Source organism: Euprymna scolopes, chromosome 1 (genome assembly GCF_053919585.1).
Source record: "Euprymna scolopes isolate OS-2025 chromosome 1, ASM5391958v1, whole genome shotgun sequence".
Classification (NCBI taxonomy): Eukaryota; Metazoa; Mollusca; class Cephalopoda; order Sepiida; family Sepiolidae; genus Euprymna; species Euprymna scolopes.
In genome coordinates, this window is record NC_136482.1 from 168485242 (window position 1) to 168622418 (window position 137177).

General features: G+C 33.5%; 2 protein-coding genes across 2 annotated transcripts; both read left to right on the plus strand.

Moving 5' to 3' along the window:
• The first annotated feature begins 10459 nt into the window (after window positions 1-10459).
• Window positions 10460-69384, plus strand: LOC145277049 (sodium-coupled neutral amino acid transporter 7-like). Its single transcript, XM_080128702.1, has 9 exons — window positions 10460-10767; window positions 32842-32975; window positions 35782-35980; window positions 43084-43225; window positions 49268-49360; window positions 52532-52589; window positions 55674-55933; window positions 60874-61073; window positions 68252-69384. The coding sequence occupies exons 1-9, from the start codon at window positions 10683-10685 to the stop codon at window positions 68458-68460; spliced, it is 1380 nt and encodes a 459-aa protein (XP_079984828.1). The 5' UTR covers window positions 10460-10682; the 3' UTR covers window positions 68461-69384.
• Window positions 69385-85828: 16444 nt separating this feature from the next.
• On the plus strand, window positions 85829-114081 carry LOC145277038 (UBX domain-containing protein 6-like). Its single transcript, XM_080128673.1, has 3 exons — window positions 85829-85981; window positions 104006-104449; window positions 112566-114081. The coding sequence occupies exons 2-3, from the start codon at window positions 104242-104244 to the stop codon at window positions 113663-113665; spliced, it is 1308 nt and encodes a 435-aa protein (XP_079984799.1). The 5' UTR covers window positions 85829-85981; window positions 104006-104241; the 3' UTR covers window positions 113666-114081.
• Window positions 114082-137177: the final 23096 nt, after the last annotated feature.

Here is a 137177-nt window from a genome sequence, read left to right on the forward strand (position 1 = left end):
CACGTTACACTTGAACTTCTGCATGTCAGTACAGTTGGGGAAGCAAGAACCCGGAAGGGAATTCCAAAGTCTAGTGGTTGGGGAAGAAAATACTGGAGTAGAAGGCTTTCTTACATCTAGGGATCTCCACTGTGAAGGGGTGGGATTGTACTGCTTGTCGTGTTTGTTGGGGGTATTTATATCGAGGGGGTACAAGTGCTTGCAGTTTGTCGGAGCATTCACCATTAAAGTACTTGTAGAACAGGCAGAGGGATGCAACATTTCGTCGATGGGACAGAAGCTGAAGCTAAGATGACAGTTCAGGACCTATTAGGTTTGCGACTCTCTTTTGGGCCTTGTCTAAGAGTGAGAGACTAGTAGCAGATGCACCAGCCCAAATATGACAATAATACTCTATACATGGGCGAATGGTGGCCTTATAGAGGTACAGGATACTTTCGGGCGTCAGTAGCTTTCTAACACGGTAGAGAGAACCTACCTTCTTCGCAGCGGTCCTGGTAATTCTCTCAGTGTAATTTTTCCATCTCATATTTCCTGTGAACGTTAGGCCGAGGAGTTTAAAAGAAGTACTTTCAGATAATGAGTCTTTGGCCATTGCTATTGGTGGTAGAGAAGGTTTCTTGTAATTATTGAAGTAAACAAGTTTAGTGTTGGCAGCATTGAATGTGACCGTCCATTTTTGTCCCAATTCCACTACAGATTGGAGGTCATCCTCGAGTGTTCACAAGAGACGTTCCAAAAGTAATGGCCCCTACATTTTTATTCCGTCCGCATAGATAAGAAAGGATTGCAAATTGTATTCTTACAATGATTACATTTATGTTTTAATAGCCTGGAAAGTCCATCTCTCTGATATTGATGATTTGAGACTCTAAGAAAGCAACCCCTGTCATGGGCTTGTGTCAGAAGAAGAGATGTCTCATTGAATTCCTTCATGCAGAAAAAACTGAACAGATCAACATTCATCAGCTCCTGTTCAACGTTTACGAAGCCAATGCAGTTGATGTCAGCATAGTTAGGAGATGGGTTCGTCGATTTCAGAGTAGCGACAGAGATGTTAGTGACAAAGCATGCCCCAGATTTTTATGATCATTGCATAAAGAGAGGCAGGCAAAAGTGCATTAAGAATGCTGGTGACTATGTAGAAAAATAAACTCGAGAGCACAAAAGGTCGCTCGTTTTAATGGTATTACTCCCGTCCTCATAGTTCTTCAACACTTTAGTTTTTGAGTTAAATAATAGGAAGACTTACTTTTGGAGATAAACTAAAAAAGATGCACCGAGTTTGAAAAATGAATGGAAAATCTATTAAAAAAATATATAATCAAGATATTAGGCCACCATTCGCCCATGTATAGAGTATTATTGTCATATTTGGGCTGGTGCATCTGCTACTAGTCTCTCACTCTTAGATAAGGTCCAAAAGAGAGTCGCAAACCTAATAGGTCCTGAACTGTCATCTAAGCTTCAGCCTCTGTCCCATCGACGAAATGTTGCATCCCTCTGCCTGTTCTACAAGTACTTTAATGATGAATGCTCTGACGAACTGCAAGCACTCGTACCCCCTCGACGTAAATACCCCCGACAAACCAGACAAGCAGCTAAATTCCGCCCCTTCACAGTAGAGATCCCTAGATGTAAGAAAGCCTTCTACTCCAGTATTTTCTTCCCCAGAACCGCTAGACTTTGGAATTCCCTTCCAGGTTCCTACTTCCCCAACTGTACTGACATGCAGAAGTTCAAGTGTAACGTGAACCGACATCTTGCTGCCCAACTCCCCACATAGTACCCCTGTAGCTTATGTCCCTGATAGTAGTCCCTTACATCAAATTGGCAATGTGCCTTGTTTGGGGTGAAAATGTAATAAAAAAAATCTCCAAGAATTAAACAAATATTTTATTTTCATTGCTTTTATTTTTGTTGATTTCTTTTTCGTTTCTTTTTAATGATTGGACCATACTACCGATCCAGAATGTATTTCATTCCTACATCAATCATCTCCCTACATAAAAGCTAAGTATGGGTGGTTCTGTTGCAGTGGTGGATTATCTAAGGGAGATAACGCCCATTGACTAAAAAAAATAGTAAATTTATATATTTTGATTAATAATTACGATTAAATAAAATAAAATAAAAAATTTAAAAAAAACGAAACAAATTTCTTATTTCAAAATAAAGGTTTTTGGCTCATGTCAAAAGACATATCCGGAAATTGTTCGGGACCAAGAATTTTAAACATTATTTTCGTTTTCAGCACTCTCTATAGGAGGATGTGCAGGCAGAGGTTGCGTGTTGCATTTGTAGCAGGGTTACCACTTTGTAGGACTCACAGCAGAGTTACCAATTGTAGGTACTGACCGTGGAGTCACTAACTTGTAAGGGTGTGAGTCGGCGTCCACCAATTCATAATCGGGATCCATCAATTTTTAGGACCGAGATTGCAGGTGCAGAAACCTCTTGAAGTTGAAAGCAGTAGGGTATCCATTGGACCCTTAAAGGTAAATTTACTGAGATCACGGATTAATAGAAGGTTTTCACCAAGGAACATCCTCATATAAATAAAAATGAAAATAGAAATAACTCGGGAAAATCACGACACTTGACAAAGAACTCAAAATCACTGCATTAATATGAAATAAAGAACAATATAAAATAAAATATGCATCAAGCGCGCTTGAAACCAAATCACAACGTAATATTAGGAAAATAAACAAATATTTTACTTGTTTAAAATTTATCACAAATATATTTCGGAAATAAAGAATATTTATTTACATCAATTTATTTATTGCAGACTATTTTTCTCATCTTTATTAGTTGTTGTTTCACGACGTTTCGGCCAACTACTCCTCTGGCCTTCGTCAGGTGGTAACCTCAACGGGATAGGAACTTTGAATCTCCTGACTGCATTCTCAGCAATCACTGCTATCCGTAGTTGTTGCTGTCTCACCACGTTTCTATCAATCACGGTTACCACCTGACGAAGATCAAAACCAAAACCTAAAGACAGTGAGTCAAGTACGATAACCATTAGGCCAACTTGACACGTTCTTTAAAAAGTATTTTCAAACCTACTTATTCTTAATATAAGGAAGCTGTCACATGAACGATTCATGCATGTGCATTCGCGAAACAGTTGACAGACAGATAAAAATCCGATGACCCCCACCCCCACAAACTAATTTTTCAATTTTGACTCCTTAGCAGCCCTTTTTTCCGGATGAAAACTTATTAAAAAGTTTTCCACATGTCCGAAGATCCAATATACAAAATTTCAAGTCTGTAGATCAAAAATTCATTGAGTATATAGGTTGAGAAATGTCCTCACACACACACACACACACACACACACACTCTCATTTTTATATTTATACTAGCAGCTGGTCTGGCGTTGCCCGGTCATGAAATATACATAAATATTATTTTTTAATTAATACAGAAACTAATACATGTGCGTGCAAGTATTATGTTTTTTCTAAACAGTTCACTTCTTATATTAATTTATTTATTGTGGACTATTATTCTCATCTTTATTAATTGTTGTTTCACAACGTTTCGGCCAACTATTCCTCTGGCCTTCATCAGGTGGTAACCTCAACGGGATAGGAACTTTGAATCTCCTAACTGCATTCTCAGCAATCACTGCCATACATAGTTGTTGTCATCTCACTGCGTGTTTGGCCAAGTAAGCCTCTTGCCAGCTTTGGGTAGAATTGAAACCGCTATCTTCAGACAATGCTCATCTGGAACCATAGAGATTCAACGTCTCTATTCACTGCGCCAAGGACGATCAAGGTTGGATTTTTTTAATCTTATAAATCCACGTTTATATATTATCTGATCTTCCATGGTCGGGTCCGTACCAAATGGTATATATATTATTTTAATTGGAACTCATTATTGAGATGAGTAAAAATAATAATCATCTCAATAATGAGTTCCAATTAAAATAATTTATTAACATGTTAAGAATATTAGTTGAAATCGTTCCAACGTAAATGTTTTCTTGTAATGAATGTTCATTATGCAGGAATAGCTAAATGATGATTCCGTGAGAATAGCATGGAGTTTTAAATTACTGATTTCTATGGACAGAGTGCCACACATGGCTTGAAATTACTGTGATTATTTTCTGAGAAAAGCAGCCCATAATCATGAAAGTGAAAGCATGTGTTTGTGTTCATTACATAAGAACAGTAATCCAAAATAGAATTTGTTTAAAAAGAAGAATTAAATTTTCATTCGATGTGGTAACTTTCCATGATGAGTATTGGTTGACTGTAGCGTGCGTAAAGTCTATGATGGGTGTTTTACGTCTCAAGGACAGAGTTCCATTCAGCACGTTGAGAATTTGAAGGGAAAATTGATCTGATTTATTGCAGCAAATCTTCATATAGAGATGTTCTCGAACGTTCCAGTCAGTTTGCTCTATCTCTACACGAGGAAATGTAACAGAGTTCCTTTATTGTGTGGGTGGCCAAATCACGACATTGTGTCTTTTTGTGTTCTGAGACACATGGGTGCTGAAAACAGTGATCGCTATGAAAATGGTACAATGTTCCACTGATAGGCAATTCTAGGAAAGAAACTTTGCTCATGGAAATTCCATTTAGTTTTAGGTACACGCAAGGAAAAAAGTAAGGATAGAACAGAAAAAGACTAGCAACGTCTCTTCTGTGAGAAAGAGATAATAGGGAGGACAAGAGGACAAGAGGACATCGTTGATTAGATTTCAAAGTCAGTTTTGTACCCTGTCAAGGTAGGAAAGGGTGCTCTGGACAGTACTTCCCCAGATGTATCAACAGTACTCTATTTTAGGATGCATTTGGTTCTTATACAGGTATTACTTGTCTCCGTATGATGCTAGAGTTAAAGACAAGGTCAATTATTAATGTTGGGGAAAAAAATATAAGCTACCCCAAAAAACTGGGAATTCTGAATTAGGACAAAAATAAAGTTTTTTTCACTCTAGAGTGATTTCTTCGTTCACTGACTGAGACATCTTGCTCTTAATAATAATTCAACATTACTTGGATGCAGGTAACTTTTTCAATAACAATCATTTATTAGATGTTTTTAGATGTTTAATGCTAACATCGATTTTCTAATATTCAATCAGGATGTCTAACTGGCGCTTCTGTTTTAGAGGTGGACTATCTAAGGGAGATAAAGCCTATTGACTAAGAAAACAAAAGAAGAAATTTACATATTTTGATTAATAATTAAGATTAACTAAAATAAAACGCAAAATAAAAAAATTTCTTTGTGCAAATTTATTTTTTTTATCGAAGTAGTCGCCTTTATCAGTGCAACGGGAAGAGGGAGGTCACCATTTTTGGTTAGCCTGTGGCATTCATCTTACCTCCTTCCTTCTCATCTTGGCCCCATTGTCTAGCAGTCGTTTGACCTGAAAGGCCTTTTCAGCTGGCAAGTGTGTGTGTGTGTGTGTGTGTGTGTGTGTGTGTGTGTGTGTGTGTGTGTGTGTGCACGTGCGTCACTCCCTCTCTCTCCCTCCCTTCTTTTTGTCATTCAAGTCCTCGCGGACATCTCTCTCTCTCTCTCTCTCTCTCTCTCTCTCTCTCTCTCTCTCTCTCCCTCACTCTCTCTCTATTGCTTTTGCTCGCAGATGGTTACCATGTGTTCTTGTTAGTGATTGGCTGTTATGAAAACAATCCCAGAAATCCCCTTTTTGTGATTTTTTCAAATCAGTTCCGGATAAGATTTCTAGCGAGCAACATTCATTTTCCGGGCTCCGTCAACTGACGTAAATTCATTCACTTCACTAAGGGTAGAGAGCCTTTATTGGAGCAGTTTGAAATTGGTGTTCCAAAATACACCATTCAAAGAAAAAGAAAAAGTGTGGCAGAGTCTGTCACCATTTTTATTTATTTTTCAAGCTGTTGGCTGAGAGACTCGGCAACATTGAGTTATTTTCTTCATCCCATTTTCAACAGATGAAGAAGTAGGCAGACAAACCTTTTCAGAGAAAAGGAAGATTATTTCTGGAGAAGGAAGGAAGGAAAAGGAAGAAGAAAAAGAAGAAGAAGAAGAAGAAGAAGAAACCTGACAACCTTTTCTGAGAAAAGGAATTTTATTTCAGACACTCTATACTTTGAAGAAGAAGAAGAAGAAGAAGAAGAAGAAGAAGACGACAACCCCTTTCTGAGAAAAGGAATTTTATTTCGGACACTCCATACTACGAAGCGAGAGAGCCATACTTTTAAAAAAATCTTTGGAGAAAAAAGGAAAAAAAATTAGAAGAACTTTGCAATTCAGCCTTCCGTGTTTTCTTTCCAGGAAAAAACAAACCTTTTTGTTGAAAAACTGAATTTAAAGACTTAGAAGAACTATTTTCTGTTTTTTTCATGTTTTTTTCCTTTCAGCCTTTCTTTCAAGTAAGAATTGTTGTTTTCTTGTATTTGTTTTTTATTTTATATGTTACCTTGAGGGTTTGTTAAACCTTAGCTTTGGAAAATAAAAGCAACAATAACATTTTATTTTCTCTTAATAAAATTCGGATCATTTTAATCACATTTCGGGTCTGTATTTCATTTTCTCATTTCTTTAGTTTTTCATTTCCGGAAAATTTGCTTTAAATGTTTATTTTTTTCTTTTTTTTCTCTTTTAATTTGTTACCCAAAAAGCACAGATTTTGGTGACGACCCCAAAATTCCATCAACTCTTACAAGTTAGTGACTTCACGGTCAGTACCTACAATTGGTAACTCTGCTTTGAGTCCTACAAAGTGGTAACCCCGGCTACAAAAGCAACATGTAACCTCTGCATATCCTCCTATAGAGAGTGCTGAAAACGAAAATAATCTTTAAAATTTTAGGAAACGAGTAGTTTCCAAGAGATGAAGAAATTATAGTTTCAAAACGTGGGGGATCACTTATATATATTAATTTAACGTAAAATGAGCACTTGCTTTATGGCAATCCTTTTTTTGGGGAAGGGGGGTCTGTTATTTTTTAGGGGGTGGGGTACTGTATCTAGGTAGACCAACAAAAATCTATCTTTAAAGACTTGTTTTCCATAGGTTTTCGGGTGTGACGAAATCGAATATTGCATTTAAATTTTCCACAAATGAGTAGCTTCCCGGGTATTAAGCAATGTAATTCTTTATGTTATAAGTGGTGGCCATTGTTGTACGTGCAAACGCGCATATATCTGCCACGCATGCAGCAAAAATATATGCGTACAACAATGACCACCACTTATATGTGGAAATTATCTTCCACCATCTTTCTTTCTTTTTTCTTTCCTTCTTTCTGCTGTTTCTGTTCTTCCTTCCTTTCTTCTTAACCCCTTTCCTGCCCCCTTCCCTAGCTTCCCCCCTTTTTTTATGTCACCTGCCTCCCTTATGCCCGTTGATTGGATGAGACGTTTTCGTGCTAAATTGAAGCACGTGTGTGATATTTTTTAGTTAATTCGACAGTTGTGGACAAGGCGTCGTCGAGACAACAAGTAACGAAAGAATTCCCTTAAGGTCTCGGATAAAAGGGGACGCCTGGAAATTACTAAGGCGTTGTACAACTCTGTCTTGACGAGACATTAAAGTCGTTGAAAAAAAAGGGAACCAAGAGAAGAAAATTCGCCGCTGAAAGTTTTCTAAGACACTTGAAAACTGAATATAATTATCGAGATAAAGATAATTGAAGTTTTGAAAAGAAAATTCGCTGCTGGGAAGTTTCGAAGATAATTGAAAACTCAAAAATATTCTGCCTCCATGAAATTTCAACCTTTGCAAAAAGGACTTCGGAAACGAATTTCCAGGAAAGGGACTGACAAAAAGAACTTTTTAACAACACAAACTCAGAAAGTAAAAGCCCCAAAAAACGAACTTTCTAAATGTTCCATTCGAGAAAGGGCGCCCAGAAGCTTCCAGTAAGTGCTCCCCTCCTTTTTTTCTTTCTTTCTTCCTCCTTCTCTATCTCTCTTTCCTTCTCTTTCCCTTCACTCTCTCCCCCTTCGGTTACTACTACAAGATTGCTTGTAAGCCAGATGGACATTTTTGGCAGCCCATAGAGGTCACGAACCTTTCCTTTTGATATCATATTTAATAAATTCTATTTCTCCTATTTTTCTCTTTTTGTTTGTTTTCTTCCTTGATGTTTCAGAGTTTAGTTGTAACGACTAATTGATTAAGAAGAATTGCCTTCCACGGGAAGAAGTGGATAATAAAATTTCTTCATATAACATAAAGAATCACATTGCTTAATACCCAGGAAGCTACTTATTTGTGGAAAATTTAAATGAAATATTCGTTTTCAGTACACATGAAAACCTATTGAAACAAGTATTTTAAGGTAGGTTTTCTGTTGGCCAAACCAGGCCACAGTTACCAAATAAACATCACCTCCTAAAAAAAATAACAGATGCCCCCACCCAAAGTGGCTATAAAGTGGGTGTTCATTTTACATTAAATTAATATATAAAAGTGATCTCCCATTTTTCGAAACTATAATTTCTTCCTATCTTGGAAATTACTTGTTTTCTAGAATTTTAAGCGGGTTTTAAACGTTTCCTAGAATTTTAAACGGTTTTTTCGCTATTAGCACCCTCGAAAGACCTTTCACAGCGGTAATTTTGGTAAATATGAAGAATTACTCCACCCTCGAAAATTCCTTTAAAACTCCCACTTTTATGGGGTTTCGAGGGCACTGAAAACGAAAATAACGTTTAAAATTACGGCAGTAGTTTTTAAGATATGAATAAATTTTAATTTGAAAAAGTGGGAGATCACTTTTCAAAAATAATTTGACATAAAATGAGCAGCCACTTTGTGGCCACCATTTTTTGTGGGGCTTTCTTTCCACCCTCGGAAAATCCTTTAAAATTACCACTAACGTTTAAAATTCCAGGAAACAAGTAGTTTCCAAGATATGAAGAAATGCACCAATTATGACCACCGTTTCCTTTTTGGTATTATTATACAAACACCGTGACAGCGTTAGGGTTAGGGTTAGGGTTAGGGTTTAGGGTTTAGGGTTAGGGTTAGGGTTAGGGTTAGGGTTTAGGGTTAGGGTTAGGGTTAGGGTTAATTCGCTGTCACGGTGTTTGTATAAATTTACCTTCTTTTTTTGGGGGGGGGGGGCTGCCAGTTTATGTTTTTCGTTTTTTGTTTTTTTTTTTGAAGGGGATATTCAATTATAGAATTTATATAGTTTTTTAACAAGTGCTGCTGCTTCTGCAGTTTAATTAACCGTTTTAACATAAGTAACGCGCCGACACCAAATGTAAACAGAATTTGGGTTTATTTTACTGTACACATAGATTCGAAAAAGTTGTCACAAAACAAATATATAACAAATAAATGTTATCAAAGGCAAGATAAGTTACTTTTCTACCCAACTGAATATGTTTTTAGTGTTTATATTTAATGTAACATGTTTATTCAGCTCGAAAAACATACAGTGTTTACCGATGTATTGGAAAAATTTAAATAGCAGCCGACTCTCTCTCTGAGGCGGTAAGTTTAGGAAAATGAGTTATAAATAAAAAAACCAGAAAAATACTGTTAGAAACTAGCTCAATATATGTTACCGTGACATAGGCTGACATATATTCGGCGGGTTTTTAATAGTATTTTGACTGTTTTTTTTTATTTATAATTCCCTTTCCCAAACTTACCATCTCCGAGAGAGAGAGAGAGAGAGAGAGAGAGAGAGAGAGAGAGAGAGAGAGAGTCGGCCGCGGCCGCCATTTTGAATTTTTCAATACATTTGTAAACACTGTATGTTTTTCGAGCCGAATAAACATGTTACATTAAATATAAACACTAAAAACATATTCAGTTGGGTAGAAAAGTAACTTATCTTGCCTTTGATAACATTTATTTGTTCTATATTTGTTTTGTGACAACTTTTTCGAATCTATGTGTACAGTAAAACAACCCCTGGTTAATTAAACTGCAGAAGCGCACCTAAAAAAGAACGAAAAACATAAACCGGCAGCCCCCTCCCCTAAAAAAAGAGGTGGCCATAAAACGTGTATAAAGCACCCACACAAAAAAAAAAAAAAATGGTGGCCACAAAGTGGCTGCTCATTTTACGTTAAATTATTATAGAAAAGTGATCCCCCACAGGCACAGCCCCACACACACACATTTTCAAAACTAACATTTCTTCATATCTTGGAAACTACTCGTTTGCCGTAATTTTAAACGTTATTTTCGTTTTCAGCGCCCCCAAAAACCTATTAAGTGGTAATTTAAAAGGGATTTTCGAGGGCGGAGTTGATTCTTCATATTTACCATAATTTTAAAGGAATTTTTTTTTGAAGGTGGAAAAATACTGCACAGTGCACCGGCACCGCACCTTTACCCATAATTTAATTATATAATTTTGTTCTTAAAATTCTATTTTAAAAAAATTTCCTCCAAAATAAGTTCAGAAAAAAAAAAAAAAATTAGTAACATCAAACAATTAGTTAATTTTTGCCAAACGTTTAATGTCCAAGTGTATTTTTATTTGAACGTAACTGAATCCTAATTGTCATTCGTGATATAAACAACTCCCCACGTGTTATAAGAAATTATCTAATCACGTGGGTCGATTACTTCCGGTTATAAACAATTGCACATGTTTATTTCTGCACGATTTAGTTATCCGACGTTTTCTCGTTCGGTTTCCTTCGGCTCGTGGCTGGTCAAATAATTTCCTGATCATTAAGAAACCATCATGAACGTAACGATCCAGGCAGAATATTCAGAGGAGGAAGGTGCACCTTTACTTGGGGACAAAATAGAAATCGATGTTACAAACGGTAAGTTTATTTACCTGTCAGTTTGGCAAAGGTGACGTTCTGGCACGACCAGAATTCTCCAGTAAGTGCTTCAAACCAACCCGTCCCAAAAGAAGAGATTATTGCATTTTGAGATCGTCGTGGGTTTCCCCCTTCAGCCATTATTGAAATGGTTTTTCCACTGTTGGCTGAGGAATGTTGCCAGTCTTGTGCAGTTCTAGGAGGTTCACCCCCCCCCCCCACCAAAAAAAACTTCTAAGAAGAGTGTGAAGGTTTTTAGTTTTATACCATTGCAAGAACTTAGACACCAGGGTTGAAAAGTGAACTCGAGAATTCATCGACCCAGAGCAGCAGAGGCACTCTGACCTGCGAAAAGTGCCTAGGCAGCCCTGTCGACATTTCCCGGCAAGGGTGTCTCAGGCGGGTAACAATAAACTAACTCCTTCTCCAAAACTAACCCCCTTCTCTAAAAGAGAAACAAACGGTAACAATAAACTAACCCCTTCTCCAAAACTAAGCCCTTCTCTAAAAGAGAAGGCGAAGCCTGGGAAGGTGGACCTGACCTCCTAACTGCACAGAACTAAACTCTTATCGCAAAATCAAAAGGGACCGGATCATTAAAGGAATGGTCTAATCTCTATTGATTTTTTTTTGGGGGGGGGGGGGAGGATAAAAATCCCTAGCCGAGAAGACTTTGAGAAAAAGTGGTAAATTTTACTTTAACTGCAACTCAGTCAACACTCGCCGTTAAATTGACCACTGTTATGTTTTCGCGTATACTGAAAACGAATATCACATTCAAATTTTGGGCAGACAAGTAGTTTTCGGGATATTAAGACATTTTTTTTTTTTTTCAAATGAATTTCATTTTTAACATGGGAAGGGGTTGTTTTTGTAATATGCATGCGCATTAGTACTTGTTCATTGGGGGGGGCATGGCTGCCAGGGAAAACATAAGGGTTACATTGGATAATAAAGGTTTTAATATCCAGAAAACTACTTATATGCCCCAAATTTTTATGTGATATTCGTTTTCAGCATACCCAAAGACCTAGAAAAGTCGTCAGTTTAATGGTGAATGTTGAGTTGCAGTTAAAATAAGTTAAAAAATAAATCATTTCAATTCCCACTTTCCGACCCTTATCGCATCATCCCGTCGTATGAGGGAGATGAAGCAGGCACCTTTGCCATGTTGAAATGATTAAAATATAATGGCAAATGTGTAGTTTAGCGGCGTAAATTATTTGACAGACAAGAAGTTATAGAAACTATTTATTTTTATATAAAACATCATTAGACCCTAAGGCTGAAATAAAAACCGAAAAACTCTCATTTTTATTTTTTTCAACATTTTTTATTAGATTAAATATACCACAATCGAGGCCGCCATATTGTTTTTAAATTTTGGCTTTTCTAGGGTTTGACAGATTGGCATTTTTAAGGCCACATCTGGCCTTTTTTACGCTCTATGAACTGTTTTGGCCGCCATTTATGTAATGAAAGAGCGTAAAAAATGCCAAATTTGGCCTAAAAAACACTCTGTCAAACCCTAGAAAAGCCAAATTTCATAAACGATATGGCGACCTTGATTGTCGTACATTTAGTCTAATAAAAAATGTTTCGGTGTTTATTTCAGCTTTAGGGTCTAATGTGTTTTATATATATATATATAAAAAAAAATATTTTTTATAATTTTTCGTCTGTCAAATAATTTACGCCGCTAAACTACACATGTGCCAATATAATATATATAGTACAAGTATTTTTCAACAAGCAATTATCGACATTTTTTGTTTAAGATAGAATCGGCAGATTCTTTAATGTTTTAAGAAAAACAATATGACGCATTTAATTGTCATGTCGAAAATAGTAATATATCCAAAACTTACGAAAATTCATTGATTCAAATAATTTTGTTTTCATTAACTTGAAAAAACGTGTACTGCACGAGGTTAAAGATGCCGGAAACCATTACGGTGTAATCTAAATTTTGCGTTTTGAATTATGTTCCCTGTGTGTGAACTCTTCATCTTTTACTTTAGGGAAACTGCAATTTTACCCAAATTTCTGAAAAAATTACTTTCAACTCTAAATAACTTTCTACTCGATGAATGTTCGTAATATTTGGATATATTAATACTTTCGACATGACAACTAAGTGCGTAATATTTTTATTTTTTATTCTCTTCGTACATTTCGCAACGACTGTCAGTTTTTAAATAGTTTGTGAACGTATAAAATGCACCTCCATTATTTGTTTTACTGAAAAATTATGTTTAATTCTTTAGACTAATATAGATTAGGGCGCTTCTACAGAATTTGGACGAGATTTTGTAGTCGATAAATGGAGTTTTCGGATTAAAAAAAGTCAATGGTTTCATCTGATTTTTTTTTTTTTTTCACTTCTAAGTTACAATGGTAGCTTCCAAATTATGCAGTCGAAATTACCTGAATATTACTGAATTATTAAAATATATATATATATATATATATATATATATATATATATATATATATATATATATATAAACTTTAATCGTGTTAGCAGGTGAGAAATTGCCGCTATCTTGTTTGAATGCAAACCTGTGTCTTACGATCGTTTTCATCAAATTCTATTTTTTTCTTTAATAAATAATTTTCTATCTTATCAATTTTCGTAATTTTTTAATGTAATCATCTTAAATCTACGTGGAATACATTACATAGATACCATTGTTTTCATGTGAAATTCAGTATTACGATTTCTGAAATTTCGTCCCAATAGTGTAGAAGCGCTTAGATTTGACAAACACTTCAGATTGTAAAAAAAATAGTTTTCTATTCTTAGTTGATTGTTCAACTTTTAGAAAGGGGAGGGGGTTCAGAGTAATCTTATTTTCGACCCTCCACCTCACAACTATTCATGATTATTTTTTTATTAATGCATGCAATAATGTTTATCGTGGGGAGGTGGGGTGGCACGTGAAATTTCCCGTTTCCGGTCTGTACTTTTACGCACTTTTTTTTTTTTAATTCAATTTTGGCATGTCTTTATTTTTCGTATTGTCGTCCAAGAACGGCATTGTTTTTATTGTGTGTACAGAATTTGAATGAAACCCAAGTTAAAAAAAAAAAAAATGCAACTTAATTCGTTCAAATTCTGTAAAAGTACGATTTTTTTGGTATTTTGACTCCTAATGTTTCGTCTGCTCAAATTTTAATCACGTGATTACGGTGTAGCATCAATAAAATAAACCATTCATTCAAGTGCCGCCCGGTGGTTGTGGCTGAATACGATATTAAAAATCCCTTATTTTTGGTACTTTATGCACTTATGTAACCGGGCTGGCAAGTGTATTGTAAATATTCTGTACTTTCACCTAACAATTTAATAAACAAAAAGATATCGTAAAACTTGAAGGACCGTTTGATCACATTTATTTAAAGTGTTGTATAATTATTAAAAAAAAAAAAAAATCAGTTGCGCTTCTTGTGCTTTATTTCTTCAATTTTGAATAATTTCACAATTACGAATGAATTCGCGTGTACTTTAAAAAAAAAAACAGTAGTATTCTAATCAGATTATTTGGTTTATCTAATTAATTGAATTGATATATTGCAAAGAAGCCAGCAAATACCCAGCAAACGAACAAAAGTGTAAAAATAAATAAATAAATAAATAAATTTTACCATGACTAATAAAAGTTACTTTGGTATTTTTTTTTTAGATTAGGTCCACCTCCACAATTTCCTTTTAAATGATGACTTTTATAGGTTTTCGACTATGCTAAATACGGAAATCGCATTGAACTATTTCAGAAATAAGTAGTTATCGAGATATAAAAAGTTGTTTTATGCATTGTATTCTTTGGCGGCCATCTTTGTTACGCGTGCAGATTTGTTTATGGCGCACGCGCGTAACAAAGATGGCCGCCAAAGAATATAATGCATAAAACAACTTTTTATATCTCGATAACTACTTATTTCTGAAATATTTCAAGGCGATTTCCGTATTTAGCATAGTCGAAAACTTCTAAAAGTCGTCATTTAAAAGGAAATTGTGGAGGTGGACCTAATCTAAAAATTTGCCACACTTTAAATTTAAATCAATGTATTCAAACGGTCCTTTGGAAAAGAAATATGTAAAATAAAGTGGTGCATGTTACCGTGCTATTTTTTAATTTTGTTTTGTTTTTTTAAGCCATATTTTTTAACTCGTATTTTCAGGTTAAATTCAAGTTTTACGATATCTTTTTGTTTATTAAATTGTTAGGTGAAAGTACAGAATAGTTACAATACACCCGGTAACATAAGTACATAAGTACCAATTTCTGAATTATTAATTCTTTGCTTACCCCCTCCCCCTCCCTTCCATCGCCTTTCCGATCCCTTTTCCCGCTTCACCTTAGTGTCTGCTGGAAGTATTTTGATGTCAATCCTTAGAATAACTTGCAAGTTATGTCGGACCTGTACGAGCCTTTTTCAAGTCTCACACAAAACACACATTCATATTTCAAGCTGTCATATACATACGCGCACACAAACATACGCGCTCACGTCCACACACGTACATACACTCACATTCATGTATATATACACACACACTTACGTATACACATGTACTCACACATGGACGACGTCACTTCCGCTTTCTAAGGAAATACACATGCGCAAAATACACTCTGGAAACGAGTATAAAAACAAGGCGATAAGCTGTTTCTAACTCTCTTTGGAACCAACTCTCAACTAGAGAGGTTGGGCGAATAAGCCGCGCGCCGTTTCGGCGTGCACGCGCACCTCACGCCCACTTCCTACTATGTATGGGGCACGAGCTAAAGGCTGTATGTATACATTCTCACCCTTTCTCTTTCCACCTACTACTGGCCACTAAGAACACCTTCGCGTCGCTGACTACTAACTGGTGACAACTCTAATATCCTCTCCTTTGTCTACACACTGGACTACCATTCTCAATTTTCCTACATTTATTTCTCTTCCCACGCACGAACAAACAATAGTGACCCGAACTTGAGATGAAAACACATTTCCTATTCTTGCTACAATACTAGTCCTGCAACGGACATTGGTTACATACGCGCGGACATGTTATAACTAAAACATTCGTTTCTTTCAACAGCAAATAAACGACATTTATCTTATCCATTAATTGAGTCTTTGTTTCCTTCAATTCCCATCCGTTTCATTATTCTTTTGTAACGGGATTGGGGTATTTATATATCCTAGTCCCCTACAGACCATCACATCAAAGGGAGGCAAATCAGCAAAAACTTTTACAATGACTAATATGTTAAACCATCTTAGAAAGCTTCATTCACAAGAAGCAAAAGTTGCAAATAAAAGGAAGCGCAATGAATGTTCAGGGATGGGCATTCCAAGAACAAGTGGCAACAACTACGAGCCTCCAACAAAACACCCAACTACTATAGAATATTGGCCAAAAAGAAAGTTTGGGATGCTGTTGATCTGCAACTATATTCTGTAACCTCTGACATTGGATTTAATAGACTTATTGCAATACTTTGTTCAAATTACAGCATACCATTAAAAAAGTACTCCACTACAAAATAATTTTCAATATATTTCAAAAGTAAAAAAAAAAATCAACTTGCTGAAATTAGCAACATTTCATGAACTACAGAGATTTGGACAGCTACAACAGATAATGCTCCCTTTCTGTATTTGACAAATCTTTAGCGTTCAAATAACTTTGAACTGTGCAGAGCTGTGCTTAGAGTTGTCCCATTCCTTATTATACACACAGGTGCAAAAATAAGTGAAGAATTGCACAATGTTCTGGATGAGTATAAAATCTTCAATAAAGTTTTAATAGTCTTGCGGGATTCAGGAAAAAATATGGTTGGGGGTGCCAGGGAATGTGATTTAGAATAACTATCTTGTATTGTAACTCGGTCTTTGAAGACAACCATTACATCTAACAGAAATAGTCTCACTTGAATCACTTCTTATTAGTAAATTAACTGAAATACATGATTAGGTTAATTTTGAAAAAACAAACTCCTTCAAGATGTGACCACATGGTGGAATTCAACATATATGCTGAAAATAAATAAACAACAATGAAAAACTCTTGTAATGTGTGCTGTTAAGATTTCTTACCTTAACAACTTACCAATAGAAATTTGTTCAAAAAAAAAATATTCAGTTTCGGAGTCCATTTGAAGAAATCACCAAAGAAGCAAGTCACAGAACATCAACCATATCAATGATAATATTTACAAATTTAACTCTGAGGTTATTTCTGTCAAAAGTTGTCCAATCTAATTCTAGTATTTCTGACTTTAGTGGAATCCTTCTTACCATTGTTGAACAATTCAGGTTATCAATGGAAAAAAGCTCTTCATCATATCAAAATGATAAAAACTTGTGTATGTCTACTTTCCTAGATCCATGATTCAAATATTAATTTTAAAAGATTGGCATAGAAAACAGAATTGGATTCTACATCTACTTTCTGCTGATAATAATAAAGCAGTAATGGCAGGATACATTACCCTGCTGAGGGTGAAAAAGCATGAACAAGTGTAAAATACAATATGGCAACTTTGAAACCAACTGACAAAAAAAAAACAGTAAAAATGTCACAAAAGATGTTTTCATCACTCTTAGTATAAGAATAATAAAAAGTAAAAGTACAATTATTTCTAATTAAATTTCGGCCTTCATTTTTGAGGTGTGAAAAGTGAGTATCATTTATAATAGCAAAATTGCACTGATGGACAATTTTTAAAGTATCATCAAATAAAACTGAATTAAATGACAGTAAACTGCAACTAACTTCGTTATAAGTCGAGAAAAATGCTGATATGTTCAATTTTGATGGCGGAAATAAAGTACCAAATGTCAAACATATTTTAATTTCAAAATCACACATCACGAAAACTGCTAAAATATACAGATTTGGAATATCGAATACCTAATCAATACATATTGTAGAATGCTATATTATGTACTTCTTAAATAGTATCCTCAAGAAAATGTAGTAATTTTATGTAGTGTTTTTGTAGAAGTGTAAGCCATTTTGAATCCTCAGATGGTTCGCTGTTACACACAAGTCCTGGTAGGTGACTTGTTTGTAGTAGACAGTTCCACAGAACAAAATATTCTTACCGTGTCGAAACCCGGGAAAGAACATGTGAAATTGCACCAGAAAAGGTTTAATATTTATGTAGCAATTTTGGTTTCTGATTGGTTGGTAGCAGCACGTGAATTTATTTAATTCGTCAGTTCTTAGCAGCATCGTTTATAAATAGAATCGTCCGACTGTGTGGGATCATACCCCATTATCACTCCTGGATGATGGGATGTGTCTCCTAGCGGCTTCGGCTGCAGGGGGACAAGATAGTACACGTCAAGGATTCGTCACTTGACACTCAGCCCAACAGGTGAGGGGCCGGGAACCAGCCCAGCACCTGTTGGACTGAGGTACACCGCCTGGGTAATACCTAGAAGGTCCACCCTCCCAGGCCTTGCCACCGGGCTTTCCGGTGGGGCAAGTTTATTGCTTGCTGCCTGAGGCGCCCCGACCGGGGAATGCCGACTGGGTTACTCAGGCAATTTTTAAAATTGCCGGAGTGCCCCTCCTTTAGGGGAGCCTGCGGGTATCCCACTTTCCAGGCCTTGTGCCAAATATTGCCGATGTGGGCGGCAATTAAATATATACCCCATTATCACTCCAAAATATTGCAACAGTTTTTATTTCTTTTTATCGTGGCGATGTAATTAAGCAAACATACAGGTTCAACATCAATTTAACTTTAATAAAAGAGAGAGCTGCATGTTATCAACGATATTGTTTTTTATACAATTGGTATTTCTTTTCGATTCCATTGAATTCCTTGCTTGGCACTGATCATATTCGTCCATTTGAGGTGGTTCCCACACCTCCTTCCCCAATCAAACACATAAAGAAAGAACTTGAGTTGTCCTTCTTCAATGCTTGTGGCACAAATCACTTGTTTTGTATTGTTTATTAAATTTTTAGGTGAAAGTACAGACCAAGAAAAATAACCTCTCCTCCACATGTTAAGAAATGGGTTTCCAAAACGTTCTCTGCATAAATACTATTTTCTTTTTTAAATGTTTTAACATCATTCATTTTTATATTAGCTTTGTTCAAATAACGTTGTGATTGTTTACAAATGATTTATTTCTGGTTTGTGTGGACCATTCTGCTTTACGTTGAATGCTCAGAAAAAGTCCCTTCTGATTAATGTTTACTATTATTAAAATAAGTAAACAAACTTGGCTGTTTTTCAGAATAACAGAATATTTTTTTACTGGTAAACATTAATCAGAAAGGACTTTTTTATGGAATATATGTGAAGCAGAATGAAATTTTTTAATAAGAGATTCGTTCAGTTTTTCCATAGGAAATTTGGAACGCTATAAAATTTCTACATTAACAACTTACCAATGGGGACTTGTTTAAAAAAAAAAAAAAAAAAATTGTCCAGTTATTGAGTCCATTTGAAAAAAATCACCAAAGAAGCAAGTCACAGAACATCAACCATATCAATGATAATACCTACAATTTTAGCTTTGAAGTTATTTCTTTCAAAAGCCGTCCAATCTAATTCCCATATTTCTGACTTTAGTGGAATCCTTACCATTGTTGAACAATTCAATGAATCGATGGAAACAAGATTTTTATCTTCTCTAAAGGATAAAAACTTGTTTACTTTCCTAGATCCAAGATTCAAATTTAAATTTCAAAAGAATGACATGGAAAGCACTAAGAATTGGATTCTACATCTACTTTCTACTGATGATAATGAAAGATAAACTTCTCTGTTGAGGGTCAAACCTGTTTGATGAATTAGCTTCAAATAAACCTACAGTAACAAATGAAAACTTAGCGCAGGTAGAAGATGAGTTAAACCCGCCGACTGCAACAACAGAAATACAAGAATCACAATCTAAACTCAAATGCAGTAAATCCTTTATGGTTAAGAGCACAAAAGAACTTTATACCATTTTGTAGCTTTACAACGACTCACAAGAGGTGATGATCTATTTCAGTGGTGGAAGAAGACAGGAGACCTTACCACTGCTGAATAAACTGACTTCAAAATATTTAAGTGCGCCACCTTCATCTGTGGAGAGTGAGTGGCTCTTTAGTACAGGTGGTAATGTGTATGAACCTAAGAGGCTGAGTCCTGAGAATGGAAAAACTCTGTTTCTACATTACAACTTAAAAGCATTCAGCTTAAAATATTGAGGAGACTGAGAGACAAAGAGGCAAGCGGAAAGAATAGGGAAGTAGAGCAACAGCAGGTGAAGAACTTCAGCTTATAGTTATTCACTTAAAGAATTACAATTTGTACTTTGTAGTTGGTTTGTAATTTCCTTTTTCTAATAGAATTATTTAAGTATATACATTTAAGAATTGGAAATTGTACCTTGCATTTTGTAATTTTAGTTAATAAAGGCAAAAAGCCAAAATAGTGACCAGACACTTAATTAAATGTTAAGTTAAATTAGCAGTTACTATGTTAATGTGTCAAAGTTATCTGATGAGTTACTTGGTAATGATGAAATGATTTAAATTTAATAGGAAAGAGAAAAGTAAATAATCGGCCAACTGACTGATTAGGCAAATTACGTACCGATTAATCGGTACATCCCTAGTCACAATTTTGCAGCCTATTGCAACATACCTAAAATCTTAAAATCCATATTAAAAAAACGATTGGAGTTACAAACTCGTATTTTCAGGATTTTCTAGTTTATATGCTACCAACAAATGGAGAAATTTTGAAGAAATTATCCAAAACTGTTTTCCAAAATAGTCAATAACGAACATTTTAGGAGAGAGGCATATGTTTACCAAAAAAATGATAAATTATTTTTACTATTATCTCTGACTGCATACACCTCACACTAGATGAAGCAGATGAAGTTAAGGTGCTTGATATATATATATATATATATATATATATATATATATATATATATATGATTTAGTTTTTTTTTATTTGAAAAAGAAATCCAGCAGAGTGCTCAGTTAAAAGGAAAATCTGAAAAATAAGAGCGTATTTATATTTTATATTTTGTATACAGAAAGTTGTTAGATGAGACAAGTCATTAGTACCGTCGGTTTCAAGCCCGATAATTAGGACTGTTTAAGATATCCATATTAAGCTCTCTTCAGCCAAAACTCATAAAAGAGGTGAGTATTGGCTGAAGAGAGCTTGATATGGATATCTTAAACAGTCTTAATTATCGGGCTTGAAACCGACGGTACTAATGACTTGTCTCATCTAACAACTTTTTGTATACAAAATATATCCAAACAAGGTTTGACATGAAGATTTTCTCAAAATTAAATTGTATGGTATTTCTAGATGAATATTTAATTACTAGCTGTATATACCCGATTTTGCCAGGTGGAAAAATATTGGTGGGCGGAGGGTTTAGGCCACAAACTATTTAAGATACACCAAATATCTTAACTTATGATTTTCCTGAAAGTGGATCACATGTTGGATTTATAGAAGCATAAAGTACATCAATTTTCATCCATAAAAATTAAACTGGAAATAACTTAAAGGGGAAATAACTCTCACAGCTTACTTTCTATTTTAAAGGTAACAATAATTGAAAATAAATTAAGGGAGTTTTAAGTGAGTGCCACATCACATCTTCAAAGTCTGCTTGAAAGTCAGCACCAAAGTGTACCTGGATGTGTTGGAGCAGGACTCGGCAACGCCCTACAAATCCAAAGAGACCCAGGCTTCGCTTCAGAAGGAGTGCTACGACTTTGTACACTTCTCTCACTGCTCCCCTCCTCCCTCATATGGCGTTTGTTGTCAGAAGTATGTCCTTCTGGATTCCAAAGAAAATATTGCCCAGATATTCAAAGATGCAAATGCTAGTTGTTCTTTTTAGTGCTGTGGTAATATGCAGATAATTTCCTTAAAATATCGTCATAGTGAGAAAATGAGTTTAAATTATAACAGATTTTTATTAAACTTGTTATCAAGAAAATAATCGGTTCATCTCTTTCTGTATGTTTACTTACTCATCAGATCCATCTGAATAATTAGTTCAAACTCAACATCAACAATGAGGAACCCCTCCCTGGACTCAAGCCATCTAACTCTGCCCCGAGCTATTCGCTGCCATATGGGACCCATGTGCTGTATCAGGTCATTCTTGGTCTTCCCTTTGGCCTCTTATGTTCACAAGGTGTCCATTCCGTTGTCCTGATGGACCATCTATTATGTTGTCTGGCTATGTGCCCTGCCTATCTGTGTTTGACATCAATACTACCATCAAAACATCCAATGACTCTTGTTTGTCAGTGGATCCAGATGTTTGTTTTTCTGTCTTGTAGAGTGATGCATGCCTAACATTATCCTCTCCATCTTCCTTTGTGCTACTGTCAAGATTCACTTTGGTGAGTTGTTAGAGCCCATGTTTCACTACCGTAGATCATCATAGATTTAGTTAAAATTAAAACAACTTAAATAAAAGCAATCGATGAGTAAATTTGAACCGACTTGGTTCCATTTTGAACAAGTGAAGCATGCATGGTTCTTTGTGAGTGCACAGTGAACGAGGCATACAAAAACTAAGTTCAATCGAAGTTTTCCTCGAAAATCTGTTCTGTTACTTTTTTACTCATATCATGTTTAATGTTCGTGCAAAATTTAAAAATATTCCAAAGCGTAGTTATTGAGAAAAGTGCGGACGGACGAACGGACAAGGGTGAATTTACAGGTCCACCCTCCTTTTGCCGGGGAACCAATAACATTAAAACTTTGTGAAATGCTTAAATGTGATCAAAAGTATCCTAATCCAATAAAGATATAATGAAGAAAAAAAAAATCAAATTGTTTTAATGAAATTTTACACTGGATTTATACTATTTGTATTCTTTAATTTAGAAAAGTTATGTAAAAGGGAGGCAATCGGTGACATTACAGAAGATTTTTTTTTTAGAACTGATATTTGCTATCTCTATCATGCTAGATGTTTTCTTTTAATCTTAAGCAACAAACACTGCATTAACTAAGAACCCATATGAGCTACTATATTACTCTTTAGAAGCATGGTCCTGGATATGACATTAAACTATATCCGATGGTGAGGCCCTAGCTTGCGGGCTTTGGGGAGTGTGGAACCACCCTTTAATTGCCATTGCTCCCAGATCAATTCTGATCTGGAGTGGTAGTACCTGTTAGGGTCTCAACTATGGGTTAAATAGAAACTGACTTTAAAAAAACAAATATACTCTATTAAAAAATTGTTCTTCAAAATCACTGGATTCAGCATTAAATAACCTGAAAAGGGTTGATATGCCGTAAAACAAACTTTAGAAGCACTCAAAAAACAAAGAATTATATCTATTAAAAAAAAAAAGTGCATCAACAGTGATAGGAAAAAAAAAAATGAACCAACTTCAATTTTTTTTTTTTTTTTTTTTTTTTTTTATACATTTGTCCTATATAAATACTTAACATTAATGTGGATAAGACAAAGTTTGACTTTAAATGCAGAGGGGACGTTCAAAGCTCAAGCTGGAAGAACACTGAAAGAAGTCACCGAGTTTAAATCCTGGGCAGCAACATGGGTTTCACAGAGAAAGATATCGAAATTTGCATCTCAAAAGCATGGGCCGCATTGGATAAGCTCCGGTCAATATGGACTTCAAGGCTAACTGACAAACTGAAAAGGCAGTTCTTCAGAGCAGTAATGGAGTCTGTCCTTGTTTACAGTGTTACAACCTGGACACTCACCAAAAGATTGGAAAGAAAGCTAGATGGCATGTACACCCACATGCTATGAACAGTGTTAAATATATCTTGGCAAAATCATTCTACAAAGCAGCAACTTTATGGTAATCTACCTATCATATCTACTACCACCAGGGAGCAATGTCTACGATTTGCCAATCACTGCCAGTGGAGCAAGCAAGAGCTGGTGAGAAGCGTATTGCTATGGACTCCACGGCATGGGGGCATGAGCATAGGACAACCTACAGGGTGGTCAAAAAGTCAGGTAACATTTTAAAGAAAAACGATATTAGCAATACACGTATATTTAAGTGCCATACATTGAAATATAAAATGAAACAAACATGAAATATGTTTATTTTGTTAATTGTCGTCCATTTCTCTCTATCAATCGCTGGAAGCGATTAACCACTGATTGTGTAACACGTGTAATCATGTCAGCTGATATTCGCGCAATCTCCTCTTCAATAAATAACTTTAAAGACGCTATTGTATCAGGCTTCTTGCCATAAACGCTATCCTTTACATAGCCCCAAAGCCAGAAATCAGGAGGGGTAGTTTATATATTACACTCAAATATTTAAACAAATAATATTAAACGAATAGAGATTATAATGGATCATATTGTTTTTTCTACCTTTAACATGTTACCTGACTTTTTGACCACCCTATAGATCCACATACATCCAGCAAATTTCACATGATACCAACTGTGATCCTGAAGATCTGAGACAGCTGATGGAGGACAGGAAAATCTGAAGAGTCACATTGGTCCAGGCAAGGAACCTGACTGGATAGATAGATAAATACTTAGGGTTATATTGAGCTTTGTATTAGTGTTGGGACAATTAATCGAGAATCGGAAAAATCAACAAATATGGGGGAATCGGTATCAAAATCGAAAATTTGGTGCCTATTTTCTGATGCCAAAACGATTCTTTGTCTTTATTTGATTTTGTTTAAAGCAAAATCTTTCATTGCTGGTAATGATGATAAAATAATAGATATTTATTGATTTAAAAATACCAGTAAAGCTAAAATCTATAGATAATCCTCCATAAGTGTTAGTTTATGCTTAGGAAAATATCTGCATATTTAATATTTTTTTACAGAAACCGGGGGAAATAACAACTCTATAGTTAAATAGTTAGAGATTTATAAAGAATCGGAATCTGGAATTTAGTACGGAATCGGTAAAAATATTGGGATCGTCCCATTACTACTTTGTATGTAAGCTATGTTACATTGCTTGAATGCATTTTAAAAGGATTCATAGGGAAAAGTATCATAACATTTGATCAATTAGTCTTTCATAATGTTTTACATTCCTCAAGTTAAATGCAATTTATTTTGAGCATTTTTTATGCATTTAGGAAAATTAAATGAGTAAAACATTGTCTTGTCAAAGTTTGTCAGCCCACTAATTCCAAATTACGTAATTTTATAAAGCTCAATTTTTAACCACTTTAATGATCTTTTTGCATTGAAAATAATTCCTAGATTTCCATAAAATTTTGAAAGTTCATGTATTGCATGCTTAATTTAACTTGGTCTAAGTTCTTGGTTACCTTTTTTTTCCACTTTCCGGCAAAAAAGTGTAAATTTTAAGACCATATCTAGAGTTTTATTTTCAGATATGTTCTTTACTGACATAAATAAAAATAAAATTGCTATTTTAATTTCATGAAATCTGATGGAAAATAACACAACTAATGTTAATGATAAACTTTTAAATAACCAATATAGTAAAGAGCAAAATAAAATATAATATATATATATATATATATATATATATGCTTATTTACAATTCAACCGTGTTTAAAAAAATTGCTTTTAACTTTTTAAAACTATAAAATATGAGTTCTTAGCATTTTGTGATTTTGTTTTGTTACCAAAGTTCATGTTTGTTTTTTTTTGTTTTTTCTGTGACAAATTTTTGTTTTTTTCTGTGACAAGATCTGTTTTTTTTTTTTTTTTTTTTTTTTTGTGACAAAATTTTTTTTTCTGTAACAAAATTCGCTTTTTTTTTTCTTTTTTCTTTTAAATTATTATTATAAATTTGATACTGATACAGTTTGTGACCCAAGCTAAAACCGACTTTTGTTGGTATTTTCCAACTGTTTTGCTGAATGAAAATGACCTAGTGTCAAAATCAAAGCCAGAGGTTGCTATCAAGCGGAAAAAAAATGAAATAACATTCAAAGCAAAGAAAAAGCTGTATGTAAAAATTAATGAAAAATATTTATTTTTGATGGAGACAATATAATGAAACAACTTATAAGTTTTTTGGGTTTTTTTTTCACAATTCTTTTTTGTTAGTTTCGATTTATTATGATTATGAAAATTCGTGTATTGCATGCCTAATAATGTGCAAGAACTTCTAGTGACTGCTCCTAAGGAATTCCGATATAGTTTTTAAACTATAAGGCTCAAAACAAAAAAAAAATTTAAATTTCTTTTTCGCTTTTCAAAATATTGCAGATTTTTTATTGGCATTAGTGCAGATGAATTTTATAATTTATTCATTTTCACAATTAAAAATTTTCGCCTGTTATCTTGCAATCTGATTGGTCAAGCACTTTATGGTGAGCTACGATGTTCACTCTTTCGCTGCCGGAAGTTCAAGTGCCCCGAAACGTTTTCTGCGCATGAGGCTAGAGGCGCCTTTTTACTAAATTACTTAAAAAATTCAATGTTTTGATTTTCTGACTAATCAGAGAATTTTCCAAGCTGTCGGAAATTCGGTGTCTGTGGGAGCCGATGAGAATCTTTAAAAGAGCTCTGTATTTTCCAAAAAAAACAGTTAACAAAAATTCAGAGATAGTGTTGGAAGGCATATATCACTACTGTCTGCAACTCAACTCTAACGCGACAACACTTTGAACATAACAGTCAGCTAATCAGACAATATAGGCGAACACACACACAGAAACAGTAACTAACTTTTGCATTCCCCCTTTTATTATCGTATGCTCACTTGAAATTAAGTTTATGAAAATAATTATTTTAAAACTTCTCACATTATTCAATGAACCTTCCAGAGTGATTAATTAACTCTACTCAAAAACTTTCAGTGAAAATTATTTTATATAATTGAATGAGGAAGTTTTCTTTACGATTTACAGACCCGTGAACTAATCACGGCTCTTAAATTATCAACTCAAACTTCCTCGAAATCTCAAACTAATTTCCCCCTTGTGTTCACTCATAAATGAACTATTATTTTCAATGAAAATATTTCCTAAAATGTAATAAATCTTTTTCCTTTTATAAATTGAGAGTTAACCTTGTTTGTTATGTTGATATATTTTCTACGAAAGAACCTCATAAATTCGACTCTGTCTCGCTCTCTTTACTTCTTTTCTCCACAATAATAACATTGATTGATAATACATAAACAATAATAAAAAAAAGGAATAGGCCAAAACATGCAAACAATTCTATAAACAAAAAACAAAAAAGAAAAAAAAAAGCTACCTTCTGATGCTTCAAGTAACCAATCTTTTGATGTGAATTTCAACGAAACTAAACAAAATGAAAACAACCCAAGAAATAATTTGACTACAAATTCACCACGGACCAACAACAAACAAACAAACAAACAAACAAAAAACTGCCTTCTAATACTTCAAATAACCAACTTTTGATGTGAATTTCAACAAAAGTAAATAAAAACTCAAGAAACAATTTCACCAAGGTCGCGAAAAACTATGGAAATTCAACAACAAAAATAAAAAGGAAAAAAAATGTTTTTTTATGAAAACGATAAAACAAATCCTTCTGAATATAAAAATCTACTTTTCAAAAAAAAAATTTTTTTTATTTTCTAACAAAAATACAATCCTACAAATATATTCCTTTTCTTCTTGAAAACAAACAAAATATTTCAAACAAAAAAAAAAATTATTCTTTTGAAACAAAAACATATTTCACAAAAAAAAATTTTTTTTTTTTAACATAAAAACCTATCTTCATAACAAAATTATAAAAGACAACACACAGCAAAAATGTGAATAACAAAAGGAAAACTAAAATGGCAGAAAACGAAGTCGACATGGCAGCAGAACAAGATAAACCAGTGCAGTCAATTGCGATGAAAACTCCGGCATTTATTGATTCAAATGTACTAGCTTGGTTTTCAATAATGGAAGCCCAGTTCAGTATTATGAACATTAAACAACCAAGACAAAAATTTTACCATATTCTCGCGTCACTACCAACGGATATAGTTGGAAAATTACAAAACAACATACTGGAATCAAAAGACTTTGATAAGTTAAAAGATGCTGTGATTAACCAGTATGAAAAATCAAAGCCTGAAATGCTGGACAAACTAATGTCATCTTCAATCATGACAGGACGTCCTTCGATTTATTTGAACGAACTCATGTCATTAGCAGGTAGAATTGGTGTTGGAGAAGACATTGTCCGACATAAGTTCATCCAAGCCCTACCTCATTCGATCTAACCCGTGGTAGCAGCACAAATTGATCTCGATCTGGAAAGACTTGGAAAAATGTCCGATGATCTGCTGTTATATTTTAATAGATAGGAAGCCACACAAATACAACAGATATCATGGAACCAAAACCATCGTAACCAGAGTGATGACGGATCTCAAAGAAAAAGTAATCCGTCACAAAAATCATATAATTGTCCAAATGGAGTTCGTCCTTTTAACAAGGATCAGAGACCCAAAATCTGCCGTTCACATCTATATTTTGCCGAATGTGCAAAATATTGCAAACCATGGTGTAAATGGCCAGACAAACGGAATGTGCAAATGCAACCCAGTTCTCGTCTTGCCTCCCCTGCTTTTGGTAAAATATCGGAAAACTAACCCGCCGAAGCGTGATAGCTTCCACATCTTCACCGCTTCTTGAAGTAGCTGCACGGTTAGGAGCTATAAAATTGAATTTCGTTGTGGATACGGGAGCTGCAATATCTGTAATCCCAAGAAAATGTATAGTTATATACCCAACAAACATCTCAATTGTGTCAGCTAACAGTCAGAACATTGAATGTTCCGGTCAAGCAGTATTAAACCTGCCACTTCATAACTTGAGGCGTGATTTCACTTGGACCTTTCTCATTGCAGAAACTACCAGACCTCTCCTAGGTTATGATTTTCTGAATCATTTTGGATTGATGGTTGATTGCACAAATAACAAATTGATTGATCAAACAACCAAAAGATATTCAAACGCACAGCCATCACCAATACTTATGAATATTGCTTTATGCTCGGATAACGTTGCTGGCACAACTGTTCACACAATTTCGCAAAAATATCCCAACTTAATTTCTCCATATCGCGATTCCAACGCAACAAAACCTAAAGTGTGTCATAGAATTTAAACTGGCAGTAACCCTCCATCTTTCTCTAAAACAAGGCAGTTATCAGCCCAGAAATACAACATAGCAAAAGAGAAATTCAGGAAACTCCAGAATGCCGGAATTATATCCCCCTCTAAATCAGAGTGGAGTTTGGCCTTGCACATGGTGAATAAATCTGATGGGACTTATAGACCTGTAGGTGACTACAGGTTACTAAACACTATAACAAAACCAGATCGATACCAAGTGCCAAACATAAATTCCTTGTCATCAAAACTGCACGCTAAGAAAGTTTTTTCAAAAATTGAATCTTCTGCTTACCACCAAGTACCAGTCCATCCGGATGATGTATGCAAAACAGCCATCACAACACCCTTCGGTTTATATGAGTAAAATTACATGCCTTTCGGTTTGCGGAACGCATCTAGTACTTTCCAAAGGATGATGGACAATATTTTCCGCGACATCGATTGTATTTTTATATACATTGATGATATTCTTATTTTCTCAAATAGTGAAGAAGAGCATTCCAAACACCTCGATACTGTTTTACAGAAACTCAGTGAGTACGACCATAAAATTTCTCTTTCTAAATGTATTTGCAATGTTTTTCAACTTGAATTTTTGGGATTTCACATATCTGTTGATGGTCTTAAGCCAAGTGACAAGAAAATCTGCGAATTAAATGAATTTCCTCAACCGAACGATTCAAAATCACTGCTTCGATTCCTTGGCATGGCAAATTTTTACAGAAAATTAGTTCCAAATTTCAGTGAAATCAGTTTACCACTCACCGAGTGTATTCGGTTGAATCAAAAATCTAAGAAAATAGATTTTACAAAGGAGGAAGTTGAATCCTTTGAAAGGATAAAAACAAGTTTATCAGGTGTAACCGCTCTACCTTATCCCGATTCAAAAGCTACTAATTATCAGCTTGTTACAGACAGTTCCAGTTACGCTGTTGGAGCAGCACTTCATCAAATGATTGACAATCAACCAATTCCTATTGGATTCTTTTCAAAAAAGTTATCACAAACTCAACAAAAATATTCTACCTTTGACAGAGAATTGCTAGCTGCTTATTTAGCAGTCTTGTATTTTAAACATCAGGTGGAAGGCAGAAACTTGTTGTTATTAACAGATCATAAACCGCTCTGCAGCGCCTTTAAAAGCTAAACACTTTTAAAATCCGATAGACAACAGCATCACCTTTGTTTCTTGAGTGAATATGTGACTGATATTTCACACATAAAAAGTTCACAGAACATTGTAGCTGATTGCTTATCGCGACCAGCGTATTCAATCACAATTGATATTTGTGACTTACAGGAGATGGCCAATCACCAAACCACTGATGAAGAAACGAAAACTCTATGTGATCAACTGAAGCCGTATCAGATTAATGAACATAATACAATCCTATGTGACATGTCATTACCTTTTCCACGACCTTTTGTCACACAAAAGCTCTGGAAATCTGTTTTTGACAGTTTACACAACTTGTCACACCCTGGAATTGCTGCTTCAACTAAAATGATAACTTCCAGATATTTTTGGCCCAAAATGGCCAAGTCAATAAAGGAATGGTGCAAGGAATGTCAGCATTGCCAACAAGCAAAGATAAACAAACACACAAAAAGTGACGTGCATCCGTTTGAATTGCCATCCAGCAGATTTCAAACTGTGCACATTGACATTGTTGGCCCTTGGAGCACTAAATTTTTTGGTTTTGATTCGAGCTGATGGGAACTAAGTCATTTTTTTTTTTTTTTTTACTTTTGAAATCGGTACTACATATTAAGTCCAATATAATATTCAGTAGAGAATTGTAATAATAAATACAAAATCTGCATGAATTAAAATATATTAAAGAGTATTTTACAACTGGATCCCCCCCCCCCATGCTAGTTTTCAATAAATATAATTGTAAGCTGAATGAAAGCCGTTTTTTCAGTACTTATTGTGGTAAATATGATCTTTTACAAGAACCCTAAATGCTGACATTGAATCTTTCCTGAAATAAAAAGAAATTAGTTTCTTCAAGTGACGTACCACAGAAAAGTAGCTTTTCCCCTTCTTTTAAGAATGCACTAAGTAAACGACTATATTGTTTCATATACATTAGAATTTGCACAAAATTGGTTACTTAAAAAAAAAAAAAAGAAGCCATACTTTATTGTTGGACTCCTCAAATTACTAAAAGTGAATTTGGGACCAATTCAAACAAAAATACTGTATGCAAGTGTTTTAAAATACTGTTTCTCTTTGCACTTACAAAGGTTGGAAAAATAAAATAGTTTTTTTTTGTTTTATGAAAAAAAGTTATACTGTAATATTACTCAGGATAGTATTATCAAGGAGATGGCTCGAGGGCGTTTCTATCTCGCATTGCGCACGTCTCTATCTCATGTATCAATGTCTACCTGTAATTTCATTGGCTTAAATAATTTTCAGCTCTATTTTTACACATTAGTTTTGTTTTCTCTTGTTAATAACCTTGTTGCTCTTGTTGACTATAATTAATGTATCAAATATCAATTGATCTTCAACCAGACTATGCTGGTCTGAATGTTTTAAAGGGAGTCAAACATTTGATCTTTAAGCTGAACAAACAATTCATTTTTTTGTATGAGTACTGTATCAGAAGAGAACATCCTGAATCAGGTTTGGTTTGATTATGCATCTAATATATATACATAAGACAAAGAAAATTAAAACTGTAAGTTGAACTTTACAATCAAAATTTATTGTTCGATTGAATACTCCAAAAAACAATTTACAAAGTCCTTATTCCACAGAGTTTCAAAGAATGCTATTCTTATTATTCTTCTCATCAGAGGACATAAAGAAATCAGCAAATTATATTTGTAGCAATGCTAGAATTTGCTAGTTAAGGCATTAAGTGAAACTGCAATTTATTGTAGTTTTAAATTGGCAAATAAAAAAATGAAAAAATATTGGATATGTAAAAAAAACTAATATAAAAACAAACTGCGCATAATATTTCAGTTTGAATGAAAATCCTCTAGAGTTAATCCAAAATGCAAAATAGTTCTTTAGATAGAATGTATTCCAAAATAAGTCCAACGTGATGATGCATATAATCTGATTGGGAAGTTTTCAAAAATCCGATTGGAAAGTTTACAAAACGGCTGAAATAATGAAAAAAATTTTTTTTTGGGGGGGGGGGCAGTGCAGTAGTCCAAAGAGAAGTCTGTCCCTAATCAAATGGGAACTTCTCTTTGGACTACTGCACTGCCCGGAAAAAACAATTTTCATTATTTCAGCTGTTTTGTAAACTTTCCAATCGGATTATATGCATCGTCACGCTGGACTTATTTTAGAATACATTCTATCTAAAGAATTATTTTCAGAAAAATAATAAGAATAGCATTCTTTGAAACTCTGCAGAATAAGGACTTTGTAAATTGTTTTTTGGAGTATTCAGTCGAACAATAAATTTTGATTGTAAAGTTCAACTTAGTTTTAATTTTCTTTGTCTTATAAGCTCTACTCTCTATTGCGTATTGAGCTTTTTTAATTCCGTTGGGATTACATTTTCTATATATAAATACTGTTATTTATATTAGTTTGAAGTTTACCATTGCGTATATCAGGTAAACACTACATCCCTTTGTTTTCATTAAATATATATAATAGCGTTCGTGTGTGTGTCAGTGGACTGTTTATGACCAAACCTGACATGAGGTCTATAAAGGAATGAAAAGCCTTACTTGAGTGTGATTCATAAACCATCTTCCTTACCTAATTTTTTACTTTAAGCTAACTGATGTAGAAATTATTAATCATATACAAAATAACTTTGCAATGTGGGTTAGAAAGCAAGCAAATAAAGGAATAATTTTGTCTTTGTAATAAATAAATACAGTTTATAAACTGGGTATAAATAAAGTTTTCAAAAATATTGTGCAATTGTTTATATAAAAACTGAGACCATGCATTAATTTTTTTTTTTTTTTTTTTCTCAATAATGTTTAAGATAGTGGTGGTGGCACCAGTTGGTATGGAGCTGTCTTCCTGATGATCAATGCTGCTTTAGGCGCTGGCCTTTTAAATTTCCCATATGCATACCATGAAGCTGGTGGTGTCCTCGTGGCAATATTGATTCAAACTGTAAGTTCATTAGTTATTATTTCTACCTCCCTGGCTATTTCAGTAAAAAAAAAAAAAATAATAAATTAAAAAAAAAAAAAAAATGAATCAAAAAGGTTCCATTTCAACATTGATTAAAAAAAAAATTGCTTTATTTTTATTCATATTTTTCTATTTTTTTTTTCTTTTAACACAATGAAATTCCAATAAATTCAGACTTTTTTTAAATATCTCATTTAAAAGTTTCTAATACTGTCCATGCAATCTTTTGTTTGTACTGTTACAATCGAAATTGTATGATTCGATTGCCTTATCCTGACTACTAGAAGAGGACGGCATACACTGAACATGTAAAAGTGGTAGAAATTACATATAGTGGTATTTCGTATAATTTTTTAGTTTGGACTCATTTTCCCAAACTTAACGTATTCAACAGCAAGCTAGCCACCATTTGTCTTTTTCAAATATACCAATAAGTACTGTCTGATATTCGAACTGATTAAACATTTTACATTAAATAAAAACACTTATCCAGTTAGGTAGAAAAGTAACTTATCTGGCCTTTGATAATATTAATTTGTTATATATATATTTGTTTTTTTGGCAATTTTTCACTTGAAATTTTAGATGTAGGTTACTTAGACATGGACCAAACTTTTTAATTTGATTTAAGCCTGAAACAAATGTTAAGGAGTCAAAATCAGGGTTAAAAAAAAAAAAAATTTGACCTGCGGTCTCTACCAAATTACTCGGCCAATTTTTGGTCTAAACATTTGAAATTTTACATGAATTGTATTCAGACATAGGGCAAGCTTTTAATCGGTTTTTGACCGAAAATTTGGCTGCCAAGGGTTCAAAGTTAAAAAGATTTGACCTTTGTGGTCTCTAGCAAACTATTCAGCCACTTTTGGGTCTAAACATTTGAAATTTTACATAAAGAGTATTCAGATATGCCGCAAGCTTTTTAATCAGTTTTGGGGCGAAAATTTGGCTGCCAAGAGGTCAAAGTTGAAAGAGTTGACCTTTGATAACTCCTCTGTCAATTTTGGGTCTAAACACTTGAAATTTTAGATGTGGATTACCTGGACATGAGTCAAACATTCATTGATTTGATCCCTGGTGACTCTAACGGAATAAATATTACAGTATTGTTTAACATAATCAGGTAGTGGTCACGTTAAATCTGATAGTGTAAAGTTTGTACATGTATCTTATGTAGTTCCTGACACACAGACAGAAATACAGCTTTCCTTTATACAGACTAGCAGGGGTACCCGGCGTTGAACTTGCATGTGTAACATATTTCTATTAAAGCTTTTATCTCTTTATCTGCCTTTTTATCTTTCTGTTTACCCTTCCTGTTTTATTCCTCCCTCTCTCAAAGCCCCTCTTTCTTCTCTATCCAGCCCATTCTTTCATAGCTGAACATGCACATGAACAGCTCTCCTTTATAGAATAGTACCCCCTGAGAATGAATCAGCATTTTCCTTCCAAATTAGCTAACACTGAAAATCGACCTCCTCCTGACAAAACCTGGCCCAATTGACATCCAAATAATAAATTTTTAGATATGCATAAAAAAAATTTAGATATGTATTATTTATTGATATGAAAGAGTATAAGAAGGCTATAGCAATGCAGGGAACCAGCTGTTGTCTTGAGGTGACGTGTGAACAAAATGGACAAACAAAAGGTCTTTTTCTTTTTTTTTAATTATAGTATGTAACTATGTATATCCATTTATTTTTAAAATATAATTATCCACTGACACGTGTTTTGTCTAAGACTCATCAGAGTGGCTGAATCTAGTGAGATTCAAAATCAGGATCCTGTGATGAGAAGCTTAAGCTATCTCACAGGACTACTAATGTATTTCATTTTTACGTAGATGTTTGTTTGTTTTTGTTAGTGATACTTATTGAATGAATTCAATTATTTGTATGGAAGTGCATTTTTACCTAAATGCGAGTTGGGAATAATTTTCCCTTTGACCAGTTTGGTACCCCCAAATGGGGAGTGGCATATGTATTATTTTTATAATATAATTATCCACTAACACGTTTCGTCGTCTACGACTCATCAGAGTGGCTGAATCTAGTGAGATTCGAAATCAGGACTCTGTGATAAGAAGCCTAAGCCTCTTCCACTGAGCTATTTTGCAGGGAAAACACATATCAGTGGATAATTATATTTTAAAAATAATACATATGCCACTCCCCATTTAGGGGTACCAAACTGGTCAAAGGGGAAATTATTCCCAACTCGCATTTAGATAAAAATGCACTTCCATGTAAATAATTGAATTCATTCAATAAGTATCGCTAACAAACAAATAAACATTTATTTTTCGAGATAATCACAATACAAATCAATAAATATGAACTTATTGTTACAGTTTCGGCAAACAGTTCGTATTTACTGATTTGTATTGTGATTATCTTGAAAAATAAATGGATATACACAGTTAAGTAAAATAACAAAACAAATAAAAACCTTCTTTTGTCCATTTTTGTTCAGACGTCACACCAATACAACAGCCGGTTCCCTGCATTGCTATAGCCTTCTTATACTCTTTCATATCTATTTACCAGCAATGCTTCAAGCAAACTACCTTTCTCTATTAGTATTGTTTATTATTCATTCAGAGCAACACTGATGAAAAATACTAACTTTGTGGATGGTTGTTTTTAAGTTCTTGACTTTTAGCCAAACGTACAAACATCCAAACAGATTATTCTATAATAGATGATTTCAGTTTTTTTAATTTCCTTTAATGTTCCTCCTATCATTTTTTAAATTTTAATTAAATGAAATGTTTCTTTTTCAGTTTCTGGTGGTATTTGTTGTGGGCGCCCTTTTCATCCTGGTTTATTGCTCTGACTTGCAAAATAGTAATAATTATCAAGAAGTGGTCCATTCGATGTGCGGCTCCATAGGGTTATTTTGCTGTTCCATAGCAATCACGCTCTATTGCTTCGGAACGTGTATAATATATCTTGTCCTCCTTGCTGATCAATGGCAAGAATGTAAGTATAAATACAAATGTAAGTAAGAATGTAAGTACAGGGCGTCCAAAAAGTAACTGAAGGGTTGAAAATCTTTGTCATTTAATTATTTGCCACTTAATTATTATTTTTTTTCTCTATTTCAGATATTTTACAGATAATATTTTTGAAATTAATTAGGGATAAGTATATGAACATATATATATGAGACTTATGTATAAGTATATATATATATATATATATATAATAAATTCCACAGCCAAACAACGTCGCAGCCCACAAGAGCCATGACAGTCAAAGAACCGGAAGTCCAAGACTCGAGTTTCGCCCTCATTTGGGCTAATCAGTTAGACACATCCGAACTCAGGATTCGAAACCCGAGCCTCTTGCATGCAAGGCAAGCAATCTACCAACTGAGCAAACGCCCTGCACACAAGAATTTCTATTAACCAACACAGATCAAGCAAACCGTGCCGAAATCCGACTGTGAAATGAACATACAAAAAAGGTATACTCAATTGATTGAGTTTGTTCAACCTACAAAAAAGGTAATGAGTTTGTTAAGTAGGTTCATTTCACAGTCGGATTTCGGCGCGGCTTGCTTGATCTGTGTTGGTTAATAGAAATTCTTGTGTGCAGGGCGTTTGCTCAGTTGGTAGATTGCTTGCCTTGCATGCAAGAGGCTCGGGTTTCGAATCCTGAGTTCGGATGTGTCTAACTGATGAGCCCAAATGAGGGCGAAACTCGAGTCTTGGGCTTCCGGTTCTTTGACTGTCATGGCTCTTGTGGGCTGCGACGTTGTTTGGCTGTGGAATTTATTATATACAATTTCTCACATTCTGAAAATCATATATATATATATATATATATATATATATATATATATATCTCATCATACGAATATATGACTGGTGCTACCAGATCAGGCTATCTATTGCCTTTCTGAGACGAAATGCACCTACATCGATTTCTGTTTTTGTTTTCTATTCTCTTTTGTAAAACTTAATTATGTTCTACAAAAATAAAAACGGCCCCTTCCTCTCCCCCCTCCTTTCTTTTTCCTTCCCTACTTCCCGGTTGGCCCTATTGGTGGGGCATTAGAATACGCCGACTACTCCCCCCCCCCCTGCAAAGGGTAAAAGTCCCTCAATGGGGCTACCTGTTGGCCGTGAGTGGCAACCCGAGATGCCTAGGAAAAGGATCTTGGTGGCTGAGCAACTGATGCCTAGGGAAAATAAAGGTATCAGTTGCAACACTCCACTTTGGCCTTGTACTAGGCTAGACGGGCGGTTGGAGAGGCCCGATCCGACCAATCGGCTAGTCATGTCAAGCCCTATCACTTACACTGAAAATGTCAATTATAACATCTAAAAAAAAAATAAACAAATTTGATTTAAAGATAATACAATATCTTATTACTACAAACATAGACAAACCAGGTAAGTGTTAGAAGGCGATGGCAAGGGTCAATCAATTGATGAGACAAAACCACACAACTGCTCCCTAACCAATGTTTCTATCAAACTGGGAAAGAAGAAACTAAAGGAGGAAACAGGAAATGATGGAACAAACTCAATCAATTGAGTATACTTTTTTTGTATCCCTGGGATAAAAGGGCGAATGGGTTTCCCCCCTAACATCTCTCAGTTTCGGGCTCCGAGGAGGGTGGGGAGCAAAAGAGATGAAAATCTAAACAAACTTCCATGGATATAATAAACCCAAACAAAAAATCCAGAAACCAAAAAAATAAAACAAAATCGAAAAGAACCCACTCTGATGTAACCAGCTCAGTGAGCAAGAATATAACTATGAAATAATTAATAACGAAAAATACCCAAGATTCATAGTAATCGAAACCTTAGAAGGAAATAAGATCAGCGATCCGTCTCCATTCTTAATTGAAAAAATACTGTATCAAAACAACAACCCAAAAACAGCAAAAAAAAAAATGAAAAATGGCAATCTACTTGTCACAGTAGACAACTATAAAGACGCTAAAAACATCTTAGAGATGGAAAAATTCCATATCTATAAATGCAAGTTTTGCCCATGAAAGATTAAACACATCAAAAGGTGTCATAAAAAGCCATGAATTAACCTTGGCTACAGCAGAAGTAGAAAATGCCCTAAGAAAACGGGGAGTAATCGATCATGTTCGAATAAACATAAAAAGGAATGGTCAAACCATACCTACAAAAACCTACGTACTAACATTCAATACACGAAAAATTCCCAAAGAAATAAAAAGTGGATATACAATAGAAAAAGTAGAACAATATATACCAGCCCCTCTGAGATGTTTCAAGTGTCATAAATATGGACATAACAGAAACATACAAAGGACAGAAAATATGTGGAAAATGTGGCTTAAAAGAACCTAACCACACTGAAAGTGAATGCCCCAACCAAACAAAATGCCCAAATTGCCAAGAAAAACACCCAGCATACTCTAAAATATTCAAAATCTTTAAAAAAGAAATAGCTGAAAATAAATACAAACAAAATGTATCCTTTCCTGAAGCAAGGAAAATAGCAAGCTCTCGAAAAAATAAACACTTATGCAGACATCACAAAAATTTCAAACCAAACAAACTAAACCCACTACTAAGACCTACTTAAGCTAATCTCCAAACTCAAAAATCTAATTGAAACTTTAAAAACTAACCAAAACGAAAACGGACACCATCAACTTCAAAGGATACCACATTTACAACCAAACAAATAGATCACAAACAGATAATCGACCAATAGGTGACACCTCAATTATAATAAAAAAACAGATACCACATATAAAACTACAATTCCAAACAAACCTTCAAACAATAGCAATTAAAGCTACATTCCACTGACCAACAACTATTTGTTCAATCTACATTCCACCTAAACATAAACTAAATAAAACCGAAATCGAAGATCTGAATATACAACTCCCCACACCTTTTATATTAATGGGGGACTTCAACGCCCATAACAAAATGTGGGGATGTGAGAATATTAACCAAACTGGGAAAATCATTGAATCATTACTGGAATCACCTGAAAAAGCTATATTCAATGACAAAACACACACATACCTTCACCCAGGCACAGGAACAACATCAGCTATTGACCTAACACTATGCTCCCCCACAATATTTATGGACTTACAATGGGTGGTACATAATGACCCGTCCAGCAGCGATCACTTCCCAATTTTTCTCAAAATCCAAGAACCTACAACAGAAGAAACAAAACCAAAATGGCAAATCTATAAAGCTAACTGGACTGAACTTAGCAAACTTTGTACAAACCTAATTAACCAAGAAATAGTTAACAAACCAGATCCTATGTTAGCTTTCACCAATATACTAAACGAAATAGCAATTAAGACAATCCCAAAATCTTCCACCAAACCACACCCAAAATCAACACCATGATTCTAAATTCTTGTTTAATATGGTTATAACTGGCCGTTGTTGTTTAAATTATTTTTATAAATTTTTAACGCTCAAAAGTTATTTTCATCTAATGACTCATCGTATCAGAAAACACTTGAACTATTCCACTTCTTACATTCAGATGAAATTCTTCTTTAATCAAGAAGTATGGCGGTCTCAGTGATAATTCACATAACAAAAAAGGAAGAAAATCACCTCCCTTAACTGTTTACATAACTATTTAAGCTTTAGAGCATTTAAAAATTTATAAAAAATAATTTAAACAACAATGAACAGTTATAACCATATGAAACAAGAATTTAGAATTTTGTCCCCTTGATCAGAAAATCTATAGATATTTAAAAAAAAATATAATTACCTCCCCTTAACTGACAATGGAATTATTTAAACTGAGTGTTTGAATTTAAAATATAAACAAAACAGCCACTTTACAATTGAAAGCCTAGAGAATGGATATTAAATTCTCCACTGAGGATGAGTTATACACTTGAAAGGGCCTATGGAATAAATACCATCCACAGTTGAAAAAAAAAATGAAAGAAAGACAAACCATTCAGGTAAATAAAAAAAATAAAAAAAAAAAAAAAGGAAAAAAAAGAACTATTGAATTATTTATTATTTCTTAATTTATTTATCTGCTCATAACGATTGTACATTCCTGCATTGTAAGCTTTCAAAAACACATTTTATCCGTTAAACAATGCTTCAAGCAAACCACACCATACTTCTTACAAATAAAGTTTTTTTAAAATCTCCCTCAGAGTTCCATTCAGCTGTGCATCTCCCCATTTCAAGATGGCGATCTCTTATCTCGTGTTGTCTGTCTCTCCTCCACAGTGGCTGCAGGACTGTCTTCACAATCCTGTTTAACCATAGGACAAACTCATGGCATTTCTGTTTGTATTTTTTCACTGATTAAGTTGTTTTAGTTTGGCCGAATTGCTTGCTGTATCTATTACTTTAACATTTTGTGGTTGATCATGCTTACATGAAAATTTCAAAGCATTTAAAAAATTTTTTTTTTTTTTTTCTTTTTTTAAGCAAATTAAACGTTGACCTTAAGCAGAAAATGCCAATTTCATTTTTTCCCGCCTTTTCATGTACTCCTCATGTACAATAAGTCTTGAACCTTTTTGGTGGCTTACATTTAAATTAGTGTTAATCAGAATCAGAAAAAAACAGAACTTTTTGAGGTAATGAAATCGGAAAAATGTTTGGCTATTTTCCGATGCCAAAAACGATTCCTTTAATTATCTTTTAATTCAATTTTGTTTAAAAACAAAATCTTTCACTGCAGGTAGAAATAATAAATATGAATCTACCATTCAAACTAAAATCTATGGATCTCCCTCCTCCTCCTCAAGTGTTTTTAGGTTTGAGAAAATATCTGCACATTTAACATGTAATAGAGAAAAAAACACAATCGTTTACAGTTAAATATTTAGTGATTTATAAGGAATCAGGAAAAATATTGGAAGTGTCCCATTACTAATTTACATAATAATAGCAAGCAATCTAAGAAAGATTAATGCAAGCAACAGTAAACATAGTCACTAGTTTTGTCTTCTCTGCACCAGCCTCTCGAACCAAAGGTTCTCAAGTCCTTCGCCACCCTTACTCAAGGCACGCCTCCATTCTGGTCTATCTTCAGCTAGCTCCTCCCACACATTCACATCAATGCCAAGAGCGATCAGATCCCGTTTGGCCACGTCTTTAAAGTGCAGCACCGGGCGACCGCAGCTTCTTGATCCATTTGCTAGTTCGCTGTAGAGGATATCCTTAGGGAGACTGCCATCAGGCATTCTGCACAGATGTTCAAGCCAGCGCAATCATCGTATCTTTAATGTCTGGAACAAGGAGCGGCTGCCAGCACGTCTTAGCACCTTTTCATTGGTGATTCTATCCCACCAATTGATGCCCATGATATGTTGCAAGCATTGGAGACGGTAGACGTTCAGTCTTTTCTCGTGACTAGCATACGTGGTCCAAGTCTCTGCTCCATACTCAGAACACAGCATTCGTAGACTAATTTACATAATAATAATAATAAAATGCATTTTAAAATGTAAGATTTAAAAGTAAAATTTAAAACATTATAAATTTTAAACACGTTATTTTAAATATGAAATAAATTAAACAAATGAACACCAGCAAGCTTCACTTCTAGACCTATTCCTTACCACAATACCCAAAAATTGTGTGATTAATGTCCACAGTCCACTTGGAAATGTAAACAACCTAGTGGTATCCGTAGACATCACACTTAAATCCCAACCCTAAGGTGAGGAACTGTTGCTCTAAATGACAAGCTACTGGGAAGCCATTAGAGAACACATCAAAGATGCTCCATGGACCAATATCTTCTCTCTTCCTGATGAATAATGTGTAAATGAGACAACCAAATAGTGCAAAGCAGGCATTGAAGCATATGTTCCCACATGGCAATATTATAGCAAGCCCCACTCAGCCCCCATGGTTCACTACAGATTGTTCAGCTCCTATGGCACAAAGACAGCATGCATTCCGCTAGTTCGTGCCATAAGTCAAATACAAATAGGCAAAAATTTGTAGATGCTAGAATCATTGTAAGAGTGAAATAGTCACAGCCAAAAGAAAGCATGCTGAAATAACCAGGGAATGCATAGAATCACAGAAGATAGGAACTCGAAACTTCTGGAAAATTTATAATAGTGAAGTGAATAAAGTAATTCTTCCACTATCCAACAACCAAAAGGTCACATGCACTGCAACTGAGAAGGCATAACTGCTTGCCCAGCGACTTGCCACTAGCTCTACTTGAGAGCCAACGGACAACTCCCTCTCTCAGGTGAGCTAGCCCTTGTACTTTCCAAAATCTGCAACAAATGCCTTGATGAATCTTGCTCCCCTAACAGCTGGAAGATGGTCGCTGTAATACCAGTGTGCAAGAACTCTGGTCAAAGGACTGACCATCTCAAATATCATCTTATCAGTCTCCTCCCACTCTTCACTAAAATCTTTGAGATTTTATCAATTTTATCAATTAAGCACTAGTTCACCACCTCACAAAAGCTAATCTTCTCTCTGACAAACAGTATGAATTTAGACAATGTCGTTTTGGATATTTTAACGGTAATCGCTGGACACACATTCCACACACTGGATAAGGCAGGCAAAGCTAGAGCTGTAGCCCTTGATATATCCAAGGCCTTTGACAGTCTGGCACAAAGATGAAAATTAAATGGTACGGTATAACTGGATGAATACTACATATAATTAAATCCTTCTTAGACAATGGGACTATCCAGGTTGTCCTTGATGGGCATACATCTAAACAGCATAACATTAATGCCAGAGTGCCTTAAGGGTCGATCCTTGAGCCACTATTATTCCTGATCTTCATTATAAACCTCTGTGATAATATTGTGTCTGAGATGGGTATATTTGCTGATGATACTACGCTCGTGGGAAGAATGGATGTACACAACTTTATCTGGAAGGTCATTCATGAATATCAGGAATAATAGAGATACGAAGATCCCAATGTAAATGCAATTTAAAATGGATGGATTGAACTTCTTTTGGAAATGGGTGCTTTTAAAAAAAATTATTTAAAAATAAAATGTGATTTAATTTCACTTCAAACTATCGTCAGTTCCAGAATTCCTTTCTATTTGTTCTAAATCCAATAATCTTTTCTTCTTTCAGTTTTTATCTTCATAAATGCCAAACTCTATTGTGTGACGAATCCTTGGTACATGCATCGGATGTTCATCATTCCGGTTACTTCATTTATAATCATTCTACCTTTATGCTTCCCAAAGAAAATTGATTTCCTCAAATATGTCAGGTGAGTTAAAAAAAAAAAAATATTCAATCAGAAAATCTTTATAAATAATTCCAACAGAATTTAAAAAAAAAAAAAAAAAATGATTTTACACCTTTTGGAAAGTCTTATTTTTATATATTAACAAAAAAAAAAAATGTACAAATTACCTACATTCTCACAGATTATAAAATAGAAATATACAGTTTTCATATTTCCATTTTTTTTAAATTTTCTTATCAGTTTGTTTAAGCTGGGGATGGGACATTCTATCGGATGCCAAACATTCACTTGCTATCTTATATATTTCAACCAAGAGATCTTTTTAAGATTCTGACCATCCCCTTAAGTGCAATTGTTTGAATCTCTTGCACTTGGTTCACCGAGTATATTTGCAAAGTAGTTTTAAAATTCTTTTTCAGGAGTTCAGTTGCTCCTGTAATTTCTGAAATGATAGAGATCTTCCTAATATTCTAGTTTTAATTTTTTTTCATGTTATACATAAGACCTTAGTATTTCATCAGATAACACCCCCCTCCAAATGTCCTAAGTTCATCAAGTTCATTCTTTTAATCATTTTATTTCAGAAATTTTATTCAGCTTTACTCCATTAGTGCTTTTACTAGTTTTTAATCTGATAAAGTAATATATAATTAAAAAATATATAACCCATTTAAAAAAATGTGATATTTTTTCCTTAATAAATTTACAGTGCAAATAGATGTTAAAAAAATAGCTATTCCATATTTAGAATTTCAAACAATGAAATCACAAATATGGCTATAATCATACTGACACATCAGTTCCTATAAGATTATCAAAGTTAAATGTTAAATCTGGTCAGTCCTAGATGGGTGACCAGTTAGTAAATATTAAATGCTGTATGTAAAATTTTTTGTTTTTCTAGTGACCTTACAAGTTAAGAGCCACCTACGAATTTGCAATTACAATGAACATAACGACAATCATGCACTGGTCAACAATGATAGATTCAACCTTTTAAGATCGAAGAAAGAAATTAACACCTTGTATTATTATTTTCTTTTTTCTTTTTTTTTTTTTTTTCTTTTTCTCAACACACACCTCCAAACACCCGGGCAATGCTGGGCAACTGAATGATTGCAGACATTGGTGGTCGTGGCTAAAATGAAATAATCTGGCTTTCACTGGCGATTAGTGATGGTTTGGGTTAATAACATGCAAGTACTGTTTGAATCTAAAAAAAAGCAATTAAGGGAATTCGTAAATCAGTATGAATTAATAAAATTACGAACAATGGTCCATTAGAATAATAATAGAAAGTAAAATCGATCGAAATCAGTGGTAGCAGTCGTAGCTGTTTCCGTTTATTGTTCAAGTCTTCCTCTTTTCAACTCTTCCACCAATAGTATTAAAGTAAATTCCAGTTCTATGTCGTGTTTTTTTTAATGTGTAAAACAAAACAATTATGACTTTTTCATTTCACTTCTGTGAGAATAGTTAAAAATAACGGCTTTCGGAATAGACGCCCCCAACATCCTCATGTAGAGAACAGTTTTTGGAGTAGACAACCTCCTCTTTATTTATTTTTATTTTTTTTAGTGGGTGGGGGTGGGGGGATAATTCCCCCACATTTAACCTTTAACTGTGATAGTTGTCAGCATACTCACCCGCAAATGCTTAAAAAAAAATGGAGGGGGGGCAGTGTCAGTATGAAAGAAGTAGATTTATCGTGCGTGCGTATGCGTACAAACCTAGCAGCCAGTGAATTACAATACATAATACAGGTTTTTATGTCTAAAAGTACTTGTCTCTGCCAAATATGAATGAGATTTTCTTGATCAGCATAGTCAAAAACCTATCAAGTCGTCATTTTAAAGAAAATTGTGAAGATGGACCTAATTTACAAATTTACCCTCCACCAAAAAAAAAAAAAAAAAGTTAACGTATGTGCAATTTCAAGAATCAGTTCGAAAATGAAATAAAATATTCCACAGAATTCAAAATTGGTGAAAACGCAAGTATATAACAAATAATTGTTTCCCTATGTAATTAAATTTATGTTAAAACTGTAGTGTAATTAATGAGTGTAAAAAAAAAAATAAAATAAATAAAAAATAAAAAAAAAATAAATAAAAATCTAATCATCAACCGGAATAGTAAAAAAACAAAGGAAAACATTTTTTTTTAATTTTATTTTTTCAAGGCAGATTTTTATTGGGGAGAGGGATAGTGCTTTGTCGGTATTTTGTACATGTTTACATTCACAAACCATTGCTGTATTTACATTTTTTTTTTAGTGTTCCGGATGTACAAGCAAAGATGGAGAAGATGTTATGCATATAAAGTTTTTTACTTCTGCACGTTTGTTCCAGTAAATAAGGTTTTCAGTATTTAATTGTCTGTTTTTATACGTTTGTATTTCTTTTGTTTTATTTTAGCACTAGTGTCTTATGGGGAGAGTGACACCATTTTTGTAAACTTTTAAAATAGTTGTTTATTTAGGAATTAGTTTCATTCTGGAATATGAGAATGGCAGATCTCAGCCAATCAGAAAGAGCAGAAAATTGTTAGGGAGTTGTTATCATTTAGAATTCGGAAATTGGAAAGAATATATTATGTCTGTATGTCTTAGCCAGTTATGGATAGTTGAAAAATTAGAATTGGACCTGGTGACAAATAGTAGTGGTGACACCACTAAATATTGAGTAAAATAGGAACTTCTTCCTCTGTAGATGTGGTGAGTGTGATGGTGTTGCTCATCGGATGTAATGTAATATTTTATTATCACGAGTAAATGTGGCAGAAATGGTGGTCGTGAGTCACATAAGATAGTGCCTATTAGGGTAGATGTATTGAATTTGTATGTGGCACTTGTTGCTGCAAACCTACAATACTTTTGTCCAGAGGGGAATTTATGCAATCAAAATATCATATAAGGAGAGGGGATAATAGATATGGTCACCATAAAAAAATATATATACCAAAGTCGTCACAAATCTGTAAAAAGCTTTGTTTGTTTATCTGTCAAACTTTACTTTTAAAAAGCATTTTCATTTTGAAAAAGCCCAAATTGAATGGCTGCATATTTTAATGTGTCCAAGCATCTTTTTAAGAAGCTTTGTCTATCAAACATTCCTAAGTTTGGAATAAAATTTTCATCCACGAAAAGATTAAATGATTGTCTTATGAATATGTTACTTTTTAATGCTTTTTTTTTCTTTTTTTTTTTTTTTTTTTTTTATAAATTTCAAACTTATGAATATAAAGCAATTACTATTTTTTTTTAAAAACAAATTTTTGATATTTGTAAACAGTGCATTTTGAAAGCTTTGGAGCAAATCTAAACTAAATTTCTGTTTTAATGAAATAAAGTTAACTAAAATTTTATTTCAATATTCTACTTTTGAGGTCAAAAATTGGAAAAATTTATTACGTTTAGAAAATTTTACAATAATTATAAAATAATCATAAAATAAATTAGGAACAACCCCATTCCAAAGTATGAAGAGGGGGATGTTTAAAGTCATCCTTCTGATACTACCTTATACTTGTCTAAGCTATTCCTAGCTAGAATCTTCAATCACCAAAATACCACATTTGTAACACTAAAGAGAGGCCACATCAGACCTGTAGGGTTGATGTGACGTTTCTTTTGGTTAAAAGCAATTTTTTGTTCCTGGACGATGATCGGGTTGAAGGAATAAAAATTATTATTAATTTTTTTTTGTGAATAAATTCTGAGCTAAGTCTGTTGTTGAGATGGCGGCGGCAAGAGTGCCTTTGTAGCGAGAGATTAAATCACATTCTAGACTTCAAAAGCGAAAAAGAATGAATAAAATATTTTAGCCAAAATACACAGGCGTTTGATCTACAAGGGCCGAAATCATAGTTGTACAGGAGCCGGAGGGGTGGGGATTTCACACCCGCAATTGGCAAAACTATGAGCCAAGTTGACCTGTGAGTTTGACAATTGAAAAGTCGGGTTGTTTTTGATCCGAGAGAAACACACGCAGTGACTCGGCATTATGTTTAGAACAAAGAATAGGAAAAAAATGAATTGTCCGAAATTTCAAAACAATAATATAACGTATCGAGAATTGTCATTTGGTGAATCAGGTCGAATGAAAATTGAAGTTATGAAATATTTTTGCTCGGATGGGAAAATGTGTTGTCCGATAAGTTTAAAGCGACAAATGCATTCTTGGTCTTTTGGCGTAAACAAAATGTCTGATATAATGGAATGGCCGACAACCAGAACTTAATTCAAAGATAAACTAAAATTCCTTTGAATTATCAAAGCGAAAAATGAGATCAATAGATAATTTTAAAACAAATAAAATCGCGTGATTTACTTTAAGTCAAAGGAAAAATAATTTTCCTATATATGAAAAATTCCATTAGTAAGCCAGGGAGGAGTTAAATAATACAACGTGTAAGTTGGGCGTTAATTAAAGGAGTCAATCCAATTTTGGAAATGGACCAATGAAAAAGGGCCCTGTCGAAGTATAATCAAGCAATTTGATTGGTCGATGACGAACATGGGTGTCGTCATCATTCCATAATTGTATTATAAAAGAAATGAAAAATCAGAGATTAAGTCAGAACGGAAGAGAAGAGAAAGAAGAGAGTCCGGAATCAGTCAAAGAGAGCTAAGTCTCGGTAGAATCACCTCTCCTCTCTCTCCCCCCCCCCCTCGCTTGGTGCCTGATAACTCAACGCTTATAACGTGTCGATCACTTAACGAGAATTACACAAAGTTCGCGATACCGACCAGGTATTTCAACAACAGAAGCTCAGTTGTAGAACTAACTGCTTGCTTGAATTAATTGTCAACTATATGTATATGCTGTAAATACTTCTTTTATGAATTTCCGAAATATATATTATATTAACCAACCTCCGGAGTTTTGTTGCTGATGTGCGTTGATCCCTATATTTGTATATTTCTTTATTGGCCATTTGTGACACCGTATCCGTCAACGAACACCCAGAATAACTAGACGATCCACGGAGAACAGGCCTTGAGGACCGAGCATCCGAGAAGAATCCCCAACGCCTTAACGAAGAACTCACTGGGTGACGCGACATACTAACGGTTGGCAGACCTGGTTGCCCAGTCGACATATCATAACTGTACCGACCAGGGTGCAGATCATAACTGGGCTGCGATCAGGGGTCAAGGGCGTGTAAGGACACGTTCAAGGTCACACATTCACTCCAGAGATAATCTTACTTAAAATTCCCAAATTGAGATATACAGGGTGACTGAAAAAAAAACAGGACATTCAATTGTTTTTCTGAGCATTTTACACTCAACAGTTTTGATGTGATATGTTGAATATAATAAACTAGTTATGACCTAAGTTCCGTTTCATTCAGACAAAACACTAAGAAACAGGGACTAAGTAGAGTTGGGGCCCGTTTTTTTTTGGGGGGGGGGTCACCCTGTGTGTGTGTGTGTGTGTGTGTGTGTGTGTGTATATAAATAAATGGATCCTACCAAAACAATAGATTTTTATGTATGCATTTGTGACTAGAACTCTGCATATTATTTCAAAGTAATATTGCATTAAATAATGTTTGGTTATTATATTTCATCATACTGCTACATAAATGTAATTATTTGTGTTATTTAAAACACCCTTCCTTTGAAATAATGAGCTTTTGTTGCATATGTCCAAATTTTCCATCAGAGTGAGGATGTATATTTCATTTGCATGGACAAAAATAATTTTATATCAAAATTGAGAACACTTACATTACAATGCATTTTAATGAAAAGGTTTTGTTTAGAATATCTTTTTAATCAGGTTTTTTTTTTTTTCTAACCGCATTATCATGGGACTGCTTCCTAGCAGAGGGATATCAGATTTCTCTTTAAATGCTTACAAATAAACCATAAGTAATCAAATGATGTATATCCGTTCTTTCTAATCGCTTCATAATATTCTTCATCATCCAACTGACAGTCTATCGATCTTATTACCCTTTTTCCTTGAGTGGCTTATAACCTTAATAAGTGATAATTCATTATTTAAAAAAAACATGTAGACTTTTTTCAAAATTAGATTCTTTTATTTTCAGTATAATTGGCGCATTATCTATGATGTATATTATTTTCCTGGTGTCCATAAAATATTTCCTACCGCATCCACCACCAGGACATATAAACACAAGGTAAGTGTTTTCTGTTTTTTTTTTTTGTTTTTTGTTTTTTTTACAAAGACCGGGTTGTTTTAAATCAAATAACAGTTTGCAACAAATTTAATAAATGAAGATAAATTCAACATTCCTATGCTGTCGCAGTTAACAACCTAACGAAGGCCAGAGGAATAGTTGGCTGAAACGTCGTGAAACAATAACTATAAAGATGAGGATACTGGTCCGCAAATAAATAAATAAAATACACAAATCTCATGTTAAAAAAATATACATGCCACATAAGACCTGTTTCAGTGTAAGGAAAATATCCTGATATTAAATCTTACCTTTATTTTTTGTAGATTAGAAACTGTTTTCATGTACTATAAATCCTATTTTAGTATTGCTTATGAATAAACTAGAGGGGGTACCCAGCGTTCCCTGAATGTGGAGAGGTTTTATGGTAAGTGTATTGATCAACAGAGCCTGAAAAAAATGTTTAAAAAAATTAACCAATACCCTAAAAAAATGTAAATAGCAGCGAGTGAAGAAGAAAAAAAGGTAGTAAGCAGACAGGCAGGCTTGAATCTGTGATGCTAAGCGGAAAAGGAAGTGAAAAAAAAAGCAAACCGTTTAGTTGTCGCACCCAGTATAACATAGAGCCACCACAAATGCTCATAAAGAACTCATTGACCAAACCTACAAGATTCTATTCATGGATTTAAAAGTAAAAATACAATCATGTATCCAAAAACAAATGGCAAATTCACTAGAACAACTGTAACCCAAATAAATTATCTATAATATGAATCTCACCTGTCTGTATGTATGTATGTATGTATGTATGTATGTATGCCTAGCTAAAACTTTTGACAGAGGCAACGGATTTTCACGAGATTGGTATCGTTTTGAAGCTCGGCCCTTCGGACGACAAATATTGAAAAATTGGCCAAAAACATTCATTCCTTCACCCTTAACTGGGCACTTTTCTGCAGGGAGGGGTTGCTTTTTTTCGCTGATATTTTCGAAAGTCATCCCCTCTTTTCAACTGACTAGTCTTAATTTAAACCTTCGGCACTTCTGGTTTGGTGATGGGCACAACAGCAAAGAGGTCACGTTTTTTTTTTTTTTTTTTTTTTTTGCTCAACACACACCTCTAAACACCCGGGCAATGCCGGGCAACCAGGCTAGTTAAGAATAAAACCCACTCTAGGTGAATGAGTACAAGAATACAAAGAATCATGAAAGGAGGAAGTTATACTCTCTCTCGACTTCATATTAGATGTGCTAAAATAACCCACCAATTCTAGGAGAGGAGCCTCCATAATGCATAGTTTGTCATGCCATACACTGTAAGACACTTGATGATAGATTGCACCAAACTGATATCTACACAGAAAAAGTACTTTACTGTAAAAACATTAAAAGATCTATTTAAACACATGACCATTAGCCAATTAATAGCATACCTTAAAGAGATAAAATCGATATATCAATAAATGTGTGTGTGTGTGTGTGTGTGTGTTGAAGACAACTCTCAGCCTATATTCTCAACGAATTTTTGATCTACAGACTTGAAATTTGGAAAATACTCGCATGCAAATGTCTCAGTTTCTTTCCGTTTTTTTTTTTTTTTTACTTCATTTTTTTAAAAGGAATTTAACATTACATTTAATGCTGGGCAACGCCAGAAACATCTTCTAGTCTATTCTATCTACAAAAATGAAAGTGTGTGTGAGAACACTACTCAACCTATATATTCAACAAATTTTTAATCTACAGACTTGAAATTTGATATACAGGGTAATCAGACATGTAGAATTTCTTAAAAATTGGTTTTCATCTAGACAAAAGGGCTGTTAAGGGGGTCAAAATTGAAAAATTGGTTCTTGTGGGGGAGGGTCTTCGAATTTTTATCTGTTTGTCAACTGTTTCACGACTTTGCTTGCCCGAATCGTTTACATGACTACTACAATCTGATTGTCTTCAAGTCCAACGTAAACAAGTTCTTGATCCACCGTCCCCTAAGTAATCCAATTTACAAAATTCCCATTACTTATGTTCACTGTGCTATAATCACATTGACTAATGTATACCTATTAACCCTTATCCTCGAGTGGCATCCGGTCCTTGATAAGTGGTAATTCCTGTGTATAAAAAAAAAAAAATTAATAAGTTTGAAAACACTTTTTAAAGATCGTAGCAAGCTGACCTTATGATTGTTGTACTTAACTCCTTGCCTTTAGGTTTTGGTCTCAATCTTGGATTGAGTATTTTTTTTTATTTATTTATTTTTTTTAACTTACACGAAGTTAACCGTTTAGAAAAAAACAATACTTGCATGCATATGTTTCAGTTTCTTTCCATTTTTTTTATTTCATTCTGTTTCTTTATTAAAGTATTTTAACGTTACATTTTTCAATACCATGTAACGTTGGGTACATCTGCTAGTTATTCAATAAAAATTTTTCAAAAACTCTAAAACTACTTCAGTAAGCAATATAACACAAATATACTACAATATCTTCCAAACAAATAATAGAATAAGATAATAATACATGCAAAGACCCAAGAAATAAACTCTGCCTTAGAAATAACTAAGAACCAGGAAATGAACTTTGACTAAAATCAATATAATCAGAAATAGTGTTTGACCCTGAATTGACCCTACAGTAGTTGGGCCGTTAAGTCCAAAGCAATCATATTTGGTGAGGATATATATTTTTGCCTGTTAGCACCCTAATATTTTTAAAACCTGCTGGAATGTAATAAAAAGGGTTAGTTCTTGTCCAAAATTTCTCCTATATTAAAAAAAAAAAATCAAAATAAAATTTTTAAAAAAATCTGCACAATGTAAAAACCCGTGACAAAACAAAAATATCATATTCCAAAAATCATATAAATTAATCAAGTAGTTCTATTTTTATAAAGAGAATCATTAAGTGATTAACAGGAATTTGTAGGCATTACAACATAAATCTAGTAAGTATCAATTATTGTTGAGTTACTTCCCTTGTTTGTTTTTTTATTTAATTTTTTTTATTTTTTTAAATAGCAGGTGAGAAAGTCACACCTTGGATGCTTAGAATATTTGATTTTCCTTATTTTTGTTTTTTAATATAAGCGGAATTCTGATCAAGAACCAAAAATTAATGAATGACTTGTAAAATGTTTTTATTGTTATACTTTTTCCCCTTTTCTTTTTAGACCCAAGTATTGGACGGACGGATTTTATGTGATGCCAACACTTTGCTTTGCTTATCATGTAAGAACATAATTCGCAGTCTTCTGTGTCAACATTTTTTTTTTTTTTTTTTTAACTAATGAGTCACTACTTGTCAAGTGTTGTTCAAGATCAATCAGGCAGCTGATGTAATTTGCAGTATGTCTGGAATCTGTGATGAAATGGCTGACCAAGTGACTTTAAATTAATAATAGGGATTAATAAGATGATGATGAAAATGATGAGAGGAGTAAAATTCTCTACATACCACCCGTTAAAAAACAACTAATACAGAAAACAATTTTTCTCTCTTTTAAAAGCACCGCTCATGGAATGTGAGGATTAAATGACAAAAGTAAGTTATGAGGCTGCCAAACGTAAACCCAAAATCCACTATCTACTCTTCAGATATAAGTGACCTTGTCTTTGAGTCTATCTGAGGAATAGTCTTTTCTAAACTCCTCTCAATTTTTGATCTGCAGACTTGGAACTTGATATATAATGGAATTTAGACTTGTGGAACAAATTCGATTTGGTCTTTAGCCGGTAAAAATAGCTGCTAAGGGATCAAAATTTTTAAATGGCACTTGGCAGGTGTAAGTCTACTTAAAGTGCTCTTGTATGCATGCACAAATATACATTTTTTATGTTACAAGTTTGTTCATTTTGAACTGTTTTTTTTATCCAACTTTAAATAAGCACAACTATCTGATCTTGATGCTATTACAACTCCTGATCTTGATGCTATTACATAATTGCTTCAGTTCTATCTTTAGAATGTTGCCACAGCTGTATTATCAAATTGATAAAATCCTATCAAAGAAACCCTCTTGAATTCTGGAGTTTTCATATAGCCCGAACATTTGAAGTTTATCTCTAACTCCGGTTGTGATCAGTTTATCGAGTTTCTTGAGGACATCGGTCAGGTCACTGATAACTGCTCATGAGTGGGTGTCGTTTACCTTGACTTTGCCAAGACGTTTAATTCTGAGTGGAAAGTTTTGTTATCAGCAACTGCCTAGAAATAGACGTGAACTAGATTCACTCAAAGCTAAGTAGAATGAACTACTGATCTGTTATCAAAAGTTGATTCACTTGGAGAATCTATCAGAACCAACATGGCTGTCTTTTATTTTTCAAGCTTGACCAAAATGTCAATCCTTGCTTGGAAAATAAATTCCATTCTTTTAAGAATTACAAGAAATCTTCTCAACCACCGATTGTCATGACTAATAAGTAGGACTATGACAACAGCATATTCTTTTCATTGTTTTGATTCTTATGTATATATCCAACACAGTTAATCAACCGAGAACCACATCACTCTATATAAAAGCATATAAGATATCAATGGCTAAGCAATCGAGAGTTAAAACAATGAAAAGAATATGCTGTTGTCATAGCCCTACTAATAAGTACACTATCTGAGAGTTCTTCCTTCAAACTCCTTGGCTTAATATTTACAGGTAATATTAATTGGAACAAATACATTGAAGACATTGCAAAGATTGGTGCAAAGGTGAACTCTCTCTACCATGCTAGAAAATTACTCTGACCTGAGAGTATCCTATATCTCTACAAAACCACCATTTGGCTATGCATGGAGTATTGCTGCCATATTTGGGTTAGTACATCTACTACTAGTCTCCCCCTCAGATAAGACTCCATAAAGACTCTCCAACCTAATAGGTCCTATACTATCAACCAAGCTCCAACCCCTGTCTCCTCACCACAATATTGCGTCACTGTGCCTGTTATACAAGTATTTTAATGGAATGCGTTCTGACGAACTCCTAGCATTGGTGCCCCCTCAACAGAAATACCCTGACTAACCTGATAAGCAGCAAAATCTCACCTCTTCATTATAGAGATCCTTAGATGCCAGAAAAGCTTCTAATCGCTTCTTCTCTTGAACTGCTAGACTTAGGAATTCCCTCCCAGCATGCAGAAGTTCAAGTGTAAGGTGAACAGACATCTCGCTGCTCAACTCCCTACATAGTGTCCCTGTATATATGGTTTCAAATAGTATCCCCTGACGTTCAAGTGACACTGTGCTTTGCTTGGAGTGAATAAGAATCTTCAAAAAAAAAAAAGAAAAAAAAGATCTCAAAATTTCCATGTTCTGTCATTTTGCTTTTAATGACCCTATGGCGTTTAATGTTTATTCCAGCCAAAATAATGCAGCTGAATTTGGAAGTGGAGGTGGGTATTTGTTGTCTGTGTCTCTCATTTTCTTGATTAATTGTAAGTAAATTCTATCTTATAAAAACACTTTGTGTGGTCTTATTGTAGACATGTTAATAAGGGGGTTAAATTAACAATTGTTAACTATTCTGCACTTTCATCTAATCATGGCCAGGATTAAATTCCACACACTGGTGTCAAAGCTCACTGCTCCCTAATGCAACACACTACTATCAAAGTTTACTACTCCAAAATCCAACACAGCACTGCTACTCCCTAAATCCAAAACACTACTTTCAAAACTTGCTACTCCCCAAATCCAAAACACTACTTTCAAAACTTGCTACTCTTCAAATCTATCACACTACTGTCAAAGCTTGCTACACCCAAATCTGACACACTGCTGTCAAAGCGTGTTATTTCCAAATCCGACAGACTGCTATCAAAGCTTGCTACTACAAATTAGATACACTACTGTTAAAGTTTATTACTCAAAAATCCAAATCCACTCAAACCGCCAGCATCTGATTTGCATATGATCGCTGAGAAATTGCATTAGTCTACGCAGTCATTAAGGATAAAATTAACTGAGCGTCACCATTTTGGTTTTTCTATTATTCAGTAGCTGAATTCTACAAGACATGTACACACCTGGATGATTTTTGAGGCAAGTAATTTTCTTCATAGTCATGAATTTGATAGGGACATGGTTTAAAGTAAATTTAATTAACTGTTGTTAATTCCTATTTGATGGTAATAGACTCTCACTGGTTAATTTGTGAGTTAAATTGCTTGCATATTCTTTTGTAAATTTCTGTCATTTCTTCACACTATTTTCGAATTACTCTTACCGCAAAACACCATTTAATTTTACCATTGATTCAGGACATTTTCCGTTACATAAAGTCACTTAATAATTACAATTTCTTCATCTCATTTCAGTTCCACGTAAGCGTCATACCAATTTACTCATGTATGTCAAAACGAACAATGAAGGAGTTCTCCAAATCCATTTTTGCATCTATCTTTTTGTGTGTGATTGCATACACGGGTATGGCCACTTTTGGCTATTTGACCTTTGGTGCCTTGATCAACAATGACATTCTTCTGTCTTATGAACCGGATAAATTTGTTGTTGGTGCAGTCTTACTACTCATCGTCAAAACTTACACAACATATCCACTCTCGCAATTTTGTGGCAAGTAAGTCTCTGTTTCTCTTTCTTTCTCTATTTCTCTCCATATCTCACTCCATCGCTCTCTTTATCCACCTCTCTATATTCCCTGTTCTGTCTCAATAGATATTTCTCTCATTCTCTATTTATCTTTCTGTGTGTGTGTGTGTGTGTGTGTGTATATATATATGTTAAATCACAGACTAGATAATCAAATGAATTATTGTTTTAAATATTACAGTGAGACAATCCTAGCCAATTAAAAGCCTGGAAAAATCATGGATTACAATAGAAAAATGCGAGCATGAAAAGTAATATAGTTAAGCTTAAACATGGAAAAGTAAAGGACTAATTGTTAAAAATGGAAAAGAAAAGGACGAAATATTCAAACAAATAATAAATTTATAACTTAAACTATTGCAGCATTAAGAATTGATTATATAATGTTATAAATTGAATTTAAAAAAACATTCTTAATGCTGCAATAGTTTAAGTTATAAATTTATTATATTTTTTACTAGAATATCTTGTCCTTTTCTTTTCCAGTTTTAACAACTAGTCCTTTACTTTTCCATGTTTAAGCTTAACCATATTACTTTTCATGCTCGCATTTTTCTATTGTAATCTATGATTTTTCCAGGCTTCCAGTAAATTCACTTGTTCTTTGTTTCATTTCAGTCTTATTTTTTTTGCCCCCATAAACATAACATACACATATGTAATAACAATGTATGGCACTGGTCAGCTTTCAATAAAATCCCCCAATAATCTTCCTTTCATTCTCTCTGTTTCACTTGTTACTTCTCTTTTCGTAAGAGTGGTGAATTGTTAGCAACAGTAGTTGCTGAAGCGACGTTGTTTCTATGGAAAACAGTCATAAAAAACGTCACTCACCTCCTTACATTTTTTTATGCTTTTGAACACCAGTAAATTCATCATAACTTTTGTTTTACTGAACGAAAATTGAAAAACATTTTCCACAATATAGCTGAGATGATCTATAAATTGTAATAATTATTTGAAAATTGGTCAGAAAATGAGTGAGCGGCTAAGCTTTAAAGCAGTTTTAAATGACTAAAACTGCCACTTAACCATATATTCAAATACTACCGTGTTTGAATGAGAATAAGAGAAAGAAAATTAAAACTGTAAGTTGAACTTTACAATCAAATTATATATATATATATATATATATATATATATATACAGGGTGTCTCAGAAGTTGCACACCATATACTGATTTTCGTGGAGTGGCTACTCCGCTCATCAGATCTGTCCCTCTTGGCATTTTTGTCTTCGGGAACATCTCAAATGTGTACTAGAATTGTCCATCTGTTGAGCTAATGAACAAGAAAATAGATATATTTATTTTTATAAAAACCTAGATGATGTGCGACTTTTGGAACACCCTGTATATATATATGTATATATATATATATATATAAGCTCTGATCGTATTATTTTTTAGCGATATAGACAGTTTTGAAATGCTGCTTGATTTTATTTTTTTATTTTTTTTACTACTTAAGCAGTGAAGGTTACCTGCCCTTTCTTTTTGTTTTTATGTCGCTCCCCCCTCCCCCATTTTTTTTTTTTTTTTTTTTTTTTAACAGGATGTATTTTTTTAATTTATTTTTTTTAGTTATTTAATAAATATTCAAATATTTATTTTATTTAAATATTTTTACGTGAATAAAAGTTTATCCATGCACACGTGTTTCTAGGCAACACGAGTCATTGGCATGGCTATACCATCTAACAATGGATCGAACTCACAACTACACAATATGTTTTATATATTAGTGTTGGGGCGATTAATGAGAATCGGGAATAAAAAAATTTTTGATGCTAAAAATCTATTTTTATTGTTTTTTAGTTTTGAAAGCTTAATTCTCTATTACTAAAAAAAAAAAAAAAATGAAAAATATTTAATGTTGTAGCTGGAAGAGTCACTAAGACAGACTCTGACATGGATATCTCTAAGAAAATGGTATTTGCATTTATAAGACAGAATATATAGAGAGTTGTAGTACTTGATGTCAAGATGGCATACTCTGAGATTATATTTATACTATTTGAAAGAGTTCACATATTGTGTATGGGTGAGTCCCCACAACGTTCTCACCCCAAGCCTTTTTGCACCATATAAAGCTGTTAACATTGTTGGATGTATTGCTGTCACATAGTTAAATTAATTAATCTGGAACCGAAAATATTTCGCAAGCAAAGTGTACCTGGATGTGCTGAAGAGTGTGTTGATCCCCTGGTGCAATCAGGTGGCCGCTGGCAGACCCTGGGTGTGGCAGCAGGATTTGGCACCGGCCAACAAGTCTAAAGAGACCTGGACTTGGCTTCAGAAGGAGTATTACGACTTTGTACCCTTCTTTTGCTTGCACCCCCCTCCTCCCCCGACATGAACCCACTAGACTACTTCGTTTAGTCATACGTCGAGAACATCACCAACATGACCTCCCACAACACCAAAGCCAGCCTGATTGCCACCATCTGCTGTATATTCACCAGTGCTTGTGGAAAAGGCAGGCTCCCAGTTTTGAACCTGTATCAAAGCTGTGATTGAGGCTGAAGACGACTACATTGAATAGATGTCAGCTCTACTACATAATCAAGTTACCTGAATTGTTTTTTTTTTTCAATAAAAGTTTTATAATAAAGCTGTAGAGTTTTTTTTTTTTCTTTCTTTCTTTAGGGTTACAACTTTAAAACAAATAACATATAAGCAAATTGCGATATATCAAAACAGTCGGCGAGATGGACCAGCAGATAAAGAGGTTAGGCTCATTACCGTGGGTCCCGATTTCGAATCTCACTAGATTTAGCCACTCGTAGACGATGAAACACATGTCAGTGGATAATTATATTAAAAAAAAACCCAAAAAAAAACAATATATATACCACTCCCCATGTGGTGGTACCAAATTGGTTAAAGGGAAAATCATTCCCAACTCGCATTTAGGTAAAAATGCACTTTCGTAAATAATTGAATTCATTCAAAACGTATCGCAAAAACAAATAACATATATATATATATATATATATATATATATATATATATATATATATATATAATAAAATCAAAAGGATGTAGTGTTTACCTAATATACGCAATGGTAAACTTCAATCTAATCTAATATAAATACCAGTGTTTATATATAGAAAATTTAATCCTAGCCAAATGAAAAAGCTCAATATGCAATAGAGAGTAGAACTTATAAGAGAAAGAAAATTAAATTGAAAGTAAATTGTTTTTTGGAGTATTCAGTCGAACAATAAATTCTGATTATAAAGTTCAACTTAGTTTTCATTTTCTTTCTCTCATATATATATATATATATATATATATATATATATATATATATATATATATATATATATATAATTTGTTTATAAACTACTGCAATCTGGTTGAAATTTTATATGGATCTTTTATGATAATGTGCAATGAATTAAGGTGAGTGTGAGAAACTGTTTTGATGCTCATCTTGGTCAAATAGTTTGTCAAAAATGGAGTTGTAGACTGGTGCATTGTCTTGGTGGAAATGTCACTGACCCGATTTAAAGAATGCTGGCCTCTTCAAACAGAATCTCTTCCTGAACTCCTTTAAAACCTCAACATAATATTCCTTGTTGACTGTCTACCCAGTGGGAACCCAGTGCATGTAGATCATGCTCGTGATGTCAAAAAAAGGGATCATCATAAGTTTCTAGGTGGATTTGCTCTGTCTGGCCTTCTTAGGTCTGGGAGAGCTAGCAGCTTCCACCAGGACTCCACTGCTTGGTCTCTGGGTCATAGCGGTAGATTCAGCTTTCATAGCAGGTGATCAGAGCATCAAGAACTGCGGGATCTGAATTGATCAGCTCCATCATCTCTCTGCTATCATGACGTCTTTCTTTCTGAGCACCCTTGGGATACACTTTGCGCAAATCTTCTGCATCTACTGTTTCTCACAAATAATTGCGTGTACAGTTCTCACACTGGCATCCAACTATGCACTTATTTTCTCTATAGACACATGAAATTCTTTGTTTGGCCAACCAACTCTGGTGATCTGACTTCCTTACTTCTCCCCCACCTCTCATCATCCCCCACAAGCTCCCTACCTTCCTTGAATCTCTTATGCCACTCAAAAACTGATACTCGATTCATACAAGATGATCAAAAAGCAGTCTAAAACATTCCATATGTTTCTGTGGCATTTTGTCCAAGTTTAAAACAGAATTTTATTGCATATTTTTTCTTCTAAGGTTTCTTTACGTCCAGATTGCATTTTTGAAATTCACCAGCTGTGAGATTCAGGCTTTAATAGGGTGTATTCCAATTCCTGCTGTAGCTGTTCATTTGAATCTAAAATCATAAAAATTGGTCTGTCATCTCATAAGATGTAGGTCCTGGATATGACCTTAAACTATATCCGATGGTAAGGCCCCAGCTCATGGGCTTTGGGGAGTGTGGAGCCACCCTTTAATTGCCATTGGTTCCAGGAGTGGTAGTACCTGTTAGGGTCCCAACTATGAGTTAAATAGAAACCGACTTGAAAAAAACAAATATATTCTATTAAAAAATTTTTCTTCAAAATAACTGGATTCGGCATTAAATGATCTGGAAAGGGTTGATATGCTGTAAAACAAAAATAACTAACCAAATTATAAGATGTATGGCAATAATATACTGAATTTTCAAGATTCTATGACAATTTTAAATGCCTCTACAAATAAGTCTAGAAACTTATTGAAGGCACCTTTTGTAACGGCTATAACTTTTACCCATTTTTAATGTGCTGAAAGTTTGGTTTAATTCAAAATAACTCTGATGCATCTGTATTAGAATATACTAGTTGTCCCTATCCGGCATTGCCTGTGATTTTTTTTTTTTTTTACTTTCATATTTGTTTTGCTTTTTGTTTTTTAATTGAGATTTATTTTTGTTAATGTGATTTTTTTCTTCCAAAGGGCTGGACTTAATAGTCTGTGGTGCCATTTTTGGAACCTCTCTGTGGAAGATTCTCAAGTTAATGAAGTCCAACGTCGAGTTACCATGACAATTCTTTGGTTCCTATCAACTTTGATATTGGCCCTTTTCATTCCAAACATTGGAGTCGTTATTGGTTTCCTCGGTTGCCTGTCTGCAGGTTTCATATTTATATTTCCAGGTGAGTATAAAATGTAATGCATGTTTAAACTTAATTCTTTTTTACTTTTAAATTATCAAACATTGTGAAAGGAGCTGTTTTTTTTCTTTCTTTTTTTTTCTCCCCTGATGAAGAGATATATTCTTGAAAATTTAGGAAAAATCACTCGCCTACCATCTTGTATGACACATTATGTTGATAAATTAATACACTATAATTAAAAATTATTGAAATTCCTTCAATATTGTCATTTTTTTTTTTTTTTTTTTTTTTTTACTACATAGATTCATGTCCAGTGTTCTCCCACAAACTGCATTGTCATAGCCTTCAAACACAGCTTCTTTCACACTACATACAATGCTTCAGGCATACTACAAAATCCTCTGTACCAAATATTAAGATGACAATTCTTTATTTCTTGTCAACTTTGATATTGGCCCTTTTCCATTCCAAACATTGGAATCATTTCTTTCATCAATTGCCTCTCTGCAGGCTTCATATTTATATTCCCATTTTATATACATCTTTAAACTTAATTCTTTTATTATTTGGATTCTTCAAATTACTATTCTCATCTTAAGATAATGGATACTCAAGAGGAGAACAGTAGTCTGAAGAATCCAAATGAGACAAATAATCAACCCTCATCTCAAAAATTCAGAAACATTCTTTTACTTTTAAACTAGCTTGGGTTCCTGACATTGCCCGGGTGTTTGGAGATTTGTGTTGATTAAAAAAAAAAAAAAAAGTGGTAGGTTTCGGGAAGGAAGAAAAGACTGAATTAAAAAACCCAAAAAAACGTGACATCTTTGCTGTTGCACCCATCATCAAACTAGAAATGGCAAAGGTTTAAATTAAGGCTAATCAACCGAAAAGAGGGGATGATTTTCGAAAATATTGTCGAAAAAAGCGACCCGCCTCACTGTTCAAAAGTGCGTAGTTGAGGGTGAAGGAATTAATGTTTTTAGCCAATTTTTCGATATTTGTTGTCCGAAGGGTCGAGCTTCAAAATGATACCAATCTCGTGAAAATCTGGTACAAGTTTTAGGCAGACATACAAACATCTTTAAACAGACAGGTGAGATTTATATTATAGTAAATTACCAAATATTATTTATGCTGATATTTTCAAATATCATTGAAAAAATGTATTTAAAATACGTATTTGACATTACGTTTCTGAATTTTTGATTATTTTGGTTATTCATATTTGGATTCTTTGGAATATTGTTCCCAAAATTTGTCTGCAAAGACTCGGTAACATAGTGTTTAGAGCACTTAGAAAAAATCAACTGTAAAAGTGATATTCTCTTGAAGGTTTAATTCTCAGTGTGGGCGACTGAAAAATACAATTGAAAATTACTTAATAGAACTAGAGCATGCTACCCTCGTGAAGTAAATACAGGGTTCCATTTGAATTCCGTCTAGATTCCCAAGTTTGACAAAAACATTCCTGAGTGTGACAAGATATACTTGAAAAAGATCAGAGGTTACATCAACCGAAACATTGTGAAAATGACACTCAAGATGAGAACAGTAGCCCGAAGAATCTAAATAATACGAATCAGTATTTGATTACAAAATGCAATTAAAATATAATGGTGAACTGTCTACACCATTATATTTTAAGGTGCATTAGTTTGAGTCGATCCGTCACACATTTGCATTGTTCTGCCTTCTATAAACTTAAAAAATTTCTTTTTATATACACATTAAACAATGCTTCAAGCAAACTACTTTAATCTACTGTCACTTAATCAGTTGATTATTTGTATTATTTGGATTTTTCAAACTACTGATGAGAACATTAGTCTGAGGAATCCAAATAATAAAAGAATTAAGTTTAAAGATGTTTTCTACTCGGTGGTCAAAATCGCACTGTTTCATTAATCGGATTTTTTAGATTATTGAGTTTTTTGGGTTTTTTTCAATATTTATCAGAGGCATTCTGATACAAAACTTATCTAAGAACATTACCAAGCACATAAAGTATATTTATGTGACATTAAAAAAAAAAATCAAATCACAGCTCAAAAATTCAGTAACATTAATTTTTTTACTTTTAAATTACCAAATATTATTTATCCCAAGAATTTCCAAATATAACACGTCATCGAAAAATGATTGCAGTGTAGAATAATAAATATTTGATTACAAAATATAATTAAGAAATATTAAGCAAACCAAAGTAACATTTAAGAAAAGTTATTTTTAGTTGTTTGTATCATTTGAATTAATGAGACATCTTGAGTGTTATTTGCACAACGTTTTGGTCAGGGTTAACTCCAACGTTCTTCGGGTGTATAAGTTACCATGTTTGGTAATGGGAAAGGGTGGGGGGTACCAAGCATGGTAACTTATACACCTGAAGAAGGTTGGAGTTAACCCTGACCAAAACGTTGTGCAAATAATACTCAAGATGAGAACATTAGTCCGATTAATCCGACTAATACAATCACCCTAATCTAAAAAATTAAAAGCTGTAAAAACATATATATATATATATATATATATATATATATAAAATAAAAATTACAATTAAATTTACCAAAATGATCCAAGATGGTAAAATTAAAATATATAAATATTAAAGAATTAATATTTATAAAATTATCTCAGCCAGATGTAAAAGCTCGCTAAAACCAAATAGGAAATAGAGCTTATAATATGAACAAACGGTTAATAAAATATGTTAAAAAACACACATATATATATATATATATATATATATATATATATATATTGGTTGTTTCTTCAAATGCCAGTAGGCACAGATATGTGAACAAATTCTGCAGAATCTTTCACGTTATTTTATAATGGCTGGAGGTACTTGATGCTTCGCCAAGGGTATTTTTTATCATGCTGCCATCATTAGATGGGTTGCCTATCACAGCTAAAGAGGCCCATCTACTTCCGAGAAGGATAGAACACACCAGTTTCCCAACCTGGTATTTTTACCGCGTGGTATATACAGTTCCTCGCCTTCCCAACTGGTCACCCATCTGGTACTAGCCAGGCTCAACGTTGCTTAACTTCAGTGATCTGGCGAGAACAGGTTTGTCAACGTGATATAGTTTATAGATATGCTAATTTAATGTTAGTAGTATGTTATCACATTCTATCCTCCTTTTTAATGAATATGATCTCCGGATCACCAATGATGCAATGTAAAAAAAAAAAAAAAAAATCTAAATAATAAAACGATATCACTTCTGGGCTAAGCGTGAAACTAAAATATACAGTGTTCTTAGATATATTTAGTACAGAAATTCATCTGATAAGTATCGGAAATTTAAAAAGATCTTAAAAATAGCCTTTCTCTTTTATAGATAAAAAAGAATAATTTTCACAGGAGAATATTTTGTTACACCGGTCAAGGGAGATAAAATTTTAGCAAATTATTCCTTCTTAAAAATAAACAGGTTTATTATAATCGGCATATATAGCTTGTATTAGAGCGTTCGACTACAGATCGAATGATTCCCTGTTCAAGCCAGAGTTTACCTCACCATTTTATTTTAATTTTTTCTTATTAATGAGTTCAACTTACGATAAAAGAAGAGGTACCATCCAAAGTCGACGCAAATCATTTCTTCATTTGCATATTTTAAAACTAAACATTGTCTAGAAGTGACATTTCCAAGGCATTCATCGTCAAGCCTAAGTACCAGCTAATATGATATTGTAAACGAACACAGACGGAATTTGATGAATGACATTATGATTACTAATTTTTATTTATTTATTTTTTTTCATTTTATTTATTTTTTTTTTTTTCATTTTATATTATTTTATTTTTTTTCATTTTATATTATTTTATTTTTTTCATTTTATATTATTTTATTTTTTTTCATTTTATTTTATTTATTTATTTTTTTCATTTTATTTTATTTATTTTTTTCATTTTATTTTATTTATTTTTTTCATTTTATTTTATTTTATTTATTTTTTCATTTTATTTTATTTTTTTCATTTTATTTTATTTATTTTTTTCATTTTATTTTATTTTATTTATTTTCATTTTATTTTATTTTATTTTTTTCATTTTATTTTATTTTATTTATTTTTTTCATTTTATTTTATTTTATTTATTTTTTTCATTTTATTTTATTAATTTATTTTTTCATTTTATTTTATTTATTTATTTTTTCATTTTATTTTATTTTATTTATTTATTTATTTTTTATTTTTTTCAAATTGGTCCACCGGGCAAATTATTCCTCGTAATATATTAGTGACATTCTTAGTGACACTCAATATGGTTTCCGTTCTGCTAGATCTACAGCAGATGTGCTTACAGTTATATCTCATAGGATTAGCAAATCCCTCGACGGAGGCAACCTTTCTAGGGCAATTGCTCTTGACATATCTAAGGCCTTTGATAGGGTATGGCATAAAGGATTACTTCATAAGATCTCTAGCTATCGTATAGCTAGAAATGTCTTCTCAATTATTAAATCATTTCTTTCTGATAGGTTCATAAGAGTAGTAGTTGAGGGGCAAAAATCAGAAGCTCACAGTATTAATGCCGGTGTCCCTCAGGGGTCCATCCTGGGCCCAACTCTTTTCCTGATCTACATTAATGATCTTCCAAATCACATCCTTACATCATTTGTAGACATCTATGCTGACGACACTACCATTTATGGTAGTACATCTAAGACAGTAAATGACCAAGTTCTCTCCAATTCTCTCTCCTCTGATCTTGAGCACGTAGTACAATGGGGTAAGGAGTGGCTGGTTACTTTTAATGCATCTAAAACCAAGCTTCTCTCTTTACATCATCAACATTCTGATCCACATCTGGCATCAATTGAAATGAATGGCTCTTGTCTTCAGGAGGCCTCAAGTTTTGACAAGCTTCTTGGCTTGACCATTACTCCTGATCTTAAATGGAACACGTACATCAAATCTGTTGCCAAGGCCACTGGAAAAATGGTGGGATCTTTCTATCGATCCGGTAGATATCTCACTGCTAATGCTATTCTCTATCTATATAAGAGCCAGGTACGTCCAAGGATGGAATACTGTTGCCACATCTGGGCAGGAGCTGCTAGAAAGGACTTGGCCTGCCTTGATAGAGTTCAAAATAGACTTCGTAGCCTCGTAGGAGATGTCCTTTTCTCCTCCTTGCAACCTCTATCTCACAGAAGAGATGTTGCGAGTTTGTCTCTGATGTATCGTTATTTTCATGGAAAGTGTTCGACTGAGCTTCAATCTATGGTCCCCCCTCGCCAAACTTTCACAAGAAACACTCGTCTAGCTGTAAACACTATCAATAATTCCCCCCACTCTTTATCTGTGCCTAAACCTAAACGTAGATTCCATGAACAAAGCCTCTTTCTTAGAACTGCACGCCTGTGGAATTATCTTCCGTTTTCCTGCTTTCCGGCTGACTACAATATGGTTGTGTTCAAGTCTAACGTAAATAAGTTCTTGATGAGCCGTTCCATATAAGTTATCAAATTTACCAAATTTTCATTACTAATGATTACTATATTGTCCAATTTCTACTGTACACTCTTTAACCCTTATCCTTGAGTGGCCTCTGGGCCTTGATAATGTGATGCCTATGTAAAAAAAAAAAAAAAAATATATATATATATATAAAAGTCAATAGAGGATTGATTCTATAATTATTCATACGCAATCTTGATAAATTAAAATATAATTTTTAAGCCTATTGTACAACTAGGCAATGCCGGGCTACCAGCTAGTAATCTAATATTTAAAAGGCCATATATCTGTTTGTCTCCATATTTTCAAACTCTATCTCTTCTGAAACTAAAAATCACAGAGCAACATTAGGGGCCTTAAATGATTGGATTTTTTATGGACCATTCTTTTATGGGTCTTTAGCTGGTTAAAATAGTTTTTAAGAGGTTAAAAAGGGGGTCAAAATTGAAAAAAATCGTTATACATTTTGTACGTTCATCTTAGTTTATTTTTAATCAGTTCATATGCATGTCATGTTAGTACAGTGGTAATGTCACCAGCTTTAAATGCTAAACTTTTGCTTTTGGTTTCGATTCTAGCTGATGGCGCCTAAATGTTTTTTTTTTTGTTTTTTGTTTTTTTTTTTTACTTTTGAAATCCCGATTCTATAATATAATATATAAAAGGCAAAATGTGTGTCTACCAAAAACTTTCGATATGCGAAATGGATCCTCATGAGATTGGTATTGTTTTGAAGCTCGATCCTTCGGACCACAAATATCGAAAAATTGGCCAAAAACATTCGTTCCTTCACCCTCAACTGGGCAGTTTTTTACAAGGAGGGGTTAGTATTGGCATTGACATTTTCGCAAGTCATCATCTCTGTTGGATTAACTATGCTTAATTTCAATGCTCGTGACTTATGGTTGTGCCATGGAGGCATCGGCTAAGACGTTATGTTTTTTTAACCTTTTTTTTCTCTTTCACGTTAAGGGTTTACTACCTGTTTGCCTACTACCACTTTTTCTTTTTTTTTTTTTTTTTTTTTTTTTTTTTTTTTACACCTCTCTCCACCCGGGATTTCTTACTACACCACCTCTCCACATCCAGGCAATACCGGGTACCCCCACTAGTAGATATGAAATCTGAACAAATTAAAATATTATACTTAAGTGTATTTTATGGTCGGGCGTAGCTGGGCGCCTCCCTTTCCTAATAATAATAATGATGATGATGATAATAAGATAGTTCTTCCTGTGTTGATATGACTATTACTCTCTATATGAAATTATGCAAAAAAAAAAAAAAAATCTTGTGAATATGGGATTAGGCAAATAATAAAAGCAACTGGAATAGTTTCATTTTTCTACTTAAATTAAAAAGCAATTATTAAATGAAAATTTTTTTTTTCTGAGACTTTTGGTGGAATCCACCCTAATCATGGAAGACTTGTCATCAAGATGTAACTCACATCAACCAGAGCTGACTTTTAATACAACTATTAACAAGACCCAATGTTCAATTTTCTCTTTACAGACAATAACCCATGGAATTATCATCACTAAAAAAAAAAAAATAAATAAAAAAGATTTCAAAGTCTTTTATAATTAGAGTGGATTTTACTGAAGGTTTTAAAAAAAAAAATGATTAAAAAAAAATTTATAGCATTACTCTCTTCCAAAAAAGTTTTTGCTTTAATCTTGCACAGTAATGGTTTCAACGGATATGGCTAACTCCTAATCAAATTTCTTTTTCTTTTTTAGGTTTATGCATTCTTCAGATTGGTTTAAGACAGACAGAATCTACTTGGAAGAGTTGTGTTTCTGTTTCATTGGGAATATTTTATTTGTTAATTGGTACCTTTATCTTTGGCGTTACATTTTCTCAGTCAGTTTTGAAAGATATCAAAGGAATTCATGCAGAATTACCCAGCGGATGCAAACACTTTAACGCTTTACTGAAAAGATTTTAAATGTTGACAGATTCAACATTTTAAAATTGGCTAATCAAAGCGAATTAATTTTCAGTAAATTGTCCCTGAACGATCTTTTCCACCTCCATTCGTATAAGGCATGTTGTCTAAAAAGCGATTTTAGGAGACATTTTATTCAAAATGATTCTCTTGCATTAACTATTACTAAAAATATATTTTGAAAAATATATTTTGAAAAATATATTTTTATTATTAGAAATCTGCTAAATTTTTACAATTAAATTTGAAATATTGGGTTAATAACATTTGATTCGAAACACTTTATCTTTTCTGTCCTCGGTTGGTGAATAACAAATCCTTTTAGACTGAGACAAAATTTTTGTACCAATCCAAAATGTTCCTTTTTTTTTGGGGGGGGGGGGGGCTGGATTTTCCCTATATTAAAAACCAACCTTTTGTCTAACACTTCCCGTGTAAGAAAGTGCGTAACTAGGGACTCAAAACAAAATGGCAACCAAGGATATAAAGGGAGATAATTCTTCATCGACTTGAATCAATACTAATATTTCTATATCAACGAATTGAAGCCACATTCAGGGTTACTACCCGGACCCTGACATTCTTAACCATCACATTAGTGTTAAGCTTAATGAAGGGAATGTTTTTTGTCATTATCAAATTAATTCCAGATTTTATTAATTCCACTAATTTTTATAATTTGTACTCTGCATTTTGCATTTAACCGGGAATTGATTTGCACAAACAATCCTTGATAAAACTGGAAGAATTATCTTCCAAAACAAGATGGCTGCCTTTTGTAGCCATCTTGATTTGGATCTGCTAAATTGTTATAGAGCCCCAAAATTTTTACATGTCTTGAATGACAATGATTAAATCCCCATATATGCATGTATATATATATATATAGTGCCCCGCAAAAGGTTACAATATACATTTGAAACTGTCAGTTTTTGTATTTCTAGCTTCCAAATGGTAATGAAACTTTTTATAAACATAGAAAATGCATTGAAACTAAGATAGAAACAGTGGTAAAAATAAAAAGTAACAATTTAACACAACGCAAAGAGAAAACTCAGTAATTAGCAACGCAAAAGTTTTCAATACATATCAAATTTATTAGATTTCTCAATTTTATGACTGTTTATTATGGTAAAATGCTTAGAAGCTTCTAGAATGTTCAAGAATATACAATGTTGTGAGACTCGTTCAGATCCTATATAATTAGCTCCTAAGGCTGGTACGGTGGAGCGAGATCTCTATGGATATTGTACCTCAGGGAGCGAGATCTTACTGATACCTGCAATTACTACTATTCTCTTTATCTTTCTCTATATCCCTGTACCTCTCCTTAATACACTTGTAAACCACCTACTACATGTTTTCCTGTGTCATCTTGTGGACTCAACTGAGCCCCACAACAAATAGATATCGAAGTAAGCAATTAGTAAAAGTATTGCATCATTCTTTATCTAATAACCGTATTGTAAGCAACCACATCATGGGAAAGAATAAACAGATTGGTCAAGAGCTCAGAAAACGAAGTATAAGTCTTCAAAGTGGATTGGGATATAGAACAATATCCAAACAATTGATGGTTCCATTGAATTCTGTTAGAACAATAATTCGGCACTGGAAGTCTCACAAATCAAGCCTTCCTTTGGCCAGATCAGGTTGTTCTCGAAAAATAACCAAACCTGCTGAAAGGTTATTAATAAGGAAGGTTATGCATTCGCCTAGAATTACTCTTGGAGAGCTGCAGAAAGACTTAGAAAATGGTGAAATTAAAGTTAGCAAGGACACAATCAGTAGAACTCTTCACCTTAAAGACCTCTTCTCTAGATCAGCAAGGAAAACTCCCCTTCTCAAGCCAAAGCATGTTCGTGCTAGGCTTGATTTTGCAAATGAGTATGCAAGCAAGCTTTTAGAGTTTTGGCATAATGTGCTTTGGTCAGATGAGACCAAAATTGACTTGTTTGGCACTCCAAAAACACCGAAAGATTGGAGAAAAAAAAAAGGTACTGAATACCAGTCAAAAAGCACCATTCCGGCAGTAAAATTTGGAGGAGGATCCATTATGATCTGGAGTTGTTTTAGTGCAGGAGTTGTGGGAAAAGTAGAAATAATAAAAGGAAAAATGAATGGAGCACTTTATAGGAGTATCTGTGAGAAAAACCTTAAAGAAAGTGAAGTTGCTCAAATTGAAATCGGACTGGATCTTTCAACATGATAATCCAAAACACACTGCAAAACTTACAAAATTGGTTTAATTCAAATAAAGTGAATGTTTTAAAGTGGCCTAGTCAATCTCTCAATCTCAACCCTATAGAGAATTTATGGGGAGAATTGAAATTACGGGTCCATAGAAGAGAACTTTCAAATCTGCGAGAGTTGGAGAGAATTTGTGTGGAAGAATGGAATAAAATAACACAAGACCCATGTAAGAAGTTCGTAGGAGATTACTCCAAACGTCTGCATGCTGTAATCAACAATAATGGTTATGCTACAAAATACTAGATATTATTTTGTAAATGTGTTGTAAACTTTTGCATTGCTAATTATTGAGTTTTCTTTTCGCGTTGTGTTAAATTATTTTATTTTTCCCACTGTTCCTATTTTAGTTTCAATACATTTTCTATGTTTATAAAGAGTTTCATTACGATTTGGAAGCTAGAAATACAAAAACTGACAGTTTCAAATGTTTATTGTAAACTTTTGTGGGGCACTGTGTGTGTGTGTGTGTGTGTATGTGTATATATATATATATATATATATATATATATATATAGTGAGTTAGAAAAATATATATGGCAATTAAGCTACACAGAATATTCCACGTTTCATCCACACTAGGATTCGTCAGGCTTATGCGAATAGTTGTTGTAGTCTTGCGTTTTTATATACGCATATTCTATTGAATTTTTAGTTAGCCAATCAGCTTCCTAGTTTCCACCGCTCCCTTCCTAATCAGCCAATGGGCAGGCACTTACAGAACAAAAAAAAACTGTTCAGAGACTGTTCATTAAGAGTACTTATTCCTTTTTTTTGTTTGTTGTTGGTCGAGTAGCAGTCACACAGGGGTGTTTTCGGTTTTACGTCAAAAGCCAGTAACTTCTCTCTATGCCCTGTCCTTGGTGCCTCGTTTCCTTCTTTCTATTCGTTTTTTTTTTTTTTTTTTTTTTTTTTTTCTTTAACCCAAAAAGGAACATTGCCACTTTGTTGTAGGGAGCTACTATCAGGGACATAAGCATCAGGGGTACTGTGTAGGGAGTTGGGCAGCAAGATGTCGGTTCACATTGCACTTTAACTTCTGCATGTCAGTACAGTTGAGGAAGCAGGGATACGGAAGGGAATTCCAAAGTCTAGCTGTTCTGGGGAAGAAACTACTGGAGTAGAAGGCTCTCTTGCATCTAGGGATCCCTACTGTGAAGGGGTGGGATTTAGCTGCTTGTCAGGGTATTTACGTCAAGGGAGCACAAGTGCCATAAAGCCTTCTATTCGAATAGTTTTTTTCCTTGGACTGCTGCACTTTGGAATTCCATCCTGGGCCCCTGTTTCCCCGATTGTACTGACATACAGAAATTCAAGTGTAATGTAAAGACATATCGCTTCCCAACTTGCTAAATAGTATCCCTGTAAATCTGGTCCCAAATAGTAGCCCCCAAGTGGCTCCATGCTTTATTTGGGGGTGAAATAACAGTAAAAAGAAATAAATAAATGTAAATTGTTTTTGAATTAAAGTTTCTCCCAAATGAAACTTTTTTCTTTGTAATTACAATACATGGCAGCATATAACATGGACATTAAATTGATTATGATGTTATACAAGTATTTATTTTTTGTAATTTTACTATTTTAATAAAAATATATTCATCTCTGTTATAAATTTTAAAGTTTTTATTTGTTTGATTTTTTTTTTTTTTTTTTTTTTTTTCCTCGATACTGTACCTAATTTTTTTTTTTCTCGATACTGTACCTAATTTTTTTTTTTTTCTCGATACTGTACCTAATTTTTTTTTTTTCTCGATACTGTACCTAATTTTTTTTTTCTCAATACTGTACCTAATTTTTTTTTTCTCGATACTGTACCTAATTTTTTTTTTTTCTCGATACTGTACCTAATTTTTTTTTTCTCGATACTGTACCTAATTTTTTTTTTTTTCTCGATACTGTACCTAATTTTTTTTTCTCGATACTGTACCTAATTTTTTTTTTCTCAATACTGTACCTAATTTTTTTTTCTCAATACTGTACCTAATTTTTTTTTTCTCAATATGGTACATGTTTTTTTTCTCAATATAGTACATGTTTTTTTTTTCTCAATATGGTACATGTTTTTTTTTCTCAATATGGTACATGTTTTTTTTTCTCAATATGGTACATGTTTTTTTTTTCTCAATATGGTACATGTTTTTTTTTTCTCAATATGGTACATGTTTTTTTTTTCTCAATATGGTACATGTTTTTTTTTTCTCAATATGGTACATGTTTTTTTTTCTCTATGCAGTACATAATGTTTTTTTTTTTTCTCTATGCGGTACAAGACTTCAATACGGTACATAAATGAACTCTTATCTTCCAAGAGCACTGTCTGTAATCTTTTTTAAAACAAACGGTACTAGTGCTAAATTCAAAGAGGCAAAAAATAAAATTTACCATGGCTATGGACCATAACTTCAACACATACACACATGAACTCTTCTGTCTTTCAACAGGCATGTCTAATCTTTAATCTACGTCCGGACATATTGACCTTTTTCTACAAGTCATACTAACAAAGATAATCAATAAAGCTCATATTTGGATTCATCGGATTGCTGTTCTCATCTTCAGTATCATTTACACAACGTTTCAGTCGATGTGACCTTTGCCATTCTTCAGGTGTATCTTGTCAAACTCAGGGAATGTTTCTGTTAAACTCAGAAATTTGAACGGAATTTTGAATGGAACCCTTTTACTTCACAATGAGGTTAGCATGTTTAAAAAATACAATTGCAAATTACTTAGTCATGGCTGACGGACATGATGGAACAAGACCATGGGTGAAGCTGAAATAAATGACATTAACCTTGAACATGAACATCTTTATACCCACACCCTACGTGATGATGGGTGAGTTACCTTGTCTAGAGAAACCCTTTTCATGAATCTTGTATCTATACCTTTTCTAGTTCAAAATGGGAGTAGTTCAGTTCAAAATGGAAAAATAACTAAATATAAAAAATATTTTATAAATCATTTAACAATAAAATTAACATTTTATAATATAAAAAAAAAAAAAATCTTCAAGTCATTTATTAGAACACATCTTCTAATGCTACAGCTGCAGGAATTTTAGATTGAATTCCAGCTATGAAACGATTGCATACTTCTGGTATAACCCTTTTCAATTCTTCCTCAATTAATGAAGTCAAAGCTTTTGCCTTTTGTCCAGTAATTGACAAGCCATCTCTTCTCTCCATTGCAAGAATACTCACAATTTTAGCAGCCAATTCCTACTTGATGTAAGCTTTGATTAAAGACCATACTTGTTCAATTGGATTAAACATTGGACTGTATAGTTCTAACCTAAGCACTTCACATCCTAGAAATTCTTCTTCACTAAAAACTTCAATATTTGTGTGACATGGTGCATTGTCAACAACCATCACAACTGGATCCCATATTGTCTCTTTGCAGTTCTCAAACATTTTTGCATCCAAGATTGTGCACTTTCCTTTTGAAAAGATCCTCTTTGAATTTCATGGTACACGAGGCCATGGGGACCAATACATCCAATAACATGAATATTGGCACCCTGAATACCAGCTGAAACTATTACATCGCCTACCCTTTGGAGAACGCTCTTCTCCTGGAAATATGAACATTAAAGTTTGTTTTATCCATAAATAAAATGGGTTTTCCAGTTGATTGGTAATTCAATAATTTTGAACAAAATAAACTATGTTTATTTTTATTCTCAATTGAATTTGCTCTCTCGGGTACAAATCTTACAGCTTTAAGCGTATAAGTGATCATATCGAGATGCTTCGTTACTGTAGATTTGGACAATTTAAACCCAAATTTGGTTTCAATCCTTTCACAAATCACATTTAATGTGATCCTAGGATTTTCATCCACTAGTGCTTGAATAAAATCCAAATGCACCTGTTTGACCTTACAATTTCTAGGCCCTCCTCTTGTATTGGGTTGATTTCCCTTACTAATCCAGCGATAGAGGGTGGTTTTCGGAATAGAAAGATTTTTCGCTAAGGCTTTCTAATTTCCATCCATCTCCTATACCTCCAAGATACGTGCTTTCGCACTTCTGTTATCGCGGTTTTTAGTTGACCTAACCATTCGGCTAAAAAAATTTAACAAAGCAATACCTTGTTGTAGGACCAAAGATATTTATAAATTAAAAATTTTTTTTTATTTAAAATTTCTTATTTTGAACTGAACTCTTCCCATTTTGAATTGGAAATGGTATATAATATGCAATAATTGTATAGTTTTTCTAATGGTTTCCATCATGGGAGGACACTACACAAGTCAAACTCAACCCTTTTTTTTTTTTTTTTTTCTTAACCCTGTTGAAGAGCCTCTTATATTTGATCTTAGTTAGAAATAGTGGGTTGTCTCCCCTAGATAGGATCTTAAAAACTTGCCTCAACTTTTAGGTTGGTCTTCTCTCAGAACATTTATTACGATTGGGGGATATTTAAAGTCAGGTAGTCGAAAAAATAAACGTGTGATTTGGATGGCATGATTGTGACAGATAAAAAGAAAATGCTGAAAGATATTTTTTTAGTATGAATGCATTATTGATGTGCATTGCTAAGAATAAGATAGGCATATACCCCAATCTTGTGTAAATGTACATTTAATAGCAATCAATGTTATCATTATTTTAATAATAAAAAATGTTCTTAACAGAATTAAATATTTATCATTCATAGCAAAAGTTATTACACATTTACAAATCCATAAAGAAACTGAGTTTTCTTTATTTACTAAATACAAATTGTTTATGAATTTTTTCCAAAAATAAAAATGAGAGCTTCTACATTAATGAGACAAAATTTTTTAGTCGATAAATGGAGTGTTCAGCTAAAAAAACAATGGTTTCAACTGATTTTTTTTTTTTTTTTTTTTTCAATTCTAATAAGTTATAATGATAGCTTCCAAATTATGCATTCGAAATTACCTGAATATTACTGAATTATTAAAAAGAAACAACTTTGTGTTAGCAGGTGAAAATTGCCGCTATCTTGTTTAAATCAAAACAGAAAATTACCTCCCTTTTGAACTCTCCTGTGTTCTACAAACGTTTTCTTTAAATTCTATTTTTATTTTCTTTAATAAATAATTTTCTACCTTATCGATTTTCGTAATTTTTAGATATGATCACCTTAAAAATATGAGAAATACGCAGATATCTTTGCTTTCATGTAAAAATCAGTATTACGAGTTCCGAAATTTCGTCCCAATAGTGTAGAAGCGCCTAAAAATTATATTTCAGAAATATGACTTTAACACATGCCAGCATGTTAAATTGAATATGATGATCTACAAGTATTTATTTTTGTAATTTTACTATTTTAATAGTAAAAAAAAAAGCGTGTTTATTTTCTTGAGGGTTCACACCGGCTTGAAAAGTCCTTGAATTTTTATTTTTGCTTTGAAAAGGGCTTATTTCTATTATTACCTTGAAAAATCCTTGAAAATAAGGGAAATGTCTTTAAAAGGCCTTGGATATCATTTTCTTTATGTCCAGTAAACTTTTGTTAAAATATTAAAAATAAAATCCAAATAAATACTATCAAATTATTTTTTTAAGTATTAATAAAAAATACCATAAAAACATTTTTTAAATACTGAAAACAAAATCGAAATACATTGTTCTGAAATTGCATTGTATTATTATGGATATAAGAGTTACGTCCCTTTCTCACAAAACTATCTGATGTTTTCTATATAATAACATTGGGTAATTTTGTGATAAAGGACATAACTCTTGTATCCACAATACCAGAAATTCACAATTTAAAAGTAAAATGAACACAGCATAGCCCAATCTACAATCAGAAAAATAACATTTAATTGCGTTTGGTTGGCCAAATATAAGTGGGTCAGGGAATGTAAATATGATTGTTAACAGGCATATTAGTAATTGTCTGTATTTTTGAGATGAGGTGTTTTCATTGATTGAGATTGTCGGACTTACTTCCTCATCTTGGTTGTTATCGTCACAACGTTTCGACCGTTTTGCCCTCCGGCCTTCATCAGGTGTTTTGTATCGAACTGGGGGAACCGTTTGTTAGGAGTCTCGAACCCAACCCTTTATTATTATTATTATTACAGGGGTACCGTGTTTGAACTCCAGCTAGGCTTTGGGACATAGTTGCTGATTCTCTAGTGACATATGGCCGAGTAGTCCTAGACGTTGTATCAAAGTTTAGTTACCCAAAGGTGTTGAGTTCAATACTGAATGAAGGCAGTAAAAAGTAACATTCAAAACAGAGAATCAGCAACTATGTCCCAGAGCCTAGCTGGAGTCCGAACACTGAAGATTAGAACAGTAGTCCGAAGAATTCAAATAATATGAATAATCAATCCTTATCTCAAAAATTCGGGGCCAACATTTCTTTAAGTTCACGTAAATCTGTAATTGTGATTATCTGTTTTGAACTTTTATCTAAAAATGAATAGAATTAAAAAAAAAACAAAAAAAAAACTCATGGTTTAATTTTTTTTTTTAATATGGCGTATATATATTGAGTTTTCTTTTCCTTTCTTTTCTTTTTTAATTCTCACGGCACACCTATCACAAAAAAAAATCAATATTTTCTATTCATAAAGCTTTTTTATACAATAAAATGATAAAATGTAGTTTGATAGTTAGGAGAATTAACTGTAAGTTGTCTTTTCATCTAATTTGAAAACCATTGCTTTATTAGACTGTACATAACATGCAGTGAAGAAGGACGTATGTGTATCTCTAATCCAGTTTGTTTGGTGTTTAATGACCTCATCAACCACGCTAGGGGTCATTTTAAGGCCAAACAATTTTTTTTATATCAGCATATATGAAATGCTGTTTGGTTTTATGCCAGGGATAAGGATCACTAGTACTATATTTATTCTGAGACAAATACAAGATGAGATTATCATAGGAATTTGAAACCAAAAACAGAAATGGCTACCACTAATAACATAAGGAATTACATGTATCTGCATACAGATTTTTATTTTTGTTCTTCAATATCCTCACGTCTTTATGAAAGATGAAAGAAAAAAAACAAACAAAAAACCTTTTAGCAAAAAAAAAAAAAAAAATGCCCCTTTCACTAGGTGGCAAGAAAGTGGGTGCTCATTTTAAGTTAAATTTATATAGAAAAGTGATCCATTTTGAAAAAAAGTAATCTTTTCACATCATGAAAACTATTTCTCTGTGACGGAAACGGTTAGCAGATTCGTTTTTAGCACAACGAAATCTACAAGAAAAATGTATTTTCGTCTTCTAGGGTGAGACAGGCCTTAAAGGAAAATTTTTACCCTTTTTGTTTTGTATTTCGTTTTTTGTTAATAAAATTATTTTTATAAAAAAATCTTTATATATATATATATATATATATATATATAAACAGTACGACTGTTTAATTTTATTCTTTCGCTTAGTTCTGATTGTGTTGGTGCATGTGCAATTTAAAAAGAAATGATTAAAACGGAACGAAATTTAAATTTCTGTTCTATTTTCAAAACAACCTCAATACGATATTTTCTTATAAGGATCTAAATAAATAAATAAATAAATAAATAAAGTTTGGTCAGAAAGTTGAAAATTCATTTTTTTTTTTTTATTTAATCTTTTAAAACTATTAAACAGATAATTTTTTTAGATTTTTTTTTTTTTTTTTTTTTTTTTCAGTCTGTTCTCTTAATCTGTTATATAAATCTCGCCTGCCTGTTTAAATGTATGTATGTATGTATGTTTGCCTAAAACTTTTGACAGAGGCGACGGATTTTCACAAGATCAGTATCGTTTTAAAGCTCGCCCTTTCGGACAACAAATATAAAAAAAATTGGCTAAAAACATTCATTCTTTCATCCTTAGCTGGGCAGTTTTCTTCAAGGAAGATCATTTGTTTTTTTTTTGTTTTTTTTTTTGCTTCTCCATTTTTGCAAGTCAGGAATAAGACGGTTTTTATTTTTTTCTTAACACACTTCCAAACACTTGGGCAACGCCAGGCACCCAGGCTAGTAATAAATAAAACGTGTCATAGTATTATTCATATATGTTGGAGAGATCCTTAGTTTTCGATATCGAGAGTCAATAAGTGTACGCCCAACCATCATGTGTTCATTTCTTTCTTTTAAATTTATTAAATCCCATTAAAAACTCATGTTTTAAGTTTATTATTTCTGTGATTAAGTTTTATTTTTAACATTTTTAAAAAAATTATCCTCGTTCAAACTATAAGTCAAACAAGCATGTTTCCATAAAAAAAATCTTATAAACTAAAACTGTTTATTCATGTGTAGTCACTGCTACATACAGCCGGAATAAATAAATGACAGGCAGGAACATTTCATAGTTGAATCACTCCTGAATACTGTCCTGATGTAATATTGCTTGCATATTCTTTGAAATTTTTCCGACAAACCTTCATGTATGGAATACAAACTGTGGTGATTTTCTAAGTGGTGTCCTTTGGTATTTGGTCCAGGTTTCTTGGAGCTGATGTCATGTTCTCTGGATAGTTGTTTCGGTGGAGGGTTTGTTTTAAACTGTCCATCTCCTCTTGATATGCACTGTTGTTGCTTTTGCTCGATGTTACAACATTTCCTTTCTTTACATTATATGGATGGTGGGAATTGAAGTTTAGGTACTGTCCAGTAAAAGTTAGCTTTCGGTATACAAATAACATAAACCCCCTGACCAGTGCGGGTAATTAGCACATCTAGGAATGATAATTTATGTTCTTTTTCCATCATGAATTGCATAGTTGGACGGATAGAGTTCACATGGTCTAGTAATGTTTGAACATCTTCCTGATGGTGCCAGAATATGAATGTGTCATTCACACATTGCTACTACATTGTTGGCTTTAGTGGTGTTGATCCTAATACCATTTCCTCAAAGTATTATTCCATGTATGTATTCGCAAGTGCTGGGGAAAATGGTGATTCCAATGCCAGACCTTCTTCCTGCTGATATATATCAACTCCCATCAGGAAGTATGTAGTTTCTACACAGAAGATCAACGACTTCATTAGATTATCAATTGGGATGCAAGTGAGGCATCAGAAGTCAGCTTATCCCTTACCACTGTCAGTCTCATCAGTGAGTACTTTCATGGACAAACTCATTACATCTAGACTCACTATCTGGTTGGAATGGGCTGGGAGCATTGTTTATTATTTCCACAAAGTGAGCTGAATTTTTGATGTATGATGATTGGGGTGATTATATCTACCAGGAATCTGCTCAATGGATGGCATGCTGAACCTCAGGTGCTAATAATGGGCCTTAATGGAATACTGTCCTTATGAATCTTAGGGATGTGGTAGCTTGCTGCAATGCTGTACTAACTGTCTATATTTTGCAGATGGTATTAGGACCTTGTTCTTACTGAGGATCAGTAGTGACAGCTTCCTTTGTTTCTAAAGTCGGATTCTTTTTTCACCAGATTCCATGAAATCTGACAATTTCTTTGAATATTCTGCTATATCATTTAACACTGTAACATTGCTTTTGTCACTGAGCAGTGACTGAATAACCAATATTTCTTACTTTTGAGAGGTTCGGTTTTGGAGGCTTTAAATTCTTGAGTGCTTGTCTCACTTTCCACCTTAGTTCATCTCCTTGCACTTTGGGGCCCTGTCAGTGGGGCATTAGAATACGCTGACTGCCCTCCTGCAGAGGGTAAAAGTCCCTCAATGGGGGTCCTGGATATGACGTTAAACTATATCCGATGGTGAGGCCCCAGTTTGCAGGCTTTGGGGAGTGTGGAGCCACCCTTTAATTATCATTGCTCCCAGGTCCACTCTGACCCGGAGTGGTAGTACCTGTTAGGGTCCCAACTATGGGTTAAATAGAAACTGACTTGCAAAAAACAAATATACTCTATTAAAAAAATTTTCTTCAAAATCACCGGATTCGGCATTAAATAATCTGAAAAGGGTTGATATGCCATAAAACAACCAACCAACCTTTCACTTTGGGTTTATTCAAAGCTGCCTCCTCTATTGGAGCTATCATATCTAAGTATGGATTCTGCTTTATGGTTGTGATAAAGTTGAGACTTTATTTAGCACTGATTCCTCTGAGGGAGTTACCTGATATTTACTTTAGTTGACAGACCGACATATTCATATATTTGATTTTACATACATAATGCTTGTTTTTGCTTTTTAATTTATATTGAATAGTATTTAATTTAGTATTAATCGAATCGCGTTCCTTTATTTTATTTTAATGCAATTTTTAAAGTAAATAATAAAAGAATTTTAGTATTTTACATCTTTTAAATTAATGAAACAACAAAATGTTTATTTACAGAACTTTTTTCTTTTTTAATTAATTCTCATTTTCTTTCTTTTTCAAAATTAATATTGAATGACTTCAGTTTCAGTATAAATCGAGTTTCTTATTTTTCCCTTTTTCAATGCAAGTTTTTAAGTTTTCTAATGTTTTTGTAAAAAGGTCTCATTCATTATCGATAGTTTGACTGCTCGACAGATCTTGCCTGCTAAGACTTCAAGCGTGACGTCATTTTTTTTTCAGTGTTTGGGCCTGCTATTATGAAGGTCAAGGCCATACGTCAGACTGACAGAGACCAAACCATCTTCAAAATGAAAGAGACCTTATTCTTCTGATTTTGGTGTGAACAAAAACCTTTTTTTTAATTAGTTAATAAGGTCATTTTATATCGTGAGTATAAAACAACAGATTGTCAACAAAAGCTAACACTAAAATCAATCAATAAATAAATAAATTTGCAATTGTGCTAATAAGGTCAATATTGATTATTGTGAAACTTCAATAAGAGCAATGTCAAAGAAAAATCAACAGTTAACAAAACCTGATATATTGCTGATTGGTTGGTTGGTTGTTTTTGTTTTATGGCATATCAACCCTTTTCGGGTTATTTAATGCCGAATCCAAAAATTTTGAAGAAAAATTTTTTTAATAGAATATATTTGTTGGTTTCTATTTAACCCATAGTTGGGACCCTAACAGGTACTACTACTCTGGGTCAGAGTGGATCTGGGAGCAATGGTAATTAAAGGGTGGCTCCACACTCCCCAAAGCCCACAAAGCTGGGGCCTCACTACTGGATATAATTTAAGGTCATATCCAGGACCCCCCCCCCCCGTTGAGGGACTTTTATCCTCTGCAGGGGGGCAGTCGGCGTATTCTAATGCCCCACCGACAGGGCCGATATATTGCTGACAAATGACTAAAAGAAGAATGAAAGGGAGGGATTTTTATTAAAGGGTGGATTGATAAAATTGTCGCCCTAGAAAAGACATGATTCCATTTCCGTTTGATGAAAACCAGTTTTCCTTTTTTGTTACAGACCGTTGTGTACAGTTGTGTACAAAGCCCAAGAGCGATAAGAGTCTTCTATCATGTCTGAAAGTGACACAATGTTTAACAAGCGAGAGCTGAGATATGCTGCTGTACAACTCATGCTCTCTACCGATTCAAGTTATGACAACATGACCATTGCCAGATGGTTCAACGCTTGAGGGCACAGCTCAATGAAGTTTTCGGCCACAGTTATGGTCTTTGGTGTGGTTTCAAGTGAGGGCCACATCATGTCACCTCACATCTTCGAAGTCCGCTTGAAAGTCAACAAAATGGATGTGCTGAAGAGTAGTGATTCCCTGATGCAATGAAGTGGCCGTAAAAAGTTTTTAAAATTGATATTTTTACAGTAGATATCTGAAGAATAAAATGTTCAGGTCCAATAGTTTTATATATATAAAAAAAATGCGTATTTCTGATGAATTAGTTGATTAAGAGTTTTATAAATGTTATAATAAAAATCAATATGGTTAATTCTTTGATATGTTTACAACCACCACTTCTAGTAAACAAATACCTGATGCTCTGGGACGATATTAAATTATCATCTGGCTACAGGACGCCTGTTGCAGTTTAGCTAATTGTGCTAGCTCACAAAATGCACACACAATTTATCTCCCTTAATATCATGAGGTAAATTGATATACTTATTTCGGGAATAATGGACTGATCCAGAGACTATAAATATAGTTATTTATAACACATTATTGGGTACTAATGACGAGTACTTCTGTAACATATTTTTGCTAACACACGTTTTGTTAGCTATACCACTGTGTTTATCTTGATGGTTACTGGCATGCGGCCCACAGCGTTGCCCACATTGCTGCCAGCGAACTCAGAGGATCCAGCGTAGACACTGATGGTCTAACACCTCAAATTTGCATTGTTCAAACTCATTGGCCACGTTTCACAGCCATACGTGGCTAATGAAAGTTTCTGACCAATGCTAACTTGAAATTTTTGACCATCAGTATCTGCACTGCATCCTCCGGATCCACTGGCAGCAATTCCTCCCCAACGCTGTGGTCTGCAAATGCTGCAAACGTCCTCACTCACCCAATCTATCTTCACAAAGCACCTCCGATGGTTTAGCCACGCTCTTCACTAATAACAAGGTGATTTAATCCGTGAAGCCACTGACCAGGCCTCACTGCAGGGCTAGAAGAAAAGTTGCAATGGACAGCTGAAGACCTGGATCAAAATGGTGAAACAAGATGCTGAGCTGTTTCTGAGACTCACCTCTACGATCTACATCACTGGAACTGTGAATAGTGCATGCAGCATCGAATCATTGGGCATGGTCAGCCTCAATTCGAGATGTGGTCAACTCAATGGGTGGGGCCGGCTCAATTGATTCACGGTGATAGCCGAACCAAGTAAAAGTACACCATGCAAGGCTACAACACTTAACAAAAAAAAAAAAAATTCTGATTATATATGTGATATTGTTAAACAAGTTCATTTGTCTGATGCATTTAAGGGAAGTTTTGATACCCATCTAATTAAACACCAAATGATAACTTTGTATTCAGCTTGGTATGGTTGTGTGTGGGAAAGATTAATATGGGTCATCAAAAATTACATTTTCAAGGTTATAGGGTAATCTCCAAAAATACCGTTAGGGCTTACAACATGGCCGCCAGAAGAGTCAACAAAAAACTGCGAATAAAATATATAAAACTCGTAATTTCTGTTTTTAAAGTGGGTTGTCAATTTACTTTATGAAATATACTTCCAAAATAAACTATTACAGTCGTTTAAAACATAATAGAAGTATTATTTTTTATTTTTTAAAAACAATGTTTACAAAATGTCTATGCACGTTCGTAGACATTTTGTAAACATTGTTTTTAAAAAATAAAAAATAATACTTCTATTATGTTTTAAACGACTGTAATAGTTTATTTTGGAAGTATATTTCATAAAGTAAATTGACAACCCACTTTAAAAACAGAAATTACGAGTTTTATATATTTTATTCGCAATTTTTTGTTGACTCTTCTGGCGGCCATGTTGTAAGCCCTAACGGTATTTTTGGAGATTACCGCGTATAGGACGTAAGAAGTTGAATTATTTCCAACTTCTTAACAGTTGTTTCAAATATACAGGGATCTGTTAACGATTGACCTTTAACTTATCATTGTTCTGATGGTTCAGTGTTGGAGGTGATTTTACCCTCAGATGTATTTGTGCATGCTTTGTATAAAAACTCTGTGTTTTTGAATTTGAAAAATAATTGTTTCCAGGAACGTCCCCCTAACAGGGAAGATCTTATTGAGAGTTTGGAATTGGTAGCGATGAATTCCTGAATTGTTTTAAAGGCTTTGGTATGAGCAATATCTTTTGAGTTTATGAGAATTGTCTCAGGATCTTTATCAGTCTGACTTTGAAAATACTATAAGGTTGGGAAATGTTATTTTAATTTAAAAAATCCCATAAAATTGTGTCTATATTGGTCACTGGGAAGGGTGATTAACCTAACCTCTGGATCGGATGGCATGGTTAAGTCTGCCTTGACCCAAAAGAGTAATGGCAGCACTCAGGAACATTCTCTAAAGAAGTTGTGTCCTATGGAACTTTCGATAACCCACTTGCATCAGGCTTCTTCTGATGATGATGAAGCAGGTAATTTTCGCAAGGGATTTTTACAATGAATTTATTTAACTTAAAAATTTAACTGAACTTTTCAGTTTCCAAATGTCACCATGAAAACCTTTTTCATTATAACTTTTTTTTTTCACATGTAAAAATATTTTTTTTCTTTTGGGAAATTAACTTTTAGCTTTAATCTTTCTATTACAATCAAGAAGTTTTGTTTTTTTTATACACATGTTCACCCCTTACAAAGCATATCACCATTTGGATGTAAGGGGCTACTATTTGGGGCAATGTCTAGGAAAGATTAACAAGATATTTGTTTATGTTACATTTAAACTTCTGCGTATCAGTACAGCCAGGGAAGCAGGCAGCAGGAAGGGATTTCCAAAGTGTAGCTGTTCGAGGGAAGAAACTGTAAGAATAGAAAGCTTTTTGGTGTTTAGGGACAACAACAAGGGGTGAGGGATGAGATCTTATTGCTAAGCGGGTTTGTCTCGGATATGTATGTCGAGGAGATACAAGTGAAACGAGTTCATCAGAACACATTCCATTAAAATATTTATAAAACAAGCACAGTGATGCAACATTGCAGCGATGAAACGGGCTGGAGCTTAGTTGATAAAGTGGGACCGATTAGATTGACAACTCTTTTTTGGACTTTATCTAAGAGGGAGAGACTAGTGGTAGATGCACCAGCCCAGATGTGGCAACAATACTCCATGCATGAGCGAATGGTAGCCTTGTAAAGGTACAGGATACTCTCAGGCGTGAGTAGTCTTATAGCTCGATAGAGGGAACCCACCTTCTTTGCAACAGCCTTTGCAATGTCCTCTATGTATTTGTTCCCGTTCATATTGTTAGGCCGAGGAGTTTGAAGGTAGAATTCTCAGGTAGGGTGCTATTTGTCATGGATATAGGGGGTTGGAGAGGCGTCTTGTAATTGTTAAAGGAGAGCAGCTTAGTTTTACTAGCATTAAATATTATCCTCCATTTGCGGGCCCCATTCATTTCTAACAAGTAATCGGAAACCTACAAAAAAATATGATAAACTGGTTTTCAAAACTATATACCCCTATCAGTTTTCCAGCATCAATGCACGTACCTAACCTACCTCCAAATTTCTTAGTGAAAAGAATAGCAATAATGCGTATAGTTTTTAGTGTTTTTCGGTGCTTCCGTACGTGAAAACGGAGAGCGTTTCTCTAATCATTTTTGCAACGAGCTCTCCTATCATTATAAAAAAACAAATAAACAAACAAACAAAAAAACATACACAAACAAAAAAAACAAAAACAAAAACGCTTAGACACCTGGCATGAAACAGGCGTTCGGTTATGTTGTTTAGGGAAGGGAAACAGCTGTAAGGTAGGTAAAACTGTAACCTATTTTTAATATTTAAATATTAAAAAAAATTATTTGAATAATTTTATGATACTGCAGTAAAAATCATCTTTGCACACATTTTATTTTTTGTCGGGGGGGGGGTAATTTTTTTTATTTTTAATTAAATAAATTTTATTTATTTATTTATTTTAAATTATTTATTTTTTATGTCTATATCTGATTTATTTTGTTTTATCGATGTTATTGGTAATCATTTTTTTTCTCTCTTTTCTACCAATAGCAATGAGTCTTTTCTGTTAGCCCGACTGCTTCCTGTTGATCGACATTTAAATAGAAAAAAAAAAAAAAAAAGAAAAAAAAGAAAGAAAAAGAAAAGGAATTTTCTCGACGTTTGTGTTATTTTTTTTTTTATTTCCTAATTATTTGTTGTGAATTTGTTGTCCTCGAGTCGCCCTGTTATGTCGGAGTTGGGCCAATTGGATACGTATTATCGTCTATTGTACGACTATTTTCAACCGGATCGGCTTTTATCGTGCGCTGAAGGAGTTTTCCTGTCGGTGGTTGGAGTGAAACGGAGCGGACGATTCGGAGGAGCCGAAGACGACGACAATAACAACGACATTAATAACAACAACCACGTCGGAGGAGGCGACCCCCTTGACCATCATTCCACCCCGGGTCACCATTTATGGTGTGTGGTCAGCACTGTCCAAAGTCGAGTTCTTATTGCCCTTCTGCTTTATTTCTTTCTCTGTTTAATGCTCATTCGCGTTGCATGGTTGCTTTACGGACAACATATTGACGATCTATTTATACGATCTGGTAAGTCTCGAGTGCTTTCGCCATTACACACACCTTGGAAAAACAACGAAGTAATATTTTCTAAGATCTCTCTTTTTTTTCTCTTTTTTTTTTAAATATTTATTTTAGTTTTATTTCATTATTTTTTTTTTAACTTTAACAAAGAATAATTTCGATTTTAATGATTTCTATATAATTTTCTAAATGTTGCCGTTTTAATTCTTGACGTTGGCTTTTTTGGTTTTGTTTATTTTTTTTAACTAAACAAATCGAATGTAATTTTTTTTTAAATTATTTTTTGTTGTGCTTCTACAGAATGTGAACTGATTTTTTTTTATTTTTTTTTAAGCTTTAATCCCCCCTTAGGTTAAATTCGGTAAAAATCAATTTAGTTTAACTTCAAATTCTGTAGAAGCACCATTGTTTTATGTATATAATAATAATAATAATAAATCCCAATTTTAATAACACCAAGAAAAAATATTACACTAAGAAAAAATACTTCGGTTGATAACTCTCTACTAGGTGTTTATTTAAAATTACACTTATTAAAAAAAAAAAATACAGAAAAAAATTCTTCGTTAATTTTTACGACGTGCCTCAAATTTTTACGACCTCCCTCCCTCCCCATGTTAAGAACGTCTTTCGGAATAAACACCCCCTCAACCTCGAAAGCTGTTCTTAACATAGGTGGTTAGTGAGTGTTTATACTACGCTGGGGCAAGTCGTAAAAAAATACCAAAATGGTAATGTACGTATTCATCATGGGACGAAAATGTCATATTATAAAAATCACGTAAATCGATCAGGTATTCTGTTTGGTAAATGTTTATTTGAACTATAACACCACGCCGACCATTCTAGTTTGTTTTATTAGAGGTTATCGACGCTGCTGAAAACGAATCTGACATTAAACCCCGTCGCAAATTTGCCGTTTGCATGGTATTAACCCCTGGACCCTGGGACTATTTTCCGCCACTTTCACCGCTTTAGTTCGTTAAGACTTTTACATAATACGTTCGCATAGTAAAGTTACTTGTCACATCGCGGAGAAATCTTTAGCGAACATTACAAATGAGAAATTTTTCCAAAAATGTGGTTCATTTTTTTGTTTTACGTAGTTTTTAATGCTTTTTAGTTGATCTAAACGATTAAGTTTTCACGAGTGGTTTACAAAAACCATTTTATATTTGTTTTGGGGGGGCATTCAATTATAGAACTTGTAATTTTTTTGGTATTATTATACAAACACCGTGACAGCGTTAGGGTTAGGGTTAGGGTTTAGGGTTAGGGGTAGGGGTAATTCGCTGTCACGGTGTTTGTATAGTTTTACCATTTTTTTTAACAGATGTTTCTGCGGTTTAATTAACCGTTCGTTTTTCCGTAAGTAATGCGAATGCGCCGACATTAACCGTGCAGAAGAACTGTTTAATATTTCACACAAATTCTGTTTACATTGGGGGGGGGGGGGGGTTATGACTAAGCGAAACGTGATTTGATTGTGTGTATAGCGTGGCCTTCGTTTTAAGACGGTCTTGGTATTAGGCACGAGCAAAAATGGGCGAATAAAGATAGGGGGGACCTAGTTTTGAAAGCCGATTTATCATAATGTTTTTGTAGGTTTCCAACGACTTTTTTGATTGTATTTGAAAGATTAAGGACTAAACTTAATTTTCAGTACTAGTGCAGAGAGTGATCCGCCGGACGTAAATAATGTTATTATTTAAAAAGCCGTTCTTAACATGGGGAGGGGAGGGTGTTTTGTACCTATTCTATACTTCAACTTTACAATTGAATAAAAAAACATAAAACTTTAATTAAACTTGGAAATACAATTTAAAAAAAATAGCGCGGATCACTCTCTGCACTAGCCCCTAATTTCCAAAAGGAAAAAAATATTTGTGCACGTGAAAAAAAAAAAGTTTTTTACGGCGAGCTAACCAATTCAGTTAAATTTTGAAGTTAAATAAATTCATTGTAAAAACCCTTTAAAAGATAAAAATATTAGTTTTTTGGGTCTATTTCAAAGATAATTAGTAAAGTCCTAGGATATTGAATAAAATAAAATAAAACACCTTGTTTGTACAAAAAATAGCTTAATTAGACCCAAACCCGAGTGATTCTGCAGTTTGCAAAAGCGCAACAAACTAAAGTTTTGTAAACACAGAATATACGGAAGCCCAAAATTTCAGGCAGCCGAACGAAGAACTCTCGGTGGCCGTGACGAAAGACTGTGAAAATGACGTCATGTAATTAAAAGGGAGGAAGAGGGTGCTACTTTTCTCTCCCCCCCCCCGCCCGGACGTGCATCCGTACATTACTATCCTGAACGTTTGTATAATTTTTACCACTTTTTATTTACTTATTTTTCTATGTTCCTGTTTTTAAATTAAATTTTTTAAAATTTATTGTTCAATATTATATAAAAATTATGTTACGCCGAAAGTTTCACCTTCATTTAAGCGAGGAAAATATTAAAATCTTGCATATAAAAATTATGCAAAACCTGTAATTTAAAAAAAAATGTAGAAATATTTTTTGCTATTATAATTTTTTTGTATGGAAATATTAAATAAACAATGCTGTAAAAAAATTAAACATCCAGTGTAACAGCAAGTCCTAGGAACATCAACCTGAAAGAACAGTTGGAAATGACTTGTATTCCATACATTACGACCATGTAATCCCTACAGCTACCTACCTTGAAAATGCTGCTGTCAAACCTAACATAGTTATATGGAATAAGTCAGAGAGAGTGGCAACCTTGGTTGAAGTGAGTGTCCCTAATGATGGAGATCTGAACAGAACTGAAAGGGAGAAACAAGGTCTCATGTATGATATGAAAAGAAACTGGAATCTTAGGGAGATATCAATCATACCAGTTATTATAGGTGTCACAGGTTTTGAAGAAGAACCTGAAGTCCTACCTAACTAATATTCCTGGTGAACCAAGTGCAAAAGAGATTCAGACAATTGCACTTAAGGGAACAGCAAGGATACTAAAGAGCTCTCGGTTGGTTTCAATAAGAAGCAGGGTAATGTTGGCAGCTGGTTTGGTTGCCCCATACCCGGCATTACAATCTTCAAAAAAAGAAAATGAAACAAAAAAAAAACAATCCTTTCTTAGTTATTTCATTATTAACATATTCATAACAAGTACAGTGTAATTAAAAATTTGAACACGCTTATTTTTAATTTTCTTTTCTTTTTTTTTCTTTTTACATACATATACCACTTGTCAAGGTCTGGAGGCCACTCGAGGATAAGGGTTAATGAGCGTACAATAGCCGATGGGACAATATAGTAATTGTTAGTAGTGGAAATTTTGTAAATTGGATTACTTAAGGGGACGGTTCATCAAGAATTTGTTTATGTTGGACTTGAAGATAACCAAATTGTAGTCAGCTGGAAAGCAGGCAAACAGAAGAATTTCACAGGCGTGCAGTTTTAAGAAATAAGCTTTGTTCATGAAATCTACATTTAAGTATAAAAAAGTGTAAAAAAAAAAATAAAGTGGTAGAAATTATTGATAGTGGTTTCAGCTAGACAGGTGTTTTTCATAAAGTCAGGTCAGGTGGGGAGGGTCATAGATTGGAGTTCAGATGAGTACTTGCCATGAAAATAACAATAAAGCAGAGACATGCTCGCAATGTCTCTTCTGTGGGAAAGCGGTTGAAGAGAAAAGGGCATCTCCCACTAGGCTATGAAGTCTATTTTGAACTCTGTCAAGGCAGGATAAAATATTTCTAGCAGCTCCTGCCCAAATGTGGCAACAGTCATCCATCCTTGGACATACCTGTCTCTTATATAGGTAGAGAATTGTATCAGCAGTGAGATGTCTACTGGAGCGATAGAAGGATCCAACCATTTTTCCAGCGACCTGGCAACACATTTGGTGTACATGTTCCATTTCAGATCCGGAGTAAAGGTCAGACCCAGAAGCTTTTCAAAACATGGAGCCTCCTCAAGGCAAAAGCCGTTCTTTTCAGTTGATGCCAGACTGGGATCAGAGCGTTGATGATCAGTGCTTAAGTTGTTGTTATTGTTTTTTCATGCTAGGCTGTACAGTCGACTCGTTAAAATTTGCATTCCATTCCATTTCTTACATCCGTTCGCGGCTGCCATCTTGCGTACGTCTTTAATAAAGATTGCCAAATTTACTGCTGTGGTTTAACCATAAACAAGCATCGAATTTTCGTTATCATCATGACATTTTTCACTGTAACTTTTTAAACGTATAAAGATAGTTATTATTATTACATTTCCTTTGCAATTGTAGAATTTTCTTTCTTTTTTTTTTTTAATGTTTTTGTAATATAAAATTTATATCTTCTGTTATTAATTTTATAAAAATAATACAATTCCTCGAATGTTTTAGCGTCCCAAATTATTGTATGAAAAACTTTACAAATCTTAGTAAAACAGAATCATTTCCCTTAGAACAATCGATAATAGTTCCAAATAACCCATTATTTTTGGTCTTTTATCTTTCAAACACAATCAAAATTTAAACGTAAACCCCCCTACCTCACCCCAATACCTAGCTAGGAACAAGGTGTAGTATCTTTTCTGATGTTGCACTGAAACTATTCTGTCTTCAGTTAGTAAAGAAGTTTTGGTACTTATTCAAATTGGTACTTATGGCATAATTTAAAATTAAAGAAAAGACAGAAATGTCTGTATGATGTACGTACCAGTCATGGGACGAGAATGAAAAATTCCAAAAATCAGGTAATTTGATAAATTAGTTTTATTTTTAATCAGATTTTATTGTTTCGATAAGGGTGAAAAAAGCGGTCAACGAATCGGTAGACAAGCAGAGAGAACCCAAATGCATGTGGAAACTGTCAAAACAATCACTGATTACCTCCCTTTATTGTATTGTCTAGTAAAACATGACCTCACATGTCACTTATCAGTAAAAAACAGTAAATTTGTTTTTTGTAAATAAAAATACTTGATCAATTTTTGTGCTATAAAATCTTCATTCCGTAACAAGTACAATATAGTTTTTAATTTTTGTTTTTCACTATAAATGCCGATCTGAATAAGCACCAAAGTTTTGGTAATTTTTTACTTTAACTGCAATTCAACACTCACCTTTAACTTGACAACTTTTTATATATTTTCGGGTTTGCTGAAAACAAATTTCACATTAAAATTTGGGGCAGACAAGAAGTTTTCTGAATATTAAGACATTTTTTTTTTTCAAATGTATTACTTAATGAATTTCAATAACAGTCGCCATTCTTATTATGGGGAGGAGGTGTTTTGTAACATGTATGCGCATTAGTATTTGTTCACTTGGGAAAAACCTGGCCGCCAGTAAAAACGAAGGATTACATTGGATAATTAAGTTCTTAATATCCAGAAAATAATTTATCTGCCCCAAATTTAAATGTGATATTCGTTTTCAGCATACCTGAGTATGTCTAGGCAGAAGCAATTCTTATTTTTGTCCTGAAACTGAAACTAAATTGCACTAATAAAATTGAAGAACCATTTCCCCTGTGTTTGTACTCCCTATGTGACTTACACATGTATTTTTTTTTATCCCATTATAATTCGCAAGCACCTAATTTTTAACATTTATGTACTATTTATTAATCGAATATTTATTGAAATCAAAAATCCAATAAAGTAAGATTTAACAAAATAAAAAAAATATATATTAAATAATTACGAAATGAAATCAATCAGAATGCTTTCGTTTACTTCGGGATCCTTCAAAATTGCAAAGAAACTTATACGAATTTTAACTGTCAAATAAAGTCTTTTTAAAAAATCTTTTTAGCATCCTCGTGTATTAGAAGATTGAAACTTTTTATATCAAATAATTTTATAGATTCAAACAACGTTACCTTAGCACATAGATTTACAGTCATAAATTAAATTTAACTTTCAATTTTATTTAAATAATATAATAGATGCCGGGCAACGCTGTGTGGGTACACCTAGTAACGAATATATTTTGGAAAAAAATCTTTTATATAATTTTTATATAATTTTGTATTTCATCTTTTTTGTATTATTCATTGGGCTACTGTTCTGATGTTGAGTGTGATTTTCATAACGTTTCGATATGGGATTCTGTAATTATAAACAATAGATAATATATACAAGTAATAAGTAAAAAACATTAATATACACAAGTAATAGGTATAGAGATAGATATACATTAATACATAGTAATAATCAGTAATAAATGGTGATATTTACAACTCGAAATAAAAGTAGGTTTAAGGCTCATAAAATTCGTATGAGAATTTTCCGCAAGAGTTAGAGTACATAAAAGTGACCTTCTCCTGAAGATTGAAGGTTCAATCCTCAATGTGGGTGACCAAAAGAAAAAAAATACATTTACGAATTATTTAGAACCTCTATCCAGACATGGCTGACAGAACAAGAGCACACTACCTCTCGTGAAGTAAAGGGTTGCACTTGAAATTCTATTCAAATTCCCGAGTTCAACAAGATACACCTGAAGAAGGTCGGAGGTTATATTGACCAAAACGTTGTGAAAATCACACTGAAGATGAGAACAGTAGTCCGATGAATAATAATACAAATAACCAATCCGCATTTCAAAAATTCAGGAACGTTCATCTTTTTTTTTTTTTAATCACTAACCTTTGCAGAAGAACATTAACAAAATATTTGGTACTTTTTAAAAAATTTTCTTTCCACCTCTTTCACCTTTTAAAATGATAACTTTTATAGGTTTTCGGATATGCTGAAAATTTAAATTTTGGTCATACAAGTAGTTTTCTGGATAACAAGATCTTTATTATCCAATGTGCTCCCTCGTTTTCCCTGGTGGCCATGTTTTTTCCCACTTGAACAAGTACTAATGTGCATGCATGTTACACCCCCCCCCCCGTTAAAAATGGCGAACGCCACTGAAATTCATTAAGTAATGCATTGGAAAAAAATGTCCTAATATCCAGAAAACTACTTGTCTGTGCCAAATTTAATTGTGATATTTGTTTTCAGCATACCCGAAAGCCATTAAAAGTGCTTTTAAAGGTGGGAAAAAAAAAGTAAAAATTTACCAAATATTTTAATACATTTTCTAAGTGGTATACAAAATATAAATAGTATTTTTTACCTCTTCAAAAAAAAAAAAAAAAAAAAAATCCAAAAATAAAAACACTCAGTAAAATCTTTGGTACATATTCAGAATTGCACTTATGGCAGCAATTAAAATAAAATACAAAAATGTCAGTATGATATCCCACCAGTCATGGAAGAAAGATGAAATATTCCAAAAATCATGTAATATGATCAAATAATTTTTGAAAGACATTAACCTAAAATTTAAAACAAAATAATTTATTTTATTTATTTATTTTTTTAATGGTCTATTTGACCGAGTACATCTCTACCATGTGTGAATTGGTACCACACTGATTTGTTCCTTTCTTTTTTTTCACTCCCGACCACATCCGTTCTATGTGGTTTGCGGTGACACTTGTTGGGTTCAAAAAATAATATTCATGGTTGACCCGCAAATGGTTGTATCCCTCAGCATCTTGTCTATTGTAAGCATGCCAGCAATCTGAAAGTATGATTTTGCCTGGCCAAATATATTTCTTAATTATGGGTATTAGGGTTGCAGCATTTCTCCCAGGAACTTTACCAAAAAACACCTTTTCTCAAGTGTTCATAACCCCCAAATACCCACAGTTGCCTTGTCACTCTCCCAACATGATTTGACGCAATATGTTGGAAAGAATTCTGCACTCTCTTTTAACACTCCTAACTAACATTTTCATAAGCTCATAGATATAGAAATTTAATTAGCTGTTTCAACGATATATTTAAACCAGAAAAAAACTGTTCTTGTGTATAGACACAGGTGCTTGGCAATTCATACACTTCCAACATACCCTTCCAGGGATATTCCTTGGGCGAAACGTCATTTCCATGCCACAGGACCATGTTTTGCTTGCAGAAAGCAAATTGTTCATTTAAAGGAAGTCCAGTTTTCGACTTTATTCTCAATAAAAATCATTGTTTATCTACATTTAGAGAATTAAGTTTAATTTTGGAAGATGTGTGTGTGTGTATGTATGTATGTGTGTGTGTATATGTATATATATATATATATATATTTTTTTTTTTTTTTTTTTTTTTCAAGAAAATTTAAATTTATATGGAGAAGGTCAAATTACTGATTATCTCCCCTTTTGCAAAACAAATGGCTGCAACAATAAGTAAGGAAAAAATTTGAATTTCTTGAATTAAAAAAAAAAAAATTACTTGATCAATTTTCATGATTTTTGGAATATACCATCTTCATTCTGTCATAAATGGGGAAAGGAGTGGCTGGTTACTTTTAATGCATCTAAAACCAAACTTCTATCTTTATATCATCAGCGTTCTGATCCCCATCTGGCATCAATTGAAATGAATGGCTCTCGTCTTGGAGAGGCCTCATGTTTTGATAAGCTTCTGGGCTTGACCTTTACTCCTGATCTGAAATGGAACACGTACATCAAATCTGTTGCCAGGGCCGCTGGAAAAATGGTGGGATCCTTCTATCGATCTAGTAGATATCTCACTGCTGATGCAATTCTCTATCTATATAAGAGCCAGGTACGTCCAAGGATGGATACTGTTGCCACATCTGGGCAGGAGCTGCTAGGAAGGACTTGTCCTGCCTTGATAGAGTTCAAAATAGACTTCGTAGCCTTGTAGGAGATGTCCTTTTCTCTTCTCTGCAACCACTATCTCACAGAAGAGATGTTGCGAGTTTGTCTCTGCTTTATCGTTATTTTCATGGCAAGTGCTTGACTGAGCTTCAATCTCTGGTCCCCCCTCACCAAACTTTCACAAGGAACACTTGTCTAGCTGAAGACACTATCAATAATTCCCCCCACACTTTATCTGTGCCTAAACCTAAACGTAGATTCCATGAAAAAAGCTTCTTTCTTAGAACTGCACACCTATGGAACTGTCTTCCGTTCTCCTGCTTTCCAGCTGACTACAATCTGATTGTCTTCAAGTCCAACGTAAACAAGTTCTTGATGAGCCGTTCCACTTAAGTTAACAAATTTACCTAATTTCTATCACTAACAATGTACTATATTGTTCAATTGACTACTGTACACTCTTAACCCTTATTCTCGAGTGGTCTCTGGGCCTTGATAAGTGGTGATGCCTATGTAAAAAAAAAAAAAAAAAAAAAAAAAGTACATGATAAAGGTTTTTCTTTATTTTTGTTTATCGCCATAAGTGCAATTCTGAATGTGCACCAAATCTTTCCCAGTGAAATATAACTGTTTAAAAAGAAAATAGCAAGAAACCTTTATGAAGTACTTAGTTGTGAGGGAACAAAAAAGGGAGATAATTCTTTTTTGACTCTAGTTTAAATCTTTTTCAATGTTTTTTATCACGAAAGTTAATTATCTCCCTTGACTTTCACAATGATACCGACAATGGCTGTGAAAGTTTGTTTGTAGATAAACGTTGAAATTCTACTGACTTTTTCATCACAAGTTAAGTATTTCATAAAGGTTTCATGCTATTTTCTTTTTAACAGCCATATTTCATTAAGGTGTACCATTGAGGAAGGACCTTTTTTAATAAAAAAATATATGAATATGTCAAATTAATTTATATTTTTCAAAAATGCTATAAAATTTCTAATAAAAAAATTTATCAGATTTTTTAGAGTCTCGATTTTTGTTGTTTGTCTGGAATAAGAACAATAATCGAAATATTGAATTTCATATCGAACCAATAGTATCTACTTAATTGTAATGTCGAAATTAGTAAAATATCCAAAAATTACGAAAAGATTAAGAAGAAAATTAATTATTAATGAAAATGGGTATATGTTAATGAAATGGATATATTTGCTGATGATACAATGCTTTATAACACGTATGAGGGAAGAACGTGTGTACATAAATCTAAGACAATAGCAGAATCTTTAGAAAATGACCTCCAGACCATAGTGGAATGGGACCGCAAATGATGGTAACTCTCCTTTAACATTTACAAGATGCCTCTCCAACCATCGATATCCATGATAAATAACACCCTTCCTGAGAATTCTTTCTTCAAACTCCTCAGCCTAACATTCACGGGCAATATGAATGAAACATACATTGAAGACATTGCAAAGGCTGCTGCAAAGAAGTTTGATCTATCGAGCTAGAAGACTACTCCCACCTGAGAGTATCCTGTACCTCTACGAGGCCACCATTTGCCCATGCATGAAGTATTGTTACCACATTTGGGTTGGTGCATCTATCACTAGTCTCTCCCTCTTGGATAGGGTTCAATAAAGAGTTTTCAATCTAATAGGTCCCTCTTTGTCAACTAAGCTCCAGCCCTTGTTCCATTGCCACAGTGTTGCATCTCTGTGCCTGTTTTACAGATATTTTAGTGGAATGTGCTCTTGTGAACTCGTACTTGTGCCTCCTTGATAGACCTGTTTAGCAACAAAATCTCACCTTTTCACTGTTGCTTGTTCGGAATAAGAACTTTCTGGTAATGTCACTACTTAGGGTTTACGGGTGATATGAGAAAAATAAGGCATTAAAAATGTTTCTTATCTAAAACATTATTGCATAAGAAGTCGTTTCATGTAAAAAAAAAAAAAAAAAAAAAAAAGTAAATTTATTTTACCCATCGAAACTCAAGAAATGCACGGTTAAAGTGTGTAAACCTTCAATGAATAAAAAATTACCATGGCTTCCAATTGCTATTCATTGACCAATAAGCAACCCTGACCTTGCAATTAAACAAAAAACAAAAAAAAACAAGATTGAGTCAAACGGAATGAATCAATGGGACTTTGATGAATCTATTTGTATCTTTATGAATTTATGTGGACAAATAAATTTGTCAAAATCTTTGCTGCATCACATGTATTTATTCTACATAAATTATTTTTTATTTTAAATTAAAACTAAATTCTACTTAAATATAAAAGATGTTTAAAAGTTGCTTAAATTATGGTACTTGCACAGTCTAGTCAAAACATTAAAAAATGAAAATATCGAAAAAAGGTTATATTGTACGTATTCGTTGTGGACTGAAGATCTCCGAAAAAAAATTTCATTTAATTTGATCAAGTTTTTTTTATTTTTATTTTTTTTACAGCGGAAAAACACGTTCTTATGAGACCGCATTGAAGTCAGCCATTACGAAATTTGCTGAACACGCCACAGGGAGATAACTACAGTTAAAGCGCCGATACTCCCTCCCCATCTTTAATTCTAGCTTTTCTTCCTAACAGTCAAACCTTTTGCTCGGTATCATAAGAAATTGTTTTTTCGCTGTAAAAAAAAAAACTACTTGATGAAATTAAGTAAAAAAATTTTCCGGAAAACTTTGTTCCATAACGGATACGTGCAATATAACCTTTTTTCGATATTTTCATTTTTTAATGTTTGGACTAAACTGTACAAGTACCTAAATTATTTGTAATTCTAAAGCATAAAAAAAAATTTATTCTACATTAGTAAAAAAAAAAATTAAAAAAAAAAAAAAATATTTTTGATTTTCGTTCTGCATCTCACGTGATGCAGCAAAGGATTTTGCCGAATATATTTGTGCTACTCGCTCTCTCTTCACATGAATTCATAGAGACGAACTAAACAGATTTACCAAAATCCCATTGATTCGTTCCGTTTGACTAAATCTTAGTTTTTGATCACAAGGTCAGGGCTGCTTTTAAGTCAACAAAATGACAACTGTACAGCCATATTGATTTTTTTTTTCTTTTTTTTCTTTATTCATTAAATGTTTGCACACGTTAACCGTGAATTTCTCGAGTTTCGATGGGTAAAATAAATGAACTTTTTAAACAAAATGACTTGTGTAATAATGTTTAAGATAAACATTTTGAATGCCTTCTTTTTCTCTTATCACCCGCAAACCCTATCTAGCGACATTACCAAACTTTCTACTCTAATAGTGTCTTCTCCCAGATAGCTAGACTTTGAAATTCCCTTCCTGCTTCCCTGACTGTACTGATATGCAGAAGTTCAAATGTAATGTAAACTAATATTGTTAATCTTTCCTAATAGTAGCCGCCTACGTCCAAGTGGCGATATGCCTTGTTTGGTGGTGAATAAAAAGAAAAAAAATTCTTTTTGAAAAAAATTACAAGTTATGCTTAAATAATAAACAATTCCAAACTACAAGGTAATTCTCTCATTTAAAAAAAAAAATCGATGGATTGTGAAATACATGTTTTATGTAATAATGCAGTAATGTTATTGTGACATGCCAATTAAATAGATTACATTGGTTTTTAGACTAAACATAAAAAAAAAAAAATTAATTTCAACAAAAACCTTTTAGTTGAAATTCAATTTTTTGATTTTCGTTCTTATTCTGTTTTTCAAATCTGGCTGTGCAATAATAAAAAGAACGTCCCATGTTTGATTGTTGGTTCATAATTAAATTCATTTTGATATCATTTTTATTTTTTATTTTTATTTTTATTTCATGGAGGTAGCATGCTCTTGTTCCATCAACCATGATTGGATAGAGGTCCTAAGCAATTGTACTTTTTGGTCGCCTACGGTGAGAATTAAACCATCAATCTTCAGGTGAATATTACTTTCACAATTGATTTTCCCAAATACTCTAACCACTGCGCCACGGGGTCCTTATGGACAGTTGGAATACACATTTTGGGAGCCTATTTGTTTCTAGTTGTGAATGTCAGTAATTATTATTACTGTGTGTGTGTGTTTGTGTGTGTGTGTTTACTTATTACTGTATATATTATCTATTATTTATAATTGACGGTTTCCATATTGCGTTAAACTTTATACTAAGTCTATTTAGTAATTGATTACTAAAGTAGACCTAGTATAGAATTTAACATGATATGGGAACTGTTAATTATAAATAATAGATTATACATACAGTAATAAGTGAACAATAAATATAATAATTAGTAATATTCACAACTAGAAATAAAATGGGTTTAAGGCTCCTAAAATTCATGCTAGAGTTCTTGGGAAAATCAATTGTAAAAGTGGCTTTCTCCTGAAAGTTCAATTCTCAGTGTAGGCGAAAAATACCATTGCAAATTGCTTAGGCCCTCTATCTAATCATGACTAACGAAACAAGAGCATACTACCCCTCTGAAGTAACTAAAGGATTTTTACCAAATTTTTCATTTTTAAACATTTAATTTTGATATACTTGATGAGTTTGTTGGCAGATTCGTACGTTTTATTTATATATATATATATATATATATATATATATACTTCAGAATAGTTTTTTTTAACAATCAGTTGGTATGGAAACCTGTGATTATAAGGTTTACAAAATATTACTTGCAGTAATATAAGTTAAACCATCTAAATAAGAATTGCTCGATATGCAAGATAGAGCAAATAAATTAAATTGTGATTCAATGAATTTCAAAAAACCCTTATTGAAATGAAGTGGTTGAGTTTCATATCAATGATTTTTATTTTTCCATGTCTCACTGACTTTAGCAAATAGGGTACATACCTTTATAAATATTTGCTAATATTTTCTCTCCTCTGATGAGATGGTAGACATCGAAACCCTATAGATTAAGGAGATTAATATACTAAAGTATTCTTTGTCTTGCTTAGAATAATAAAAATCTTTGATATGAAACTCAACCATTTCATTTCAATAATAAGGGTTTTTTGAAATTCATTGAATCATAATTTTTATATATATATATATATATATATATATATATATATAATTTAAAAAAAATATTAACCTTTCATGTATTAAAACAATTTGGTGTTTTTTTAGGGTAGTCAACAGATCGAAATTAAAAAAAAAAAATGTCGTTTTAAGCAAAAACAATTTCATGTACTTGATTGTCATGTCGAAAATAGTAATATATCCAAAAATTATGAAAATCTAGCAATTAGAACTGCTATTGTGTTTTTAGTAAAATAGTCTATCGTTATAGGCTAAAATGTTAGTTGCTATTTAAAATGTAATCTAAAATATGCATTCTGAGTTATGTCCCCTGTGTCTAAACTCTTCACTGTCTACTTTAAAACATCTCAGAAAGATGCAATTTATCTAATTTTCCATAAAAATTACTTTTAATTATAAATAACTTTCTACTTGATGAATTTTCGTAATTTTTGGATATATGACTATTTTCGACATGACAAATTGAGTAGATATATTGTTTTTGATATTTTAAAAATTTGATCTGTCAACTCTATCTCAACAAAAGCAACAATTCTTTTTTGAACATGCTGCAGAAGTTGACTTATTCTCTCTAGACTTCAACCCACCAAGACTAAAAACCCTGACCTCTCCAATCCAAAATCAACTGACCCCCTCCCCAAAACACAAATTAACACCCAAAATGTTCTCATTTTAAATAAATACAAATTTTTCCAACCTTTTTTTTTTTTTTTTAATAAAATGTTAACAGTGTACATTGATTTTCATGATGTATTTCCTAGATATTTTTTAATGGAAAATATTTAAATTAAAATAAAAGGAATGTCTGAGATTTTTATCCGCGAGCCTCCAAAATCAACAGAGATTAGAGCATTCCTGTAATGACCTGGTCCCTGTTGATTGCACCGCCCCCTTAAGTAAACACTCATCAAATCTCCACACTAACGTAATGTACTTGTAATAACCCTTATCCCTGAGTGGCTTCCGGGCCTTGATAAGTGGTGATCACTGTGTAAAATAAAAAAAAAAAAAAAAAAAAAGTTTAATGTTGGTTCTGTGCATTTTTAGGAGGTTTACCTTTTCAGGCTTTGCCTTCTCTCTTTGAGAAAGGGTTAGTTTATTGCTAATCGCCTGATTCTCCCTTATGGGGGAATGCCAACGGGGCTGCCCAAGCACTCTTTACGTAGGTCCGAGTATCTCTTGGAGGCGCTGACTTCTTAATCCCATTTTCTGACTCTAGTGTCACAGTGGGAAAGAAGTAAATACCCTTTAAAACATCTAGATTGTTTTTTTTTTTTGTTTTTTTTTCAAATTGTCATTATTTAAAAAATAAAAAAAATCTGTTATATATATATATATATATATATATATATATATATATATATATATCCATCCGCCCCCCCCCCCACCATGGCTGCCAATATTCATTTATTAAAATCTGGTAATGAGTTACACCAGACAAAAGGTGAGAATACAAAATTAAACTAGAATTTCTGAAAAGGAAAACGAGACATTTACATTGTTGTATTGTATCTAAAAATAAGTTTTTATTAAAGTAATCATTGTTTTCTAGTGTTATTTTTAATTGATTTTTTAGTCATGAGGGCAGTTTGTTTTTGTAAATTGTTGCATTTCATGCAAATATGCTTTCCCTAGTGTTTTAAATATTTACATTGTACCGTCTGCATAAAACAATGATAATGTTGTTTCTGATTGAAAGATGACCCATTGCTTGAATTTCATTAAACCAAGGCATGTAAGTTGCAACAAATCACACTGAAACAAATTTAAAACAAAATAAACAAACTGTCGGCGTTACTGCAAAAAGAATGTAAAAATAGCATTAGAAACTGTAAAATAAACACTAAAAAAAAAATGAAAAAAAAAGAGCAATAGTTTACAAAAACAAAACAATGCAACAATGTAAACAAATCGGAGTAAATGTTACTATTGGCGACATAAATTATTTTAAAGGAAATACAGTTGTGAAATTAGTCATGTTTACACACAGGTTCTCATTAGATTACCAAAGGTAAGCTATGCCCAGCCTGATCAGTATCATATGGGGGGACCATTTGGGAATACCAAGCCTTGTATGTAGTAGGATGTCAACACACCTCCCTGCAAGAACTGCAAAAACCTAACATGACAGGGATATGCAAACGACTGGGTATCACTTGTGAATTTGATATTCCTATGAAACTTCTTCCTTCCAAGGGAGCTAGTTCAACGCACTTAAGGTGAGTGTCACTTCAGTACAGTATGCAGTACAGTACCTATTCATTTCTGATGAATTTTAAATAGCATGAATTTGAAAGAAATGTATATGTTTAATAGAAGGTGGAGCATATTAATATTGGTTGTAAGTAAAGTTATAAGGGGGGTCAGACATTTTGTGTATTCGCAGAAAGTAAGATACTAAATCGGACCCCACAAGAAACAGGGCCATACACTTGTTTTCTGCATTTTAAATTTAAATTCAGGCCATTAAATTAAAAGTTGGCCTTTGATATGACACTGGCATATGTAAAAATGGAAGTCTTTTTGTTTAGCAAAATGAGCTATTTTACTCCTCAAATCATGCTGGATGCATATGAAGGATGCTACAGAGTATCATATTGGAAAGGTATTACTCCTCTGCATTAACCCTTGAACCCATGCACGTGTGAAAGACTGATCTAAATACTCTTGATTAAAGCAAGTGTTCCATTGATTATATCCTTTAAAAGAACAAAGTATATTATTTTGAAATGGCAAGCTGCAAACCAGCTTTAATAATTTTATAAATTCAAAACAAATGTGTTCATGCAAGCATAGGAAGAATTACATCAGGTTTTTTTTTTTTTATGTATTAAAATCTGTCCTAAATTTGTAATACATGGGTTCATTTTCTTTCTCTTCAATCAGTTTTGTTACAAACGTGTAATAATAGTAATAGCCTCCATATGCACGTTTTAAATTAAGTTGAATATTGAATACCTATCTGATAAAGGAAAATGTTCCCGAAATATATCGTATATAGAACTTACATTAGACCACACTGATGCGAGTAAGAAAGTAATATAATTTTATAAAAATATAGAAAACATACACAGATAAAAACTGCTCCATTCGATCTTGTTAAACTGAAGGGTGCATGCACATAAAATTATTGTAGCAAGAGTTTCACAATCTCTAACTGCACCTCTTCTGAGTCAACACTTTTAATTGTAGTTGGAAGTGTATATAAACTCAGGATGACAGGAAATAATCCCAAGATAAGCAGAGAGCACATATAGCATCTAGCATTCCCAAATAGTCACCCATTTGATACTGGCCAGACTCATTGTTTCTTAACTTTGGTGATATTGCGAGAACTGGTGTATCAACATGTTTCTGCCGTATGCACAGATATTGTATTAATGAAGGGTGAATCTGTAAAACTCATTCCATCATATTCTCTCATTTGTTTCAATTTGTGTCTATCTTTTGCACCACTACTTTGCATTGCCTTTTATAAATGATGTTTATATATACACACAATGCTTCAAGCAAACTATACTAACATCTTTAAAAGGATTTTTTTTCTCTCCTTTTCAGGTATTGAACAAGCACAACAAACTCCGCAAGAAACGCAACAACAGGTTAGCTATGATGCGAATCCAGTTAAGTCATCCACCAAAAACGAGGCTAAAACTGATTAAAATCTTCTAACTTCAATAATTTATTTATTTTTAAGAACAGCGAGTTGTGCTTTTCTTTCTTGCATACACACACGCACACATATCCTCTGACTGCAAGCAGTTGTTCACTGTTTCTTTCTAAAATAATTAACAATGTTTCCCAAAAAGTTTTTTAATAAAATCAAATTGGATCATTTCTTTAAAAAAGTTGGTCCTGGTCATCGATTAGATGAGGAAAGTTCCAACCAACCTTCTTCATCTCGAAGATCTGAAGCGGCCGGACCATCTTCAAGGACAGAATCAGAAGAGGCCCGAAGAGCAGCTGATGCGGCCATTGCCAGATCCCAACAGAATAAGAAAGGTAAATGGATTGACTTCTACTTTGGGATTTTTTGAGGTAGTACCTCACCTACTTTTCTGCAATGAACAAATATAATTTTTTCTTGCTTTATACGTTGCATAATATACACTTTTTAAGTTAGAATACTTATTAATTTAAAATTTAAAATCTGAGAAAGAGTTATTCAGTTTTGTTGGGTTTTTTCTTTTTTTTTTTTTTTTTTCCCCCTCAAAAGTAAAAAGCTACCCTTGTTTTATCAAGGTTGTGCTAGAACTCTCTAGTGTTTAGAAGCATCTTGGAATGAAATGAAAAATGTAGAATAAACAGACAAACTGTTTTTAAAAAGAAAAGATTTTTTTTTTTCATCTAAGCATGTTTAAAAACAGTTTGCCTGTTTATTCCATATTTTTCCAAGATGCTTCCATGAGCCGACACATTTCCAACTTCCCATTTTTTCGGCACTATACTTTTTAAAATAAAAAATATTGAACTTATTGGATCAACAAAACTAATTTAGCAATTATGGGCAAGTGCATATACGGACTAATATGTGACCCAACTGGTACAATTTTAATTAAATTAAGGAATAATTAAAAGAAATTGGGGGTCAGCACATTATTTTGGAGAGGAGGGAGGCAATAAACTCTCACCAATTTTCATTAAACTAACAATTTAATCAAGCAAAAGCAATATGTAGTAACAGCAATACTTATCAAGGAGTTAAATAGTTTAAGAAAAAACTCTCCAGCCAAACAACTATCATTGTCATTAATGCCAAGAAATTTGGACCAAACACCAAAGCACACCACTCAAAAACATCAGTTTGTATATCATATATGAAGGGCTTGTGAGAAAAATACAAAAGAATATCTAATCCATATGACATCAGGATGCAGGAAAGACAACTCTCCAAAAGAATATTGTGCGAGTCAAGCCCCAATAATAAAAAAAAAAACTGAGTTTCCATGTAAATGTGTAAAAAAAAAAAAAAAAAAAAAAAAAGTGAGACATGTCATCCATTAAAAGTAAGGTTTGAAGAACATTGGAAAGCTGTAATACATGGAGATTTTGAAAAGTCACGTATGGCTGACCATATATGGAGGAAAAAAGGAAACCATCTACCTTTATGGGACTAAGTAAAAATTATAGACAGAACGATGGAGAGTAAGATTACTTAAAGAAGCAACACATGTTGGGTAACGATCACTTACAAAACAAACCTAGTATACAATTTAATACAATATTGGAACCATTTAGAAATATAAAAGCGAAAATGTATGTATGTGTGTTCGTTTTTTTCTCTATGTCTACAAAAGGCTTTTTTCAGAGAAGCGGTCGGTCGCCTAACGACTTTTTAAAACTTTATATCACATGTAACTCGTAATATCTCTGAGTTAACAACGGAGCTCACCTGTCTATTTAATTTGCTCAACTTCGGGAAGATAAATATTCAACAGTTTTCGCTCGCCGCATGTAGGTTAGGCTTTTTCCTATAATGTTTCCCTATACCCTCAACGTCTTGGAGGGAAAAAAAATAAAAAAAGCATTCCCGCACTAAATGAAATGCTACCCCACAGTCAAAAGTTGACCTCATTAAGTCATTAAAACGTGCACCTGCTAATTTAAGTAATTAAATAAATTCAAACGTGTTTCCGTTAGCATCTCGCGGTGGCGCAATGATTAACGTTGCACGTTTTTTTTTTTTTTTCATACTTTAATTTACAACTTTGCCTCAAGGGTTCGGGTTCGATCCTCATACTTACCTACCAAAACATTTTTTTTTATTTTAACCCCCCCCCCCTCAGAGTTTTGATTTACCCAAAACCACACACACCTCCAAACTCCCGGGCAACGCCGGGTACCCCTCGCTAGTCTATATATATAAAAGCAAAACTGTGTATGTATGTTCGCTTTTTGTGTATGTCCAAGAAAGACTTTTTTCCAAGAAGCGCTCAGTCAGCTCACAACTTAAAACTTTTTATATCACATATAAATCATAATATCTCCGAGTTAACAATGGAGGTTGTCTGTCTATTTAATTTGCTCGACTTCGGGAAGATAAATATTCAACAGTTTTCGCTCGCTGCATGTGGATTAGGCTTTTTCTTATAATAAAAACGACACTAATTCTGGCGGTATTTTCCGTCTATCGGCGGAAATGTCCGAAAGCAATCAGCTTTGATCAATGTGGAAATATTTTCCTTATATCAGACAATTGCTCTTCAATTTGGACAAGGGGAGCAGCCCCCCCCCCCAACATCTTGGGGAAAATAAAAATAAAAGCATTCCCGCAGTAAATGAAATACTATCCCGCAGTCAAAGTTGACCTCATTAAGTCATTAAAACATGCACCTGCCAAATCCAAGTAATTAAATAAATTTAAACGCGTTTCTGTTAGTATCTCGTGGTAGCCCAATTGTTAACGTAGCACGTTTTTTTTTTTTTCACACTTTAATTTCCAACTTCACCTCAAGGGTTCGGGTTTGATCTTCATACTCACCTACCAAAACTTTTTTTTTTTATTTTACTCCCCCCTCCCGGAGTTTTGATTTACCCAAAACTACACACACCTCCAAACACCCGGGCAACGCCGGGTACCCCCCGCTAGTTAATTATAAACACTAGTTATAGTCACAATTTTATATATATATATATATATATATATATATATTTATATATATATTGCGTGGAAAAATGCGAGCATGAAATTTAATATGGTTAAGATTAAGCTTAGAAAAGTAAAAGGACTAGTTAAAACTGAAAAAGATAAGATATTTTAATAAAAAAAATATAAATTTCTAACTTAAAATATTGCAGCATTAAAGAATTTTTAAAAAATTCAACTTAACATTATATATAAATTCTTAATGCTGCAATATTTGAAGTTATAAATTTATTATATTTTTTTTACTAGAATATTGTTTTTTTTTTGTTTTTTTTTTCCGGTTTTACTAACTAATCCTTTTACTTTGATAAGCTTAATCTTAACGATATTTTTCATGCTCGCATGTAGTCCATTATTTTTCCAGGCTTTGCTTTGAAATATTTTCTTTTTTGTGTTCAATATCATATCAACAATCTATAAAAATCCATAATTCCCAACTTCTTAAATTGACTAAAAAAAATATCAAATAAGACATAATTAAGTAAATAAACAGAAAGAAGGGACAAAAAAAAGAGAGAAACAGAATTAATGGGCGACATTGTAAGTGAAATATTATTAGCCCTAACACCACAAAGAGCATCACTTTTGTTAACTCTCTCTATATAACCCAGTAAGATCCCATGCGAGTGACGTTCTCGCTATGATTTATGAAGTTGTTGACAAAAAAGTTGCTGTGGTAACCAACAGCCAATCAAAAGAAACTATCTCTTATGTTCCTTACTAATTCTGAGAACTTTTGAACACCGGTAATTTTATAACTTGTTTTAATGAACGAAAATTGAACATTTTTATATCAAAATAGCTAATAAGGTAACCTATGAACTGTAAAAATTTTGTCGCAAAATGAGTGAGCAATGAAGCTTTAAAGCAGTTCTAAATGAATAAAACTAAAACTTAACCATATATTCAAACACAGTAAAAAATTTTATTCAAAAGCAAGAAATTTGCATAATTTAATTCCCCTCAAAAATTGATGGTATGTCTCGAATGTTGAGCATTTTTTTTTTTTTTTTTTTCAATATAGAATTAAACTGTAAAACTTAATATATTAAGTAGTAAGATCGTACATCTAAAAACAAGAATAGCTTTCATACTACAATTGTCTGCAAGGACCTGTGGCATAGCGGATAAGGTACTTAGTAAAATTCAGTTTTAAGTGGCCCTCTTCTGGATAGTGAAAGCTCAAGAATACAGTTGCTTATGAGTCCTATTCAGTGATTGCTGACAAGACAAAAAACATGCTACCATTGTGGTATAAAGGACTGAAATTTTATGCAGATTTAAGAGTTTGACTGAAAGATTCTCAAATTCAACACAATACACCTGAAGAAGGTTGGAGGTTACATAAATCAAAATGTTATGAAAATAACAAATAAGATGAGAACAGTAGTCCAATTAATCTAAATAATATGAGTCTCCAAAAATTCAGAAACATAAAGATGTTTTTTAAGTTTTTCTTTGTTGAAAATACATTTTTTTTCTGGCGCAATAAAAAATTATATATTAAGATGCATGAAAAAGACAAAAGAAATCAAATTAAACGCAGGAAGAAATCATCAAAGACGACTGATTTACTAGTTTTGTTTGGACTTTTTCTGAAGACATTTTTTGATTCGAATGGAATCAGTAAATCTCTTGGTTTTGATTTTTTTTTTTTTTTTTTTTTTTTTCTCTTGTGTTTAATTTGTTTTTCCTTTTTTACCATTTCACACACACACACACACACGTGTGGATGTATGTATCTCTGAAAACCCAATTAGGGAATTGCCACATTAATGAGAGGAAAAAGAGAAAATACCAATCCTTGAATCAGCATAATCTACCTGCTGACCCGTGTTTCTCTTAGTGTCTTGCGGTATCCATTTTTGAGGCTGCACCTTTGATTCATTGGGGGAATGAGTAGAAGAGAAACCAACATCTGTGATATAATCACTTCTCAGCTGATAGGAGAGAGAAATAAAAAACATGCCATAGTCTGTTTTCCAATGTACACCCTCCTTTTTTTCACTAGAGAAAATGATATGTGATGGATTTATCTTGATGGTAACATTGTAATTTGCAAAGACAAGCTTGTAGACTTTTTGATGTCTTCTGGGATGACTTCCAAATTTGAGCGACCTGAGCATTCGACATCATTTATGTCTGTGTTTAAAAATAAGCATACCACCTGTCAACTGTTATTTCCGATAGAGCAAAGTCCGAATAATACTTGCCATTACTTTGCTTGAACATTATTTATTTACATCAAAAAATCATGCTTGATCAACAGATTTCGTCATCGTTTTTAAAAATTTACAACAGTAGCTTCAGTTAAATAACTGTAATCTGTAAACTAATAATTTGGGCTCAAATTTTGATATGCCATTTAAAGGTTAGTAGTTTATAAAAATTTTCATATTCGGTTTAGCATCCATTTCACATGTTGGCATGCCTTGGACAGTTTTAAAAAATTGATTTCCAAATTAATCTATCTCTGACCATGTCTTTATTTATCCCTCTTTCTATCAAGTCCGTTTTTATCATTTTCTCACATATTTCCTTGGTCTTCCTCTGAACTAAACCTGCTACCTCAACTGTTCTACATCTACTAACCCAAGAACTCTCATCAATTCTTTCATTGTGACCATGCCATCAAAGTCTCCTGGTTTGCACACATATCCCTACTTTGGCCCCAGATTTGATCTTCTGACTTATCACACGTGACATTCATAGAAAATAAATAGAAACCTATATTCTTAATTGAACATGTATAAATGCTCTGGTGATGTTTTATTTTTTGATGTTTTTGACATGATTTCTTGGCCTTTCCATCTGATGAGTTACACTCATAGAAAAAAAAAACAGGATATATAACTCTGTATCTTGACTGTCTACATGGTAATGAAATGGTTCATCAAGGAATGATCATTTTAGAAATAAAGATATATATATATATATATATAAAAGCTAATAAGATTCTATTATTTAGTTATACATGCTTTGGAGTAAAAAAAAAAAATATCTGTTGAGCTAAATCCTAGTAGTCTGACTATAAACTTATATATATGCGTGTGTGTGTTTTCAGTACTTGTGCAGTATTTAAACCAGACGTAACTAACTGGCTGCTCGGCTTTGCTCAGAACATGACGTCAACTGCCAGTTTTCAAAGAGCATTGCCGATTATAAAAATGTGACAGTGCTACTCAAGAAAAATACTGAAGTAAGCATTTAAATATAATAAAATCACTAGAAAAAATATAAGGCAAAGAAAAAAAGAACCAGTGGAAAAAAAATAAACAAGTTGTGTGTGTTTTTTTTTTTTTGTTTTTGTTTTTTTTTGCAAACAATTTTTTTGCTCAGACAAAATTAAACAAAATTAATTTTTTTTCATGTTTTTATGCTTTTTTTTAACAAAGGCTTTAAAAAAAGCACTTATGTTTTTTGTGTATTTTTTCTTTTTGCATTTTTTTCTTTATTTTGTAACTAACGTAAAATAAAGCTTTGTTGCTATTATTTTTCTTTTCTTTACATGAACAATTTTTTTCCTGTAGAGTGAGGCTAGGCAACCGATTTTTTAAAAAAATTAAATTAAGACAGCTGGGATATTCCCTTAAGATTAGGTAGACTACTCTACGGTCGCATTGGACGATGTCGAAATGGGGTGAGAAAAGACAGCAGATGTGGAAGAAACTTCGGTACTCTTGCAGAATTTGACCTGGATCCTCAGGATTTTCCATCAATTATGGCTTGGCCTCAACCGGCAATCACCAGATTAAGCAGAGTATTGTTCAAATGTTGAAACACTACATTGACATTTTTTGTTTTCTTTTGCATAAAAATGTAATTATGTAAGTTTTCTTAAAAAAAAAAAAAAACGAATTTCACCTAATAATTTACGGTTAAAAAAATACATTTATCTTTCTTTGTGGATAAAAAAATTGCAAAAAAGAACAAAAAATAATAAAAGTAAATAGACAATACAAAATGCAACTTTTCTTGAATAAAAATAAGTATATATAAATATATTCAGTAAATTTACTGTAGGTTTTTGTTATTTTTTATTTATTGTATTTCTATGTTTTTTTTTTCTGGTTTGTTTGTTTTGAAATTCGTCTGCGTCTGTTACTTTGCTTGGCTTAATCCGGTGACTGCCGGTCAAGCCTGAACCATAATTGATGGAAAATCCCAAGGATCCGGGTCAAATTCTGCAAGCGTACCAAAACTTCGCCAACCCAGTCGGGTAGCTTTCCGATATATGGAGAGAAAAGGATCATTATCAAATTTATGTCTCCTCATAAACTCTAAAAGATAACTGTTGAGAAGCTCCTGGCTGTTCCCATTGATTTTTTTTTTCTTTTTTTTTCTTCAATATTTTCCCCAAATATCGTCTGCTTCTTTGCCGCAAATTGATCGTCATCTTATGTCAGATTACACTAAAACTCCAATGCATGACATCATGTTTAGAGTAAAGCCGAGCAGAGAGTTAGTTACATCTGGTCCAAATTCTGCACAAGTATCATGTTTTCATAGTAAAAGATAAATACTTTTAATGTATACATTCAATAAAGTTTGCCACATTTATGTAACCTCAATAAAAATGGATTTGCACTTTCAGAGCATATATATTGTTAGTAAATAACTCCAATATCACAAATATATTTATAACCTTCATATTATTTTATTGTGTGTGTGTATGTATATATATATATATATATATAAAAATTAAAAATAATTATTTCTGCCTCCTTAAGAAGCATGTTTTTTAACAGTTCAGCACTGTCTATGAAAGAACAGTTGACCTATGTGCGAGATCGCAACCTTCTAGTCACTTGATCATTGTAAATTGGCATTTAATAACGTTTATGTCTTTATAAATGTTTAATTTCTCTTGAATATCGTTGCGGTTGATGGTGGCCCTGGGGTTATGTTCCTTGCAAATGGAGACAGAGATGACTTCATTGCGAGATTCGAATCGCATGATTAGTGGCAATCGTAACTTTTTGCACTGATGATTCTGGAAGGATGAAACATTAGTGTCTGTAGGTATTAAAAATATTTTTACTAGCCCATGGCGTACATACGTATATATGTGATATATATATATTCTCCAGAAGGTGAGAGAATATATAATTATTTTCACAGCCAGACAACGTCATGGCTCTTGTGGGCTGCGACGCAGTCTGGCTGTGGAAATAATGATATATATATATTTCTTTAATGGTTGTTGTATGTCTTTGTGTTTTTTTTTGTTGTTTTTTGCCATTTTTATTTTTATTCTTTTAATCAGATTCTTGTGAACATTAATTGAATTACTTGCATCATTTGATAAAATTTATTTTAAAGAATTTTAAGAAAATTGAAGGAGTTGCATTTGAATTTTGATTGCTACAGAAAGACAATAATTAGTTTGACACTTTTATTACAGTATATATTACTTGTGTAGCTTTTGACTATATTTTGTGCTATGCTAACTTTTCTTTTCTTTCTTTTCAGTTGTGTGTCATCCAACGATGCGGACGCACATAAAAAGTGAATCAGATGCACATGTACGATCTCAGTCGCCAAGTCGACTTGATCAACAATCAGCTTCCCCTAAAAAAGATAATCAACAAACGACCTTTGTTTTGTTCAAGTGTCCGGATATTGGGCCGGCAGTTCTTCCAAAACAAGAGATGAACGACTACATACGAGAATTCCTCTACAATCAGTTGGCTGAACAACCCGGAATGGCCTCTGCCCTAATGATACAAACCCTGAATAAAAACAGGGAAAATGTCAAATTATGCGTCGAAATTTTAATCAAATATCTCAATAACCTTCTGAATAATCCAAGCGAAGAGAAATTCCGCAGAATTCGGGTCAACAACAAAGCTTTTAAGGAGAAAGTCTCTCCAATAGAAGGTAGTGAAGAATTCTTGCAATCTTGCGGTTTTGAGCGCAAAACGTTACCTTACGAAGATCAACCAGATGAAGTATTTCTAACCATTTCGGAAGAAATGGCACTGGATTCCGAACATTTGGACCAGATGAAAAGTTTTCTTCAATCAGCAGAACCAATACGCCCACAACTTGACAGGTCTTTGCGCGTGTATAATTCAACAAGAGTTGTGCCCAATTTTGTAGTGCCGGACGAATTTTTCAACCTTACCCCGGCCGAAATCAAGAAGGAACAACAAATGCGTGCGGACACTGTTGAGAAGTTAGAGATCTTACGAACCAAAGCAATGCGAGAGCGTGATGAGAAGAGAGAGCTTCGTCGCTATCGGTACACGCTGATACGAATTCGCTTTCCTGACGGGATTCTGTTAGAGGGAACATTTAAGGCTATAGAGAAGCTGCCTGCATTGTTGGATTTTGTCCGTGAGAACCTGTTGCATGAGTGGATCCCTTTCTTGCTAATGACATCTATAGGACAGAAGCTGCAAGAGGAAGAATCGACGTTTGCCGAATTGGGTTTGGTGCCAACGGCCATTGTTAACTTCACTTTAGACGATGACGTTGCTTCAGATCTGTCGGCCCAGGACAGTGGTTTTAATAAAAATGGACCATTCCTTAAACCAGAGGTTCAGTGTTTGATACAAGAACTTCGGTGAGATCAATATGTGAATAGGAAACCTTTATTTACGCAGCCTGCAATAAAATAATGGAATTTGCCTGTTGGGTCCTTACAAGGGACTTTGGTTCAGGGAGTCACTATTTTATTAATTGAATAAAAAGATCATTTCCACAGACTCTGCCGTTTCTCTGATCTTTTTTTTCCCCCCATCCCTTCCACCATCCCAACACAATCCACACACAAATCCACACTCTTTCTGCCTTCAATAAAGAGACAAATGTTACCCAATTTTGATACAAACTTTGTCTCCAATAATTGTCAAACATTCAAGAAATATTTGATTCTCCCCCCTCCAACCCTCAACAAATGACATTCCCTGGGTTATTTGGTTGCCCCACCCTGCGGCACACTGTCAATAATTGTTATGTATTTCATAAAATTTGGTTAAGTTGATTTTTGTGTTTGTTTTTTGCCTTCAGTGTTAATAATTTTACCAATTATTCAGCAAATTTTGCGAATAAGAAAGAGATATATCGACTAGGTTTATATTCGTTCTTTATCATGCTTACTGCATCAGTATGACCCAGAAGTAAAAAGATGGCAGAAGACTGTAATAGACAAATAGTTAAAACATGTACAAGGTGCCTTTTTAATAAGTTTCCAGACTTTTTTTGGTACAGACATTTAAAATTGTCGTAGACTCTAAAAAAAATTTGTATGTTATTCCTACACATCTTATGAGATGATTGACCAATTTTTATGATCTCAGGTTCAAATGAACAGCTACTGCAGGAACTAGAATACATCCTACTAAAGCCTGATTATCACAGCTACTAAATTTAAAAAATGCAATCTAAATGTGAGGACATTTTAGAAGAACGATATGCAAAACAATTCTGTTTTGAATTTGGAAAAAATATCGCAGAAACGTATGGAATGCTTCAGACTGCTTTTGGACCATCTTGCATGCATCAGTTTTTAAATGATACAAGAGATTCCGGGAAGGCAGGGAGTCTGAGGTATGATGAGAGGTGTGGGAGGAGTAAGGAAGTCAGAATACCAGAGTTGATTGGCCAAATAAAGAATTTCATGGATAAGGATTGTTGTGTGTCAAGAGACAATAAGGGCACAGTTTGATATCAGTGTGGGAACTGTACGCACAATTATTTGTGAGGTGCGGAAGATTTTCAGGAAGTTTGTCCCATGGGTGTAGCCTACAACTCCATCTTTGTCACAGACTATTTGATCAAGATGGGCATCAAGACAGTTTCTCACCCTCTCTATAGTGCAGACCTTGCTCCCTATGACTTTTGGTTATTCCCGAAGTTCAGGGAAAATTTTAGAGGCTGTCGTTATAAGATAATTGAGAGGAAAAAGGCTATGAGGACTTCCATGGGGTCTTCCAGAAGTTGTTGGAATGATACAAGTGCATTGCAGCCGGAGGAGATTACTTCGAAGGACTAAATTTTCATGTGTGTACTCTATCAATAAAAGTTTTCATATGAAAAAGTCTGGAAACTTAAGGCACTTCCTATTTAAAAAAAAAAAAAAAAAAGATATATATATCTACAATATAAAATTGAACGTCTGTGTGTGTGTGCCTGGTCACAGCTAGGCTCCTATATGGTTGACTATTATAGAAAACTGATCACATATAATGATAGAAGATGTATCGAGACACAGGAATGAGTATGTTTGATCTAGCAGAATGATGATTCATTAAAATTGTGGGGTCTGCGTACACACCTGGTCCACAAAGTATGGAAATAAAAAAAATTAAAAAAAAACGTTTACAAGTATTTTTGATATAGATGTACATAATACTTTGATAAGTATGTTTTAACTTAAATAGGGATGGTATAATAAAATTGTAGGGTCTGCGTTCGCGCCTGGCCTCCATAGAATGGAAATAGGCACACACTTTAATAAAGACTTTTCCTATCTATCTGCATAAGTATACTTTGATAATTGTTTCAGTTTGAAGAAATATGGTATAATAAAATTATGGGGTGTTCGTTCACGCCTGACCTCCATAGAATGTAAATATGTCACAAAGTTTAACAAGGTTTTTTAATATAGATCCACAGAATATTGTGATAAGTGTTTCAGTGTGAACAGGTATGGTATACTAAATTATGGGGTTTATCTATTTTATTTTTACTTTCATCGTATTTTGCTTTGGTTTTGATACCCCCAAATTCGGAGCTCTCTTTACAACCCTTCCTTTTCATAACCTATCATACTTTCATAAATCAGAGTCCATTTTCTGTAGGCTGTTCTTGAACCCAGTCAACGACGGGTACTTTTGATAGTGTGTGTGTGTATGTATATATATATATATATATATATATATATAAAAATAATTTATTTTTGCTTGCAAAAAAAAAAAAAAATTGTGTTTAGATTCTTTGGACTACTGTTCTCACCTTGAGTGTTATTTGCACAACGTTTCAATCGATATAACCCCCCCCCCAACCTTTTCAGGTATAGCTTATCGTACTCCGGAATCTTGAACGGAACCCTTTATTTAATCCATGAGAATGGCATGCTCTCGTTCCCTGCAGATTCCTGAGTGCAACATACACCTGAAGGAGATCAGAAGTTACATTGACCAAAACGTTATTCAAATAACACCAAGATAAGAACAGTTGTCTGAGGAATCCAAATAAAATGGATGATCAGTCCTCGTTTAGAACCATAAAATAATAAAACATTAGAAAAGTAATAAATATTTGATATAGTGAAGTACTATTTGCTTCATATAAAGAAACACGCTCCACAGCCTATTGCCATACAGACTTTAAATTTTACTCTTGCGGAGAGCTTGTACTTGGCTTTTGGCCTATGTAGCTAAATATTTTGAATAATTTTAAAAATATTCTCTTTAATGAAACACTTTTATAATAAAATGTTTAAAACTAACTGAATGATATATAACTAGCAGGCTACCTGCCATTGCCCGATCAAAAATATGCTTAAATGTGATATTTTAATTTATGCAGATTTCCTATTTATTTTTATAGAGCCAATTCTCTATCAATTGTTATATGGTACCCAATATATAGTAGTGATTTTACAAGTAAAAAAAATGACTTTAATGCCATCAGCTAGAATCGAAATCAAAACATTTAGTAATCCAGCCTTAGCTATTACCGTTTGAGCTATTGTCAGACAAGAAATAGTTAAAAATGAACCAACTTAATTTTGACCCCTTATCAGCTATTTATTTTAACTAGAAACCCATAAAACAATGGTTCACAAAAATACAATCATTTTACTGGCTTTGCACTGCTCTGTGACTTTGCGTCTCGGAAGGGATGCATTTCGAAAAAAAAGGAAAAGACACACACATGCACACACCCACACACAGTGAGTTTTAGAAATTAAATTATTTCTATCTCTGTTACTACACAAAATCAGTCAATAGCTATGATACCTACGGTTTCAAACACAACACATAATTCTACCTAGGGTTAATATTTTAATGTTGAACTGTCTTCAGTCAACAGGCAACTGCAGTGATAGAATAGAGCATACAGAAGAACTAAGAACTAAAGAAAAAATACATAGAAAAGAATGAAAACTAAAGAATAAAAAAGATATAAATAAATTAAAATGTATGCTGTGAAAATGCCTGCTGGCCAAGTGTATCTTTGGTTAGGAAAGACACAGGTCAGCAGCCCTCATCATCTTAGCATATCTTTTATTATTATTATTATAACTTTGTAGTTTGTATTTTTTTTTTTCTTTGTTCGTTCAATAAAAAACTTATTTCAATTATGCTCCATATGGATTGGTGGATAAAAAAATGTCTAAAACTTGTGCATATTCTATTGCAATAAAGATTAAAAAAAAAAAAGAAATGGCCTCCGTTTCTGTCTCTAGAGACAATGGATACCCCCTGTAAGAGTTCCTGCACATGTAATTGTGAACGAAGGGTTGCGCAATCTCCAATCACACTTCTCCGGAGTTGGAACTGCCTGATTCCAATGGCAAGGGGAAATCTAAGATGACTGGAAACAATGCCGATATAAGCGATGAGCACATACAGCACTTAGTATTACCAAATGGTCACCCATTTTAGTACTGACCAGGTTCAATGATGCTTAACATGGATCTAATGGAAACCAGTGTGTCAGCGCATGATTATGCTGCATATAATAAAAATATTGGGGGGGGGGGGGTTACTCATAATTTACTGGATGGAATGATAAAATTGTCACCCTAGAAAAGACGACATGATTCCTTTTCTATTTGATGAAAACCAGTTTTCTTTTTTTGTTGCAGACCATCTACTAGTTGGCCAGTTATATACAAATCCCAAGAGCAATAGGAGCCTTGTATCATGTCTGAAAGTGACGCAATGTTCAAAAAGTGAAATTGGAGATGCGCTGCTCTGCCATGCTCTCTACCGATCCAAGTTATAACAACAGGACCATTGCCAGCACCCTCAAAATGGATTTCCATGAATAAAAAGGATGTGTCCAGGGTGATGAAAACAAAGTTTCCGCCACGATTATAGTCTTTGGTGTGGTTTCAAATAAGGGCCACATGATACCACCTCACATCTTCAAAGTCAGCTTGGAAGTCAACACCAAAGTGTACTTGGATGTGCCGGAAGAGTGTGGTGCAATTAGGTGGCCGCTGGCAGATCCTGGGTGTGGCAGTAGGACTGGGCGCTGGCCCACAAGTTCAAAGAGACCCAGACTTGGCTTCAGAAGGAGTGCTGCAAGTTTGTACCCTTCCCTCACTCGATGGTAGCGGCAATAGCAAAGAAGGATAACAAGTACAGATATTCGGTTAAAGATGATAGGATATCGTATTTTATTATTTACCAAGGGAAAGATAAAATTGTCGGCAATATCAGGATCAGCTGGAGTGAGAACGGGCATCTTGCGCGATTGAGATTATTGCATACCTGACGTTGGATGATGTGCCTCAGGTTGATCCTGATCATATAGACGGTCTGATGCTGGAAACTGGTAGCTGGACGTCAGTTGGCACTGGAACATTACCTCAATCTAGCCAGATTTATTTCCCTTTAACTATATTTGCAACATACGAAACCTAGAAATTTCATTGAATGCCTTTTAGAAAATTATCTCGCCTGTTATCACATAAGAGTGAATTTGACAGTCATTTTTTTGGGAATTACCGAGAAAATTGGTTGTTCTTTGGAATGGTAAAGTATTTTACCTGTGGAACAACAAACACTTGTTTGAAATTTGTTGCAGATGATTAACTTTTATTTAGACCTTTTTTTTTTTTTTTTTTTTTTTTTTTTTTTTTTTTTTTTAAGGATATACTGTGCATGCTGTTATGAATGCAAGGTTTTAAAAAGACCTGGTAGTTGCTTTAAAAGAAAAATTTGATTGCTTGCAATAAGATTCTTGTATATTTTATGTATATATGAGGTGCCTTCAATAAGTTTCCAGACTATTTTCATATGAGCACTTTTATTGATAGTACATGCATGAAACTCTAGTCCTCTTCAAAGTAATCTCCTCCAGCTGCAATTCACTTGTTGTATTGTTCCAACAACTTCTGAAGACCCCCATGGAAGTCCTCTTGTGTGAGCGTGTCAATGACCCTCATCACAGCCTCCTTCATCTCCTCAATTATCTCATAATGACAGCCTTTAAGGTTTTCCTTGGGCTTAGGGAATAACCAAAAGTCACAGAAAGCAAGTTTAAGACTATAGGGAGTGTGAGAAACTGTCTTGATGCCCATCTTGGTCAAATAGTCTGATCTTCTTTGAGCATCCTTGGGACAAACTTTGTGTAAATCTTCTGCATCTTCAGCTCCTCGCGAATAATTGTGTGCACAGTTCCCACACTGACATCAAACTGTGCACTTATTGTCTCTATAAACACACAATGGTCTTTATCCATGAAATTCTTTATTTGGCCAATCAACTCTGGTGTTCTGACTTTCTTACTCCTACCACATCTCATCATCATCCCTCACACTGCTTTCCTTAAATATTTTATGTCACTCATCAAACTCGTGTGTAAATTTGTATATGTTGGTATTTATATTTTCTTTAAAAATATATATACTGAACTTTCCTTTTCCTCTGTCAGCTGTATTTTTGTTGATAAATTAATAATGCAAATGCAAAAATGTTGATTAATCTTTTTGGCTATATATTTGTAGTAATCTCTGTATTTGTGCTGATGAAGAGACGTATGAATCCATAAATCTTAGAAACAATCATACGCAAAAACTCTTGATGTTTAATTTCTGGTACTGGTATACTACAAAATGATTTTGGCTCATTAATATCTTGTCATATCAATGACGTGCAGAGAACTTTTTCAGTGCAGGTGTGCTCAAGTGAAAAATACTGCAAAAATATAGTAATGAACACAGTCTCAGTGGGGCACAGGCCTATTATACATTCCTCTGAAAAGAGCACTTTTAAAACAGAAGTAAAAGGAGGCAGTTTCTCCCCCACTCCCCCCTCCGTCACTGTGCCAAATATGTATGGAAAATTAGTTTATGGAAATGTGAATAAGCTAGCAAAACTAAGGAAACGTCAAAGTTGGGCCAAGATATTTCGATCGATGCATTCGACTTTATTTGTTTGCTAAAATTATACAGAACTTTTTTTGCTTTATTACACAGAACTCAACATTTTATACACTGAAGGAAGAAAATCCAAGTTGAGGAAAAATAGTGATAAGAGAGTGGAAGCAATCGATACTGTATATATATGTAGTCAATTGAAATATCTGTGTGTGTATATGTAGTCAATTGAAATATGTTGGTCCAGCTCTAATACTGTGTCTCTGGGGTAAAATCTGTCTTCACGTCCACACGAAATCACCAATGCTATGCAGAGATAAAAGTAAGCAAGAAGAAATCTTGTAGAACCTGTGATCGAGCACTTTATTGGTTTCTTCTCGATAGGCTTTGATATAAGTGATATGTAAAGAAAGAAAATCCAATCGGAGGAAAAATGGTGGTAAGAGAAGAGCGATAGATGGTGTCAAATGAAATGTCTTGGTCCAGCTTTTCAAATCCATCTTGACCCTTTACCACCAGGATTTTTTTATGTAATAAATTTTTTAATCATAAAACTCACACATGACGGAAGTTAGCATGCAACTGATGCACAAGCATAAACAAACCCCCTCATTCAATTGTTGAACCATGCATAGACCTGTACTTTGAAGACCAGTTGGGATGACAAGCAGAGTTTAAAGAAAAGAAGGAAGTGATCATCACGGGTTTTCTATATAAATAAAACAGATGTATGTATGCGTGTGTGTGTGTGTCGGTGTGCAAATATTTAACTGATAAACTCTTAAACTACTGGTCACATAACACTGAAATTAACAGGAAATAGTAATCATTAGGGCTAGGACAACAGCATATTCTTTTCATTGTTTTGACTCTCGAGTGTATATCCGTTAATATCTTATATGCTTTATATAAGAGTGATGTGGTTTTCGTTTGATTGACTGTCTAACTGTGTCAGATATATACTCAAGAGTCAAAACAATAAGAATATTCTGTTGTCATAGCCCTAGTAATCATACACCAAGGATGGTTTATAATGAGTAAAATCTGTTTTGATGGATGAATAACGCATACAGAAATTTGTCGGCAAGTTGAAATACAAAATGTTCATTTCAACTTGCTGCCATATTTCTGTTACTTTTGCGTATGCGCAAATTCATTCATAGTCTGGTTTAATTTTAAATCTTTCTTATCTATCTGTGGCTGGAGCATGTTTTGGTTTTGATTTTAGTTGATGACATCCAAGTTACATTTTTTTTATTTTTAATCTTTTGAAATTAGTACAACATAATATTAAAGAGAGAATTGACTCTGTAATAATAAATACGAAATCTGCATTAATCAAAATATATCTAAGCGTATTTCACAACAGGACAAGGTTGGGCATCCCCTACTGGTCTCAAATAAAACTCCAGTATTTTTGGTTAATTTACCAGATCTGGCCCCAAATAACTTAGAATTCTCTGTTGTTGTCTATTTTTCATCATCTCTCCCAAACACAGTCTAATAATAATTAGTGGAAATTCCACAGGGGACTCATTCATACGTAATATATTGATGTTGGCATTCTGTAGATGTTCAGCGTAAATGAAGACACTCTGATATTATTGTAGCTCTTTTGTTAAAACTGCAAAACTATTTATCTAAGCTAGCAGGGACTCCTGGCATAGCCTGGTTGTAAAGTATGCTAAAATATTTTATTTTAGTTCTTGCAGATTTCGTATATATTATTATAGAGTTAATGTTCTATTGATTTTTATATATTATAAAGTTGCGATTTAAAAAAAAAAAAAAAAAGAAATTTTTAAATCCATATGATTTGGGTGCATCAGCTTAAATTGAAACTGAAACCAAAAGTTATGAAGAATTCTTGGTAGAATTATTTATTACAAGAAATGGAAGTCCATAACAATTAAACGGCTTGGATGTAAGTGTGACTCAGAAAATATATAAACAACACACGCTATCATATTAATATATAGATGAGCTCGATCCATGGAAATTCCATGGAATGAGAAATATATTTGATCAACAAATATGTTTTAATAAAACTGATATTTTTCTGGATAGCGCAAAAAATTTTTTTTTTTTTTGGACAGAAAAACAAATGACACAGCAAATATGAGTTTAAATTTTCTCTGAAAATAGTGTCCGTTGTATTTTAAATATAGAACCGACTCAAATGAAATAAATTAATAAATACTAATAAACACTCAGTAAGTAATATTGTGCTACATAGTTCAATACAAATAATAAAATCATATTGTAATAATATTAATTTACTTCCTCAGTCCAACAACCTGGCAGATAATTTTTTTTTTCAGTCCTTTTGTTTTGAATGCTCACTTTTTTACGTAACATTTCACTGACTTCTTTCTTTGAAGAACTGCTGTATGTCAAAATCACTATTCCTTTCTCACACTATTGTAACAATGATCATATATTATTATAATTATATTCGAAAACAAGACTACAGCAAAGGAAGCTCACTCTCATATTCTTATCCAGCATTGTCAGATTGGCTTTTTTAAGGCCAAATTTCCTGAATTTGGCCTTTTTTTTAAAGCAGTTTAGTCTTCAAACATTGTATTTGTCTTTTTTTTGTTTGTTTTTTAAAGTGTAACCTACGGACTAACTAAGGAAGGATGTATGTGCTCTGTGTTTATCTTTGCATTGTTTCCAGTCCTCCTGGACTTCTCCTAACCACTGGACTCAAGCAGTGCCGATTTAGGAGAGATGTGGTTGGTAATTGCGCAACCCTTGCCTCACAATTACACGCGCAGCTGCCCCTTTGTCTTTCGAGACTGAATGGAGGCATGAACCAATTTATCATTCCATATAGAATCCGTTGTGAAATAATATTCTTCAGAACTTTAATCATTATTTTTGTTTTTTACGAAGGAACCAGCAGAATATTATATCGCACTGACAGTAGGAGTACATACATGAGATATAAACAAATGTCTATAAATGAATTGGCTAACAAGAGAAGAAAATATGCATGGAAACGCAATGTGTCATCGTAATTTCTAGTCCAGTATTATTAGACTTCAAAGACTGTCACAACCAAGGGTGGTAGTGGGTGTTATGTGGTGCCAGGTTAACCATATGTTAGATAGTGGGATCTATATATAAGGTGTTTATATAATGTACATGGGTATATAATGTGTTTCTTGTGTCATCTAGTGTTTCATAACGTTCCTCGTAGATGTGTGTATAACTGTTTACATATATACAATATCAATACAGTTTCAACAGGACACAAAACATTTTATAAACAGCACAGTTCCTTAACAACAAAGGGACGGAACATCTTTCTGAGGGTTTTACATCTTGCCAAACAAAAAAACATACCTTCATGTATCTGTGGGTCTTTGTCAAGAGCTGAAATGAAAATCTATCCTAAGGAAATGATCAACAAGGGTTGTATTTCAAACAATTTTTATTCCAAATGCTTTCCGATTGTAAGATTGCATACGTTTTAGATTCTACTTTCTCCGGTGTAAACTGCCATGAACCCTGTCGCTACCTGACTCTGTCTCCACTCTCCAACTGTTTCCGTTTAACTGACCACTGACTAATTCTGAATGTATCTCTACTTGGTTGCTATTAGGTCATTCAACTCACATCTTTTAACATGTGACTTCAAATCACGCTTTCTCTATTCCGATCTGTTATTTTGAAACTTGTTTTAGTATTTTAACATTCATTTCATCATGGTCGCATACCTGGTTCTTTTGTTTATTGTTCTACTAACCCGTGTTAGATAGTGAGGTCCATATATATATATGTAAGGTGTGTATAATGTATGGGGTATATAATGTTTCTTTGTGTCTTCTAGTGTTTCATAATGTTCCTTCTAGATGTGTTATAACTGTTTACGCATATACATTACACATACTGATAGTTTCAACAGGACATATAACATTTTATAAACAAACAGTTCCTTACAACAAAGGGATAGAACATTCTTGGGAATTATTCAAGCCAAAAGAAAGAACACACCTAATCCACAATATGGTTGTCTTCAAGTCTAACGTAAATAAGTTCTTGATGAGCCGTTCCATATAAGTTATCAAATTTAACAAATTTTCATTACTAATGATTACTATATTGTCCAATTTCTACTGTACTCTCTTTAACCCTTATCCTTGAGTGGCCTCTTGGCCTTGAGAATGTGGTGATGCCTTTGTAAAAAACAAAAAACAAAAAAAAAACAAATTCATCAGTTGATCTTGATTAAGATTCACACTCACAAAGTGACAATTAACACTTTGCTTATATTTTCAGACAATTTTCATTCCAAATGCTTTCCTGTTGAAATATTGCATGCATATTAGGTTCTGCTTCCCCTAACATACAGGGCCCTAGCCCTGTTGCTAGTTGACCCTGTCTCCAACACTCCAACTCTTTCTGCCTATCTCCCATCTCTCACCAACTAACTGACAAATGACTAACTCTGTATATATCTCTACTATTCGGTTGCTATTATGTAATTCAATTCACATCTTTTAACATGTGACTTTGAATCACGGTTTCGATCTGTTATTTTGAAACCTATTTGAGTATTTTAGCATTCATTTAACCCGTTTCTGCTCTTTTGTTTATTGTTCTTCTAACCCATTCCAAATTCCAAAACTTATAACATATTTGTCTTCATACCGACAAGAAATAATGTTCTTTTATCTAACATTTTAACTTTTAATAATAATAGTCGATTTTTCTAAATCGATTATCAGCAAGGTAACCTGGTGTCACCCGGCATGATCTAACAGTGGGTATAAGCTCCCTTTCCCTCTCACTAAAAAATGCCCTCATGGTGTGTGTCTCAAATAACCGGTGACAACTAAGTCCACCTACTGGCCTTGTGTGATTTAGTTACTAAGGATGTTAACAAGACAAATCCCTTTAAAGTTTTGAATTTTTTTAGATGAGGGCTGATTGTTTGTATTGTTTTGATTGATCTATTATTCTTATCTTGAGTGTTATTTCTGCAACGTTTCGATCAGTGTAGCCTCCAACCTTCGTTAGGCATGTTGGCCGCTATCTTGGAAAAAAAAAAGGAGAAAAGTTACTGGCTCGGTAGATGTTTTTGTATTCTTAGAGCTGTTTTTGTTTTTATTGTCGTTGTTTCATATGTGTGAAAACCCCCCCAAAACATCTGGTTGACAAGGGGAGGTAATTTCAATAAAGTTTAACAGGATTATTTCCATTTTACCGTTTAAATTTTAAGGAGGAGGTTGTACAATTTTTATTTTTATTTATAATTAGAGTTTCCCATATACTGTTGATCTCTATGCTTGGTCCACTTAGCAATTTTTCTTTTTTTAGTATACACCCGTGAGCAAAAAAAAATGGGCCAAACAAATTTTATACACTTTATTGCACTAAAAGCTAACAAAGAACAATTGAACAAGGAAACTTAAACGAGACTAACACAAAACAAAACATTTACTTTAATAAATGCTTAGTATGGAAACGCATTCCCTTTTGATTTCTTTAAAAGATCAATCCTTTTAGACATGCTCTCAACCAAAGTGGAACACTGTGAAGAGGAGATGCTATTCCATTCGCTATGCACAGCTTCCGACAGTGTTTGAAAAAGTTATTCCAGCCAATGCATGAGATATTATGGGCCAAATATTCTCGATTGGGTTTAAATTGAGGCTTTGACCTGGTCAAAACATCACATCAATTGAATTATCAGAAAACCATTTTTTTTGTGACTTTAGCAGTGTGTGCAAGGACATTGAAAAATAATGTTCTGGGATATTCCCAGCTTCTGGATACTTGGTAACATTCCTGTTTCTAACATTCGAATGTATTCCTTTGCATTGATTGATTTCTCACATCTAATAAGTTCCCCAACTCCTGCTGCAGTAAAAGTTCCTGTGTTTAACTATCGTTTTTATGCAACTTGTCGAAAAAATCTTTCTCCAGTTCTTCGAATACACCGTTCGGGAACATCACTAACAAGACAAAATCTTGATTCATCTGACCAGAAAACATTCCTTAACCAGTCTTTATCTTTCTTGCCATAACGCAAGAAAAATCTTTTTCTATCATTGATGTTCTTCTTAGATAAAAATGGCTTCTTTGCACACCTTTTAGAAGAAAATCCCATTTCTTTCATTCGTCTAGATATTGTATATCTAGAAAGAGAATTTCCAACTCCTGTTTTGAATTCTTTGCTATGGTCAACAGAAGTTTTCTTTTAATCCTTCAAAACAGTTAATTTAAGGCTATGGTCGTTCTTCAAAATGGATTCTCTAGGGCGACCAGATCCAGATTTCCTTTTTACTGAGCGTTCGACTTCGAACCTTTGACCAATTTGCTTCACTGTAGAAAGAGATGTTTTCACATTTTCTTTTCTTAAAATATCAAAAATCTGCTTGTAAGTCATTTTGGACTGCCTTAATTCTGCAATTCGGTTTTTTATATCCTCGCCAAAATACGGTCATACCATTTTTAGGATTAATCTTTCCACTTATTATTATATTCTATAATAATAATGATCTGCAAAATAGAAATTTCCAGTTAAAATTAACAAAGTTTCATGGAAAAATATTGAAAAATCGATTTCTTCCTGCTTTCACTTTTGGCCCATTTTTTTTTGCCCATGAGTGTATGTGCCGCTTCTTTAAGTCAACTAACTCTCCATCTTGCATCCTTGTCAATTATTTTGACCTCGTTCCATAAAGGGAAGTGTGTTCCTTTTTCTTTTTTATATGTGATCAGCTAGTCCTGACTTTTCAACCCCCCCCCCCCCGTGTCATGGCTTTATGGTGTTCTTCTAGTCCTATCTTATCTGACGAAGGTTGGAGTTTACACTGACCGAAACGTTGTAGAAATAACACTCAAGATGAGAATAATAGTCCGATTAAAACAAGTAATATAAGTCCCTTCACAATAATAAGCAGCATACAAATATCTTAAAATGCAAGTGAATCTTTGGATTATGCTAACACTTACAAGGTCACAGTAACCTTGTAATTCACCTTACAAATGGGAGTTGAAACAAGTACCAATCCCATGCTGTTAACGGATTTGGATGCACTTACTCTGTTGCAATCGCACAAGAGCTGATGCTGCTTGGAAAGAATTTAAATTATTACGCATGCATGGAATATGGAGTATTGTTGCTGCAATAACCACTAGTCGCTCACTCTTAGAAAGGGTCCCAAAAAATGTCTTAAATCTAATAGGTTCCGCATTTTTCGTTAAGCTCCAACCTTTGTAACATCTTTGTGTCTATTTAAAAAGTAATTTAATGGAATGGCCTCTGATGAACTAGTAGCACTTGCGTCGGCTCGACATATATATCCCCAACTGACCGGACAGACAGCAAAATCATACTCCTTCACTGTACAGGTTCCTCGATGACAGAAAGCCTTGTACTTTAATAGTTTCTTCCCTTGAACTGTCAGACTTTGGATTTTTCTCTCCGTTTCCTGCTTCCCCGACTTTAGTAAACTGCAGAAGTTTAAATGTAATGTGAACAGACATCTCACAGCTCAACTCTCCACAGTCCACTGTTAGATGCGATCCGAAATAGTTGCCCTTTACATTCTAAGTGGCAATATGCCTTGTTTGGAACAAAAAAAAAAAAAAAAAAAAAAAAAAAAAAAAAAAAAAAAAAAAAAAAAAAAAAAAAAAAAAAAAAAGAAAGAAAGACATTTAGATGCTAATGCACTTACTGATCTGCGCTATTTTTTAATCGTATTTCCAAGTTTAATTAAAGTTTTATGATATGTTTTTTTTATTCAATTGTAAGGTTAAAATATAGAATAGGTATAAAGCACCCTCTCCTCCCCATGTTAAGAATGGCTTTTTAAATAATAACGTTATTATTTCAGCATGGATCATTACAAGTACATGACTCATGCCTTTGCCTGAGGCCGATTTCACGCTGTATTGAATCATCAAATGATATCTGTATGAATATTCCACATGAGAAGATGGTATATTTTTTATTTGTACAAATTCTCAAACTCATTTCCTGTAGATTGTATAACATTGAAAATGTTTGTAAAACAAAAATACAATTTTGCTTTAAAACACTCTCGAACTTTTGCATTCCACAGATGTCCTCCTGGCTTAGCAAGCCGAGAGCAGGCTCGCCCTATTTCTATGAATAGTGGTAATAGACAAGCGTTCGTAAAACCAAGTTAATTCACGATGGACTCTGATGTATTCTTTTCCTTGTTTTGATTCTCAGGTATTTATCCATTGATATCATGTTTTTATGTAGAGTGATGTGATTCTCGGTTGATTAATCGTGTCTAACTGAGTCGGATATATTCTCAAGAGTAAAAACGATGAAAAGAATATGCTGTTGTCATAGCCCTAATTATTAACTAAGGCTGTTGAGGAAGTCGCTTGTGTTGAGGCCTGTTCCTCTATTTGTCTTAATAGTGATTGGTTGTGACACAAAACTGCTCGTCTTTGGAATACAATACCGCTGAGCTGCTTCCTAGCTGACTATAACCTGGTCATTTTCAAGTTCAATGTAAACAAGTTCTTGATGAGCCATTCTCTAAAATAAAATTAACTCCTATTTGATTTTCACCATCACCGATCATCATGGTGTTGTCCCACCTGACACTCATTAACACTTATCCTTGAGTGGCCTCCGAACCTTGATAAACGGTGAATCTATAGTTTAAAAAAAAAAAAAAAAAAAAAATATAAACATTTTTATTGTTTTGCCGTATTTTCAAGGTTTGTTGTCAATACCATATCAGCAACTTTTTCCATGTTTCATTTTACTTCAGTTAGTTCTCAAAAATCAAGGGACCCCCTCCCTGGGTCTCACACTTGAACTCTGATATGAGATACATAGATATTCGAATGTTCCATTTTATTTGGCTTGACATTCAGCATGCTTATTTATGACCAAGGTTTATTTCAGTTTCTCGTTAGTGGCCGGAGTTGATTGATTTTAGCAAGAAGATTGCATCCCTTTCATTTGGTATACAGATGCTTCTATTTATAGTAATCGTCGGAGAATGTTCCAGAATCAATAATATAGAACACTAGTTTTTTTGAAACCTTCTGGAACCAAAGAAAAAAGAATACATTATTTTTCAGTTATATTTTAAGTCTCTAGAAACACTTAAAAGGACATTTTCACTTTCTAAAATTAAAGCAATATTATTTATGTTATCTTATATAATATTTTAATTTATATATTATTAATATTTAGTTTTGTATTATATTTTACTTCTCAAACACTGAATTTATAAAGAAGTTGGGAACCCAATTTTCTTCTCCCCAAGTAACCGTTTAACACATTCACTGCCACCTATAGCTCTATTAAATGTATTGTCATTGCCAAGCTATTTTTTTCTGCAATTTCCAAAAAATAAAATCCACAAATAATGCATATGATATAATATGGAATATATATTAAATTTGTATTATTTTTTGATATTCTCATATCTGGCAAATTAAATAAGAAAATATCTAAGTGTGTCAGATACAAATATCAGTTGGTATATTTTTTTGTAATAAAAATAACTCTTAATCAGTTTTTATTCATATTGAATCATTCAACTTATAACTTATATACGTATCCACTAGAAAAAAATACATGGCAGGGGCCAAATACGAGATAACTCGTAAACATACAATTCAATATGTGTTATTTTGAGATGCCAGTTCAAGTTAAAGATAGTTATCATACGTTCCGAGCGTGCATTGACTAATAGAGAAAGAATTTTGTTACTATGACTTTATTCGTAGAGGGCAAGGCTAAGCAAATGCCATGGTACAAGAATATTCGTAGTTGGCAGCGAATGTGTAAAATATGTTATTGTATATCTTTCCTGTGGTCTCTTGGTCCTACTGGATTCCACGACAAGAATTGATCTAGTCTGTTGGAGTGTCATAGAGACGAGATCTTTGTGCCACGAATACTTTGTGATTTTGAAAATTTAGTCAGGGTTTACTGACAAATCCCTGTATAGAGAGACCTTAGATACTCAAGGATAGCGTCTGGTATGGATTCAAGTTCTTTTGCAAAAGAAAATGTAAAATTATGTGCAAAGTCATAATAATCGGGGACATGTCTATTTTATTCTTTAGATCAATGACGCACTCATACAAGCAATTTCTTTCTGTATTTTCTTTTTATCGATCACGATCATACCCTCCAAATCTCGCATTCACTACTTGTCTTTAAATATCCCCCCCCCCACCCCATCGTGAAAACAATGTTCGGAGATGGAGAGTGAGGTAATAATACAATTTAAGATCTTTTCTAGGGATCGATTTCTCACGGTTTCACAACTATAAAGTAAAACATGAACAGGGAGAGTGGTGCTCTTAAACAGCACTGAAAGGAAAACCATTATTAAGACCATTAACAATTATTGTAAGGAATGAGAATATTTATTGAAACTGTAATAATAGGAACAGCACCAATGACCAATCTTAACCGACATAATGACCAAAATTATCCAGGATTGCAGAGGTCATAACTAAGCAGTCAATACATACAGGATTGCAGAGGTCATAACTAAGCAGTTAATACATACTCCTAGTTGGCTCGAACAGACTTTCAATTTTTACTCATCTTTTGCTGAATTCTGGCTTGAATTATGAATTCCAAGTTAAATCTTTCATGTTAATAAAATTGTATGACCATTTTTAAGTCCTCTGCAGCTGTGAACATAAAATGTTATAAATTAGCTGCAATAAATTTTTCTATTTCACTTATACACAGTGTCCAAAAAGTCACTGAAGGGTTTAAAATCTTTGTCATTTTACCATTAATGATTAATTTTTTTTCTCTATTTCAGATATTTTGGAAATTAATTATGGATACGTATAGCATTGAAGAACGTATACAAGTTGTGAAGTTTTACCAAAATTATGCAATGCTTTGGTGACTTCATTATCTCTCGCTATGGCAATGTCAAATGGCCACCACATTCCCCAGATTTGACAAGCCTCGACTTTTTCTTGTGGGGATATCTTAAAGAAAGAGTTTATGCTAACAAACCCCCAAGCCCTGCAAGAATCAAAGGGAAACATCAGAAACGAAATAAGGGAGTTAAATCGCAATCCAGAGATTCTGCAATCTGTCGTGAATAATGTTTTGGAAAGAGCACAAATGTGTGAAACTGAAAATGGGCAACATCTAAAAGATATTATTTTTTATGAATATGGTTTGAATTTTGCTTAAAAAAAAAAAAAAAAAAAAAAAAAAAAAAAAGAAAAGAAAGAAAATTCTCAACGCCATAGTCAGATTGCGTTAAAATTACAGAAAAATATAAACAATAAGGAATCTATTTAAGTTCAAAATTATTAAGCGACTTTTTGAACACCCTATAATAGTTTTGTTTATATGAACCGCTCCTGGTCAAAATACAGCACGTGCATCTTTGCCCGTTATAATTTTCGATGATTTCTAATTTGAATTAATCAGGCTGACCAAAAGGATTCAGGATTGCAGCTGTCATGTCTAAGCAGTTAATACATACTTTTAGTTGACTCTCCTACAACCAGGCTGTCAATTTTTTACCAAATTCTATGTGATACAATATTTTTAACATCTAATTTTAACCTTAAGCTGATGCTTAGTGAATAAAATCAGATTTTATTGAGAAAAAGACTCGTCAGTATAGAACCCCCTTAGTCAAATAAAGAACTTGCAGCAAAAAAACATTTTTAATGAAAAACACTTGAGACAGAGGTTACGTTGAGGGGGTGGTGGTGACATGACTATACTATTTTTTTGACATCCCATATAAGGACGAAGAAGAAATGTTCCATCTTGTAAAAATCATAGCAGCCAAACGTGTTAATCCTATGCATGATCATGGTAAATGTTGGTATAAAATTGAACAAGCCAAGCCCAACATCAATCAGCTAACAGAATAAACATCTGAAATTGTTTAGTTTGAACCCATGTCAAGAAGTAGATCAACCAGACCATTATGACTCGAATAAAGATGGCAAGCCACATGAGCTGGAAGACAAGAATGCAACAGAAAATAAAAGAAAAAAATGAAACGACTAATAAAAAACTTTAAAGTCCATCAAAAAGAAAATTTGTTTTATTACAATAGTAAAATTATAAAAATAAATATTTGCGTACACGTTTACAAAAATATAATTTTCTCACTTCAGAGAAAATTTAATTAAGAGACAATTTACAATAATGTATAATAAAATTGTTCGACAAGATATCGTCCATCTGTGCGAGTTGATGTGTAAACATAACTGTTTAAATTAATGATTTTATTCAATTAATCTAATGACCAAAATTTGAATTTTGGAAAGCTTAAAATAATTTAATAATAATAATAATAATAAAAATATCATGCATGCACTTTAAAAAAAAAACTAAAAAAATAAATTTATCAATACAACAGTTAGAAAAAAACAAAACAAAAACCTTAAGTTTTTACTGTTTTATGCTAAACATGCTTTTCATGCAGGAAATAATAAATGAAAGTAAAACACTCCCTGCTAACGCCAGGTAGGTACGGCTATTATATTGATATTATGCCATGGCTTTGTTAAACTGGGGTTTCATATTTTTAACAAATAAGATCTGAAGGATATTATAAACTACTAAACGTTGCCCGGTATTAAACGTAACGTTAAATTCCTTTAAAAAAAAATAAAAAAATTGCATGTGAATATTATGCTTTTTCTAAACAGCTGAGATCGAAATCAAAACTTAAAGACAGTGAGTCAAGTACAATAACCATTAGGCCAGCATATCACATGCTTCAAAAAGTATTTTCAATCCTACTTATTCTTTACATAAGGAAGCTGTCATGTGAACGATTTGCGTATGCTCAGTCGTGAAACAGTTGACAAACAGATGATCCCCACGTACCAATTTTTCAATTTTTACCCCTTAGCAGCCATTTTTATCTGAATGAAAACTGGTTAAAATTTTTCCACATGTCTGAATACCCTATATACCAAATTTCAAGTCTGTAGATCGAAAATTTGTTGAGTATATAGTTCAGAGTTGTCCTCTCTCTCTCTCTCTCTCACACACACACACACACACACACACACACACACACACACACACACATATTCTCACTTTTCTAAATATATAGATATTTGATGAAGTATAGAATCATTAAAATATGCAGAGAAGGTCATTTCTTTTAAATATGTAAATGTGTAATTAGTCCTAAGAAAGGACAAAAGACAGCTGATGAGTATGTAAAGATGAAAGTGGCAACAACCAAATTGAAGAATGATGATGAGTGTGTGTGTGTGTGTGTGTGTTAGTGTTGGGACGATTTATCGGAATCGGGGGGGGGGGAATCGACAAATTTGGGGTTATTGGAAATCGGTATAAAAAAAAAATTGATGCCTATTTTTCGATGCCAAAACGATTCTTTTAATTGTCTTTCTTTTATTTGATTTTGTTTAAAGCAAAATCTTCGATTGCTGGTAATAATGATAAAATAATAAATATTTATTGATTTAAAAATACCAGTAAAAGCTAAAATCTATAGATCATCCTCTACAAGTGTAATTTTACATTTAGGAAAATATCTGCATATTTAACATGTGTTTTTTAGAGGAATCGGGGAAAATAACAACTCTATAGAGATTTATAAAGAATTGGAACACAGAAAAAAATATTGGAATCGTCTCATCACTAATATATATATATATATATATATATATATATATATATATATATATAGAGAGAGAGAGAGAGAGAGAGAGAGAGAGATCGACTCATTTTTCAGAAAGAAATCGTCAGCGAATGATGTTTAAATAAAGTTGAATAGGAGAAAGAGGCAAAATATACAAAAAAAAGGTACTAATGCACTTATTGATCCATGCTTTCGAGGGGGGGGGATTCCGAAAGCCATTCTTAACATGAGGAGGTTGGGGTGTTTATAATACGCTGGGGCACGTCGTAAAAATTTACCTGATTTTCTTAGTTAAAAATAAAACTACTTGATTAATTTACGTTTTTTTGGAATAGGTACTAATGCACTTATTGATCCATGCTGAAATAATAACGTTATTATTTAAAAAGCCATTCTTAACATGGTGAGGGGAGGGTATTTTGTACCTATTCTGTACTTTAACCTTACAAGTGAATTAAAAAAAAAACATCATAAAACTTTAATTAAACTTGGAAATATGATTTTAAAAAATAGCGCGGATCAGTAAGTGCACTAGCACCAAAAAAAAATAATAAATAAATAAATAAATAAAATAAAATAACATGGAGGAAAGAAATAGAACATCACAAATGTTACTAGGGGAAACGGCAGGGGATGTAACATCTGCATGTAATTGCAGAACAAAAACTAAATATATTGATGTAGCCATCTTTTGTTTTCGGGAGCTCTTTAAACAATTCTAATTTATGAGAGAGAGTTCTTTTTTGCCTACAGATCGACAGTTTTCACATTGTCACACACAAAATCTCAAGAATATTAAGGCAGTGCTTAGAGTGGGCCTTGCGTATGATACAGAAACGACTATCCGAATATACCTCACTACAACATTTATTGCCTAGCAAATGCTGCCCAATTGCTGACTAATGGAGAGATGAGTGCCCAGATGTGCTCTGTAAATGCCTGGATGTATTCCTTAAACACCCGGATGCATTTGCCAACATATTTATTTTAAACTATTAAGGCTTGCAGAAACGTGAAGGGACATGTTGTGTCACTGACTCTCAAGTGCTGAAAAGTTTGACTCACATAGTCAGCCTCATATTGACATTTAAATTCATAGATTACTAAACTTTTATCTAGTGTGAAAAGGATATCTTTCTGAAAGGCTAGGAAAGCAGTCCTGGTACCAAAAAACCACACGGGACTGTACTACATAATAACAACGGCGCACAGCGGACCTGATTCTATCAGAAAATCCTTTACTGATAGAGCCAATAAAAGGGAGCTTCAAGTAAACTGGATACTTGAGTGAACTAAAGAAAATATCAGCATTGAACTTTGCAAGTTTTTTGTGGAAAAACTTGGAAATAATGCCCTCAGGGAAACCATTCTTTGTTCAGCTGCTAATTTGATGGTCGTGCAAATCATAGGGCAAAAGAATCCTAATATACAACCCCGTGAAAGTCGTTTTGTTTTGTATCTGGTGGTAGTAAAAGTATTATCTGCCCTTTCCACCAAAACATCTATAAAGAGTAAAGAGCCATTATGTTCTTTCTCCATGGTAAACTGTAGTGCTAGATGGATATGGTTTAATTCCAGGAAGAATTCACTCATTTCATAGCGGGAATTGAAAATAACTGAAGTATTGTCTACATAATGCGAATAGCAGAAGGGTCTAGGAACCTGAGCGAATAATAAAGATTCCTGAAAACCTAGGAAAATGTTTTTGCTAGGATTGCATCCAACGGACTGCCCATCGCCACCCCATCAACCTGCTGGTACATTACATTATTGAAGTTGAACCTGACCGACTTGGTGGCCAGTTCTAGAAATTCCAGAAAAATGTTCTCTTGATAAACAAGAGAGGTTAAAGTGCTGCAATAAAGCATATCAGCACATACAATGGTTTCATCAAGGGGAACATTTGCAAATAAGTTAGTGACATCAAACAAACATAGAAAGTTTGTTTGTGAATTACAATCCAGTTTCTACATGAATACACCAAAACGGAAAGAATTACCGAAAATTCTCTTAAGATAGGATCAAGTATCTTTGCCAACCACTTGGCCAGCTCATATTGGTGTGTGTGTGTGCCCCAAACAGGGATAGGATGTGCCTTAAGGGGACAGCATCTTTGTGAATCTTAGGTAGCCTGTATATTCTTAGTCGTTGTGAACCGAATCAAATAGTATCATAGGTATCCTTACTAATAAACTATGTAGAAAACATTTCTGAGGTTTTACTTCAATGCTCCAGGTATTGTCAATTGATAAGTCACCAAGCCTTTTGGTTTGGTTGTTTTGTTTTATGGCATATCAATCCTTTTCAGATTATTTAATGCCGAATCCAGTAATTTTGGAAATAGTATTCATGTTGTATCTAGTTATTTTGTAGAAGGTTTTTATTCTTTAAGCTTTTTGTATCTTCAATCGCTAGTTTGTAGTGTTTGGTTTGGTTTTATTGTTTTTGTTCCCTGCCCTGCAGAACATTAATGAGTTTTGCAATAGGACAGGGAAAAGAGTTACAGTATTAATGTTTTTATTTTTGGTTTTGCAAAACAACCAAGCTTTTAAAATTTTCTTTGATCAAAATATCCAACATTTTCCCAGTATAATCATAGACATTTCCCCTAGGAATATTTGCGACAGTGTTTTATTTCTTTCTTCCATGTTATTTTTTTTAATATATATTGCCCCCCCCCCCCACCATTCGAATTTAAATTTCATTTGCTGATGTTTTATTTTAAAGGCTATTTGCCAATTATTTATTTCTAGAAAATGAGTCGGTCGAAAGGTATCTCGAATGTCATCTTTTTATTTTAATGGTTTATTTACTATTAAATATCGTTTTATAAACTCTTTATCTTTATCCTATTATGTATTTGCTATCCCCAATTTGATATGACTTCAATGACTCCATTTTTTTTTTTTTTAAACACTAATAAAATTTTGTACCACAAAAAAATCTTGTTTATATATATATATATATATATATATATATATATATAATTTATCTTCCACCAGACTATCCATTCACGTGTAATCACCTTTTTCTTCATCATATTCCCTCTGCTTCACTTTTTTGTTATCAAGTAAGATCTTTGACTTACTTGTTGTTTCATCAAATACTTTTGCATGCAAAATCCGATCCCGCATTTTGCTAATTCCTACCCTCTGATGAGAAGGAAAGTATTTCTTCGAAACTCAGCGGATTAAGGACTATCCACTTATCTAGTGTTTCCTTTTCAGATTAAATATGTTTTTAACTCTTTTTCAAAGTGTTTTTTAACATGTTTTATTAACTGTTTGCTCGTATATATATAAGTGACACTGTCTTTCTATTTGTGTGATTGGTGTCTTCCAAAATCCTACCAATTTTTGGTCTACAGATTTAAAACTTGATACA

What these genes read in the sequence shown, in the direction of transcription:
- LOC145277038 (XM_080128673.1), top strand. Translation starts at nt 104,242, where the DNA reads ATGTTTCCCAAAAAGTTTTTTAATAAAATCAAATTGGATCATTTCTTT. An exon ending in ATCCCAACAGAATAAGAAAG is followed by an intron (nt 104,450 to 112,565) that starts GTAAATGGATTG and finishes CTTTCTTTTCAG; the next exon opens with TTGTGTGTCATCCAACGATG.
- LOC145277049 (XM_080128702.1), top strand. Translation starts at nt 10,683, where the DNA reads ATGAACGTAACGATCCAGGCAGAATATTCAGAGGAGGAAGGTGCACCT. An exon ending in TGCTGATCAATGGCAAGAAT is followed by an intron (nt 35,981 to 43,083) that starts GTAAGTATAAAT and finishes TTCTTCTTTCAG; the next exon opens with TTTTTATCTTCATAAATGCC. An exon ending in GATTTCCTCAAATATGTCAG is followed by an intron (nt 43,226 to 49,267) that starts GTGAGTTAAAAA and finishes TTTTATTTTCAG; the next exon opens with TATAATTGGCGCATTATCTA.